This window comes from Pleurodeles waltl, chromosome 7 (assembly GCF_031143425.1).
Source record: "Pleurodeles waltl isolate 20211129_DDA chromosome 7, aPleWal1.hap1.20221129, whole genome shotgun sequence".
In the NCBI taxonomy this organism is placed as follows: domain Eukaryota; kingdom Metazoa; phylum Chordata; class Amphibia; order Caudata; family Salamandridae; genus Pleurodeles; species Pleurodeles waltl.
Window position 1 is genome coordinate 1,269,530,378 of NC_090446.1, and position 144,179 is coordinate 1,269,674,556.

Here is a 144,179-nt window from a genome sequence, read left to right on the forward strand (position 1 = left end):
AGGAAACAGTCAAGAAAGCCGGCAGGATGAAGCGGTACAAGGTTGCAGTAGTCATCTTTGCTACTTTGCTACTTTGTTGCGGTTTTGCAGGCGTCCTGAGCAGTCAGCGGTCGATCCTTTGGCAGAAGGTGAAGAGGGAGATGCAGAGGAACTCTGGTAAGCTCTTGCATTCAATATCTCAAGAATTCCCCAAAGCAGAGACCCTAAATAGCCAGAAAAGGAGGTTTGGCTACCTAGGAAGGAGGATAGGCTAGTAAGAAAGGTAAGAGCCTATCAGAAGGAGTCTCTGATGTCACCTGATGGCACTGGCCACTCAGAGCAGTCCAGTGTGCCAGCAACTCCTCTGTTTCCAAGATGGCAGAGGTCTGGGGCACACTGGAGGAGCTCTGGGCACCACCCCTGGTAGGTGCAGATCAGGGGAGTGGTCACTCCCCTTTCCTTTGTCCAGTTTCGCGCCAGAGAAGGGCTGGGGAATCCATAAACTGGTGTAGAATGGCTTATGCAGAGATGGGCAGCATCTGTGCCCATCAAAGCATTTCCAGAGGCTAGGGGAGGCTACTCCTCCCCAGCCTTCACACCTATTTCTAAAGGGAGAGGGTGTTACACCCTCTCTCTGAGGAAATCCTTTGTTCTGCCTTCCTGGCCCCCAGGAGGACAGAAACCTGTCTGAGGGGTTGGCAGCAGCTGCAGTGGAGACCCCGGAAAGGCAGTTTGGCAGTTCCTGGGTTCTGTGCTAGAGACCCGGGGGATCATGGAATTGTCTCCCCAATGCCAGAATGGCTTTGTGGTGACAATTCCATGATCTTAGACATGTTACATGGCCATGTTCGGAGTTACCATTGTGACGCCATACATAGGTAGTGACCTATGTATAGTGCACGTGTGTAATGGTGTCCCCGCACTCACAATGTCCGGGGAATTTGCCCTGAACGATGTGGGGGCACCTTGGCTAGTGCCAGGGTGCCCACACACTAATTAACTTTGCACCCAACCTTCACCAGGTGAAGGTTAGACATATAGGTGACTGATAAGTTACTTAAGTGCAGTGGTAAATGGCTGTGAAATAACGTGGACGTTAGTTCACTCAGGCTGCAGTGGCAGGCCTGTGTAAGAATTGTCAGATCTCCCTATGGGTGGCAAAAGAAATGCTGTAGCCCATAGGGATCTCCTGGAACCCCAATACCCTGGGTACCTCAGTACTATATACTAGGCAATTATTTGGGTGTACCAGTATGCCAATGTGAATTGGTGAAATTGGTCACTAGCCTGTTAGTGACAATTTAGAAAGTAGAGAGAGCATAACCACTGATGTTCTGGTTAGCAGAGTCTCAGTAAGACAGTTAGGCATCACACAGGGAACACATACATATAGGCCACAAACTTATGAGCACTTATGAACACATAACAAACATACTGACAACATAGGGTTTTCACTATGAGCACTGGGTCCTGGCTAGCAGGATCCCAGTGAGACAGTGAAAACACCCTGACATATACTCACAAACAGGCCAAAAGTGGGGGTAACAAGGCTAGAAAGAGGCTACTTTCTCACACATGCGTACATGATTTCTATTAAAAATCTTAAACATCCCTTGTAATAGACTAACATCAGGAAGGTAAACTTCATAAGTTGTATTTACTACTGTAAGAAAGTGGGTTGTTGGTTACCTGGAGTGTGACCAATGGTCTAGCATCAACCATAGTCCTTGTGAGGGTGAAGGACAAGCCAACCCTAAACTAAACTGTGCTCATGCCTCTGGTAACTTGACACAGACCAATCGGGCTTAACTTAAAGGCAATGTATAAAGTATTTGTGCAACACTAATAAGTAATAACGTGAAAACACCACAGAAAACGAATTCCAAACCAAATTAGAAAAATAGTGCTTTTTAATAAAAAAAAAGACAAAAATGTAATTAGACGAACTAGAGATACTCAATTTTAATGTTTTCAGTGTAATAGCCGTAAAAACACAAAGCGCCAACTGTGGATAGCTGGTTGTGCCAGACTGTGACTATGTCATAAGTGCAGGCTGACTACGATGCAGCGCAGGTTGATTAAAGGGACCCAGTTAGGCCAGCTGAACAGAGTACCTTATATCCTCATTTGCTGAGCATGGTGAGGATCTGCTTCGAAGATGCTTTGCAAGGCTGTGATATGGAGACCAGTGTCGTCGTCGAGGCTGCCACTGATGAAGGATGCAAGATCCTGCAGCGAGAATGCATTGCATGCCAGTGGCAGTTCCAATGAGGCTGCATTTTTGCAGTGGTTCCCATCCTCACAGCAGCAGTGATGGGTCAGTTTGTTCTGGTTTCTGCTATGCAGCAGACAAGATGTGTCAGTTCTGCTGAGTCCACAGAGGCTGGCAGAGCACCGTAAGCCAACTTCCAAAGGTCCAGGACTGAGGTGGCACCACTTGGCAGGGTAAAATCACAGCGGACAGAGTACAGGTGCAAGATTGTTGGGAGCCTGTAATGTCCCTGAGTCTTCAGATCAGGAGGCCAGTCAACTAGCCCTTGAAGTCACTCTGGGTTCAAGAGATGCAGGCACCTTTCTTTTCAAACAGGCAAAAGGGCAGCACGTTAGCACAGCAGGGCAGCAGTTCCTTCAAAGCGGCAGTCCAGCAGAGTGGCACTCCTTTTAACAGCACAGCAGTCCTGGAAGGGTATCCACAGGTCTAGTGTACTAAAGAGTTGGTGTCTGAGGTCTAGTATTTAAACCCAGTAGTGCCTTTTGAAGTTGGAGATGCTTCTAGAGGTTTCCACCCTCTGATGTGGGAGGTATCCCCTTCCTCCCTGCCCTGGCCCCAGCTTGGCTTGGGTCACAATAAGCTAGTAACAAGCCCTTTGTTTGATTGCTCTGCCAGAGCCTAGGTGATGTGCAAGTTTAGTAAGTGACAGCTCCTCTCCCTTCTTTAACTCAGAGTGGCCCATCCTGTCAACACCTATCTTCCATTTGTCTCGCTTTCTGGGAGCAATACACAAAAACCAACTGCCAGCTACACCTGGTCATGTGACCCAGGTCCAGGCTGCAGGCACCAAATGTTTAAGACAAGAAACAACAACTTTCTAAAAGCAGCATTTTCAGAACTGTGATTACAATTTTGACTTTACCATAAGATTTTTCATTACAATTCCAGAGACACCGAACATGAACTTGCTACCTGTTCCCATTTGGAAATTACACCTATAAAATGTAATAAGGTAACTCCAATGTTATCCTATGGGAGAGGTATATCTTGCAGTAGCGAAAAATATAAAAGTTTTTCACTACCAGGAAATGTAAAAATTAAATGTAGGTGTCCTACATTTTAAATACATTGTACCCTGCCCTCTGGGTTGTCCAGGGCCTAACCTAGGAGTGACACATATGTATTAAAATGGAAGGTGTGGGTATGCAAGGGGTTTACTTGGCCAGGTCGAAATGGCTGCTTAAAGCTGCACACACACAGGCTACAATGGCAGGCCTGAGGCATGGTGAAAGTGTTACTTAACTAGGTGCCACAATGTGTGTTGCAGGCCCACTATTTGTTGTTAAACAGCATTTTATTGCCATTTCAAATAATATAAACATATTTCAGTTGGATTTGTCACGGTATAAGTGTGCAGACATAGGTACACAGTACTGTATGAATGGGTCATTGAGTTAAGCATCAACACTCAGTAACAATGCATTCCACAGTGCATGTCATGGAGACAATCCCACAGGGATTAAACCGGAACACTCCTTCCCCACACCCCAATAGCAATACCTTTGGGTTCCTACCCTATTAGTTAAAAAATTATAGAGCACCAGTCAAGCCCGGGGGTTCATGTGAAAGTGTTCAGCATCAAGACGCCTCCTGCCCCGTGGTGGATGTAAAAAATTGCTGCTGCATGATACCCTCATGTGATATATTGTGTTGTGCTGGACAGCCAACGGGGGTTCCATTTCTGATTCCCTAAGACAGTCTGCTAGTACCATGCTCGGGCCCTGTCTGTTGATCCCCTAACCCTCCTCACCTCACTGTGCAGCACTCTGCACTCGTATCTCACCCACTGGATCAGTCCTTCATTTCTCGTATCTGGGAGCACTAGTGACTTTTCAGTGCATGGGGATCTCACGCTTAGCTAAGACCATAACCAGATCTGTAAATCTCGTGGTAGTCTTGTGTCGTGCAGGTGAAGGGAATCTACCCCAGGAGGCATGTCCTGGACACAGATGTAATCGATTTTTGGGTCACTTCATTAAAGCAAGTCACACCTTCCCTCCAGAAATTCTCCAATAGGGGGCAGGACCACACCATATGGAGCATCTCCACTCCGTGATCTCCGCATCAAGGGTAGGACGCGTCAGCAGCATGGAAGAAATGAGTAATGATATGCCCTGTGCAGATAATAAAAGTTAAGCAGCTTAAATCTGGCATTTCTGGATCACGTGTAGGTGCATGCACGTGTTTTAGCACAGTCTTCTTCTTATTTTTCTTGAAGCCCCATTATAATAGTGTATGTTAGAAATGGGGTTTCTAGTTGGCAGTCAGTTTACACCCTGTCCAAGTAGGGACCCTCACTCTAGTCAGGGTAAGGGAGATGGATACAAATAAACCCTCCTCACCCCCCTGTTAGCTTGGCACAAGTAGGCAGGCTTATCTCAGAGGCAACGTGTAAAGTATTTATACAAACACACACAGTAACACAGTGAAAATACCACAAAAGCACTCACACCAGTTTACAACAATAGCCAACATTTAACTGAGTTCAACAAGACCAACACAACGAAAATCCAACATACACAATCAAAGATAAGAATTTTCAAAGATAAAACCTCACTACATCGCTTAGAAACACAAAGCTTCAATTTGGTGCTATCATGGCATTGTGACGGAGTCATTCCCAACAAGCTGACACCTATGGCGCAGGTCACGGAGTCGCACAGACCCCCAGGTACAGTACCTTTGGTAAACGAGCAAACAGGCCAGTGCACAGAGTTGCACGTAGTTGAGGAGGTCAGGTGTCTCTGGACAGCCTTGGTTCCTTACTGCAGAGCAGGGGAGATGATGCGGCCTTATGCTCCACCACAGACGATAAATCCGGAGGGGCAAGACACAGGGGCGACCTCTCGGGGTCGCGGTCAAGCCAAGGGGCTGCAAGTTCTGCAGCAGAGTCGAGTGTCACAAATGTCGGTGACAGAGCACTCGGGACCCAGAAAGTCGTAGGACATCAGCAGGTCTACGGCGGCATCTGGCCTGTGGAGTCAGTCATGGTAGTCACACTCCAGTGGGGATGACGGCTTTGGGTGCAGGCGGTGTCCTGGAGTTAGGCAGCGGCTTTGGTCCTGGGGTCATCAGAAGTCGTTTCATCTGATTCATCTTGTTTTTAGGTTACCTTTCACTCCCAAGTGCCCAGGAACTGGAATAGGCACCACCTGGCTAGTTAGGGTCCACAGTAAGCGAACCCAGAGGCTGGTGGGTGAAGTATTTGATGTCCCTGAGACTTCTTAACAGGAGGCAAGCTCAGTCAAAGCTCTTGGAAAAATGTTACAAGCAGGATACACAGACTTTGTCCTCTTTCAGGCAGTAGCAGCACTGTAGGCCAACCCAGCAAAGCACACACAGCAAAGGGGCAGTACTCCTCCTCAAGCTCTTCAGGTCTTCTCCTTGGCAGAGATTCCTCTTGATCCAGAAGTGTTCTAAAAGTCTTGAGTTGTGGGTCCACTGCTTATACTCATTTCTGCCTTTGATGTAGGCAAACTTCAAAGGAAAGTCTATGTTGTCCACAAGATCCTGCCTTGCCCAGGACTGGCCCCAAACACACTCCTGGGGATTGGAGACTGCAGTGTGTGAGGACAGGCACGCCCTTTCAGCTGCAGGTGTCAGCTCCTCCCTCTCCACTCTAGCCCAGGAAGACTCATCAGGAAATGCAGGACACACCTCAGCTCCCTTTGTGTCACTGTCTAGAGGGAATTCACAAACATCCCAACTGTCAGTTAACCCAGAGGTGGATTCCACAGGCAGGCATAGGCACAGAATGGTTAAGCAAGAAAATGCCTTCTTTTTAAAAGTGACAGTCTCTTGTAGGCTCATCCAGCCCTTGTACCACTAGCCAGCAGCCCAACCATGGTGGCAAATGCCAATGGTGAGAGGGGCCAGACCTGTTGTGTACCTCTCCCCACCACATACTCCTCCGAAATATGTCTTCCAGTCCAGACTCTGGCAGTGGGTGCAGAGGATAGAAGTTTGGTCCATTGGACAAACCCAACCCCATTTTAGTAAAGACATGGTAAAGAAAATCCCAGCGAAGGCTGTCCAAAGCATTTTCAGTGACAGTGTAATGTGACACAACACATAAGCATTTGCTCACAGTGAGCATGGTAGGTCACTCCGTGCCCAAACCTGACTACTCCAGTGGTTGGATGTAATTTGTTAGTGCTGGAGGAGTAGGTCATGTTACAATCTCTATATGTGTTAAATGTGAAGATTAATTAAGTAAACATAGGCTTAACAAATGTTTATTTTGTTCCTGTAATCAATTGACATCATTGTATTGGATTCATTTCAGGGATTGACACATCTTCTGAAGCATTTAACACATTTAATTTAGCATATCATTAAAGAGCGTAGGTTTTACCTTAGATGTAAAATTCATTATCATGTTAGCAAAAATCCAACACATTTCCCCAAGTTGTGCAGCTACACAGTGTGACATATCACTACAACTGGCATGGAGAGATAGTTCTGTATATTGCACATTTGCTGTGTATCCATTGTCGCTACCACAACTGTCATTTATGTTGAATGAGCTGAGAAACCTCTCTCCATTATGTGATCCTTCAACAGCACATACTTTCTCATGTGTTGTTTATAGATGTGCTGACGTCACCAATGAACTGTATGATGCTACAAAGCAGCCAGGCACCTAAGAAACATTTACTGATGTTACTTAACTAACATATGTATCACACACAAAAGTATGTGTATGATAATCCTAATGAATATGTTGAAGGTTTGCAGGGAATTTCTTTACTTACACATTGTATGTGAGTGACTATTTACTCAGCATCTAGCTTAGCAGAATGTTCATTAACTGTGTTCTACCTAATGTGTGAAGATAATAACAGTATGCAACAAATTCACTTAGAAACATATGTTGTGGCGTTTGTGTGTTTAGTACATTTTGTGCAGGACGAGTACTAATCAGTAATATAGCACTTTCATATCTATTTTTCAGTGCAGACGTAATGACCTGGAATGATAATATAGTGACTGGGGAACCTGCATTTATAGCAACTCTTGTTCAGCATATTGGCATATCCTGAAAATACCAAAAGTCATGGGGTGTGATTCTTTGAATATGGACAAGTAGATGAGTGTATGCGTGGATACAACATTTCCCTACAATGTAAGGCCTTCACAATGAGAGATGAACCATTAAGCACCATGCAGAGTCACACATACTTTTTTACATGTATATACAGTGTATAGACACACAAACTGTTTTAGCATGTCTTCCTAAATAGCTATGTGCTTTAAAGCAGGGGTCTTCAACCAGCATCTTGCGAGCTACTGGTAGCTTGCCAGCTCCCCAGAAATAGGTCATAGAAGGGAAGCTCTGATCCTTGGAGTAGCAGTCAGCCAAATAAATGACAGGTCTCTACACTACCAAATAACCACACACTGTGACAGCCTGTGGCAATTGCAAAGCCTGCAACATGGCCACCTAGCTCCACTCGCAGCCTAGCAAAGTTGCAGAGAGACTGATCATGTTGCAGGCCTTGTTCTTTCAATCACACTGTGTGAATGAATCCTCAGCCATGAAAAATGACTGAAGGAGCAAGGGTAGAGTGACTTGTATGTGGGGCTGCATATGACGGTCATTATCGGTAATCCTATATGGGGCGGTCAGAACTGGAATCTTACTGTAAATGGTCATATTGTAACATTATTAATATACATGAGTAGCTCGGGTGATATTAACTGATCATAAGTAGCTCACATCATAGAAAATGTTGGAGACTCCTGTTTAAAAGTCTTAGGGCCTTATTATGAGTTTGGCGGTCCATGGACCTCCATGGCGGAGTTGGTGAACCGACCGCCATCGGCTTGGCAGTCGGACCACCGTATTACGATTCATGCAGGCCTATGGAACAAAGATCGCCACGGTCCTGCTGGCACTGCCAGGCAGCACAGACCACCATGGTCACAAGGCAGTACAAACAGGCCGGCAAAGACAGTGTTTCTGCCGGACACATTATGAGGTTGCACACAGCCAATGTGACCGTGGCAGTCCTACCACCACATCTCTGCAGGTGGAAACAGGGACTGTAAAGGAAGACACTCACCTGCGGGTAGCCTTACACGCTCAGTGCCACGATGGAGCCCATCACACACGTCCTGCTACTGCTGCTGATCTTTAAAGGTGCATGAAATTAACACCGCGGTGGAAGCAACCGGCCGTAAGTACACACTCCTCCCTCTGTCATGCAGCTCAACAACAGATCATCGGGCTGTCAGCCACATCACATGGGGGTCACAGTACAGGCAACAAGTACACGTCTCATTGTGTCCACAGTCAGACACAGACACAAAGAAGGACACAATCACAGTCACAAAATGCCCCCTTAGTGCAGGTCGCTCACACTCCACCACAACACTACACAAAAACACACGTCTGCTCACTTCAGGCACAGGGACAGTGAAGTGTACACAATATTGTCTCACACAACCCCAACAACACACCAACATCACATCTACAAATACAACACACACTCACATTGCACACATGCCATGGACTGTTGTCACATTCAACACACAAATGTATGGATGTTGCTTGGAACATAAACACCATTCCTAGTAAAGAACCCTGCAATTGACACCCACATCACCCACATTGCAACACAATGGTAGGATAATGGGATGCACAATACACAGAGAGACCAATATAGAAAGATCACTATGCAAAAAAATACCTGCACAGTAGGGATGCAGTATCAGGTACACTCAGGGAAGGAGGCTGCACTGGGACACATATCAATTTTCACATGCCTCTTAAACAACATTTCCACAGGAACAGGCCCCTCAGGTATCAGGTATTCTTCTTGGGGGAGAGGTATGGGTGCTTGCAGGGGGCAGGTGTGACGGGGAGGACTTGGAGTTGGAAGGGAGGGGTTCGGGGGTAGGTCAGAGCCTTTTGTGATTGGGGTGGTGGGAACAGGGGAAAGGTCAAAGTCAAATGTAAAAACTTTCTTAGATACACGGGGAAGGTCAGCAGAAGGAGGAGGGGATTTCGAGGTTGAGGGATGGGTTGTCTGCTGTGTCGGTGTACATGTTGTGGGTGGGTGCGTGTGGGAGGCATTCTTGTGTTTGGGTGGTGTCTGTTGCGTGGGTGAGTGTTTGTGTTTTTGTGTCTTGGGGGCTGGGAGGAGGTGCTAGGGGAGGGAATGGTAGATGTGTGTGTCTGTTGGGGTGGTATCTGCGGGTATGCTGGGTGTGGTGGGTGTGTCACTGACTGATGAGGTGGTGCCTGTGGGTATTCTGGATGTCATGTGTGCCACAGTGGGGGTGTCTGGGGAAGTGATGACTAATGTTGTGTCTGTGGGTGCTTGTTGTTTGCTTGTGTGCTGGTAAGTTTTGGGGTGCTTGTGTCAGTGCTCGTGTGTGTTGAGGTGGGTGTGTGTGGATCTGTATGTGTGCCATAGGTAGGTAGGGAAATCGGGATTTGTAATAGGAAGAGGGAAGTGGAGGGGGTGTGGAAGGTGGGGGGGTGACTGGTTGCCATCAGTGTGGAGGTCAGAGCCTGAAAAGATCTCTGTAGGCCAGACATTGCACCATGAATGCCTTCCAGGAAAGCATTTGTTTGCTGGTGTTGGGTTGTCAATCCCTGGATGTCATTCACAATGGCTGTCTGACCCACAGAGTTACTTCTCAGGAAGTCAATAGCCTCCTCACTGAGGGCAGCAGAGGTAACAGGGGCTGGGGCAGAGGTACCTGTGGAAAAGAGACACCCACCCTCTTGGGTGAGTGGACACGGCCAACTTGGTGGGGAGCAACAGAGAGGGCAGTGATTGAACGAAGGGTGGTGGACAAAGATGGTACAGGGGTATGCCCCGATGGGTACACCACCACTAGGGAGGGGTCACTGGAGAAAGAATTTGATGATGAAGAAGATGTTCCGGTCTCCTCCATGGCACTCCCCTCACCCTCCGGGCCACATGTTCCTTCTGTGTTTGTGGTGTCTTGACCAAGGTCCTGTGGCCAGATGCATCCCCACTCAGCTGTGCCCTGTCTCCTTTGCTTTCTGGTGCTGATTCTTCAAATGCAAAGAGAAATAGAGTCGTCACATATCCATGATCACACCTGAACAACAGCTCTGATTAGAAAACATTACCATGATGTCAACAAACTCCACCTGATTGTCACATACAGTTGCCATAATATATGCATACCATGTGCATGCATGCCATCTGAACTGTCAATAGTTACCCACAAGAAAATCAGGATCTCTGACAACTATAATTGCATTACTGAAGCTTTGCAGTCACAGAGCAGACACCAGTAATATGTTGTCATACAATAGTAGGCCAAAGCCAACTGCATCCTGGAAACAGTGACATGGAAATATTCATGTCACACTGGAAGCAGTTTCACAGTGCACACTTCACCAAGTAATATTTGTACCAATAGAGTCATGGAGGTAGTACTATTGCTGCTTAGATATGCCTCACATTTGGCATGGAAATTAACACTGTAGGCATCATGTGCGACATGGCACAACACAATGAATCTGCAAGCCCCAGGGAAATCACCACTAATGTCTGGCACCCCTTACAATGACATACTCTGAATGCATCTGTAGGCGCCATTAGTTCCTTGGATATTGGAGAGGCCAAGAGATTTGCAAGTACTTGTTGAAGGCCATCAACATGTAGCCCAATTGTAAACTACATCTTTGTCTTCATTATGGCCATGCAAACCCACATGTCTGTGTATGAGTGTTTTTATCCAACCACGTGTAATTTCAACAGAACTGGAAGTCACTCCACGATGCATGCCTACAGCCAGGTTACACACCTTACCCATGTCACATGTGCAAACATTTTGCTACATGATTCTACATCATTTCCATAGACATGCATCTTGTGGCTAAAAACTCTAGGCTTACCTACCATGTCCCTCATTGGTACTGCAATTGTATATTCCAAATTACATATTATGATGCCTGAGGGTATGTGTCAGCCAATGAACAATGGTGACACACTCTTGTATGTGGCACAAGATGAACTGTACCTCCATTATGAATGTCTCATTCCACACACAGGTTGCTATGCACACATTTGTGAGGGAATTCAGGCATCATCCCATCTATACAGGTAGATCACCTTCACATTACAGACTGTAGTGAGGCACCAGCAGCCGTCATACGGTGAAGACAACTAGCCTCTGGGTGGCAGATGCCAAAACACTAATTTCACAAGACACATTGCTGAGGACAGTGATCCAAGACTTACTTACCTTTGGCCTGTAATATTGAGGAGTAGTGCTCTGTTGTATATAATTTACAACCACTACAAAAACGAACAGTACTGATTGATCAATGTACACAGCTACATGTTATCGCTGGAAAGCAAGTTGTTTGTGGATTTTACACAGTTGTATCCTAGGTCCCTGGGCAAACAGGCAAGGCACATCAGTATACAACACATGACATGTCTACACAAACTATCACTCATTTACTCGGTTACACATGGCTCATTCCCTAATCATCAGGGGGAGCTGTCAGAAACTAACAGATTTACTAGGCAATGTAACATGCAGGGATATGCCCTGTACCCACCGCCTTGCGGTTGCTGTGCTGTCCTCAAATGCCCATCAAGGTCTTGGTAGGTCACTGCCAGAATGCGGGCCATTTGAGGGGGTCATGGTCCGACAGGCACCCCACCCACATTGGGAGGACCGCCCCTACTGAGCCTCTACAATCTTCAGGCCCGGCATCTCAGGTCTTCCCATCTCTTCTGAGAGTGGGCGGTCCACCGGCTTTGGACCCCCCGGGTTCGCACCTTCTTAGTGATGGCTTAGTGATGGCTCTCCTTTTTCTAATGGACGTTGCCCTGCAACAAAAAGACAAATCAAGGGATTACAGCCACAAGTTTCATCACAAATAGTTGAGTCACATACATGTCAGTAACATCAAGCTAGGACTTTCCTATTTTTTAATACTCCCCAAATAGGAAACACACACACCAATAAGTACCGGGACCTTACTACACACATATGTATTTGCATCTGCAGACTTACCCACTAACCTCATCATGGCCTACAATGACTAAACAAGCTTACTGACATCAGGTAGTCCCTGCTCTAGCAACTTATACTGTGATATGAGCCACAATGAAACTTGTGGCTTCTAAAGGGTAAACTCCTTAGGCATGAATGGACCAACACATTCACGCTCACTGCATACAGTTCCCACAGGCAACTGCCAGTGTACAAACTTCAACATTACACATGAGTAATTATCAAGGGGCTGCCATTGTGGGCACAGAAAGAGTCTTCCTTGTTTGTATGGTTTGACTGCTGCCAGAAGCGGCACACAGGAGCTCAGGTAGTGGAGGTATTGTTGGCAGCAGTGTCAGGAGTCAAATGAGTGAATCTGCAGAACATGGCGGTCATATCTGCCACATTTGCGGTTGTCACTGCCGGCATCAGGTAGCCCCTGCTCTAGCAACCTATACTGTGATGTGAGCCACAATGAAAAACTACACACATCTGTGGCTTCTGAAGGGTAAACTCCTTAGGCATGAATGGACCAACACATTCACACTCTGTGAGAATGACTCACTGTACAGTTCCTACGGGCAACTGCCAGTGTACAAACTTCAACATTACACATGAGTAATTATCAACGGGCTGCCATTGTGGGCACAGAAAGAGTCTTCCTTGTTTGTGGACATGTGGAATGACAAATGCCACTTAATGGCTTGGGTTCTGTGGTGTGTACCTGTACCACAGAACACTCCCTTGGACATATGTTTCTATTCTACAAAGATGGCATTCAACAAACAAAGGCATGCATTGTACAGTTTCTGCTATGTGACCAAGCTACTGAGTCACGTATCATTGCCTCCCAGGAATCAATACACTGATTGCACTGTGGGTCTGTCAGTCATGCAAAACACATGCACAGGGCAAATATGACCTGTGTAAAGGTGATAACAGAGCTGTGGGAGTAAGGGATTTGCCATGAGCCTGAGATTGACATTGATGCTAAGTGCACATATGGACTAGATCAATAATTTACTTCTATACCCATCCCTAATCTAGTCAAAGAAATGAGGCATTCCATGCCTGTTTTGCTACCGGAGCATCATTTTGGCCACATGACATGATCTGCTGGGGTACAGGGAGTGGACACAGTGACACAGTTGCATAGCCACAGTTACTCTACCAGAGCCTAGCCTAGGTCCCATACTGGGAGATACATCCCACAGGCCCTGGTCTCTGCAGGCTGAGAAGACCTGACCTGCCTGATACTCCATTCCCATCACTTCCATGCATGACAGAACATCATGTAAACAACAACAATAAGGCATGTGGTGTCTGTGGCAACCTGAATGGCAGATTGACTCATGATATTCCTACACACAACAGTTTTTCAAGTTCAGATGTGGCGTGGAAGATCTGCGGCACTATACACATTTCTCACATGACTCTCAAATAACTCATGCAACATGCATACACAGCTTATTCTATCATTCACATACATGTTGTCTGAGATTTCCAACATTCATGAGGAAAAATATGTCAGTGGATGGTAGTAATGTTTCCTTACTAGTCATATGCATCCAACAAAAGGATGAGCTAGGACCCCAAAAACCTCACAATGTGACTGAACTCAACATATGATACTACCCGCCAATGCCTGCACATTTTACCTCCCATTGATGTCACACAGACTGCAACTACAGGCACACAAGAAGTCTAACTGACCCACAGGGGCACATTCCAGCCTGTGATGAGGGAAATGATGAAAAAAAACAGAGAAAATTGAGCACATGAGTGACTTACCTGTTCCTCTGGTGAGCCATAAGGCTGTCCATAAAGGGATAGGACCTCAGACACCATCTTCTCCAGCTCCTCTGGTGAGAAGGCAGGGGCATTGTCACCTGCAAGATGTAGCATGACTGCTCCCAGAAGCGGCACACAGGAGCTCAGATAGTGGAGGTGTTGCTGGCAGCAGTGTCAGGAGTCAAATGAGTGAATCTGCAGAACATGGTGGTCAGGTCTGCCACGTTCACGGTCGTCACTGCCGGCAGACACAGCCATCGACCCGTGACTGCCACTGACAACAAAGTTAGCCTATGGCTGTGTCCGCTGCTGTTTCAACCTCCTACCACCATTACGACTTCCGCCAGCGGTTGCGGGCGGTTCCTAATGTCCAGTGGAGTAGGTAAGGCATCTGCCATTTTGGTGGTCTGAAATACTGTATTGTGCTATTGTAACTGCATCACACTTGCAAAACAGGAGTTTCGACCTCACAATCATCCTCATCCTGTAGTGTCATGTAGCTCCTAACAATAGGGGACATATGGCATTTAGCAATGGGGCAGAGTCTACCACCGCAGTCATTTTTGAAATTGGGATTAAGAGTCACATTTCGAGGGGACAATGTGTTGTACATTTTTGAGTTTGGGGCACATCTATGTTACAGACGCATGTGTGGTGAACCATGGGGGGCACATTTGACCCATGCGTTATTTGCAGCTATGATGTGTACTGGGTGCCATGTCTATCCAATCAGAAATGCTTTGTCATATGATATCATTGGAATGCATCATGTATGTTGCTATGGACACACTGATTAATGTGAAAAATAATGTCTTGTCATACATAGGTGTTAGAACTGGGCTCTCTAGTTGTCAGAGGTATACACCCTTGTCCAAGTAGGGACCACAATCCTAGTCAGGGTAAGTCACACACAATCCAAATTATCCTGTGCCCACCCTTTAGTAGCTTGGCACTGAGCAGTCAGGCTTAACTTAGAAGGTAATGTGTAAAGTATTTCAATAAACCATACAGTAACACAGTGAAAACACCACAAAAATACACCTCACAGGTTTAGAAAAATTTAAGTTATTCATCTGGTTAAATTAAGGTCAAAACGAAAAAGATTCAATAAGCACAAGTTGAGATATCACTTTTGCAAGATTAAAAAGAGTCTTAAACCTTGGAAATCAACAATTGTCTCTTGGTTTCACAAAGTACCTGGTTTGCGGCAAAAATAACATGCATTGAGACTGCAGAGGAGGAGATGTGTGAAAAAATAGGGTGTGCGTCAGATTTTCCGGCGTGGCACGGATGATGCGTAGTTTCCTTCCACGCTGCATGGGGCTTTGCATTGATTTCCGGCATGAAGGCTTGGTTCCTCACTGAGATGTGGGGATCTTTTTGACGCCGAGGGATAATGCGTGGAAATCCTGGGCGTGTTGAACGAAGTCACAGGTGTTGCATGGATCCAGTGTGGCGATGCAGCAATTTTCCTGGTGCACGTAAAGGCGCTGCGTTGATTCTTCACTCAGGAAGTCAGGCTGCGTCTTTCCGGTTCGGCTGTGCGTTGATCTGGTAGGGCTGTGCGTTGAATTTCCGAGCGCAAGGCAGGCACTTTGTCGAATCTTCACTCAGGAAGTCAGAATGTGTCATTCCAGTTCGGCTGTGCAGCGATTTTCTCATCGTAAGGCAGGCTGTGTGGCATTTTTGGGTGCACAAGGAGTTCCATGAAGAGATGAAGTCTTTGGCCCTGAGATTTCAGAAAACAGGTGGCAAGCTCAATCCAAGCCCTTGGAGAGCACTTCTCAGCAATGTCAGAGGGCAGCAGGGCAGTAGGGCAACAGAAGGGCAGCAGTCCTTCTCAGCAAAGCAGTCCAAACGAGTCCTTTGGGCAGCCAGGCAGTTCCTCTTGGCAGGTTGCAGGTTCAGGTCCAGAAGTGTCTGATTTGGTGGGGCCAGGGACCCAGTTTACATACACAAAAATGCCTTTGAAGTGGGGGAGACTTCAAAGAGTGGTTTTGAAGTGCATGGGGTCCCGTTTAAGTACAGGTCTGTCTGCCAGGGTCCCAGTAGTGGGTTTGGCAGCCCATTGTGTGAGGAAAGTACCCTTTTTCTTGGCATGGTTACCCCTTTTTCTGTCTGATGTAAGTGTGTTTGACAGTGTTCACTGGCATCCTGCTAACCCGGACCCCAGTGATTATGCTCTCTCTCCCAAAAGTCTGTATTTCACCCACCATTGGCACACTGGTGCCCCATTATAAGTCCCTAGTGTATGGTACCTAGGTACCCAGGGCATTGGGGTCCCAGGGGATCCCTATGGGCTGTAGCATATATTTTGCCACCCATAGGGAGCCCAAGGAAAAGGTTCTGCAGGACTGTCATTGCATTTTGTGTGAAAAGGTGCAAGCACCCTTTCACTGCCACTTTTAACTACACCAGGTCATTTATAAGTCTCCCCTATGGCAAGCCTTCCAGCCCAGAGGGCAGGGTGCCAAGTACCTGTGTGTTCCCCCACAAACTCCAGGCCCATTTTCCCAGACTTTGTAAGTGTGGGGACGCCATAATGGTAACAACGAACACAGGCATGTTTGGTATCAAACATGTTGGAATCATACCCCAAGGCTTTTGCAGGTATTGGTTGTATGATTCCATGCACTCTGGGGGCTCCTTAAAGGACCTCCAGTATTGCCATTACAGCCTTTTGAGGGTTTCCAGGCAGCCCAAGCTGCTGCCACCTCCCAGACAGGTTTCTGCCTTCATGTTGCTTGAAACGCTCGAGCCCAGGAAGGCAGAACAGAGGATTTCCTTTGGGAGAGGGGTATTACATCATCTCCCTTTGGAAATAGGTGTTACAGGCTTGGGAGGGGTAGCCTCCCCAAGCCGCTGGAAATGCTTTGAAGGGCAAATTTGGTGCCCTACTTGCATAAACCAGTCCACACCATTCAGGGACCCCCAGTCCCTCCTCTGGCATCAAACTGGAGAAAGGAAAGGGGAGTGACCACTCCCCTGTCCATCACCACCCCAGGGGTGGTACTCAGAGCTCCTTCAGAGTGTCCCTGGGTTTTGCCATCTTGGATTCAAGGTTGGCAAGGAACTCTGGGAGCATCTGAGTGACCAGTGGCAACAGGTGACGTCAGAGCCCCCTCCTGATAGGTGGTAACACAGCTAGTTGACCAATCCCCCTTTCAGGGCTATTTAGAGTCTCTCCTTTGGGTGGTTCCTCAGATTCGGATTGAAAGACTCCAGCAGGAATCCTCTGCCCCCTCCACTTCAACTTCGGACTGAAGAAACTGCATCTGGACTCTTCAGGAATTCACAGGCAAGGTTGGCAGGGAACTCTGGGAGCATCTGAGTGACCAGTGCCAACAGGTGACGTCAGAGCCCCCTCGTGATAGGTGGTCACACAGCTAGTTGACCAATCCCCCTTTCAGGGCTATTTAGAGTCTCTCCTTTGGGTGGTTCCTCAGATTCGGATTGCAAGACTCCAGCAGGAATCCTCTGCACCTTCCACTTCAACTTCTGACTGAAGAAACTGCATCTGGACTCTTCAGGAATTCACAGGCTACAACAAAGAAGCAAGATACCTTCTGCAACATTGTATCTCCACCTCCTTCCAGCAACAGTAACATTTCCCCAGTCATGCATCCTCTGAGGACAGTACGTGTTCAGCCTGCATCAGAAGAAAGCAGGAATCTACATTGTAGTGGAGTCACTCCCCTGCTTCTGCAGGCACCAACTGCGACGACAACCAGCTGCGTGGATCCACTCTCCTGCTGAGTTGCGTGCATCCTGCATCACAGGTGGTGGACTGAAGTCGTCAAGATGGTCCTCTCTTCCAACTGTCCAATTTGGGTGAAGGTAAGCCCTTGCCTGCCCATGCAGGACAGTACCCCCATGCACTATGTCCTTTGTAGCTGCCAAGGCTTGTTGGCATCCTTCTTCCAAGATCTTCAGGCATCCTGAAGCTCCAGCCCCCAGGACTCCTTCCTGTGATGCACAGCTCCCTGAGTGGTTCTCCATTGGCGTGGAAGCCTTTCTTGTAGTGCTGCGTGTGCCTCTTCTGTGACTCGCCTGTCCCCATCCTGTGGATGCTGTCTGGGTTTCCGTGGGCTCTCTGTGTTGCTGAGGGCCCCCTTTGAATCTCCCTCCTGGGTAGAGTCCACCTGGTCCTTCCTGGTCTCCGGCAGCTCCACTTTCCACTTACCGCGAGTTTGGCATGTGTCAAGGCTTGTTGGTGGAATCCGAAGACGCAAACCCAACTGCAATCTTCCTTCCGGCGTGGGACATCACCTGCATCCTCCAGGAACCCGACTTTGTCTTCCTGGGTGCAGTGCTGACTATTTTTCTTTACCGGTGGTTCACATTTTGCACCTTCATCCTGGTGGGTAGGGACTCCTGACCTTCCTGGACTCTGTGGGCTTCTTGGACTTGGTCCTCTTCTTCCATAGGTCTTCTTGTCCAGGAATCCACTGTTGGAATCTTACAGTCGCTTCTGAGTTTTACATTATTTGTTTTTACTTCTATGTTCTGGGAAACGTACTGTGATCTAATTCTATATTCCTGGTCACTGAGGTGGGTTGTGCTACTTACCTTTGAGCTTTCCTAGTACTCCCAGCCCCCTTCTACACACTAAACTTACCTAGGTGGGGGACCGACGTTTGCAATCCATTTTTTTAGTATATGGTTTGTTCTCCCACTAGGCCTATTTCTTCCTAAAGTGATTTTCACTAATTGCTCCTTTTCCTAACTGTTTTTATGCCTATTTCTGCATACTAGTGTACATAACTTGTGTATTACTTAACTCCCAAGGGAGTATAGCCTCTATGGTATTTTTGGTATTTGCCACCAAATTAAAGTACCTTCATTTTTGTAACACTGAGGGGGTTATTCCAACTTTGGAGGAGGTGTTAATCCGTCCCAAAAGTGACGGAAAAGTGACGGATTTACCACCAGCCGTATTACGAGTCCATTATATCCTATGGAACTCGTAATACGGCTGGTGGTATATCCGTCACTTTACCGTCACTTTTGGGACGGATTAACACCTCCTCCAAAGTTTGAATAACCCCCTGAGTGTTTTCTTTCATGCGCCTAAGTACTAAGGTGGTCATTATGAACATGGCGGGAAAGACTGCATCGCCGGCGGTGGCGGTAACTACCGCCAACAGGCTGGCGGTCCGTATGGCCAAATAATGAAGCACATGAAAAACAGCCAACGTGAAAACCACTCACCACCAGCAGAGGAGTGCCGATTTCGATGGAAGAGGCCGCCCAAAGGCCGACAGAAAGGCCCCACCCACCCAACAAATAATGAAGCACAAGTCTGCCGTCAGTTCCGGGGCGGGAACCACTGCCATGCAAAGACTGGCGGAAACAAACCAAATAAAAGGAAACACTCACTGTAAGCACACACAACATGCCGAAGCAGACATGAGAGAGAATTGGAAATCATGCCAGTGCTGCTCCTTGGTATATACCGCCACAACACTGACCACCGACGAAGACGATGACGGTAAGTACCTCAACCTACTAAACAAGGGAAGAAAGGGCCCAGTTACACACATAACACTGAGGGGGTTATTCCAACTTTGGAGGAGGTGTTAATCCGTCCCAAAAGTGACGGAAAAGTGACGGATTTACCACCAGCCGTATTACGAGTCCATTATATCCTATGGAACTCGTAATACGGCTGGTGGTATATCCGTCACTTTACCGTCACTTTTGGGACGGATTAACACCTCCTCCAAAGTTGGAATAACCCCCTGAGTGTTTTCTTTCATGCGCCTAAGTACTAAGGTGGTCATTATGAACATGGCGTGAAAGACTGCATCGCCGGCAGTGGCGGTAACTACCGCCAACAGGCTGGCGGTCCGTACGGCCAAATAATGAAGCACATGAAAAACAGCCAACGTGAAAACCACTCACCACCAGCAGAGGAGTGCCGATTTTGATGGAAGAGGCCGCCCAAAGGCCGACAGAAAGGCCCCACCCACCCAACAAATAATGAAGCACAAGTCTGCCGTCAGTTCCGGGGCGGGAACCACTGCCATGCAAAGACTGGCGGAAACGAACCAAATAAAAGGAAACACTCACACACAACATGCCGAAGCAGACATGAGAGAGAATTGGAAATCATGCCAGTGCTGCTCCTTGGTATATACCGCCACAACACTGACCACCGACGAAGACGATGACGGTAAGTACCTCAACCTACTAAACAAGGGAAGAAAGGGCCCAGTTACACACACAACCAACCCATCCACCCTGCAACGCACCCCCAACCCCTTACACCATCACAAGCCATACACGCCAGAACAAGAGGTACTTACCCGGCAAAAGGCCAATTCAACAGCCACAAGTACACACATGTGCACACCACACCCCCACAATGAAACGATGAGCCACATCTCCAGATTGTGCCAACACCACCACTGGGTACACAAACTTTAATAGAAAATGAGAAATATAATGTCCAAATAAGGCCATTGGCCAGTCCAACATGAAAAGTCTGAAGGGCCCAAATGGCCCGAACTTGACTTCCACTTGCGCACATGTTACTCCACCATAAAGGGACATCAATCGGGCAGCCAGGCACCTCAGGGAACAGGGGCAGAGGGTGGAGGGGGGTGGAGACTTACGTCTGGGAGGGGGGGCTTGGGCTTACATTTGGGAGGTGGTGGGGGTTTGGGCTTGCTCTCGGAAGGTGGGGGAGGGGGCTTGGACCGGGGGGTGGCAGATGGACCTGGGCTTCTTGCTCGCTGGAGAAGGGGCACGGGAATGGGAAGGGCAGACTGGGGTGGATTTCGACGTGGAAGGAGTGGATATGGCAAGGAGGTGGGCACGTTTAGGGACAAGACGGGGTGGGCCAGTGGGTTCAAAAAGGTCAACACGGGACAGGAAAATATTTTTAGGGGCTGTTGGGGTGGACATGGAGGAAGTTGTGGAAGTGGAGGTAGAGGGAGTGTGTGTAACATGTGTAGATGTGCTGGATGTGGATGCAGGTGCCTGTACAGCATGCTGAGGAGTGGTAGATGTATGTTGGGTGAGTATCTGGGAATGTTTGAGTGTTTTGGGAAGAGGGGGTGGACACAGTGTGAGTGTGCATGTTGAAGTAACAGACAGGGAGGTGGGAGAGGCGGACACACTGGGGGAAGTGGATGTTGTAGTGTGTGCTTCTGTAGGTTGGCTGTGTGTATGCCTGTGGTGGGAAGTGTGGTGCTTGTGTTTCTGTGTATGTTTTTTGTGTGTTGAGGTGTGTGCATGGTTGTCTGAATGTGTGCTTTGGATGGGAGAAGGAAGTGAGGTGCTGGAAGGGGTAGAGGTGGTTGGAGGGGGGACGGAAAGGCCAGGGACACTGGCTGCTGTCAAAGAGGAGGCCAGAGCCTGAAAAGATCTCCGTAGGTCAGACATAGCACCGTGAATGCCTTCCAGGTATGCAATGCACTGCTGCATCTGGGAAGCTAACCCCTGGATGGCATTCAAAATGGTTGTCTGCCCTACCGAGATGGTCCTCAGGAGGTCAATAGCCTCCTCTGTGAGGGCAGCAGGGCTGACTGGGGCAGGGGATGAGGTGCTGGGGCAAAGGAGACGGCCACCCTTCTGGGTAAGCGGCACGGGTAACTGGGTGGGGAGCAACTGGGAGGGCGGTGATGGTATAGGGGGTGGAGGAAGATAACAAAGAATGGGTGGGCCCACTAGGGTCTGCCACCACCAGAGAGCTCCCATCGGAGGAGGTATCAGAGTCTCTACCGCCAGTGGTAGTAGCCTCCCTCGTGGTACTCTACTCGCTCTACAAGCCACTGGTCCCCTTGGCATCAGTAGACCTTGCCTCCTTGGAACCGTGGGCCACTGCATCCCACTCACCGGTGCCATTGCTCCTTCACCAGATGACTCTGATGTACACAGACGACACAAGAGTACAGGGGTGGGGAGACATAACATGAGAGAAATATATAAATACCTGAATGGATGTACAAATTTGGTTCACTCATACTCCCCCCCAGCGTATACACCAACACGGAGCACCTACAGCTATAGTCATGCCAATGTCCCTGACTAGTGGCCACAACCCTAGCATACACCACTTCTCCCACATGTTACAAGGACCTGATGAACTGCAGACCTGCCCTTAATCATCTCAGTGCCCACGGGGGCCGGATTGCTGTAAGACACCTGTCAGAGTCCTTGGCACTAGACAGCATACATACTACAGCACCCTCAGACATACATCAAAGAGGCATGATATGGTGTCAGTACTCACCCCTTGTGGCTGCTGTGCAGCCTTCAAGCTCCCATCCAAGTCTGGATATGCCACTGCCAGAATGCGGCGCATTAGGGGGGGTCAGGGCCCGACGGGCATCCCTTCATCGTTGGGAGGACTTCCCTACCTGGGCCTCGCAGGCCTTCCTGGCCCAGTGCTGCAGGTCCTCCCACCGCTTCCTGCAGTGGGTGCTCTGCCGGTTGTAGACCCACGGGGTCTGCACCTCCCTGGCGATGGACTGCCACTGTGCCCTCTTCTGATGGGCGCTGACCTTTAGGGGACACACAGAAAAGAAAAACAGAGTTCAGAAAATGGCCATGTGATATCGCTGACTATTCATCTCCTATGGGACAGACACTTCACAACATCATTTCACCACCTCACGGCTGTGCAGGTACATACCAACAACACATGCATACAGGCATTCACCATCATCAACCACATCCATGCACGTCATCCGCCTACTCACATGCTCCTCTGGTCGCCCATATAACTTGGCATACAGGGGTAGGACCCCGTCCACCAGCTTCTCTAGCTCCTCCGTGGTGAAGGCCGGGGCCCTTTCCCCTGTGACTCATGCCATTTGAGTAACCAGAGTCAGGACACAGCAACACACTCAGTGGAGTACTTCCATGCACAGAATCTAGGAGTCACGTGAACCTGGGGTGATGACATGGCGTACGCTCTGAGGCGGTGTACACCGTCACCGCCGGCGACGATCATGATAGGCCCAGATTCCCCATTGACAACCATGTTAACCAATGAATGGGTGCACGGCGGTGAACAACGCCTCACACCATAACAACAACTGCCAGCGGAATGAGGTCACTTCCACTGCTACATATCTAGATGTCAGGGGGATGCCATTTTGCTAGCACCACGCTGAAATTTCCTGGTCATGGGCCCCATGCAGGCTCTATGGACCCCAGTCATTAGTCACATGCACACATGACTCTTTTCGCACCACAACAGTCCAGACGTATCACTTCATACATGTCACCACAGTTGTACATCATACATTGCTTGTGTGTAACCTACATATTGTATTGCAGCTAGTCATACACAACATGTTGTGCATATGTATGTGTGCCCCTCACATGTGTTCTCCACTCCCCCTAGGTACAGACCCATGTGGCGAGGGAGGGCCACATCTTTGTACAGACCTCTTGTTGATTTGGAGACCATGGTGGAACGACACATCATTATCAACTACAGACTCAACCGTACTACAATCCACGAGCTATGTGCATTACTGGATCCAGTACTGAGACTGGCTAATCGGAATCAGCATGCCATCCGTACTGAAGTGCAAGTGCTCTCTGTACTCCATTTCCTGGCCACGGGATCATTTCAGGTGACAGTGGGCATGGGTGCAGGGTACTCACAGCCAATGTTTAGCCTGAGCCTGTCAAAATTCATGGATGCATTTGTACTACACCTGCACACATATGTGAAGTTTCCGCAAAGGGCTGATCTTCTTGCCATCAAGTCTGAATTTTATGCTTTTGCTAACGTTCCCCATGTGATAGGTGCCATAGATGGCACCCACATGGCTCTCATCTCCCCAAGAGTAAATGAACAGGTGTACAGGAACAGGAAGAACTTCCACTCAATGAACATGCAATTGGTGTATACCATAGACCAGTACATATCACATGTGAATGCCATGTTTCCAGGATCAGTCCATGATTCATTTGTCCTGAGGAACAGCAGTGTACCACACATGATGGATCAACTACAAGGGGCAGAGGATGGTTCATAGGTGAGTGTGTATGACACTGGTTCTGTACATAGCTGACAGCCAGGGTGTCTGGAAGTAATGGCAGTCTGTTACAGTCCTGTTTCTATCACTTTTGCAGGTGGTTCTGGCTATCCCAACATGCAATGGCTCCTGACACCTGTGATAAATCGTAGGACAGATGCAGAGAGGAATTACAATGAGGCCCATGGACGTACTAGGAGGGTGATAGAGTGCACTATAGGTCTCCTGAAGGCTAGATTCCGCTGCCTCCATCTCTCCGGGAGTTCCCTGTGCTATGGCCCTGAAAATGTGTGTAGAATAGTGGTGGCATGCTGCATGCTGCACAACGTGGCTGTGAGGAAATCTATCCCCCTACTGGAGGAGGAGGGTGCTCTATATCCACACCTACATAATTTGAGAGGGGATGAGAGTGATGGTGAGGATGAAGAAGGGGAAGATGTCCACTCCAGGAACCAGCTGATCCATCTATACGTTCAGTGATTATGAGGTACCTTTCACTTATGATGTTTGTGAAACGCATAATATCTGTCTGACTTATTCACTATTGAGATGTGGGGTCTGTAGTCATTGACAGTGTTACCTGAATATTGAGGTGGCATGTGCCATGATAACATACATGGTGTACATTTCTGTTTACTCCACACAATGTTCTGCATGGGGTGCCATTCCTGCAATAAAGGTCTGATTATGGAATTGACTGGCAAATGCATTCACATTTACAATTGATTCACCAATATGACAGGGGGCATAATATTTGGTGTACATGTGTTTTATTTGGTGCCATTAATGCATTGATGCGCTTTACATAGATAGGGAGTGGGCTAATGGTGGATGTCTATTGTAGGTACATGGGCTGGGCAATTGGTGGCAGTGGATATAGGTCCATCTGTCCCTTGCAAGTTGTTATGTTGCTATTGGCGGGTGAGGATGGTGGCACAGTGGCACACTTGGGAGTCAGTCCATGTCAGAGTCACTTCTTGGTGGGGTGCTTGGTCTTGGTGGGTGTTCCAGTTCCATATCTGGGTCTGAGGGACCGTTTGAGGGTCTGGTGCTGGTCTACACAGGTAGTGGTGCTGAACTCCTGTGTGTCCTTTGCCAGTGCCACCAGTCCAGTTGCTGCTGCTGATGTAGATGGCTGGTCTGTGTCTTGGTCAGTGGTAGGGGCTTCCTGGTTTGTGGAGGTCTCAGGCTTGGTTTGGTGGTTGTGCTCCAGGACCCCTGCTATGGTGGCCATAGTGGAATTGAGTTGTTTCCACTGCTCTTGATGTTGGGCTATCTGCAACCTTTGACTTTGTTCCAGGGTGACCAGGATCTGTCCCATTCTGTCTTGTGAATGGTGGTATGCTCCCAGGACTTTAGAGATCACCTCCTGGGCTGCAGCATCCATCCTTTGCCCCCCCGGGCCACTGATGCCCTCCCACAGTGCCTAGCCCCCTGTGCCTGTGTCCCTTGCACAGGTCTGGCAGTACTACTTGTACTGGGGCCATCGTCACCCTGCCTGTTAATAGTTAGAGGCTCTGGCTTCTGTACTTGTGTCCCACCAGTCTGTGGCCTGGATACACTGGTGTGGGGTCTTTTGGCCAGAGGGGATATTGGTGGCTGGGTCGTAGGGGTGTCAGTGGTATCCTGGGTGGGGCTGCTGGAGGGTGACAGTCCAGGACTGTGTGACGGGCCAGGGTATTCCTCACTGTCCACACTTCCCTCTCCAGTGTCCTGAGTGGTGCCTCTGCCTCCATGTGGGGCCCTGGCACTCTTTGGCTTTTCCGTCAGGGTGGCATGGGTGGTGGTGCCTGTGGGGGGAATGGAAATGTATGTTACATTTACTAAATTGGATGAGGATGCACAGCTCTGCCCTATTTTGTGGAGTTTAATCCCCGGTTGGGCCATGCCGGGACCTATTGTGGGGTTGCCATTGCATTTTGCATGGGATGTGGAGGTGCATTGTGGGTGGTGAGGTGCCATTGTGATTCCTTGCAAGGGGTAGGTGGCTGTGCACGCGGGAGGGATGTGGGCCTTGTGGGGGGTTTGTGGGCATGCAGGGTGACTGGATGTAGTGACTGTGGCCTGGGTGGGATAGTGGTACTGGTGGTAGTTGGAGGGGTGGGTTGGTACATGCATTACAGGTGTGGTGGATATGGGGTAGTTGACTTATCCAAGTCCATTCCTCCAGTGAATCCAGTGAGGCCCTCAGAGCGCAGGATGGCCAGTACCTTTTCCTCCCAGTCGGTGTAGTCGGGTGGTGTAGGTGGGGGTCCTCCACCAGTCTTTTAGACCGCAATGTTGTGCCTGGATGCCAAGGACCTCACCTGTCCGTGCAGGTCGTTCCTTCTCTTGCGGATGTCATCCCTCGTGTGTGGATGGTTTCCCACTGTGTTGACATGTTTCACTATTGTCTGCCAGAACTCCATCTTCCTGGCGATGGGTATGTGCTGGACCTGTGCCCCGAAGATTTGTGGATCGTCCTTGAGTATTTCATCCACCATTGTTCTTAGCTCCCTATCTGTGAAGCGTGGGTGCTTAGGGGGTGCCATGGTGTGTGTTGTGGGTGGTGTGCTGTGTGGATATTGGTGAGGGTGCTGTTGTGTGTTTGGGTGTGTGACTTGTGATGTTGCGTTCAGTGTCTGCGTGTTGTGTTGTCAGTCTCAGTTATCCTATTGGCTATGCGAAGGATTGTGGAGTATCTATGTGAGTGTTTTATCGTTTTGTGGATGTGTGTCAGGTGTGTGGTTTTCAAACTTGCCAATGTAGGCCTTTCTTACTGTTGGGTCCCATTGCTAGCCTTGCGGTCCATACCGTCAATGGTCGTTCGATATCCACTATCCGCCGCAGTGATTTGTGCATCATTATTTGGAGGGCAGGGGATTTGTCTGCTTGGCGGTGGCTGGGTGGGATGTGCAGCCTTTCTGCCAACAAGGGCCCTGGCAACTGAATTTTTGGTGGTTTCTGTTTTTGGCATCATTATACGGTGGGTTTCTGTTCACTGCCAATGGCGGTCTTCTGTTCACCGTGGCCATGGCGACCAACGTTGTTTACCGCCATGTTCATATTGAGGGCCTAAGTGTTACTACAGTGGTATTGCATGAGCTTTACATGTCTCCTAGATAAGCCTTGGCTGCTCATCCATAGCTACCTCTAGATAACCTGGCTTCTAGACACTGACTACACTACACTAATAAGGAATACCTGGATCTGGTATAAGGTGTAAATCCCGTAGGCCACCATCCTACATTGGTGGTGCAGTGGTGGGATAAGTACTTGCAATTGCCTTATCACTCTGTCACCTGGTGCTTTCCACAGGAATGACCACTCCATATCTAGAGGTATACATAGTACCTAGTGCAGGAAAGCTAGCCACTAAAGTTTAGGTAAGCTAGGGTGTAGGCATAGCCCTTACTCTAAACTTCTTTCTGAGAGACTAGGAGTTAGGTAGGTTAGGTACACCCTACACTATCCTAACACACACCATAGTGGTCATTATGATGTTGGCGGTAATGACCACACCGCCATATAAGACCGCCATATAAAGATAACAGTAGTGAACTGGCAGCAAAGCAGCCAGTTCACTACTACCCACCACCAGGCCAGAATCGACTGCTGGGCCGACGGTAGCCACTTTCGACCGGGCGGTGGAGGCCAGACCGCTGGTGGGATAATGATCCCATTCCCACCAGGGATTTTCTGGCGGCATACCCCACCAGGTAATCCCTTGCGGAAAGCATACAGGTAACAGGAATTCTCATTCCTGTCACCAGTATGTGACACGCCAGGCTCCCCCCTGCCACAACCCCTACCCACCCCCCCAAGCGCCTAGACGCACCCCCCCCACTCCCGAACCCCGAAAATCGACCCCCCCCATCCTTCCTCCCTCCAATCTCCCTGTTGGCCCTCCACAACTCCCCCTCACCATCCCCTACCCCTCCACCTCCGTTTAGGTCCCCCAACCCACACATACGCAAACACCCATATACTGACATACACACACACATTCATACATACAGACACATATTCCCCCTTCACAAACACACTGCCCCATGCACGCACTCACTCACCCAACACCCCCCCCACACCCCCCCTTTCCTCTCGGCCAGCACTTACCTGTTCCGTGGCGCTGCTCCGGGAGGGTACGAGCTACTAGGATGCTGCTCCGCCAGCATTGCTACGTCTCCATACACCATCACACCTATGACTGCATCATTATAGACGTGGAGGTGAGGGTGGAGTAGCATCCACACCCGCAACAGACCGCCAGCATGGCGGCTGGTGACCCTCACCGTCAACAATGGTAGTGAGGCTCCAAGTGTCATTATCTGCCGCCGCCACTGGTGGTCTTCCGTCGACTGTCAGCATGGTTGGCGGTGGGCTATCCCACCAAGATCAAAATGGCTGCCCATGTCTACAGCTGGACATAGCTCTGAGGTCATGGAGGCTCCCTATGAGAACCTGACCTTCAAGGAATTGAAGGAGCTGTGTGCAGAGAGAAAGTTAGATATGGGGAGGAACCCTAACAAGAGTCTGCTCTTAGGCCTCCTCCTTCAGAATGACCAAGATTAAGCTGACAGTCAGGAGGAGGAGGAGGAAGGAGAAGACACTGAACTCACTGAGGTAGAAGAAGACATTCTAGGCCTGGGGAAGGGTTGCTAAAAGGATTACTATATTCCTAGTAGACCAACTAGCATAGCTGGAAGTGGGAAGGGAAGTCACACTAGTAGGGCTCCTTCCACACCCAGAGGGCAAGTAGAAAGTGCCACCAAACCTAGGAATAGATCCACCGCTGCTCAATCTCACATCACTTCAGTGTCTGAAGGATCTCACTGCACAACTCCAGGGGATGACTCTATAGATAGAGAGCTTAGGAAACTGAGACTGGAGGAAGCCAGGCTAAGGCTGCAGCAAGAGCTAGCTATAGATAGGGAGGCCTTGGCCATGGAGAGAGAAAGATTTTGGTTGGGGTTAGAACCCCGTGGTGGCAGCAGCAGCTCAGGTTTCAGGAATTACAGAGTCAAGGAGGACTCAGTGGATTCAAGTAACCTGCACAAAATGTTTCTCCCATACAAGGTGGGGGATGATATTTACAATTGGTTTGCTGCACCTGAGAGGGCCTGTAAAGTTCAGAGGGTCCCTCAAAGACAATGGGCTGCTATTCTCTGGTTGTCTTTCTCTGACAAGGGGAGGAATAGACTTCTCACTGTCAGAGAGGAGGATGCAGACAATTACAATATTCTAAAAACTGCACTCCTAGATGGTTTTGTCTCACAACTGAGCAATATAGAATTAAGTTCAGAGAGACCAGAAAAGAGGCCGCCGAAGATTGGGTCCACTTTGTGGACTGTTCTGTTAAAGCTTTCGAAGGATAGTTACATGGCAGCAAAGTGTCTGAGTATGAGGGTGTAGGAAGTTGGCTCTGTATATTCTATCTCAAAGTGAGAGATAGTGTACACAGAGTCCAAGGGTTCCCCTTAGAGGTTGATAGTGGCAAAACTATATAATACTAATACTCTATTTTGTGGTAGTCTGATCGAGCAGTAGGCTTATCGGAGGGTAGTGTTAAGCGTTTGTTATACACACACAGGCAATAAATGAGAACACACACTCAAAGACTTAACTTCAGGTCAATAGGTTTTTATATAGAAAAATATATCTTCTTAATTTATTTTTAGAACCACAAGATTCAAATTTCAGGTAAGTACATAAATTGTAAGGTACTTCACAAAGGTAAATATAGAACTTTGATTTAAAATGGTTTTGGTTAAAACGGCAATAAGCTATTTTAAAAGTGGACACAGTGCAAAAATTAACAGTTCCTGGGGGAGGTAAGTAATTGTTAGTTTCTCAGATAAGTAAAGCATTTACACAGTCAGTCTCCTGGGCATAGGCAGCCCACCGTTGGGGGTTCAAGGCAACCCCAAAGCCATAGCACCTTCAAAACAGGGCCGGTCAGGTGCAGAGGTCAAAGGAGGGCCCTAAACACATAGGCGCCTATGGAGAACAGGGGTGCTCTGGTTGCAGTCTGCTAGCAGGTAAGTACCTGCGTCCTCGGGAGCAGACCAGGGGAGTTTTGTAGAGCACTGGGGGGACACACACAACCACACAAAACACACCCTCAGCGGCACAGGGGCGGCCGGGTGCAGTGTGCAAAGTAGGCGTCAGGTTTTGTATTGAAAACAATAGAGGGACCCGGGGATGGAGATGCAGGCAGGGCACAGGGGGGCTTTGAGGGGCCAGCCACCGACTGGGCTGAGATTAGGGCTGGCTGCTGGTTACTCCTGCACTGGTAGGTGGTTCCTCTCGGTCCCGAGGGTTGCGGGTGCTGTGCTTGGTCCAGGTGTCGGGTTCCTTTGTTACCAGGCAGACGCGGTCAGGGGGAACCTCTGGATCCTCTCTGCAGGAGTCACTGTCGGGGTGCAGGGAGGTCGACTCAGGGAGTCCATGTCATTGGAGTCGCCTGGGAGTCCTCTCTTCAGTGGCGGTTGTCCTGAACTCGAGCCGGGGGCGTCAGGTGCAGAGTGTGAAACTCACGCTTCTGGCGGGAAGTTGGAGTCTCTTTAAAGTTGGTTTCTTGTTGCTGTTTTGTAATTGTTTCTGGACAGAGCCGCTGTCCTCGGGAGGTTCTTGGTCCTTTAGGTGCAGGTCAGTCCTCTGAGTTCTCAGAGGTCGCTGGTCCTGCTGGATGCGTCGCTGTGCAGGTTCTTTTAGTCTGGAGACAGGCCGGGAGGGCTGGGGCCAAGTCAGTTGTCGTCTCCGAGGTCTCTGTGGGGCTTTCAGGTCAGCAGTCCTTCTTCTTTTTGTAGGTTGCTGGAATCTGATTTCCTGGGTTCAGGGTCGCCCTTAACCCCTTCCCCGCCACGGACGTAATGGTTACGTCCATGGCAGCGCCCGTGTGGCGCCATGGACGTAACCATTACGTCCAGGGACTGGCAGTCGGGGGAAGCGCTAGCGCTTCCCCCGAGGGCGGCCCCCCAACACCCCCAGGCCAGGGCTGAAAGGGGAATCCCTTCCCCTTTCACGCCCACCCCCCCGTCCCCCCCCCATGACGTCAGCGCGCGATCGCGCGCTGATTTCATGGAAACGGGGAATGACGCGCTGGAAGCCATTTGCTTCCAGCGCGTCAAGGGAGAAGGTGAGTATTTCACCTTCGTGCGGGGTGGGGGTGCTCTCAGAGAGGCATCGAGGGAAAGGAAAGGGTTTTCCTTTCCCTCGATGTCTCTTTGAGCATTCCTGCTGCCCGATCGCGATGCGATCGGGCAGCAGGAATGCCCACTAGACACCAGGGATTTCTGTATGTGTGTGTGTGTGAGTGAATATTAGTGTAGGGGAGCGACCCCTTGGGCAAGGGTCGCTCCCCTTTGGGGGCACATGCTTTTTACGTCGTTTCTGCCCCCCCTGGGGGCAGATTGGCCCTATTTTTAGGCCGATCTGCCCCCAAGGAGGGCAGAAAGCCACTAGACACCAGGGATTTTATTGTTGCTGTGTATTTTTTGTGTTGGGGGCGGCCCCTTGGGCAAGGGTCGCTCCCCTTTGGGGGCACATGTATTTTACGTCGTTTCTGCCCCCCCTGGGGGCAGATTGGCCCTATTTTTAGGCCGATCTGCCCCCAAGGGGGGCAGAAAGCCACTAGACACCAGGGATTTTATTGTTGATTTGTATTTTTTGTGTTGGGGGGCGGCCCCTTGGGCAAGGGTCGCTCCCCTTTGGGGGCAAATGTATTTTACGTCGTTTCTGCCCCCCCTGGGGGCAGATTGGCCCTATTTTTAGGCCGATCTGCCCCCAAGGGGGGCAGAAAGCCACTAGACACCAGGGATTTTATTGTTGATGTGTATTTTTTGTGTTGGGGGGCGGCCCCTTGGGCAAGGGTCGCCCCCAGGGGCCCTCATGTATTTTTGGGCAGTTCTGCCCCCCTTGGGGGCAGAGAGGCCTATTTTTTTTAGGCCTTTCTGCCCCCAAGGGGGGCAGAATCCCAATAGCGCCAGAAATAGTATGTATGTATGTGTGCTTTGTGTTGGGGGGTGGCCCCTTGGGCAAGCGTCGCTCCCCCCAGGGGCGCAATGTATTTATTGTCGTTTCTGCCCCCCTTGGGGGCAGATTGGCCCTATTTTTAGGCCGATCTGCCCCCAAGGGGGGCAGAAAGCCACTAGACACCAGGGATTTTATTGTTGATGTGTATTTTTTGTGTTGGGGGGCGGCCCCTTGGGCAAGGGTCGCCCCCAGGGGCCCTCATGTATTTTTGGGCAGTTCTGCCCCCCTTGGGGGCAGAGAGGCCTATTTTTTTTAGGCCTTTCTGCCCCCAAGGGGGGCAGAATCCCAATAGCGCCAGAAATAGTATGTATGTATGTGTGCTTTGTGTTGGGGGGTGGCCCCTTGGGCAAGGGTCGCCCCCAGGGGCCCTCATGTATTTTTGGGCAGTTCTGCCCCCCTTGGGGGCAGAGAGGCCTATTTTTTTTAGGCCTTTCTGCCCCCAAGGGGGGCAGAATCCCAATAGCGCCAGAAATAGTATGTATGTATGTGTGCTTTGTGTTGGGGGGTGGCCCCTTGGGCAAGCGTCGCTCCCCCCAGGGGCGCAATGTATTTATTGTCGTTTCTGCCCCCCTTGGGGGCAGATTGGCCCTATTTTTAGGCCGATCTGCCCCCAAGGGGGGCAGAAAGCCACTAGACACCAGGGATTTTATTGTTGATGTGTATTTTTTGTGTTGGGGGGCGGCCCCTTGGGCAAGGGTCGCCCCCAGGGGCCCTCATGTATTTTTGGGCAGTTCTGCCCCCCTTGGGGGCAGAGAGGCCTATTTTTTTTAGGCCTTTCTGCCCCCAAGGGGGGCAGAATCCCAATAGCGCCAGAAATAGTATGTATGTATGTGTGCTTTGTGTTGGGGGGTGGCCCCTTGGGCAAGGGTCGCTCCCCCCAGGGGCGCAATGTATTTATTGTCGTTTCTGCCCCCCTTGGGGGCAGATTGGCCCTATTTTTAGGCCGATCTGCCCCCAAGGGGGGCAGAAAGCCACTAGACACCAGGGATTTTATTGTTGATTTTTATTTTTTGTTTTGGGGGGTGGCCCCTTGGGCAAGGGTCGCCCCCAGGGGCCCACATGTATTTTTGGGCAGTTCTGCCCCCCTAGGGGGCAGATATGCCTATTTTTTAGGCCTTTCTGTCCCCAAGGGGGGCAGAATCCCCATAGCGCCAGGGATACTATGTATGTGTGTGTGTGCTTTGTGTGGGGGTGTGGCACCTTGGGCAAGGGTCGCCCCCCCCCCAAAGGGTGCAATGTAATCTGGGTGATTTCTGCCCCCTCCCCTTGGGGGTAGATTGGCCTATTTTTTTTTTAGGCCCATCTTCCCCCAAGCAGAGAAGACTAGACACGGGAAAATGAAAAAATGGTTAGTGGCGGAGTGTTTGTCAACTGGCGAAGTATTTACTTTTATGATAATAACAGTTTTTCTCCTTTTTGTTTTAGTTCAAAGCTTTTGCTGACTTTGCTGTGGCTTGTTGCAGTTTTGGCAGTAGTTGTCCTGCGGTTTGCGTAGTTGCATGTTTTAGGTAAGTAAATAAATTTACTCCAAGTGAGTATTGTTGCAATGCATGAATGACATGTTTGTAGGTGGTGTACTGAATGCAGGATTGTGTGTGAAATTGTCCTTAGAGTTATGCACAATGATTATTGTGTTGTCATATGTCTAATTTGCTTTTTTTTTTCTCTTTTTAGTGGGATATCGTTGGTGATTGCTGTGGCTGTGCAGAGTAGTTGCTGGTGAGTCAAGCTTTTTCAGGCAAGTGAGCAGTATAGTTTTTGAGTTTATAATTCTTAGTGATAAACCTATACTTTGTTACTTATCTTACACAGTGCTGGTTGTTGGTGGTGTATTTGTCCAGTTAATTTTAGTAGGAAGGATCATGGCCAGCCGTAGGATGACCGCTCAGCAGGTTGTTAGTGTGCTTTTTGAGTCATCTTCTGACCATGAATATGAGACTGACTCTGCATCTGAGGCAGAGGAGGAAGTGCAGGATTCTGGAAGTGAATTTTCTGTCAGAGATGAATCATCTGATGATGAAGCCACTCTCAGTGCTGATGAAGGGCCTGTTTTAGAGGAGGACAGTGATGTGCCAATGGTGCAGGAGCCAGCGGCTGAAAGGCTTCCCATTGGAAGACCTGATGCATGGGTTGCACCAAACATGGAGCAGCCACAGTTGCCTGCGTTTACTGGTTTTCCAGGGTGTCGAGTTAATACGGAAAACTTTTTGCCTGTCAACTTTTTTGAGTTGTTTATGGACGATATATTTTTGGAAGAGATTGTTGAGCAGACTAATTTGTATGCAGAGCAGTTTTTGAGGGACAACGCTGCCAGACTTAGGCCACACTCTAGAGCTAGCCGGTGGATTCCCACAAATCTGGAAGAGTTGAAAAAGTTCTTGGGTTTAACTTTTTTGATGGGGCTGATAAGGAAGCCGTCGCTGTCTTCATATTGGTCTACTAGTCCCTTGATGGCAACTGCTATATTTCCTGCCATTATGAGTCGTAACCGGTATGAGCTTCTTCTTCGGATGTTGCATTTTGTAGATAATGCTTTAGCCTTGCCACGAGATCATCCTGATTCTGACCGTCTTTTTAAGATTAGACTTGTCCTTGATCATTTGGTAGATCGGTTTTCAGAGATCTATGTTCCAGGGAAAGAAATATCTGTAGATGAGTCTTTGGTCCTGTTCAAGGGTCGTTTGGTTTTTAGGCAGTACATTCCTAGCAAGAGGGCACGGTATGGAATTAAATTGTATATGCTGTCAGAAAGTAGTACAGGATATGTTTATAATTTCCGGGTCTACACTGGTAGGGATTCCAATATTGACCCCCCTGGTTGTCCTCCCACTTTTGGAGTTAGTGAGAAAATTGTGTGGGAACTTGGTAGACGACTGTTTAACAAAGGTCACCATTTATATGTAGATAACTTCTACACTGGAGTTCGGTTGTTCAAGGAGTTGTTCAGAGTGGACACTGTTGCTTGTGGCACAATCCGCTCTAATCGGAAAGGCTATCCAAAAGAGCTTGTCTGTAAAAAACTTGAGAAGGGACAGTGCAGTGCCTTGCGGAATGATGAGCTGCTAGCTCTGAAATTTGTAGACAAGAGGGATGTATACATGCTAAGCACCATCCATGATGAGAGTACTTCACCTGTGGCTGTTTGGGGTCAGGTTGCCGAAGTGCGCAAACCTGTGTGCATCTTAGACTATAATAAGCACATGGGTGGTGTTGATAGAGTAGATCAGAGGTTAGAACCTTACACTGCTGCTCGTAAGTCTTATGTGTGGTATAAGAAATTAGCGCTTCACTTGTTCCACTTGGCAACTTTTAATGCTTTTGTTGTGTTTAAGGATAGTTCTCCAGAGTCAAGGATGACATTTGTGAAATTTCAGGAGTCTATCATAGCTAGCCTTGTTGTGCTGGAACAGGCAAGAGTTCCTAGAGAAGCAGTGGTGGAGGATGTGGCTAGATTGAAAGATCGTCACTTTGCTGAGCACATTCCTCCCACGGCCAAAAAAAACTTTCCTGCTAAGAGATGTAGAGTCTGTGCTCGAAGAGGTATCAGGAAGGAGACTAGGATGTACTGCCCTGATTGTCCTTCAAAGCCTGGGCTGTGTGTGGGTGGCTGTTTCAGGATCTACCACACACAGAAGAATTATTGGGAAATTCCGTGAGCGTAAACTGGTGTTTTATATTTTTATATGTTCGGTTTCACGGTTGGCATTAGTCATGTATTCAGTTAGAGCTTTTGTGTTTGTAGTTTTGTACTAATTTATGATTAGTGGTTTCTTTGTTGTTTAAAAACAAAAAAAAGGGGATGGCATGTGTAGAGTGGCGCTTGGCTGGCGGCGTGGGTGTGGTGGCGCTTGGCTGGCGGTGTGTGTGGGGTGGCGCTTGGCTGGCGGTGTGTGTGGGGTGGCGCTTGGCTGGCGGTGTGTGTGGGGTGGCGCTGGGCTGGCGGTGTGTGTGGGGTGGCGCTGGGCTGGCGGTGTGTGTGGGGTGGCGCTTGGCTGGTGGTGTGGGTGGGGTGGCGCTTGGCTGGCAGTGCCGGCCAAACGCCAGTCCACACACTCATCAGCTGGTGTGATTGCTGTATCAGGCATGTGGGCGTATGAAAGTGATGGGCCCTTGACTGGCGCTGTCTGTGGATGCGAGTCTTGTAATGTGCTGGGCCCGTGGCTGGCGGCGTGAATGGTCTAGTGCATGTCATGTATGAAAGGTGTGTGAATGGACTGTAAAGCGGTTGGTGCCTTGTCGTGGCTTTACAGCTGTGAGTCATTGGTTCAGTTTTTTGGCCTTTCAGTTATTACCAGTGCATTTCACTTTTGTGAAATCTCTTGTTAATAAAATTTGATCTACTGAACCATCACTCACCCTCGTGCCAAATCCAACCAGTATGTGTGGTACAAATGACAAAACCTGCTCCGCTGTAATCAGGCGTCGCAGCACACTTGAGACACGCTAGGTGCCTCAGGTGGGACCCCGATGATGAAGCATGCCACCAACTTGGTTGGTGGGTGAGGGGTCTTCTTCACATAACCTAAGTGTGTTTCTTTTCACAATTTTAGTGTTTGGCACATCACGGACGTATGTGCACACATCAAAGTGATATATTCCAAAAATACCTGTGTTTGGGGGGGAGGGCCCACCTATGTTTTTGGTCCTGGGTGCGGCCGTCATGTAGGGAAACCTACAAAACCCAGAAACTTTTTAAAACTAGGCACCCCAAGGAGTCTAGGGAGGTGTGGCTTGTGTGGCTCCCCCAACATTTTCTTACCCAGACTCCTCTGTAAACCTCACAATTTGCATAAAAAAGCATATTTTCCTGATTTTTCTTAGTAGGATCACCGCTCCAGCACAAAATTCCTACTCCCCAGTTTTCCCCTCAGTCTCCCAAGTAAAATGACACCTCACTTATGTGGGTCCCCAAAGCAGAGTCCGTCTAAAGATGTATAAAAGAATATGCCCTTATAAACTTGCTGTGCTATCCCTTCTATCCCTTCAGGTTTTGGGCCTTATTATGTTGCAGGCACCTGGGCCACCCACACAAGTGAGGTATCTTTTTTATCGGGAGACTTGGGGGAACACTGGGTGGAAGGAAATTTGTGGCTCCTATCAGATTCCAGAACTTTCTGCCACAGAAATGTGAGGAACATGTGTTTTTTTAGCCAAATTTTGAGGTTTGCAAAGGATTCTGGGTAACAGAACCTGGTCCGAGCCCCGCAAGTCACCCCTCCTTGGATTCCCCTAGGTCTCTAGTTTTCAGAAATGCACTGGTTTGGTAGGTTTCCCTAGGCGCCGGGTGAGCTACAGGCCAAAATCCGCAGGTAGGCACTGTTTTCTCCCAAAATTGTGGATGTGTCCACGTTGCGCTTTGGGGTGTTTCCTGTCGCAGGCGCTAGGCCTACCCACGCAAGTGAGGTATCATTTTTATCGGGAGACTTGGGGGAACGCTGGGTGGAAGGAAATTTGTAGCTCCTCTCAGATTCCAGAACTTTCTGCCACAGAAATGTGAGGAACATGTGTTTTTTTAGCCAAATTTTGAGTTTTGCAAAGGATTCTGGGTAACAGAACCTGGTCCGAGCCCCGCAAGTCACCCCTCCTTGGATCCCCCTAGGTCTCTAGTTTTCAGAAATGCACAGGTTTGGTAGGTTTCCCTAGGTGGCGGCTGAGCTAGAGGCCAAAATCTACAGGTAGTCACTTTGCTAAAAACAGCTCTGTTTTCTGTGATATGTCCACGTTGTGTTTTGGGGCATATCCTGTCGCGGGCGCTAGGCCTACCCACACAAGTGAGGTATCATTTTTATCGGGAGACGTGGGGGAACGCTGGGTGGAAGGAAATTTGTGGCTCCTCTCAGATTCCAGAACTTTCTGCCACAGAAATGTGAGGAACATGTGTTTTTTTAGCCAAATTTTGAGGTTTGCAAAGGATTCTGGGTAACAGAACCTGGTCCGAGCCCCGCAAGTCACCCCTCCTTGGATCCCCCTAGGTCTCTAGTTTTCAGAAATGCACAGGTTTGGTAGGTTTCCCTAGGTGGCGGCTGAGCTAGAGGCCAAAATCTACAGGTAGTCACTTTGCTAAAAACAGCTCTGTTTTCTGTGATATGTCCACGTTGTGTTTTGGGGCATATCCTGTCGCGGGCGCTAGGCCTACCCACACAAGTGAGGTATCATTTTTATCGGGAGACGTGGGGGAACGCTGGGTGGAAGGAAATTTGTAGCTCCTCTCAGATTCCAGAACTTTCTGCCACAGAAATGTGAGGAACATGTGTTATTTTAGCCAAATTTTGAGGTTTGCAAAGGATTCTGGGTAACAGAACCTGGTCCGAGCCCCGCAAGTCACCCCTCCTTGGATTCCCCTAGGTCTCTAGTTTTCAGAAATGCACAGGTTTGGTAGGTTTCCCTAGGTGGCGGCTGAGCTAGAGGCCAAAATCTACAGGTAGGCACTTCGCAAAAAACACCTCTGTTTTTTTCCAAAATTTAGGATGTGTCCACGTTGCGCTTTGGGGTGTTTCCTGTCGCCGGCGCTAGGCCTACCCATGCAAGTGAGGTATCATTTTTATCGGGAGACTTGGGGGAACGCTGGGTGGAAGGAAATTTGTAGCTCCTCTCAGATTCCAGAACTTTCTGCCACAGAAATGTGAGGGACATGTGTTTTTTTAGCCAAATTTTGAGGTTTGCAAAGGATTCTGGGTAACAGAACCTGGTCCGAGCCCCGCAAGTCACCCCTCCTTGGATCCCCCTAGGTCTCTAGTTTTCAGAAATGCACAGGTTTGGTAGGTTTCCCTAGGTGGCGGCTGAGCTAGAGGCCAAAATCTACAGGTAGTCACTTTGCTAAAAACAGCTCTGTTTTCTGTGATATGTCCACGTTGTGTTTTGGGGCATATCCTGTCGCGGGCGCTAGGCCTACCCACACAAGTGAGGTATCATTTTTATCGGGAGACGTGGGGGAACGCTGGGTGGAAGGTAATTTGTAGCTCCTCTCAGATTCCAGAACTTTCTGCCACAGAAATGTGAGGAACATGTGTTTTTTTAGCCAAATTTTGAGGTTTGCAAAGGATTCTGGGTAACAGAACCTGGTCCGAGCCCCGCAAGTCACCCCTCCTTGGATCCCCCTAGGTCTCTAGTTTTCAGAAATGCACAGGTTTGGTAGGTTTCCCTAGGTGGCGGCTGAGCTAGAGGCCAAAATCTACAGGTAGTCACTTTGCTAAAAACAGCTCTGTTTTCTGTGATATGTCCACGTTGTGTTTTGGGGCATATCCTGTCGCGGGCGCTAGGCCTACCCACACAAGTGAGGTATCATTTTTATCGGGAGACGTGGGGGAACGCTGGGTGGAAGGAAATTTGTAGCTCCTCTCAGATTCCAGAACTTTCTGCCACAGAAATGTGAGGAACATGTGTTTTTTTAGCCAAATTTTGAGGTTTGCAAAGGATTCTGAGTAACAGAACCTGGTCCGAGCCCCGCAAGTCACCCCTCCTTGGATTCCCCTAGGTCTCTAGTTTTCAGAAATGCACAGGTTTGGTAGGTTTCCCTAGGTGCCGGCTGAGCTAGAGGCCAAAATCTACAGGTAGGCACTTCGCAAAAAACACCTCTGTTTTTTTCCAAAATTTAGGATGTGTCCACGTTGCGCTTTGGGGTGTTTCCTGTCGCCGGCGCTAGGCCTACCCACGCAAGTGAGGTATCATTTTTATCGGGAGACTTGGGGGAACACTGGGTGGAAGGAAATTTGTAGCTCCTCTCAGATTCCAGAACTTTCTGCCACAGAAATGTGAGGAACATGTGTTTTTTTAGCCAAATTTTGAGGTTTGCAAAGGATTCTGGGTAACAGAACCTCGTCCGAGCCACACAAGTCACCCCTCCTTGGATTCCCCTAGGTCTCTAGTTTTCAGAAATGCATAGGTTTGGTAGGTTTCCCTAGGTGGCGGCTGAGCTAGAGGCCAAAATCTACAGGTAGTCACTTTGCTAAAAACAGCTCTTTTCTGTGATATGTCCACGTTGTGTTTAGGGGCATATCCTGTCGCGGGCGCTAGGCCTACCCACACAAGTGAGGTATCATTTTTATCGGGAGACGTGGGGGAACGCTGGGTGGAAGGAAATTTGTGGCTCCTCTCAGATTCCAGAACTTTCTGCCACAGAAATGTGAGGAACATGTGTTTTTTTAGCCAAATTTTGAGGTTTGCAAAGGATTCTGGGTAACAGAACCTGGTCCGAGCCCCGCAAGTCACCCCTCCTTGGATCCCCCTAGGTCTCTAGTTTTCAGAAATGCACAGGTTTGGTAGGTTTCCCTAGGTGGCGGCTGAGCTAGAGGCCAAAATCTACAGGTAGTCACTTTGCTAAAAACAGCTCTGTTTTCTGTGATTTGTCCACGTTGTGTTTTGGGGCATATCCTGTCGCGGGCGCTAGGCCTACCCACACAAGTGAGGTATCATTTTTATCGGGATACGTGGGGGAACGCTAGGTGGAAGGAAATTTGTGGCTCCTCTCAGATTCCAGAACTTTCTGCCACAGAAATGTGAGGAACATGTGTTTTTTAGCCAAATTTTGAGGTTTGCAAAGGATTCTGGGTAACCGAACCTGGTCCGAGCCACACAAGTCACCCCTCCTTGGATTCCCCTAGGTCTCTAGTTTTCAGAAATGCACAGGTTTGGTAGGTTTCCCTAGGTGGCGGCTGAGCTAGAGGCCAAAATCTACAGGTAGTCACTATGCTAAAAACAGCTCTGTTTTCTGTGATGTGTCCAGGTTGTGTTTTGGGGCATATCCTGTCGCGGGCGCTAGGCCTACCCACACAAGTGAGGTATCATTTTTATCGGGAGACGTGGGGGAATGCTGGGTGGAAGGAAATTTGTCGCTCCTCTCAGATTCCAGAACTTTCTGCCACAGAAATGTGAGGAACATGTGTTTTTTTAGCCAAATTTTGAGGTTTGCAAAGGATTCTGGGTAACAGAACCTGGTCCGAGCCACACAAGTCACCCCTCCTTGGATTCCCCTAGGTCTCTAGTTTTCAGAAATGCACAGGTTTGGTAGGTTTCCCTAGGTGCCGGCTGAGCTAGAGGCCAAAATCTACAGGTAGTCACTTTGCTAAAAACAGCTCTGTTTTCTGTGATGTGTCCACGTTGTGTTTTGGGGCATATCCTGTCGCGGGCGCTAGGCCTACCCAAACAAGGGAGGTATCATTTTTATCGGGAGACTTGGGGGAACATAGAATAGCAAAACAAGTGTTATTGCCCCTTGTCTTTCTCTACATTTATTCCTTCCAAATATAGGGGTGTGTGTAAAAAAGACATCTATTTGAGAAATTCCATGTAATTCACGTGCTACTATGGTCACCCCGGAATTCAGAGATGTGCAAATAACCACTGCTCCTCAACACCTTATCTTGTGCCCTTTTTGGAAATGCAAAGGTTTTCTTGATAGCTATTTTTTACTCCTTATATTTCAGCAAATGAATTACTGTATACCCGGTATAGAATGAAAACGCACTGCAGGGTGAAGCTCATTTATTGGCTCTGGGTTCCTCGGGTTCTTGATGAACCTACAAACCCTATATATCCCCGCAACCAGAGGAGTCCAGCAGACGTAACGGTATATTGCTTTCGATAATCTGACATTGCAGGGAAAAGTTACAGAGTAAAAAGTAGAGAAAAATTGATGTTTTTTTCACCTCAATTTCAATATTTTTCTTTTTCAGCTGTTATGTTCTGTAGGAAACCCTTGTAGGATCTACACAAATGACCCCTTGCTGAATTCAGAATTTTGTCTACTTTTCAGAAATGTTTAGGTTTCTGGGATCCAGCATTGGTTTCATGACCATTCCGGTCACTGACTGGAAGGAGGCTGAAAGCACAAAAAATTGCACAAATGGGGTATGCCCCAGTAAAATGCCAAAATTGTGTTGAAAAATTGGGTTTTCAGATTCAAGTCTGCCTGTTCCTGAAAGCTGGGAAGCTGCTGAGTTTAGCACCGCAAACCCTTTGTTGATGCCATTTTCAGGGGAAAAACCACAAGCCTTCTTCTGCAGCCCCTTTTTCCAATTTTTTTGAAAAAAACGAAATTTTCACTGTATTTTGGCCAATTTCTTGGCCTCCTTCAGGGGAACCCACAAAGTCTGGGTACCTTTAGAATCGCTAGGATGTTGGAAAAAAAGGACGCAAATTTGGCTTGGTTAGCTTATGTGGACAAAAAGTTATGAGGGCCTAAGCGCGAACTGCCCCAAATAGGCAAAAAAAGGCATGGCACAGGAGGGGGAAAAGGCCTGGCAGCGAAGTGGTTAAATACTCAATTTAGGGATGTGTTTAGGTCTGGGGGGCAGTAGCCAATGGCTACTGTCCTTGAGGGTGGCTACACCCTCTTTGTGTCTCCTCACCTAGGGGGAGGGGGGCACATCCTTAATCCTATTGGGGGGAATCCTCCAAAATAAGATGGAGGATTACCTAAGGCAGGAGTCACCTCAGCTTAGGACGCCTTAGGGGCAGTCCTGACTGGTGGGTAACTCCTACTTTTTTTTCTCATTATTTCCTCTGGACTTGCCGCCAAAAGTGGGGCCTGTGCCCGGTGGGGGCGGCCATCTCCACTAGCTGGAGTGCCCTGGGGCGTTGTAACATGGAGCGTGAGCCTTTGAGGCTCACTGCTAGATGTTACAGTTCCTGCAGGGGGGAGGTGTGAAGCACCTCCACCCAGTGCAGGCTTTGTTTCTGGCCTCAGAGAGCACAAAGGTTCACACCCCATGGGGTCAGAAACTTGTCTCGGTGGCAGGCTGGCACAGACCAGTCAGTCCTCCACTGAAGGATTGGGTAAAATACAGGGGGCATCTCTAAGATGCCCTCTGTGTGCATTTTGTAATAACTCCAGCACTGGCATCAGTGTTGGTTTATTATTCTGAGAAGTTTGATACCAAACTTCCCAGTATTCAGTGTAGCCATTATGGAACTGTGGAGTTCGTTTTGACAAACTCCCAGACCATATACTTAATATGGCCACACTGTACTTACAATGTCTAAGAATAGACTTAGACACTGTAGAGCATGGGTACTCACAAACATTTCCTCAGGGGCCACAAAGTTTGGTCTGTGGTGCGACCGAGGGCCGCATTGATGCCAGCAGCATGCCGGTCAATGGGAGGATGGGGCTCTGGTTGGGGACGGTTTGTGGCGTTATGGTGGCGATAGGGGGCAGCAAAGCATATGGATCTAGGGCTGAATCGCACAATGTGAAACCAGAAAACCTGGCATTAATCCCAGCTTCCACACTTTACCAAACTGTGTGATCCTAGGCAAATGTTTTACTTCACGTTCCCTTCTTTTTCTTCATTATTGTATGTAGGAGGACCTCACAATGCATGAGTTTGGATTGTGCGCTGTGCAAACCATTCTCCTGTGTTTGATTTAATGAGCTATAAAGTTGTTCACGTATAATAGCAAATCAGGCCAATCAAAGAGTGCAGATAACAACTGACTTTCCTCTTAGTTCACTATTGGCATTGTTATCAAGGTGGGGGTAAGAATGAATGTTGGGGATGGGGGAAGAATGAAAGTTTCTGAATTTATGTTTGAAACCTTCGTTTTAAAAAAAAATACTTCTCTATGCACTGTTAGATTAAATGGTTCTGTGTGTAAATGAAATACACTTTTTGAATTTTTAAGAACACATAATTATAGACATTTGCTGCAAGATTTCTTAAAGAATCAAAGTGTTCCTGCAGTTAAAGCGGTGCAGGACAAATTCCTTACTTCCTTTCCTTATCTTCTATCATGTTTAAATAAAGTGTCCCCTGTTAAATCCAGTAAACAGCAGCCTAGTGCTACTGCTGCCCTGGGGGCCGCATGTAAAGGTCAAAAGGGCCGCATGCGGCCCCTTGGCCGTACTTTGAGTATCACTGCTGTAGAGGCATATTGCTCATGCAGCTCATGAGCCCTCAGGGCTTTAAGCCCTGCTAGGGTGGTGACTTACCTATGCCGCAGGCAGTATTTTGTGTGCATGGCATCCTGAGGGGGATTCCATGTCGACTTTGCCTTGTTCTCCCCACCAACACACACAATCTGCAATGACAGTGTGCATGTGTTAGGTGAGGGGTCCCTTAGGGTGGCACAACACATGCTGCAGCCCTTAGGGACCTTCTCTGGTCACAGGGCCCTTGGTACCTGTAACCGGGCGCCTCCGGACGCCGGTTCCCCGTCGGAGCGAACGACCGCCGGCGGATACCCCGGGGGCACCCGAGGGATTCCTGACGTGATGACGTCCAACGTCATCCGTCAAACAAGAACAGGAAGGACGGCCGACGAAAGAAAAGCGCCGCGCGACCCAGAGAGAGACGCCGACGTCAAGGAGAGCCGGAGAGACGAACGCCACGGACCACCAAGAGAGAAGGGAAACCCCGCCGTGGACGAGGAACAACGGACGGAGAGCGAAAACCCTTGGGCGCCTCCCGCCCCTGCCGAGGCGAAGTCGGGAGATCCCCTACAAGCCGGCCACGTCCCTGGAGGGGCGTGGCCAAGTCAGGTACGAGCGTACCGGGGCTGGGGCTGGGGTTCTGGGTGGTTGGCTGGGTTTAAGGGGGCTAAGAAGGGAGGGCTGAGGTCGTGTAAAGAAGGGGAGCCCATTTGAACAGGAACACCGTTAAATAAAGAATAACCACACCCTCCGTACCCAGACCAGTGAATAAAAGTGTAAGGGGGTCACAGAAAGGGCACAACAAAAGGAAGTCACAAGAGAAAAGTAACCCCACATTCCTCCACCTCCACAGAACCCCTCCCCCTCCTCCCACTCCTTACTAACCCCAATTAACCGTGTATAAATAATTTTCCCCACTTACCTGTTCCTTTCTCCTGCTTTGTTTTTGGGAAATCCTGGGCCATGAGAACCGGGTGAACAAGACCTCTCCCTCCGAACCGGACCAGGCCGTCCCGGGAACACCAAGGAACCCTGAAAAGAAAAGGGATTTTATATTAGTTTTGGACTTGGAATATAACAGTTTGGCGGAAAAGTTAGTGCCAGAATCCCAAACGAGCAAGAAAATAAACATACTACACCCTTAAGTGCCGCGTCTGTCACCTTTTTCCAATATCCCCTCGACTCGGGAAAAAGACCCCGCCACAGTGGTGTCAGAAGTGGGATATTGGAATAGGCGCCAGAGACTTCCCAACCATGGAGGAGAAGTGTACCATATCCGATATGATGCAACAGTTGGCCTCCGGACAAAGACACCTGCAATTAGTGTGGGAAGAGCAACAAAAAGAGGCCAAATTGGAAAGAGAGGCACTACAAAATGCCCTTAAGAGTCAGGCCACCATAATGGCCAACAACCAGTTGGTTCATGAAACCGCCATTAAGAATCTCACAGATACCATCGCTGCAACCCGCGTACACCCGAATGTGCCCAGTTCGGTCTTACAACGATATCAAGAAGGTGAAGACCCCGATGCCTTTTTCACCAATTTTGAACAAGTTGCTACTTCCGCTACTTGGCCTCAGGAGCGATGGGGCCAATATATCGCCCCCTTATTGACGGGGACTCTCCAAGCCGCCTATCAAGCGGTAAACCCCGGTGGAATAACCCCCTATAAGGATATTAAAAAGAGCATCTTAGAACGGGTGGGTTTTGATTCTGAACATTATCGCGTCCGGTTTAGAAAAGCTAAGTGGGGGCCCAACGAAAATCCCCGGGCCCTATATTTTAGGATCAAAGATCTGGGTCTCAAATGGTTGGGTCCCATAGGGACAAATCGGGAAGACATTATTGAGATCGTGCTCTTAGAGCAATACCTGGACGCGCTGCCTCCGTCTACACGCAACTGGATCAAACAACATCCAAACCCAGATACCAATGCTACCATCGAGTTGGCCTGCGCCTTTCATCGCTCCCTTGAGTTCAAAGTAACCCCCCCTCGGTCAACACCTAGTCCCCTGCGTCTGGGTTCGGGAACATCCTCGACAGGGGGACGAAGAATCAATGAGGACATAGGGAAAACCCGGGGACTGGATAGGCCCTATATACAACAACCTCAGTGTTTCAGTTGCGGGGAATGGGGTCACATAGCTCGAGGTTGCCCCCTGAAAACAGAAAAACCGGAACCCATGGAAATAGGGGTCACTAGGGGAAGAGTCTTTTATACAGGGAGAAGAGACACCCCTTATAAAAAGAGACTGATTATCAATGGGAAAAGCACAGTGGCCCTCATCGATTCAGGATGTAGCCAATCTGTGGTCAGGGCCGGGTTGTTCGACGCACATTACTACACTTCGGGACTCACGGTATCAATCTGTTGTATCCATGGAGAAACCAGAGAATATCCCCTAATCTGGACAACCCTCACTTGGGGAGGAAAAGAAATACCCATAAGAGTGGGTTTAGTAGAGCAACTGGTTGAAGAAGCTATTATAGGAACTGACTTTTCGGAATTCCCACAACTCCTAGACAGCCTCAGACAGCTCGAAGAAACTAACAACTGGTGGAAAGACGCTCCTTTCTCCAATATGCCTCTATCACCTCCGAGGGTACGACCTAAACTCTCCCGGAAGGAGAAAAGAATAATTAAGAAAGCCTATACCCAAGACCTCTCCAGCACGCCCCGGGTAATTACAAAGGTCCTCGCCCTCACTGCTCTTCCCAGCTTCCGGACTTCTCAAAGAGAAGACCCCAGTTTAATTCATGCATGGAAAAGTGCACGGCCACGGAACCCCCAGGATAAGGGTCCCTCGTTCACCGTAGTTAAGGACCTATTATACTGAGTCACATACAAAGACAAAGACGAAAAGAAACAGTTGATAGTTCCAGAACCTTATAGACAACAAGTTCTACACTTACCACACAGCCAGCCAGGGGGTGGACACTATGGGAGGGAGAAAACCGAGGAGTATTTGTTGAGGAAATTTTACTGCCCAGGGGTATTTTCCCAGATTAGGAAGTTCTGTCAACAATGTCCAAAATGCCAATTGATTGACCCAGGCTCACGGAGAAAAGCCCCTTTACAACCCCTCCCCATCATTGATGTCCCCTTCTCCAGAATAGGGATGGACCTCGTTGGCCCTCTTCTGCCCTCGTCGAGAGGATATCGTTATATATTGGTATTAGTGGATTACGCCACAAGATACCCTGAGGCTATTCCCCTCTCTAGTATTAACACCAAGAGTGTTGCACACGCCATGATAGGGTTCTTTTCCCGAATTGGGTTTCCTCGAGAAATCCTAACGGACCAAGGGACCCAATTTATGTCCAACCTGATGACACAAATATGTCAGCTATTGGGGATTAAACAGTTACGGACGTCGGTCTATCATCCACAAACCGATGGTTTGGTGGAGAGATACAACCGTACCCTCAAAACACTACTAAAGAAAGCTATCTCGGAGACAGGTAAGGACTGGGATAGGAAACTCCCCTTAGTATTATACGCAATCAGGACACACGAACAAGCCTCTACGGGCCATAGTCCGTTTGAGCTGTTGTTTGGGCGACAACCACGGACCCTACTAGATATGGCCGCTGAGATGTGGGAAGAAGAAAACGGGGAAAAAACCATTCTAAAATACGCACGTGAGTTAAAAACCCACCTGCATACAGTATGGGAAAGCGTAAGGAAACACATGGAGAGGGCACAAGACAAGCAGAAAAGGAATTATGATCGGAATACCCAATTGAGGTCCTTTTCCCTAGGAGATAAAGTGCTAGTTCTTCTTCCCAGTTCAGATAACAAATTGTTGGCCAAGTGGCAGGGACCCTACACCGTAACAGGACTAGTAACTCCCGTAACTTATAAAATTCAGCTTAACGATACCCCCCCTAGGTCACAGATCTTCCATGTTAACTTATTAAAAAGATGGGAAGAACCTCCGGACGACCCAAGGCACGGCTGCCTAATTAATACCGTCAAGGAACTAGAGATAGGGTGGTGCCCCACTGATCCCCCTGGCGAGAGGGAGGTTCCTCTCATTAATACAGAGATCTCGATTCAACGAAATAGACAGTTGAAGAATCTCTTCGATAAACACGTTCGGGTGTTCTCCTCGATACCCGGTAGGACACGATTGGTACATCATCAAATCCTCACACCACCTGGGAAGACCGTGCGACTAAAACCTTATCGTATCCCTGAAGCTAGGAAAACCCTCGTAGAAAACGAAATCGAGAAGATGTTAGATCTAGACATCATAGAACCTTCCCACAGCCCCTGGTGTTCGCCCGTGGTATTGGTGCCCAAACCTGATGGGTCTATACGTTTCTGTATTGACTTTAGACAGGTCAATTCCATATCACAATTTGACACCTATCCCCTTCCAAGGATAGATGAGCTCTTAGAAAGATTGGGGAAAGCGAAATACATGTCTACCCTTGACTTGACCAAGGGATGTTGGCAGATCCCGTTGGGTCCCGAAGACAAGGAAAAGACGGCTTTCGCTACTCCCTCCGGATTGTATCACTTTAAGGTTCTCCCTTTCGGGTTACATGGCGCCCCCGCCACCTTCCAACGTCTCATGGACACCATATTACGACCTCATACCGGATACGCGGCGGCCTATCTGGATGACAATGTTATTTTCAGTGAGACCTGGGAAGACCATGTGGCCCACATAGACCACATCTTCTCGGCTTTAGGGAAGGCTGGACTGACAGCCAACCCCGCCAAGAGCCGACTGGCTTTTAGTGAGATCTCCTACCTGGGTTATCACATTAGCAACGGTATACTTCGACCCCAAAAGAATAAAATCGAAGCCATCCTACACACCCATGCTCCCACCACGAAGAAGGGAATTCGTTCCTTTTTAGGTCTAGTGGGGTACTATCGAAGGTTCATTACCCACTATTCCAGTTTGGCTGCCCCCCTAACCAATCTTTTAAGAAAAGGACAGCCCAACAACATCCCACAACTAGACCCGACTCAACTTCATAGTTATCATACCTTGCAAAGGTGTCTCACCACTCAACCGATATTGAAATGTCCTGAGTTTGACAAACCCTTTCATCTCCAAACGGATGCCTCCGATGTGGGGGTAGGGGCCGTTCTTTTTCAAAAGGATGAAGACGGAGTGAACCATCCCGTCGTCTTTATTAGCCGTAAGCTATTTCCCAGGGAGCAAAGATACCCCATTATAGAGCGGGAATGTCTTGCCATTAAGTGGGCTATCGAAAGTCTCCAATACTATCTTTTGGGCAGACCTTTCCTACTGTATACGGACCATGCACCCCTTACGTGGCTCTCAAGATACAAGAATACCAACAATCGTATATTGAGATGGTTCATAGAACTCCAACCTTTCTCCTTCCAGGTTTGCCACCTCCCTGGTGACCTTATGGGTCAGGCTGACTATTTGTCCCGGTTTCCGGATCTGGTGGGGCTCGATCAGCCCCATTCATGTGAGGGGATGTGTAACCGGGCGCCTCCGGACGCCGGTTCCCCGTCGGAGCGAACGACCACCGGCGGATACCCCGGGGGCACCCGAGGGATTCCTGACGTGATGACGTCCAACGTCATCCGTCAGACAAGAACAGGAAGGACGGCCGACGAAAGAAAAGCGCCGCGCGACCCAGAGAGAGATGCCGACGTCAAGGAGAGCCGGAGAGACGAACGCCACGGACCACCAAGAGAGAAGGGAAACCCCGCCGTGGACGAGGAACAACGGACGGAGAGCGAAAACCCTTGGGCGCCTCCCGCCCCTGCCGAGGCGAAGTCGGGAGATCCCCTACAAGCCGGCCACGTCCCTGGAGGGGCGTGGCCAAGTCAGGTACGAGCGTACCGGGGCTGGGGCTGGGGTTCTGGGTGGTTGGCTGGGTTTAAGGGGGCTAAGAAGGGAGGGCTGAGGTTGTGTAAAGAAGGGGAGCCCATTTGAACAGGAACACCGTTAAATAAAGAATAACCACACCCTCCGTACCCAGACCAGTGAATAAAAGTGTAAGGGGGTCACAGAAAGGGCACAACGAAAGGAAGTCACAAGAGAAAAGTAACCCCACATTCCTCCACCTCCACAGAACCCCCCCCCTCCTCCCACTCCTTACTAACCCCAATTAACCGTGTATAAATAATTTTCCCCACTTACCTGTTCCTTTCTCCTGCTTTGTTTTTGGGAAATCCTGGGCCATGAGAACCGGGTGAACAAGACATCTCCCTCCGAACCGGACCAGGCCGTCCCGGGAACACCAAGGAACCCTGAAAAGAAAAGGGATTTTATATTAGTTTTGGACTTGGAATATAACAGTTTGGCGGAAAAGTTAGTGCCATAATCCCAAACGAGCAAGAAAATAAACATACTACACCCTTAAGTGCCGCGTCTGTCACCTTCTTCCAATATCCCCTCGACTCGGGAAAAAGACCCCGCCACAGTACCACTGGTACCTTTTACAAGGGACTTATTTGTGTGCCAGGAGTGTGCCAATTGTGGAAACAATGGTACACTTTTAGTGAAAGAACACTGGTGCTGGGGCCTGGTTAGCAGGGTCCTAGCACACTTCTTAGTCAAGTCAGCATCGATATCAGGCAAAAAGTGGGGGGTAACTGCAACAGGGAGCCATTTTCCTATATAGGGCTTGTATATTCTGTTACGGAGAGAGCATATTTTGAATAATTGTGTGTCTGACTTGTTGCACCAGCACTTGGTAGACTCTGATCTGACCCCTCCCAAGAATTGGGAACGAAGGCAGACAAATGGGTCAGACCAAAAGTGAGGAGAAAAGCTCATACAGGGGGTGACAAGGACAAGAAGAAGGATGGTAAGTCACATGACAAAGGTGGGGACAAAGAAAAGAAAGTGTCTTCATCAGGCCCACAAACTTCTTCTGGGGGTGGGTCTAAATCCTCTTCCCAAAACAATCAGAACAAAAAGCCTTTGTGCTTTATTTGTAGAAATAAAGGCCATAGAGCAGGAGACAGCTCCTGTCCTAAGACAAGCACCAAACCTCCCCCACTACTACCCTCCCACCACTACTACCCCCACTGGTACAACTAGTACCCCTAGCAATAACAGTGGTGGTGGGAAGACTAATACTACCAATAGTCAATCCAAGGGTGTAGCAGGGCTAACTCTAGGAAGTGTAGTGGGGGCTGGTTTAGTTAGAGAAACCACTGAGGCTGTTTTAGTCTCTAATGGTGGCATTGGCCTTGCCACCCTTGTTTCTTGTCCTCTTAATATGGATAAGAACAAGCAACAACCCCTAATAAATGGTGTTCAGTTTGAGGCCTACAAGGACTCAGGTGCCAGTGTCAACATGGTGACATAAAAAAACGGTGTCCCATGAGCAATGCATACTTGTTCATCATTACCAAGTGACTGACGTCCATAACAATACTGTGAGCCACCCCCTGGCAGTTGTTGATCTCAGTTGTGGGGAGGAGGGGGTTACTGGTCTTAAAAAAGTTGTAGTGTCCACAGACCTACCTGTAGAGTGTCTACTAGGGAAAGACTTGGAGTCTTCATCTTGGGCTGAAGTAGAGTTGGAGACCCATACAGCCATTCTGGGCATTCATGGGCATATCTTTGCTTTGACAAGGGCTCAGGCCAAGAAGCAAAGAGAACAGAGAAACGTGGATCCTGAAATGATGGACCAAGAGCTTCTCAAAAGCAGAGGTAGAAAGGGTAAGACATTTTCCCCTATTCCTCCGTTCACTGATGATTCCCCCTTTTAGGAGGAGGAATCTACTCCTTGGACAGATCCTCCACCTGAAGAACTTCAAGCTGACACAGCTGAACTCTTAGGTGCAGGGGGGGGCTGTCAGGGAGGAATTAAGTGTGGCTCAACAAACGTGTCCCACACTTGAGGGTTTGAGACTGCAAGCTGTCAAACAGGAAGCAGGGGATGTCAGTGGCACCCTCAGGGTGTATTGGGAAAACAACCTCCTGTATTCAGAACCAAGGGAACTCAAACCTGGTGCCACCAGAAGATTGGTCATCCCTCTACAATACAGAGAGTTTTTGTTGACCTTAGCCCATGACATTCCCCTTGCTGGTCACTTGGGGCAAAGCAAAACCAGGACAGACTGGTCCCTCATTTTCACTGGCCCCATATGTCAGAAGATGCTAAACCTAAAACTGCATTCTCTACCATTGGAGGGCACTGCCAATTTACAGTAATGCCCTTTGGCTTGAAGAATGCACCTGCCACTTTTCAGAGGCTGGTGAACACAGTCATCCAAGGTTTGGAAGCCTTTAGTGCAGCATATCTAGAGTATATAACTGTCTTTAGCTCACCTGGGATGATCACTGGTCCACCTCTGGAAGGTTTTGGAGGCCCTGCAAAAGGCAGACCTCACTATCAAGGCTTTAAACAAAGTGCCAGATAGGGCAGGGTAAGGTGGTTTATCTGGGACACCTAGGGGCATATTTAGATTTTGTTTGTGCTGAATTTGTGTAATTCTTTTGACAAAAATTCAGTGCAAACATAACTCCATATTTATATTTTAATGCTAGACCCGTCTAGCGCCAAAATATTGGAGTTAAAGTCATTTTTTGGATGTGTGAAACCACCTTGCGTCAATGAGATGCAAGGTAAGCATTCCTGTCCAAAGAATTACTCAAGGTCCCTAGCGCCTTATTTATCCTCCCGTGCAAAAATGGTGCATGGGGAGAGGTGGGCCTAAATAATGGCACTAAGCCTGCTTAGCTCCATTATTTAATGCCTGGGTCAGGGCAGGCGTTAGGGGACCTGTGAACCCATTTCCATGATAAAACACCATTGAAAGAGCCCACAGGTGCCCACCGCAAGCTCCAGGAACACCCCCACCCACACCAGAGGATGGGGGACCCCATTCCCCAGGTAAGTAGGGTAAGTAGAGTTAAGTACTTTAAAACATTTTTAAAGTGACATTGGGGGTCCTGATATGGACCCCCTTACATGGCACTGGGTGCAATGGCCATGCTCAGGGGACCCTCTTCCTCTGTGCTGCCATTGGGGTGGTGGGCCTGACTCCTGTCTTTAATAAGACGGGAGTCATGTGGTATGGATGGTTTTGCATTAGGAAATGATGCTATGCTGGTTAAAGGCATTTTATTTGCCTCTAACCAGCCTAGCATCATTTTTTGGTGCTAAACCTTTTTCCCCCATACCGCCAACCCCACCCGGCTAATGTCATTTTCCCAGACGCTAGCCCACCCTTTGTACCGGCTTGCGGGATTCCATACATTTGGCGCCTGGCTGGTGCTCTGGAATGCCACAAGCCGGCACTATACTTTATGACGCAAAACTGCATTTGCACAGTTTTGCGTCAAAAAATATATATATGGGCCCTGGTAGGTGGGGAACAGATTCAGCCACTACAGGGGAAAATCCAAACCATTTTGGATTGGACTCTCCCTACCATACAAACCCAGGTCAGAGCCTTCTTAGGTTTCACTGGGTATTACAGGAGGTTCATTAAGAAGTATGGCCTCATTCTTGCCCCTCTTAATAACGTCGCCACCAAGAAAATGCTTAAAACGGTGTTATGGACAGCCAGCTGTCAAAAAGCTTTTGAGGAACTCAAACAGGCCATGTGCTCTGCATCTGTTCTAAAGAGCCCAAACTATTCCAAGAAGTTCATATTTCAGACTGATGCTTCAGAGGTAGGGGTTGAGGCAGTTCTCTCACAACTTAATACAGAGGGCCAGGATCAACCAGTTGCTTTTATTTGCAGAAGGTTGGCCCCAGATAAAAGCGTTGGTCAGCCATAGAGAGGCCTTTGTTGTGGTCTGGGCCTTGAAGAAGTTGAGACCATACCTCTTTTGACTCAATTCATTGTTCCGACAGACCACAAACCTCTCCTATGCCTTAAACAGGTGAAAGGAGAAAACCCCTACAGGGTATGGACTTTACAGAGGAATTTAGACCTGGGAGGAACCACTCCAATGCAGATGTACTCCCCAAATACCTCCACTTAGACAAGGAAGAATCATCTGGGCAAGGTTAGCCTTCTTGTCCCTAGTTTGTGGGGAAGTTGTGTAGGAAAGTACTCTCTTACTTGGCATGGTTACCCTTTTTTCTGCCTGATGTAAGTGTGTTTGACTGTGTTCACTGGGATCCTGCTAACCAGGACCCCAGTGATTATGCTCTTTCTCCCAAAAGTCTGTATTTCACCCACAATTGGCACACAGGTGCCCCATTATAAGTCCCTAGTATATGGTACCTAGGTCCCCAGGGCATTGGGGTTCCAGTGGATCAAAGCAAAGGGTTCTGCAGGACTGCCATTGCAGTTTGTGTGAAAAGGTGCAAGCACTCTTTCACAGTCACTTTTTACTACACCAGGTCACTTATAAGTCACCTCTATTTCAGGCCTTCCATCCCAGAGGGCAGGGTGCCAAGTACCCGTGTGTGAGGGCACCACTGCACTATCAGAGGTACCCCCACAAACTCCAGGTCCATTTTCCTGGCCTTTGTGAGTGCGGGAATGCCATTTTAAGTGTGTACTGGACATAGGTCACCACCTATGTCCAGCTACATAATGGTATCTCCGAACATAGGCATGTTTGGTATCAAACATGTTGGAATCATACCAAAGGCTTTTGCAAGCATTAGTTGGTGAATGATTCCATGCCCTCTGGGGGCTCCTGAAAGGCCCCCAGTTTTGCCCTTACAGCCTTCTGATGGTTTCCAGGCACCCCAAGCTGCTGCCACCTCCCTGAAAGGTTTTCTGCCCTCCTGCTGCTTGAAAAGCTCGAGCCCAGGAAGGCAGAACAAAGGGTTTTTTGGGAGGGAGGGGTGTTACACCCTCTCCCTTTGGAAATAGGTGTTACAGGCTTGGGAGGGATAGCCTCCCCAAGCCACTGTAAATGCTTTGAAGGGCACATTTGGAACCCTCCTTGCATAAACAAATATACACCAGTTTAGAGACCCCCAGTCCCTGCTTTGGCTGAAGCTGGACAAAGGGAAGGGGTGTGACCACTCCCCTGTCCATCACCACCCCTGGTGTGGTGCTCACAGCTCCTCCAGAGGGTCCATGGGTTTTGCCACCTTGGATTCAAGGTCGGCAGGGAACTCTGGGAGCATCTGAGTGGCCAGTGCCAGCAGGGGACGTCAGAGCTCCCTCCTGACAGGTGGTCACCCAGCTAGGTGACCAATCTCCCTTTCAGGGATATTTAGGCTCTCTCCTTTGGGTGGTTCCTCAGATTCTGATTGCAAGACTCCAGCAGGAATCCTCTGCACCCTCCACTTTGACTTCTGACTGAAGAGCCTGCACCTGGACTCTTCAGGAACACACAAGCTGCAACAAAGAAGCAAGAAACTCTCTGCAACATTGTATCGCTGGCTCCTTCCACCAACTGCAATATTTTCCCAGTCATGCATCCTCTGAGGACAGTACGTCTTCAGCCTGCATCAGAAGAAAGAAGGAATCTCCCTTGGAGTGAATGAGTCACTCTCATGCTTCTGCAGGCACCAACTGCGATGACGACTGGCTGCGTGGATCCCCCCTCCTTCTGAGTTGCATGGATCCTGCATCACGGGTGGTGTACTGAAGTGGTCCCGACGGTCTTCTCTTTGAACTGTCCAACTTGGGTGAAGGTAAGGCCTTGCCTGCCCACACAGGGCAGTAACCCCTTGCACTGTGTCCTTTGCAGCTGCCTTGCTGTTGCCCTGCTACCTTGCTGCTCTCTGGCTGTGCTGAGAAGTGCCCTCCATAGGCTTGGATGGAGCTTGCCTCCTGTTCCCTGAAGTCTCAGGACTTCATTTCTACAAGAAGGGCTCCTTGTGCAGCGAAAATCGATCACAGCCTGACAGAAATGATGCACAGACTGCACCGCAGTGAAAAATTCACCACACACCTAACCGGACTGACGCAGCCTGACTTCGCAACAAGGAGATCGACGCACAACCAAGCTGCAACAATGCAGCCTGACTTCCAGAGAGGAATCGACGCAGCGCCTGCTGTGTGGTAGACATTTCCATGCAACGCCCACTGGATCGACGCAGCCCTGTGACTTCGTTCTGTCAGTGCCAGACGTCCATGCATCGTCCTCGGGGCGTCCAAAAACTCCGCAACCCGAAGAGGATCTACGACTGAGCACTGGAAATCGACGTAGAGCTGTCCCTGCGTGAACACTAATGCATCACCGTGTGCAGCCCGAGAAATCGGCGCACACCTCCCTGTTTTCCACGCATCTCCTCCTCTGCGGTTCTTTGTGGAGATTTTGAACGCCAACCAGGTGCTTGAGACATTTATTGCTTTTAAAAGACTAAAGACACTTTATATCACTTTTATAGTGATACCTCAACATATACTTTTGCATTTTAATCGTTTTGACCTGCATCTTATCAGATAAATATTGTATTTTTTTCTAAACACTGTGTGGTGTATTTTTGTGGTGGTGCTATACTGTGTTATTGCATGATTTATTGCACAAATACTTTACACATTACCTTCTAAGTTAAGCCTGACTGCTCAGTGCCAAGCTACCAGAGGGTGGGCACAGGATAATTTGGATTGTGTGTGACTGACTAGAGTGAGGGTCCTTGCTTGGACAGAGGGTAATCTGACTGCCAACCAAAGACCCCATTTCTAACATTGGTGATCAGCGATGAGGATAGAACTTGTATTTGTGCAGTGACATTCAATAGCTACGTGTTCACTACCTACCCACAGTTGAAGGTCAACTTGATTTTTTATATTTTTCTGCAATTTCGTTTTTCTACCTGACATATTTTAACTAAAATCCTCATTCAACATGTCTCTGGCTGGGTCTCAAGCAGGAGATGAAGATTTTGATCTGGCAATGCTGGAGACCTACACTGTTAAACAGCTGAAAGGGTTCTGCAGGGATATGGGAGTACCCACTGAAGGTGCCTCCAGGAAGGAGGAATTCCAAATGGCGCTGAGGGCCTGGGAAGAAGTCCAATCAGAGGAGGATGTTGAGGGGGAGGGTCCAGAGGATGGCCCCTCAGAGTATTTCTTGCCATTAGTGGAGGATGTTACCACTGTAATTGTGTCCCCTGCCAAACCAGGGAGCAGTGTCTCTGAGCAGGGTCTGAACACAGAGGAAAAGAGAGAGAATTTCAATTGCAAATGGCAAGGATAAAAATTGAAGCTCAACAGGAGGAAAGTAGGGCAGAGAGAGAAGCAAAAGCAGCTGAGGGCGCCTTGGCTGAAAATAATCTTTTGTTGGCTCATGAACTGAGTCTCAAGGAGCTGGAGATCAAGGCAAGACAGTCTGAGTCCAGCAGTGATGGTGGCAGCATACATGCAGGACCTGTTGGAGAGAGAAAGGTTTGTATACCCAAAAATGTGGTGCCAAGTTTTGTGATGGGAGATGATATTGACAAGTGGTTGGCTGCCTATGAAGTTACACTTAGGGCTCATGGGACCTCTGAGGAGCAATTGGGGGTGGCCTTGTGGTTTTATGTACCAGCAGTGGGGAGGGACACACTCATTACACTAGATCCACATGATCAGAATGTCTATGCAACTATGAAAGCCGCTTTACTGGCCACGTTTGGTCTGACCCCTGAAAAATACAATCAGAGGTTTAGGAACAGCACCAAACTTTCCACACAGACTTGGGTAGACTGTTTTGATTTCTCAAATAAAGCACTGAGTGGATGGGTGCAGGGCAGCAAAGTAAATGATTACAAAGGATTATATGATATGCTCAGTAATTCTTTTACAGATTTGCGCCAGCACTTAGTAGACAGTAAGATGACTGATCCCAGGAAGCTTGCTGAGGAGGCGGACCTCTGGGTTAGCACCAGAGTGTCCGAAAAGGTATCTGGGGGGACACACGCACAAACGTGGTCCAGGTTCCAAACAGAAAAAAGAGGGGGGAGAAAAACTTAAAGATAAGGAACTCTCAAAAGGCCCCCAAAACAATTCCCAAGGGGGGGGTGGTAACCATTCCTCATTTAAGTTTGGGAAGAAACCAGGGTACTTCGATAAGAATATAGGGAAGTTCATCCCCAAATGCTTAGAGTGTTGCCTGGACACTCTAAGGGTGACTCCCAGTGTTCCAAGAGAGCACAGCCCACCACTGGATGGCAGACACTTGGGTTGGCTAGTGTAGCGCTCGGGGGGATACAGTCCCAGTTAGCTTTGGGGGGCAGATAGAGGTGTCACTAGTATCCCAGGGAGCTAAGGAGATGGTGCCAAAAGCCAACATGCCTGCCACTACTTCCAAGTATAGGCAGTGGGTCACCATTAATGGGCAAAGTGTGGAGGCTCTGCATGACACAGGAGCCAGTATGAGTACTGTCAAGAGTCAGCTGGTGTCAGCAGAGCAGATAGTCCAATAATACATTCCACCAGGTCATAGTTGCTGACAATCGCGAGAGTCACTTTCCGGTGGCTCTGGTTCCCTTTGAGTGTGGGGGGATCTCTGGTACTCTAAAAGTAGCTGTGAGTCCTGCCATGCCTGTAGATTGTCTGCTAGGCAATGATCTTGAGCATACTTCCCGGAAAGAGGTAGAGCTCAGATCCCACCTTGAGATGTTAGGTTTGCCTGAGTGGGTCTGCATGACCACAAGGTCCATGGCTACCCAGGAAGGGCAAGAGGCGCGAGAAACCAGCCTCAGATATTCCCATGGTGGTGAACAGGGTCCCAGAGTAGGAGGCCCCTGAGCCAACTGGAGAGGATTTTGCTGACCTGGCAACCTGCCTGAACTTGCTGGCTGGCAAGTAGAGGGTGGGCCAACCAGGGCAGAATTCTTCAAGGCACAGAAAGAAAGCCCCACCCTTGAGGGTCTGAGGCAAGAGGCCGCAACCCAAGCAGCTGGTGAAGCCTCTGGCAATCACCATATCTACTGGGAGAATGATCTCCTTTATGGTGACCTACCGGTTTACCACCCCTTATCATCCTCAATCCAATGGGCTTGTTGAGAGATTCAACAAGACCCTCAAAGGCATGATCACTGGCCTACCTGAGGTCATGAGCCGTAAGTGGAATGTCCTCTTGCCCTGCCTTCTTTTTGCTTATAGGGAGGTGCACCAGAAGGGTTTGGGTTCAGCCCCTATGAGCTTCTCTATGGTCACCCTGCCAGGGGACCACTAAGCATAGTGAAACAGGGCTGGGAGAAAGCTCCCAAGACACCTCTCCAAGATGTGGTCAGCTACATGCTGGCCCTCCGCAACCAAACCCAACGCTTCTGGAAGCAGGCCAAAAGTAACCTTGAGGCCAGTCAAGAGGTGATGAAGGAGTGGTATGACCGGAAGGCCACTCTGGTCGAATTCTCACCTGGAGACGAGGTTTGTGTAATGGAGCCAGTAGAGCCTAGAGCTCTCCAGGACCTCTGGATTGGCCCATTTGAGATCAAGGAGCTTACCTAGTGGACCTCAAGACTCCTAGACACCCCCTAAGGGTTCTCCACCACAACTGACTCAAGCCTCATTTTGAGCGGTCTGAGGTCAGTATGCTCCTGGTGACAGATGAGGGCATGGAAGAGGAGAGTGAACCCCTTCCTGACCTCCTCTCTGCCAAAGAAGGTGATGGGTCAGTGGAGGGTGTCAATCTCTTTGTCTCCCTGACTCTAAATCAGAGAGGAGACTGCTACGAATTGTTGGAGCAGTTCTCTTCCCTGTTTCCCCTTACTCCTGGACTCACCCACCTGTGTGTCCATGACATTGACACGGGAGACAGTCCCCCAGTAAAGAACAAAATGTACAGGTTGTCAGATAGGGTGAAGGCCAGCATCAAGGAGGAAGTTGCCAAGATGTTGGCCCTAGGGGTTATTGAGAAGTCCAACAGTCCCTTAGCAGGCTCTGTGGTACTGGTAACCAAGGCTGCTGCACCTGGTGCCAAGCCAGAACTCCGGTTCTGTGTGGACTACCGGGGTCTCAACTCAGTTACACGGACTGACGTTAACCCCATCCCCTGAGCTGATGAGCTATTAGACAGACTAGGAGCTGCTAAATTCCTCAATACTTTTGATCTGATATCAGGGTACTGGCAGATCGCCTTGACTGAAGAGGCTAAAGAGAGATCTGCAGTTTCCACACCTTAGGGCCATTACAAATTCTGGGTGATGCCCTTTGGTTTGAAAAATGCCCCTGCTACCTTCTAACGGTTGGTCACCGGGGTCCTAGCTGGCAAGGATGCCTTCTGTGCAGCCTACCTAGATGACATAGCCGTCTATAGTTCCAGCTGGGAGGAACACCTGCTTCACCTCAAGGAGGTGCTTCAGGCTCTGCAACAGGTGGGGTTGACCATCAAGGCTAGTAAGTGCCACATTGGGCAGGGTTCCGTGGTGTACTTGGGACACCTAGCAGGTGGTGGCAAGGTGCAGCCAATCCAGGCCAAGATTAAAACTATCAAGGCCTGGCAACCACCTAGAACACAGACAGAAGTGAGAGCCTTCTTAGGCCTCACTGGATACTATCAAGGGTGGATCAAGGGCTATGGATCCATTGTGACACCCTTGGCAGAACTTACTTCCAAAAAAGCAACCTAGGTTGGTGAATTGAACAGAGGCTTATCAGAAAGCCTTTGACTCCCTGAAGAAAGCCATGTGCATAGCCCCCATGCTCAAGGTTTCTGACTACTCCCAGGAATTTATTGTGCAGACAGACGCTTCAGAGCATGGAATAGGGACTGTTCTAGCACAGCTAAATGAGGAGGGCCTAGACCAACCAGTAGTCTTTATTAGCAGAAGACTATTACCATAGGAACAGAGGTGGAGGGCTATTGAGAGAGAAACATTTGCTGTGATCTGGGCACTGAAGAGGTTGAGACCATACCTGTTTGGGACTCAATTCCGGGTTTAGACAGACCACAGGCCCCTCAGATTGCTCATGCAGATGAGGGGTGAGAATCCTAAACACTTGAGGTGGTCAATTTCCCTACAGGGGATGGACTTTACGGTGGAGCATTGCCCGGGGATTGACCACGCCAACACTGATGGTCTCTCCAGAAACTTCCACCTTAGCGATGAGAGCTCCCAGGAGGTTGGGTAGCTCTTCCCACTTTCAGCTGGGGGGGACACATGTTAGACCTGACAGCCTTAGGAGGTCACCCCTAACTTTTTGCCTGCCTCCCTCCACTTTTAGATACTGTTTTTGCTGGTTTTAAGACTCTGTGCACTTTACCACTGCTAACTAGTACTAAAGTGCATATGCTCTCTCCCTTTAAACATGATAACATTGGATCATACCCAGTTGGATTATTTAATATACTTATAAGTCCCTAGTAAAGTGCACTATATGTGCCGAGGGACTGTAGATTAAATGCTACTAGTGGGCCTGCAGCACTGATTGTGCCACCCACTTTAGTAGCTCCTTAACCTTGTCTCAGGCCTGCCATTGCACGTCCAATGTGTGCAGTTTCACTGCCAATTCGACTTGGCATTTAAAAGTGCTTGCCAAGCCAAAAACTCTCCTTTTTCTACTTATAAGTCACCCCTAAGGTATGCCCTAGGTAACCCATAGGTCAGGGTGCTGTGTAGGCAAAAGGCAGGACATATACCTGTGTAGTTTACATGTCCTGGTAGTGTAAAACTCCTAAATTCATTTTTTTACACTGCTGTGAGGCCTGCTCCCTTCATAGGCTAACATTGGGCTACCCTCATATACTGTTTGAGTAGTAGCTGCTGATCTGAAAGGCGTAGGAAGGTCATATTTAGTATGGCCAGAATGGTGATACAAAATCCTGCTGACTGGTGAAGTTGGATTTAATATTACTATTTTAGAAATGCCACTTTTAGAAAGTGAGCATTTCTCTGCACTTAAATCCTTCTGTGCCTTACAATTCACGTCTGGCTGGGTTCAGTTGACAACTCCCTTGTGCATTCATTCAGGCACACCCCAAACACAGAATACTCAGCATCACTTGCATACATTTGCATTTTGAATGGGTCTTCCTGGGCTGGGAGGGTGGAGGGCCTGACACCTACATGTCAAAGGACAGTAGCCTGCCCTCACACAAAGGACTGCCACACCCCCTACTGGGACCCTGACAGACAGGATTGAACTGAAAGGGGACCTTGTGCACTTCTAAGCCACTCTTTGATGTCTCCCCCACTTCAAAGTCACATTTTGGTATTTAAACAGGGCCTCTGCCCCTATCAACTCAAACACTTCCTGGAGAAAAAAACCTGAACCAGAATCTGCAACCTGCCCAGAAGAACTGTCTGGCTGCTCAAAGGTACGTGGTAGATGGATTTTGTTTCCATTGGCGCACTCCCTATCACTGGCTTGTTTTGGAGGAAACAATTTCCAAAAATTTAACCAGCCTAATATTCAATATGGTGTTTTGTGGATTGAATGCTTCAGTTAGTGCTTGTCTACAGGATCTGATCCCTAAGCCATTTAGATCTTTTTTTAGTAAACATCTTCTTTCAACAGCCAAAACTGGGCCATATGCACCCAGTTTTCTTCTGCCAGATGACATAGCTGGCACTCATGGGTGCCTACTCGTGGCCCCTTCTTCCATTTTGGCATGAGGTCTAGCGCTGGAACTTCACCCAGTCTGAGCCTTAGAAAGCGTTGCTTAATTTTCCATGAGTAGGGGGCAGCCATAAGTGGTGATTCTTTAAAAGTTTTACATGAGTTAAGAATCAGCCAACCATGTGACCTTTTAGCCAGAACTTCCCTGCCTTCTAGCCAGCTACGTAATTTACTTGATTTATTCACTGCTTTGATAAAAGCCGAGGTAGGAAGCGACTGGTCACATTCCTCACCTAAGTTCAAAAGACTTTTACTCTTTTCCAGATACCTTTTGTAATTGCTATTCCCTCTTTCTAAAATAGTTTCCAGACTAGATTAGCTAATGACTCTTTTGGAGTGCTGCTCAGTTTGTAACAGCCTTTGATATATTCCACAGGACGGGCTAGCTACTGCTTGACCAACATAAATTCCAGTCTGACCTGGGCTGGGAAGGCATGCCCTGGCAATTGAAAGACACGCTTATATGTCTTTATCAGAAGCTTATCCAGGAGAGCTACCTCCATCTCCCTCATCATTTCGGCCCCATAGGTGAGGGTTGGCAGTAATTTTGCTCTCATTATGGCTGTAAATGGGTTCAGAGCATGACCAGAAATTGAATTTGAGAGCTTGCCAAAGGCGTGAGCAAGTGCCTGCGCCTTATTTTTTATTGCTTCTTTTTGTAGCGCATAGTTATATCTGGCATCGACTACGACTCCTAGGTATCTGTATGAGCTTACTTCCTCTAAGGTCTTTCCATTCAATACCATTTACGCTGGCTAGTGGGTGTGTGATTTACAGTAATCATTTTAGATTTGTTATGGTTGATTTATAATTTGTTTGTTCTTGTATATTCTTCTTATTAGTTTAGCAGTTTTTGCATGCATATTCTGATGTTGCTAATTAGTAATAGGTCATCTGTGTATAACATATTAGATAGTTGTCTGCCGCCCAGGGAGGGGAAATGGAATGATTGATCGTTTAACTTGGCAGAAAGATCTGCTATGTACAAGTTAAAGAGTGTTGGGTCCAATGCACAGCCTTGTTTAACACCGACTGTTGTTTTAACTGCCCTAGATAGGTGAGAGCCTCCCCCCAGTTTAACCTTCACCCATGTATCAGACTAAATCATTTCAATGGCATTTAACATAGTAGGTGGTAACCCACAAAGCTGTAGTTTGGCCCACAGTTTGCCATGAGGGACATAATCAAAGGCAGCTTTAAAGTCAACAAAGTATAAATAGGTGGGAGTCCTGGTTGCTTTTGCTCTGTTGGTGATCAGTCCCTGTGCCATAAGGTTCGTTAGTGTTCCTTGGTGAAGCCACTTTGATTTAATGGCAGAATGTTTTTATCTGCAATCCAAGTCTCTAAGTGTTTTAGCACACAAGATGAGAAATACTTGAGATCAACGTCTAAGAGAGAGTTTAATCTGTAATTGCTTGGGGAAGCCGCATTCCCTCCCTTGTATATGGAGTGGATTATAGAACCTCTCCAGGTTGCCGGAACAATTCCTGTTGTGAGCACATAATTAAACATTACAGGCAAGAAACTAGCCCATCTTTCGGTTTCCTGTTTAAACAGTGACTGGGGTAGACTGTTTGGGCCAGGTCACAGTCAGTTTGCGACTTCCCGATGATTTTTGTTAATTCTGATGCCGTGATCTTTAAAACTTCCGGAGCATCGGGTTCCTGGTTTTTAATGAACCCCTGGGTTCGTGGACCTTCTTCGGTGGGCAACTCTTTTAGATGAGACTTTAAGTGCCACATCCACGCTTCCTCTGTTATATTTGCATTATTAGCTGCCTTTGGACCCTTATTCATTGTATTAATAACTTTCCAGAAACTTTTGGAGTCAGATGTTTTGGACGCAAAGTGTAGTTTGGCCCAAGGTGCCTCCTGCTGATGTTTTTTATAGGTCCATAGTTCCCCTTTAAGCAGTTTCCTTTGCTATCACAGAGCGGCCAGTAATGATCCATTGTCTGGGTATTTACGCAGTTGCCTTAGTAGCTTACCTACAACTGCTTTCCTTCTGCAGGCTGGCTGCGGTAAGTGTAAACGTTAGCGATAATTAAATTGTACTCCCTTTCTTGTATTTCCAGAGGAGTCTTTGTTTCTTAGATCGATGGAAAAGTTCTCCCAGACCATTGTCAATTTTGCCCCGCTCGTGGCCATTGATTCTAGCCTTAGTAGAGCCCCTTCTGCTTGGCTTTCAATAGTGTTGGATGACCATTTAAGTCGCTTTAGATTTTCAGTGGCAATCACCGCATCTAGGGCTACCGCTTCCTCTGGCTTATATGGTGATGAACGAATCCCGATTACCTGAGGCTTGTGATCACTTTCCACGCGGTCCATAATGCTGAAGTCACCCACTGACGTGTACAAGGCAGGAGTTACCAGTGTGTAGTCTAGGTGAGAAACCGTTTTCCCGATGGATCTTGTCCATGCTGGAGGGATATAGGGCGACTTCCGACCATTTAGCACAAAAAAGCCAACTGATTCACAGGTGCGTATAAAACTGTCCCCTAACTTGTCTTTCCTACATTTTATTGGGAAGGTTTGTCCGGGCACCATTGCCACTGTTTGGATATGATCTTCACCAGGGTTGTGGAATAGGTAGAGATTGAAGTCCCCCAAAATTAGCCAGTGTGCCGATTGTACTGTGCTTTTTAACCTTATCAGTTGGTTCAGTAACTTATTTGCTTCAACTGTTTTATTTTTTGGATTAATATATATATATTGACTAAGGTCAGTGGTTCCTGTATATTCTTTCCCCATCCATCAAGCCTGACTAGTTGAAAAGGTTGATCTTCCTCCTTGTGCTCTGAGATCTTTGCTAGGATGCTCGTGCTAACATAGATTGCTAGGCCTCCCTTCGACCTGCCAGACCTGTTGGTTTTTGTGGCTGGGCTGAGGTATTCCGTGAATCCTATTAACGTTATTGATTCCATCGCCCAGGATTCCTGCAGGAGTATAATATCAAAAGAACTAAAAAAATGTGTTACTGCTGGATCCTCCATCTTTGCCCGCAGGCCACCTATGTTCCATAAACAGATGTTTAATATGTCTTGTGAGGGTTGTTCTTTAACTATTCAGCTGTTGCCCATCGCTCCTGGGGGTGATGCCATCGCTGTCCATTCCCTTTCAGGATGCGATCTCTGACCTAAAACCACTCTTTTCCTCCCTTCTTCTTTCTATATTTGAACTCTCAGCGGAGTCTTGGGTGGTCTCATCTCGCTAATCATTTCTTCAGTGACTCTGCTGTGATGGATGGAAGCGTGTGCTCCATGCAAAAGAGACAATGTGACTATAGGCATTTCCGGGTGTTGAGAGCCTAGTAGCGGGGTTGGATATCACTTGCATTTATAGATGACCACCTCTATACCCCAGGCTTTCAATAGGTCCTTCCTCTCCATAATCTTGGCGAGGTCCGGCGCTGAAAAGATAGTAAGTGTTGGATCCGTATTTTGGTTGCCTCTTGCTTGAATAAATTTTATTGCAGCAATGTCATCCGAGGCCACATGCTGTAGGTCCGGAGTGCTTTTATGAGTCTTAAAGTAGTAGAGCGATTGAGAACATCTGTGGGGGACCTTGACGTGAATTCCGGAATCCAAAGCAGCTGGTAGTTTGGTTCGTAATTGTTCGTACCCGTTTGAAAGACAGGTTTTGTTCTGCATGCCTGTTTCGTTCCTTGTAGCCAGCTTCACACTGTCTAGTACCATGTTCATTTCTCTTGCTGCTTCAATTGACCTGTGAAAGTTGCTGAGCTGCCCAGGCATAATAGTATTTAGCTTTGCACTCTGCTGACCCCTTGGGGGGCTTGTTCTTTTGTCCGTGTATTTGCCAACTGTTGCTTGCAGCCTCAAAGACTGAGCGTCACCTGCTAAATCAGGCGAGCTTTTACGTCTGCTTTTATGTCGATACTTGTACTTGCGTGGACAGAGTGTCTCTATTATATCTTCCACTTGATGCCGTGTCGTCCTTGCTTGGTTCTTTTGAGACAGTTAGTTGGTGAGATTGTGCAGACTTCCTTCCTTTTTTTGCCTGTTTTCATTCTTGTTTTGATAAAATCCGGGTTATGGGTTTCTCAGGGTTCCCGGGCTTGTTGGCGGCTTGTGACAGAAGATGAATTCTCCACGGTTTCATATGCTGAGGCTTCCACTAGGCCTATTTCTTCCTATTTTGATTTTCACTAATTGCACTGTTTTTTGTTTGTATGCCTATATCTGCAACCTAGTGTACATAACTTATAGCCTCTATGGTATTTTTGGTATTTGTGTCACCAAAATAAAGTACCTTCATTTTTGTAACACTGAGGCCCTCATTATGACATTGGCGGTAAGTACCGCTTACCGCCATGCTGACTGCCACCAACATACCGCCACCGCAGCGGATTACCGCCAACCATATAATGACCCACACATAGCAATCCGTCACTATACAGCAACACACACACGTCCGCCAGCCCAAAGGTCAGTGATGAACTGGTGGTAGCAAAACCCACACCGTTATGCCAACAGAACAACGCCCACAGCATCATGACCCAAGAGTCACCGCGGCAGACATTCAATGGCGCTAAACCATTGGCGGTACATACCACCACGGTCAAAATACACACAACCTAACAAAACAACATCACATTGGAAAATTTGAATAACACACACCTGACACACACATACACACACCCCACCCACACACCCATACCACTATAAAACACCCACCACCTTTTACGATTTAAAGCAATTCCCACAAGAGAGATAGCAAGACCACATCCACACACCACCATCATCGGTACACCATCCACGCACGTTACATCACACACCCCAACACATCATCCCACACACCCTCACTCACACCACTCATACTACACCCATGGCACAACAACGATACACTAGGTTCTCAGAGGAGGAGCAAAGGGTCTTGGTGGAGGAAATCATCCGGGTAGAGCCACAGCTATTCGGATCACAGGTGCAGTAGACATCCATTGCAAGGATGATGGAGCTATGGCAGAGAATCGTGGACAGGGTCAACGCCGTGGGACAGCACCCCAGAACAAGGGACGACATCAGGAAGAGGTGGAACGACCTACGGGCGAAGGTGCGTTCCACAGCCGCAGGACACCAACTAGCTGTACAGAGGACTGGCGGTGAACCCTCCCTCCACCCCCACAACTAACAACATGGGAGGAGCAAGACTTGGCAATCATGCATCCTGAGGGCCTGGCAGGAGTAGGAGAAGGACTGGACTCTGGTAAGTCAAATTCCTATTACTATCAACCCCCCTACCTGCATGCCATCACAAATCCCCACTCTTACCCTCACTCCCATCACTCCACCACCCCACACACACACCACCATTACAACCCACCCCTCCCAATATCAAGCCCTGCATGTAACACCAATGCATGGACCCCCATCACAGATCTGCATAGACACCCATCACTAATGCATGCACAATAGAGAGCATCACCTAGCCCACAAAATCACTACTCACACAAGGCAAAGCTGACAGGGCAATAACAACCATAGAGGGCAACACACCCATGCACAAGATGACACACACAGAAACAATAACACTGCATTTACATCCCCACAGGTTCCCCACCCAACGTCACCGGAGAGGAGGTGCCAGCAACATACAGTCCCCCCCTCCCCAGAAGAGGCCCACAGTGATGACAGCAGCTCTGCACACCTGGATCTCGATGACCAACCTGGCCCATCAGGGATCTCCAGACAGTTGGTTACCCAGGCACAGTCCCATACCACCACAGAGCCTCCCCCCTCAGGAAACACCAGCACAGTACCCACCCAGCGGGCCCATCCCTCTGTCCCCAGGACACATCAATCAGCAGTGTGTCCACCACTACAGGGACCCCAGGCCACCCCACAAACACAGGACGATCAGGGACCTGGGGTCAGTGGCAGTGGGGACATGGTTCAGGGGACAGAGGCACAGGACAACTGGGAAGCTGGGAGGACTGCTGTGCGACAGGGGGAGGACAGGCCCAAGGAACCAACTCTCCAGGAGGCACTCACCAACATCCTGGGAACATACTACCATTCCCTGGAGATGATGGGCCAGATACTGGACAAATTGCAGGAGACCCAGCAGCTGCAGGAGGGACAGTACCTGGGGATCAGGGAGGACTGAAAGGATATCCACACCACCCTGGTCACCATTGCAGGGGTGCTGGCAAACATGGCCGACACCATGAGGGAGGCAGTGGGACACCAGCGGGCCCCTGACACTAGCCAAACCGATGAACAGCCTTCCACCTCTGCTGCTGCTAGTGACAGGAGGCCCGCCACAGATACAACAGGGACCAGCACCCCACCCCCTGCAGAAGGAGAACCACCCTGCAAATGGTCCCTGCGATCCAGGCAGAAGCCAGAGACTATTGCTAAGACCCCCGCCAGGAAATAAGACTCTCCTGATTTTCACCCTTGTGTCCCACTCTGTCACCCTGTCCACCTTGAACTGCCATTGCTCCACTTCCTATGCCCCCTTGGACAATGCACCTGTGATACAAATAGACTGGACTCTAACCTGGACTTTCCTCCATTATCACCTCAGCCCATTGCACATCCCTCTCTACTTCTTAGCACTTAAATAAACACCATTTGAATAAATATAAGTATGGAGTCTGTCAAATGATTGGACAATGTATTTGTTTAACAATCTTTAAACACTGCAATACAACTGTACAGTAATGTATACATAGGAATGACCTGCAGTTGGCTGCAGTCAACACTCCAGGAGCGATAGTGGGGCACAAATAGCTGCAAATAGAGATGCCAAAGGGTACAGTAAGTGGCCATAGAAGTGGGAAAATCTGCCTGCCAGTGACAATGTCAAACACAAAACTGTCAATGTAAAGTGAAATTACAGTGTCTTACCTGTGTGTCATTGGAAGTATTGTCATATTATAGCACTTCTGTTGTCCTCATCCTCATCCTCTGCCTCCTCATCTTCACTGTCCACAGGGTCCCCTGCTGCCACATGCCCATCTCCAGCCTCATCCTCCTGCAGAAAAGGCACCTGGCGACGTAAGGCAAGGTTGTGCAACATACAGCATGCCACGATGATCTGGCACACCTTCTTGGGTGAGTAGTACAGGGGTCCACCTGTTAGATGGAGCAATGAAACCTGGCCTTCAGGAGGCCGAATGTCCTTTCATTATTCTTCTTGTTCGCCCATGTGCCTCATTGTAACGTTCCTCTACCCTTGCCCTGGGATTCCTCACAGGGGTCAATAGCCATGAGAGGTTGGGGTAACCAGAGTCACCTGCAAATATCGAGGGACAACTGTTAGACACACACTAACCCTTAGGGCCCACACCATACCCATACACCAACACCTACTGGGTGGGAACCAGGGCTCACCTATTAGCCACACCCTGTGCCTCTGGAGTTGAGCCACCACATATGGGATGCTGCTATTCCTCAGGATAAAGGCATGATGCACAGACCCAGGATACTTTGCATTGACATGGGAGAAGAACTGGTCCGCCAGGCACACTATCTGCACATTCATGGAGTGAAAGCTCTTTCCATTTCTGAACACCTCTTCATTTCTCCTGGGGGGGACAAATGCAATATGTGTACCATCTATTGCCCCAATAATGTTGGGGATATGTCCCATTGCATAGAAATCTACTTCCACTGTGGCCAAATCCTCCACCTGGGGGAAAACAATGTAGCTGCACATGTGTTTAATCAGGGCAGACAACACTCTGGTCAGCACTATTGAGACCATTGGCTGAGACATTCCTGCTGCCAAGCCCACTGTCACTTGGAAGGAGCCAGTTGCCAGGAAATGGAGCACTGATAGCACTTGCACAAGAGGGGGGATCCTGGTGGGGTGACGGATAGCAGATATTAGGTCAGGTTCCAATTGGACACACAGCTCTGTGATTGTGGCCCTCTCCAGTTTATAGGTGAGGTTAATGTGCCTGTCCTCCATTGTTGCCAAGTCCACCAGGGGCCTGTTCATCTGCAGCGGTTGCAATCTAGGGGGCAAACAGTGAGCAGCTGGTCAGTATTCCATATTTCCAAACACTACACTGCATTGCATGTTGTGACTGTAACAGTATATTGTTGGATAGGCCCAACTGGTGCCTATGTGTACTGTGACACAGTTAAGTGCCATGGCCTGCCTCCCCCCTGAAATGGCACCCGCCTGTCCTGTATGAAGGGACAGGTGGAAATGAGGTAATTCCACTGACGTTGTGCGCCGTTGCTGGAGGCGGTCGAGAACCGCCGTGCAACTCCTCATTGGATACCATTGGGCCCTATGGGTTACAGTGGCCAATGGTGATGTACGCCAGCGGTGACGGTATGCACTGCCACGGCTGTGACCGCCATTTTCTATCTGTTCACTCACTTGCTACCTGACCTTCAACAGGAGAGGACCTACACTGCAAGTGCTGCTGTGACCTGTGTCTGGAACCGACCATCGCTCGTGTCATTGGGGAAAGGGCCCCTGCCTTCACTGCGGTGGAGTTGGAGATACTGGTGGATGGGGTCCTAGCCCAGTACCGAATGCTGTGTGGGCCTCCAGACCAACAGGTCAGTACGCTGTGAGCACGATGCATGGGGCATGGATGCATGGAGTGCTGTGTGTGAGGGCCTTGTGTGGAGGTGATTGGTGGAAGGGCCCTAGATAGCGTGCTGCATGTATGGTGGGCAATGTCTGTGCGTTAGAGGTATGTGAGGGTGATGGTGGGCCATGAGTGTAACAGGCAGGACGGTCTGACTGATACCTTCTCCTATGTGTATTTTTCTGCAGGTCAGCGCCCATCAACAAAAGGGCATATGGCGTGCCATCGCCAAGTAAGTGCGGACCCTGGGGGTCTACGGCAGGCGGAGCACTCACTGTCGGAAACGGTGGGAGGACCTGAGACGCCGGGCATGGAAGACGGCGGAGGCAAAGCTTGGGATGGCCTCCCAATGAGGAAGGGGTGCCCGTCGAACCCTGACCCCTCTGATGTCCCGCATACTGGTGGAGCTGGATGGGTGCTTGGGGGCATCACAGCAGCCACAAGGGGGTGAGTACAGTGCCCCAATATACTACTTGCATGTGTTGGGGTGGCATCCGGATGGGGGATTTGGGACTATGGGTGCCCCTAGGCCAGGCCGGACATTGCAGGTCCCATGTTGGGCAGGGTCTGATGTACACCTCCTCCAACCAAGCTAGTAGGCATCCACTACTGGGCAGGGGTCTGTGGGTCTCAGGTATGCTGCAATTGGCATTAGGTATCCCTGTCCATGGCCTGGTGACTAGCATTGTGACTGTTAGTGCATTGCCTAGTGCATAGGGCTGTTCTCTGTGTGTGTGTGTCATGTACACCAATGGTGGTATTGTTGCCGCCATTGACCAAGGGTATCCTTTGTCTCTCCCCCCCTTTTTGTTTTGTCACCCTGCTCTTATGTGCATTAGCATCATCTGGCGGGGGAGCAGAGTCACCAGCGACGGGGAGAGCTGCATCCCACAGGGCCCAGGAGGCCGAATCCAGCAACAGTGAGGGCACCAGTGGGACGGAGGTCGAGAGGAGCACCACGGAGGAGACTGAAGGGGACAGTTCTGACAGTGATACCTCCTCCGATGAAAGCTCCCTGGTGGTGGCGGAAACCTCTGTGCCCACCCCAACTACAGGTACAGCCGCCACCCCATACCAGCACCGCCCTCCCAGCAGCCCCTCAGCGTGTTTTCCATGCCCGCTCACCCAGGAGGGTGGGCATCTCCTTCGCCCCGGCCCTGCACCAGTGAGCCCTGCTGCTCTGAGTGAGTAGGCTATTGACCTCCTGCGATCCATCTCTGTTGGGCAGTCAACCATTGTGAAAACCATACAGGGGCTGGCAGGCCATTTGCAAGAAACAAATGCATTTCTGGAGGGCATTCACTCTGGGAATGCGGCCCAACAGAGCTCAATCCAGGCTCTGGCCTCCTCCCTGATGGCAGCCATTGTCTCTGTTTCTAGCCTCCCCCCTCCAACTTCCTCTGCCCAATACCATTCCCCTCAACCCCAACCTATCCCAAGCACACAGGTAGATCAGCATGCACTCAGGACAACACACAGGAGTGATTCAGGCAAACACAAGCACCACACATCATCCCACAGGCACTCACACAAACACAATACAGAATCAGACATACCACATCCAGTGCCTCCACTGTGTCCCCCTCCTCCTCCTCATCCACCTCCCTCCCAGTTGCGTCTACACTCACACCTGCATGCACTACATCCTCATCCACTACCACCATCACGCCTATCACTACACGCACCTCACAGGCAGTCACCACCCCTACATCCATGCACACGTCCCCTGTATCCTCCCCCACTGTGTGTGTGCCCCTCCTCCCAAAGTACACAAACGCAAGCACTCAGACACCCAACAACTATCCACCTCACAACAGCATCCAGCCCATGCACCTGCACCCAAACACAGCAGAGAGACACCTCCTACAACCACTTCCTCTTCCTCCACTCCCATACCTTCACCCTCTTCCTGCCCCAAAGTGTTCAGAACCCAGCCGAGCACCTCAGACACCCAGTCAACGGCCACAGTAGTGTTGACAGCTACTGCAGGTGGAAGAGGATCCTGTGTACCAGCAGCAACACTGACCAAGTGCATCAAGGAAGAACAAGGAGGCACCATCAGCTGTGACAGGGAAGGGCAATGGGCAATCCCCGGCTGCTGACAGGAAGGTCAAAGGGCCTGCACCAGCAGGCAGGAAGGACAGGAGGCCTGGTGCTGGGACTCATTCGGAGCCCCCACCACCAACCATGGTGGTTCAGCCATCTGAGGCTTCAGGGGAAGTGCTGGAGCCTCCCCCCACCACTGCCAGCACTGCCACCAGCACTGCCACCAGCACCACTGGCAGCAGCAGCAGCACCAGTGGGCAGCCGTCCGAGACTGCAGGGGATGGGCTGGAGCCTCCCCCCACCACTGCCAGCACCACCACCAGCACCACTGCAAGCAGCAGCAGCCCCAGAGGGCAACCGTCCGAGGCTGCAGGAGATGGGCTGGAGTCTCCCTCCACCACTGCCAGGACTGCCACCAGCACCGCCACCAACACCGCCACTGCCACCACCGAGCAGCCGTCACCGCCGGCAGACTGTGTGTAGTCCTGCCTCCATGGGCTGCTGTGCGTCCTGGCCCCTGCAGAGCATGTGGGTCTGACACCCAGGGGAGAGACTGTGACCTTGCACTCCCCAAGATCTGCCTCACAGGGCACAACGCCCCCTCCAGAACCACTGGATGAAGCAATCCACTCACCGCATCTTTCCCAGGATGAAGCACACTGGGCACAATCTCCTCTCCAGAACCAGTGGAAGAAGCCATCCACTCACCCCATCCTTCCCAGGATGAAGCACACTGGCACAAGCCCCCCTCCAGAACCAGTGGAAGAAGCCATCCACTCACCCCATCCTTCCCAGGATGAAGCACACTGGGCACAATGCCCCCTCGAGAACCAGTGAAGAAGCCATCCACTAGAGAGACTGTGGCCTTGCATTTCCCAGGACCAAGCAGTGGCCAAACCATCCACTTGAGAGACTGTGGCCTCGTGCTCCCCAGGACCAAGCAGTGGCCAAACACTCACTTGAGAAACTGTGGCCTTGCACTCCCCGGGACATCGCACAGGGCATGTAGCCCCCTCCAGGACCAGTGGTGTTGTACCATCTTCCGGCTGAGGTGCCCCCCCATTCCCCATCCCCCTTAGGTGCCTGTGTATTTTCAACCTGATTCCCCTGCAGTGTTCTCTCCATTTTGTTGCAGGATTGAGGTGGGGCCTTGGCCTATGAGATGTGGACCTGTGGCCCACAAACATTGAGGACTAGGCAGTGTCCTTCCATTTGTAAATATGTATATACATTTGTATTTTGATGCACTTATTCATGTTATTTTATTGTGTTACACTCACTTTCTTCCAATCATTTTGTCCTTGCATTATTCCTGAGGGGTATGGGGCAGATATGTAATGCATCTGCTTGTGTGTATGGTGTTGGGGGTGGGGGTGTTGCGTGTTACGTGTTGCATGTGTGTGTCACTCTTTTTTTCCTCCTCCCTCCCTTGTGTGCTAGGCGGCAGACTCACTGTGGTCATCTTTGCCGGCGTTGCTGCTCATGATGCAAGAAAAGTTAGACGAGCATGGGAAATATGTGCAGCTCGGGCTCCATGGCATCATTGTTGTTCCCTGAGTCTCCAGAGGTGAGTCCTTTGACTTCTGTGTTCTGTTTCTGCCGTGCTTTTGATGTCATTGGTAACGCCCCGGAAAAGGTGGTGGATAGGCCTGTCGTAATAGTGTGGGTGGTACATTGTCTTCCGCCTGGCTGTTGGCTGTCTGTCTGAGCGGTTTCCGCCGTGGTCATAATTCAATTTTTGTTACCGCCAGCCTGTTGGTGGTATTACCGCTGCTTTATCAGCGACCACCAGGGTTGTAATGAGGGCTTGAGTGTTTTCTTTCATGTGTCTAAGTACTAAGTGTGACTACAGTGGTATTGCCTGAGCTTTGCATGTCTTCTCGATAAGCCTTGGCTGCTCATCCACAGCTACCTCTAGAGAGCCTGGCTTCTAGACACTGACTACACTACACTAACAAGGGATACCTGGACCTGGTATTGTAGTGTGGTCAGTTTTACGTATCCTTTGCGCATTAGCTTTAGGCTTTAGGCCTTTGTGCGTTTTGCCCTGGATGTATTTCATTCCTTTGCTCGCAGCTTAGAGCCTCTGTGCACTTTGCTCTAAATGCTTTTATTCGGCTTTGTACTGTTATTTTCAAATAACCAGTTGTACGGTCTTGTTTTATTTTTTATATCACACTGTTTAGCCTACTTCAGCACTGGAGTTCTCCATAACACATTCCTGTTCACTCTGTGCTTCAGTCAAGGATACAGTCTGGTACATTGCCGATAGACGTGGTAGGAGTTTAGTCTTTGGTATTCCTGCGTAGGGACGTTTTGTGATCACGCTGACATGTTAGTTATAAAAACACTTCCTTGTCCCAATACACGCAAGACGGAGATTCCGACCAGGGGACCACAACTAGACGCTGACTGCCTCGTTGCCAATGCTGAACCAGATCACAGGCCTTTGCTCAGGTATGATGGCTGATGTCTCCCCAGGGATTCAGAAAGGCAAGTTAGAAGCTTAACATGTTGTGCTCGAAATAGAACTAGCTGAGAGAGAGTAGAAATTGTTAAACACCATGATAGCATTGTTCTTATGTTTCACTCTCTCGTGACTATTTCAATCCTACTGTGTTGTATGGTTCTGGTTATTGCGGCTCACGCTTTAATATCTAAAATGCAGTCGTTTTATTAAAACATTATATAAAACTTATACTGCCTTTGTCATTTGTATATGAGATCATATTGTAAATGAGAGAGCTGGTTTGGATCTGAGTGACCACGACTTCCCTGAGAAGTTCCAAAGATGTCATGCGCTTGGCTTCCCAATCATCTCTTCCCTTTTGGAGAAATGAGGCACTGCTAGTTAGCCAGAGCAAAACCGGGTTTAGGGTGACAGAGGTCCTTCCAAGTGGGTCCGACTCAGTCCCCCACACCGTGAACGATCCTGCTGCCTAGAAATCCAGTAGTCTCATTTAGGATAATGAGAGCCCACGCGACATGGCGCCGCCAACGATTGGTCTGGCTCTAATTTTTGGGTCCGGCTGACACTCTCGGTCTCATATATATATTGACTCCTCGGTTCTGTAAGTGGAGACGTCCGTGGGGCTGAGGACTTCCGCCGCCACGGGATAGGTGCATCCTATTACTTTGTGGTCGGTTGTTCAAGCTTGAACTTTGAAATAAAACACCGATATTGGTGTGCCTTCTCAGCCCTAGTGCTATTTGTATAATGGCGAATCCTCAAGTAGCGAACATAGCGCTTAATATGCGCCAACCGCTCACGGGACATCTGATAGCACATGGTTTGACGAACCAGGGGGGTCCGGTCACTTTTGTGGTGGACGCCCATGGAGCCTATAGAACAGAACTTTTTTATTCTTGGGTAGTATTTCCAGCAGTTGATGGGGGTACAAACACTTTTCACGATTACACTGTTGCGAATGTCCCTGGACAGTACAGGGCTTATGCATACTTAGAGATACCTTTATCTTATCAAAAACACCATAATTGGCTTGATGGCGCCCTCCCACACACAGTAGCACAAGTTAGGTTAGGTCCACTGAGTAATATGGTCCGACCTGGCCTTTATTGGCTACATACACACCATATCCTGCAGTTGCTAACTTGGCAGTGGCTGACGTTTGTCGTTTATATATAGACTTACCTACTACATACAGAAGACTGGTTCAGTTTGTAATGCAGACCTTAAATACTAATGCAGCGCGTGCTGCTCCGGCGCACCCACAGGCAGTGGTTCCGGGTATTAATCCGGCCACTGTACACTCAGTTATGGGTAAGGTACCGGCTAAACGTGAGGAAACTCCATTTTGGCTGGCGCAAAAAATTAATACGCTGGAAGCAGTATTTCCCCATACGGGACCTCAGGATAAACATAGAATATTGACGATGTGTTTGCCGTATGGAATGGTTCCTACTGTGGACCATTGTAATACCTGGGGCACGGTGTTTGCCGCGCTCTACACTACCGCACACGGTACACCGACATTGGCTAATCTACCGGAAGTGCTTAAACAAATTCAGGATGAATATGGGGCTGCCCCAGCCTTAGATTTAGGGATGCAGCTGATGGGCAATTTTGCCGCAGTTTCTTCTATTATTTTGAGTAATCTCAAGGGAGAGGCAGTGGCGTTGGCCGTGAGTATGCGTCTTCAAGACGTTCCGCAACTTAATCAGGAGCGGGAACTGCCGAGAATAATAGCGGAAACATATTCTAGTATCGGTCATGATAGCCTTGGGGTTAGACCGCAAAAACCCCAATTACAGGGTAAAAATAGTAAGGATAATGCTAAACAACAGCAGCCTGAGGGTACTAAAAAGCGCTGGGAGAAAAAACAACAGACACCTAAGAAAGATGGGGGGCAGTCTCCGCAGCCGGAGACCCCGCAGAATAGGTATAATCTCAGGAATAGGGATAATTTGAAAACGCCTGATAGATATCAATATACTGATACACGCCAATCTCGTTCCTTTCAGGACTCCTCGGACAAGAGAAGTGAGAGAGGTGGGCGGTCAGAGCGGAGAACTGAGTACGTGAAACCGAGACAGGAATCACAACGCTCAACGGAGGTTTCTGTTAAACAGGAAGAGAAACCGCTCCAACAAAAGCAACAATTTAAAAAGAAGAAAGTGGCGGCAGTCTCAGTTAGACATGCCGCTCAAGAAGAGAGTTCTCTTGAAGAACAAGACATGGGCGTTAGCACAGTTAGACAGCGCGGCAGAGGTCACAATAGTTCGCCGGAGTCTTCTAGAGCATCTGGAGGTGAAAGCAACTGATGACTTCATTCAAGTCGAAACGGCATATATGCGTGTCTCTGATCCCGATAGAGTATATAAAGTAACTTTGCAATTAGAAGGGGACATTAACCGCATTGTACACGCCATCTTTTGGGACCATGTGGTAAAATCGTATGACGTTCTGCTGGCCGAACAAGATTGGCCACCTGACTTTGTTCGCGACTGTCCAGTTGGGGAGGAGGTTATTACACCTTCATTCTCACCACTTGTTCCGAGAGAACTAGCGGAGTCCTATAGCACATCATGGGCTCTGACACAGGCCCCCGCCCTATATAGAATTCATGTGGGGTGGGATAGAGAATCACCTTATCATGTAATTCCGATAAAGGGCGAACCTCAGCCGAAGCCGCAGGATCCTATAAAGTTTGAGGCAAGGGCATCGGTAAGGAAAATTCTTACACAGTTGGAGTACCAGGGAGTAATTGAACCCTGTGTCTCACCGATGAATAATCCCTTATTTCCAGTTGCTAAACCGGACCATTCATATAGGATAGTGGTGGATTACAGACATTTAAATGGACATACACGCACATATGCAATACAGAATTCACACAGCGCAGCGCTTATGAATAATATAGTGCGTAAAAAATATAAAACAACATTAGATCTCTCGAATGGATTCTTCTGCCAAAATATAGCGCCCGAAAGTCTGGACTATACCAGTTTCAGTGCGTTTGGCTCTCAAAAAAAGTTTTGTCGTCTGCCTCAGAGGTATAAGAATAGCCCAGGACTATTTTCAGCTTGTGTAACTGAAATTCTGCACGTGTTGGACCCTGAAGCGTTATCATATGTTGATGACATATATTTGACGGACGATGAGATTCTGCAACATCTAAGGCGTATAGCACGCATTGTTGTGGGGTTTGCTGAAGATGGCTATAAGTTTAATTTTAAGAAATCAAAGATTGCCTTCCTCAGCATCATTTTCCTGGGATATGAGTTGTCTAATGAGGGCAAGAGCTTAGCGCCACATTTTTGGGAGAAATGTGCTCAATTGCAGCCTCCTAATACGGTTCGGATTCTCCAGTCATTATAGGGGGTTTCTGAATTTTGGCAGAACTTACATTCCTGATTATGCTACACATATAAAACCCTTATACGAGTTGATTCGCCCACATTTTTCAAGTAGATTTTGGACAATTGAGCATACACCTATTCTTCGAGATCTACAAACTGATCTCTTAGCAGTCAAACATTTACACACTCGGGACAATAAAACGCATCTGGTCATCAGGGTAATACCTGGTGCCGTTGGGTTTACGTATGTCACCTTTAATGACGGTGAGATGTCCCCATTAGCATACAAGTCCCACTTGTATTCTGCTGCAGAACAACGATTTGCACAAACTGAGAAAATACTCACTGTAGTACAGATGGCTGTGATTAAAGAAAGACCTCTTGCCCAGGGCCAACGCATCATTGTCGTTTCCCCGATTCCAGCTTTAGAGGCTGTTACAAAAGCGAGTGTTCCTAATTCGAAAGCTTTACACCCGCGATGGATACAATGGGCAACGTCTTTGACAGCCACTGATGTAGATTGCATATTTGACCCTAAACTGCAGACTCAAGAATTTCTTCAATATGAAATGGAATACCCAGTTCCCGCTGGCACGTTGCCTATTGACCAGTACCAGGTGGTCATGTATACCGATGGCTCTGCGCAGCCAGCGGTTGGGACTAAACAACAGTATTCTGCTGCATGTGTTGTGGTGAGTGGCTATATGGAGGGGGAAGTGTTCTGCCCCGACATACTTATACGCAAACCTTGGGAGATTGTACGGCACAGTTGGCTGAGCTCAAGGCTCTATTGTTAGCCTTAGAAAAGGGGATCCGGCCAAACTTACCTTGCTGGTCTGTGACTCCTACTACTGTGTTCAGTCTTTCAATGAATATTTGCACTACTGGAGGTTGAATGGGTTCAGAGATTCCAAAGGCAACACCATTAAACACAAATTGCTGTGGGGGAAGGTTGCGAATCTGAAAGAAACGCTTCCTAAAGTCCATGTTGTACATACACTTGGACACCAGCGCGTTGGAATACACGTTGCTGGAAATTCTTTGGCTGATGAAGCCGCAAAATCGGCAGTGGCGGTTGCCACTGTGGCCGCAGTGACTCGTTCGAGTTCCAAACCAGACACAGAGATTTTGGCTGCCATAAAAGCTACGGCTGATGGCACGCCATTTCCTAAAGGATTCCCTTCTAAATATAGTTACTGCATGGGTAGTATGCTAAATGCTGTAGTTAAAATTCCTGGCGTTGGTGTACGTGAAATGCCCAATAAAGTTGAGAGACCTTGATTGATATCTGCAGCCCATGAGGGGGCGGCATCTGCACATGCTGGCGTGGCTGCTACGATTTCACTCTTACAGGCTTGTTACTGGTGGCCTGGTCTCTATAAAGAGACAAAGCAATATGTCCTTTGTTGTGACGTCTGTCAACAAATTAAAGCTTCGACGGCTAGACGCCCGCAGCAGACGCCCCTTCTGATTTCAAATAAACCTTTACAGTGTGTGTACTTGGATCATTGTGGTCCACTGACGCCAGATAGTGCATACAAATATATATTGGTTGCTGTAGATTCGTGCTCCAGATTTGTGTGGGTCTGGCCACAGCGCTTGGCTGACGCTCGGACTGTTATTAAAGATTTGCGCATCTTTGTCGATACATTTGCAGTTGCGCCTTTTCATTCGGACCAGGGCCCTGCTTTTGCCTCTAAGGCATTCAGGGACACCATGGCTTCGTTGGGGGTCCAACTCCAGTTCTCGCCTCCATTTCATCCCGAGGGAAATTCTGTCGTGGAGGGTTTAAATCGTGATTTTAAGCAATCCTTAACGGCCAGAGTTATAGGTATGGGTCGTAGTTGGCTAGCCCACCTGTATGGAGTACAGAGAGCACTTAATAACTTGCCTAGAAGGTCCCTGGGGGGTCGTACTTCATATGAGTGCCTGTTTGGAACACAAATGTATGTTCCTGATCTAGATGGTCCTGGTGTGGAGATGGCAGATACGCCCTTTGACATAAATGATTGTGTCACTGTTTTGCGGGATTTACAACAATTCTGTGAAGATAACTCTTCTGCAAGTGCTGCCTCCACAGGAATTAAGGATGAGCCAGTAACGCCTACTGGTTGGATTCCCAGGATTGGGGATCTTGTGCGTAAAAAGGTCGCAGTAAAGAAAGAATTTGGTCCTTCTTATCAGGTGCCTGTCCCTGTGTTAGGGATTAGCGGCACAAGAACTGTAATTTTGCTGCTGCTGCACGGGGCCAAAGGAAATCGCTTTGTTTCCATTGATAATGTCAAGTTACAACATGTGGCCGATTCTGCACAGCAGACCAAGAGGGACACCCAGTAGTTCCGGAATCCCTCTCACTACTGGGGAAAAAGTCCCGCTGCAGGTGATTTGCACCGATGCTATTTCCTCTCCGAGCTTGGGGAGGGTGGAAGCTGATTTTGCGATTGTTCCACAGACGGCGAATAATTTGGAATCTTTTGATCAAATTGCTGTACGTTCTAATGATATTACTGAACATGTGGTTTATAGCGTGCCAAGGCGAGAGCCACCATCTGCTTCTTTGTTTACGGTTGCACCTTTTGCAAGAACTGCCTCTGGCTGCTTCAACGACACTGATGATACCGTGTCAGACTCCACGTCCTCTTTATCTTCAGCCCGGGGTCCACGTAAGCTGCTGTGTTGGCTTAAACACACATATTTTGTTTTTCCTTGGAACTATCTGTGGCTTTTTATGACTGTAATGACTCTTTTCTTGTGGTTGGGATTTGTGGTTACTTTTTTTTTTGGTAATACATGGTCATTTTCTTCCTGAACGATCTGACATTGAGCACGTGGAGACGGTGTTGAAACCACATTTTTCGTCTCATATGGTTCGAAGAGACTTGTCCTAAGTGAACATTTCTGCAGTACCAATTCCGGATGGGATTGTGTGGCATAAAGTGATGTTTGATATATATGGTCCCACTGAATTGATTCAAATACCGTATGTTCTCAAGTTATCAATGAATGATATTGTTATACCAGGCATTGTTTCTGATGATTGGGATGTGAAGACAGTAGATTCTATGCTGACAGAATTGCAATATTATACTGTCTATGATGATGAAGATGCTTACCTATTTAGAGATAATCATGGTGACATGTTTTGCTACAATTATTATGGACACCACTTTATTCATAAAGCTAGTAGCCCTAAGTCGATATTTGAATATATGCAATGGGAACATTGTCCGACTCCTCCACAGGGGAGTTCTAAAACGTATTATGATAAATTTGCATATTTTTCTGGGCATAATCAACAGAATGCTAAGTCTTACTATTTTACTCCGCATGCTAATAAGCAAATGTTATTGACCGATACTAAATTTCTGTATTCAAATTTGTTTGTATCTAAACTTTCGGTTGAGGGGTATGAATATTGGTCTAAGACTGTTGACTTGAAAAGGGTCTGGGGAACAAAAAATTGGCAAATGCGAGGCAGGGACACTTTATTTAGGGCGTGTATTATTCCTGTCCAAATGATTTTCCTCAATGACACTGTGCAACAGACTAGCTGTTTAGGCTTAGCAACAATTGGAAATATGAATTTGCCTAGTATACCTGTCCCTTCCAAATTGAATAATTGGCAACAATATGTTAATGCCACGTTTAGTGAGCTTACACACTGGGTCCAGAATGGTACGCTTAACACTTCATTGATACATCCGGGCGGGTGGTTATTATGGCCCATAGACACTAATGGGTGTCATCAGCGTTTTGTCACCTCTTCCGGGGGGTTCAGGACTAGTAGGGCAGACCCTCGCTACATATCACCAGAACATGCTGATATCATTACTACATACAGCGTGGGGAAGCTTTGTCAGCAATGGTTGAAGTCATCCACGCTGGATGCAGTTAAGTCACATCTCACGTTACTGTCTAATGATACTGACTTACAAGATTTTTTGTCAGGACCAAGAATGCCGCGGAAGAAACGTCTTCTATATGAAGTATACAATGAGATTTGGAAGCTTTCACAACAAGAGGCAGCGGCCCGGTTGAGACAAATTGATCAGGAAAATTTGATACAGGCTTTGTCTGTTGTGGATAATGGGATGCATACCCTTTCAGACCGTGTTTACACAATAGACAACATTGTTTCCTCTGCTATAGACATTATTAAATCGGATATGTCTTCTTTATATCATTGGTAGAGTCAAACGCGGTCCATCATGCAGCTGGGTTGGACTCTACAGACATTGAAGGCAGGTCGTGTTCCGTGGCAGCACATTCGTGCCAGGGACATATTTATTTCCTTTAATTTGACTCGTCAACAACAGCTGATGGCTAAGAAGGAAGCGACATATGTTATGTTAAATATTGAAAAATTGGAGAAATTGCCTTTTACTGTTGCTGAGATTCTGTCAGCAGAGTGGTTGATTCATGGGGTTATTAATTTGCCTATCTCCACTTTGCAATTTACTTCTTGTTTGAAGCACATTCCGGTGGGTAGATACGAACGGTTGGGTGACAGTTACATACATGAGGTGTGGGAGCTTCCCTTTCTATACAGATGTATTAATGGTTTGAGGGAGGTTTTTCTTAGCGGTAGCGGATGATAAACTTCTGTCAGCCATTCCATGGTTTGTAAACAGCTGTCCTTGCACGGGGCGTGTAATGCCTCGATTGCTAACTTAGCTTGTTATCTTAAGGGAGTTCCAGTCCCAGTAATTAAAAACACTTTCCAGGTGCTTTCAAACGGCAGTTACGTCCTTAACAGTGAACCCTGCTGTGGCATGCGTGCCGGAATAGTTTACATAGTCGTTGTCACCAAGGCCGTTACGTGCTGCGGGAATGTGTTGTTTCCCCCCACTCAAATTAGGGAGGTAGCGGACATCTGGCCTCATATTGCTACTTCCAAGGTAAATTTGAACAAGTTGAGTCGACTAAAGGCTCTATTGTTTCAAAAGCATGTGGCCCTTACATCTGCTAGCGAGACCTACGCACTTCAGGTGGCAAGGTCATTGGCGGAAATACAGTCCCTTTTGAATACTAACTTTCCGAGTCACTTTGGTGAACTCGTGGGACGTATATTTAATGCGTCCAGCACTGCTGGAATTGCACATTTTTTTAAAGCCGTTGGTGTTGGTTTTGCTCACTCCTCTTCCATATTCAGTTTAATACCTTCGGCTATTCACTCTATTTTTGGAAGCATTTTTGGGGGATTCCCGATTACTTTGGCTTTATTGGCTGGGGTTTTGCTGTTGCTGCTGTTCTTCCGCAATGGCTGTCCCGCCGCGACGAGATCCCATATTGGCGTTCCCGTCAGCGCAGATGTGTCGTGAACGCATGATGCAGCATTTTGGAGCGACACTCCTGGGACGATTGGAGTGTGACTGGTCTCTGTCATTCCGGCCAGTTTTGGATTGTGTGCAACCCGTGTTTCAGTGCCTTTGGTGCTCGTTTGAACATGCACTGGCTCCCTGTCTCTCACTGCAGCGCCCCCCAGTGGTCGATACTGATCTGTTGATGTTCCCGATTAGGGCTCATTCCCAGACTTGTGCACTACGGTTGCGTTTGCTTCGTGAGGCAGTTTATGAGATTCCCTTCCTGGAGGAAGATGGTATTGTCTCATTCATAGGCCCTGCACGGGATGCCGCCCTGGATGGTTTAGGGGCTTTGGAACACACCTGCTCCATGATACTTTTTGGCGTGGATATTCCGATATTGACATATATCGAAGTGGAGGAACTCCTGCTTTCCATTGCTTCTGTCTGACAATTGGATTTTTTTTAATAAAACAAAAATTGACATTATATTGAATTTGGCTTTATCGCCACATGCTTCCCAAATTTATGACTTTGTTGTCCTCTGACCTTGTCGAAATATATATATTTTGATGTATTGTTTATATCTGGGGCATACTTTTATATTATTGGAACCACTTGCTACCGACAAGGGGAGGGAGTAGTGTGGTCAGTTTTACGTATCCTTCGCGCATTAGCTTTAGGCTTTAGGCTTTTGTGCATTTTGCCATGGATGTATTTTATTCCTTTGCTCGCAGCTTAGAGCCTCTGTGCACTTTGCTCTAAATGCTTTTATTTGGCTTCGTACTGTTATTTTTCAAATAACCAGTTCTACGGTCTTGTTTTATTTTTTATATCACACTGTTTAGCCTACTTCAGCACTGGAGTTCTCCATAACACATTCCTGTTCACTCTGTGCTTCAGTCAAGGATACAGTCTGGTACATTGTCGATAGACGTGGTAGGAGTTTAGTCTTTGGCATTCCTGCGTAGGGACGTTTTGTGATCACGCTGACATGTTAGTTATAAAAACACTTCCTTGTCCCAATACACACAAGAGGGAGATTCCGACCAGGGAACCACAACTAGACGCTGACTGCCTCGTTGCAGATGCTGAACCAGATCACAGGCCTTTGCTCAGGTATGAGGGCTGATGTCTCCCCAGGGATTCAGAAAGGCAAGTTAGAAGCTTAACATGCTGTGCTCGAAATAGAACTAGCTGAGAGAGAGTAGAAATTGTTAAACACCATGATAGCGTTGTTCTTATGTTTCACTCTCCTCGTGACTATTTCAATCCTACTGTGTTGGATAGTTCTGGTTATTGCGGCTCACGCCTTAATATCTAAAATGCAGTCGTTTTATTAAAACATTATATAAAACTTATACTGCCTTTGTCATTTGTATATGAGATCATATTGTAAATGAGAGAGTTGGTTTGGATCTGAGTGACCACGACTTCCCTGAGAAGTTCCAAAGATGTCATGCGCTCGGCTGCCCAATCATCTCTTTCCTTTTGGAGAAATGAGGCACTGTTAGTTAGCCGGAGCAAAACCGGGTTTAGGGTGACAGAGGTCCTTCCAAGTGGGTCCGACTCAGTCCCCCACACCGTGAACGATCCTGCTGCCTAGAAATCCAGTAGTCTCATTTAGGATAATGAGAGCCCACGCGACAGTATAAGGTGTAAGTGCCATAGGTACCCACCACACACCAGGCCAGCCTCCTACAGGCAGGCCACTAGCCTTTGAAATGTAAGTGTCAGGCCTCCACCCTTCCATCCCAGGAAGACCCATTCAGTATGCAGATGAATGCAGATGTTTCTGAGTGTCCTGTGTTTGTGGTTGTCAGGGTGGAATGTACAGGGGAGCTGTCAACTAGCCCAGTCCAGACATGGATTGGAGACAGGCTGTAAGGCACAGATGGATTTCCAGTGGTGAGAAATGCTCATTTTCTAAAAGCTGCATTTCTAAAATAGGAATATAAAATCCAACCTCACCAATAAGCAGAATTTTCTATTACCATTCTGGCCATAGTAAACAAGACCTATTTACCCCTTTCTGATCCGAATCTACCACTCTACCAGTATGTGAGGGTAGACCTAATGCTAAACTACGAAAGGAGCAGGCCTCACAGTAGTGGAAATATATTTAGGAGTTTTCCACTACCAGGACATATAAAAACACATCTGTATATGTCATGTCTTTTACCTACATACCACCCTGCCCTATAGGTTACCAAGGACATACCTTAGGGGTGACTTATATGTAGAAAAAGGGGAGTTTAAGGCTTGGCAAGTACTTTTGAATGCCAAGTCGAAGTGGCAGTGAAACTGCACACACAGGCCTTGCAATGGCGGGCCTGAGACATGGTCAATGGGCTACTTATATGGGTGGCACAACAAGTGCGGCAGGCCTACTAGTCCCGTTCAATTTATAGGCCCTGGGCACATGTAGTGCACTTTACTATGGACTTACAAGTAAATCAAGTATGCCAATTGGGAATGAACCAATGTTACCAAGGGAGAGAGCATATGCACTTTAGCACTGGTTAGCAGTGTTAAAGTGTGCAGTGTCCTAAAACCAGCAAAAACAGTGTCAGCAAAGTGGAGGGAGGCAGGCAAAAAGTTGGGGGATGACCATCCTAAGGCTGTCAGGTCTAACAATAGGTACCCACCAGAAGCGAGGATGCAACAATTTCTACTGCCAGACCTTCTGAATAGGCAAACAATAGTAGACTTATATCATCAGTTGGAGCCAGATCTGATGCCAGCTATTAGTTATCCAACCAGCATACAGTGGCCCTATCTGCTGGGATGCCCTACTCTATGTTTAGTCTGGTGCTGAAGGATGTCCTCTCAGCAATGTTGCAATACCTGTACAGCTACATTCGGTTTCCGTGACGTGAGGATTCAGCTGACTTTTATCGATTTGCATGCGTCCCACATGTGATGAGGGCCATTGATGGCACACATGTTGGCTTGGTCCCCCCACAGGCCAATTAGCAAGTACATTGTAACCAGAAGGACTTTCATTCCATCAACGTGCAAGTTGTCTGTTTGGCGGATCTGTACATTTCACATGTCTGTGCCCATTATTCAGGTATAATTCATGATTCCTTCATGATGCAGAACAGCCCCATACCTCAGATGATGTCACAACTGCACCCAGAGAGGACATGACTCGTGGCTAAGTCAAATCTGTCCTGTTTCAGTGTGTGCAATCTCTGGTGCTACAATCATGAAGTTAGTTACTCATTGTTGCATACATATCCCATTCCTTAACAGGAGACTCCATATATCCGAAACGTCCTTGGTTGTTGACACCAGTGAGGAATCCAATTATGCCAGGGGAAGTCTGCTTCAATGAGGCCCATGTATGAACTAGGTAGGTAGTGGAGCGGGCTTTTGGGCTCCTGAAGGCCAGATTTAGGTGTCTTGACCGGGCTCATTGAGCCCTCCTCTACTCACCCAGGAAGGTGTATAAGATCACTGTGGCATGCTGAATGCTCCACAACATCGCTCTGTGGAGAAACATCCCATACAACCTAGTAGCGGAGGAGCCTGCAGTGCCATCATATGAGAATCCTGAAATGCCAAGTGAGGATGACAGCAGTGTAAAGGAAGGAGCTGAGTTGCGGGAAGATCTCACCAACAGGTACTTTTCATGAGAGTAAGTATGTCATGTGATGTAATGACTGTGACCGTACAATGAACTGTAGTTGTGGGAATGTGTGGAACTGAGTGTTTTAACAACTAGAGAGCTGTCACTCTGTAATATCCAGCCAAAGGCTGCCTGAAGAGTTAGCCTTTGACATATCCCCACCTTGATGATGTTGCTTTGTTTGTGTCAGTTTTATTGCAATGTAATTACATTTCCAGTAGCTTGCCATGTGATTTGTGTAATAGGTATGTTATACTCCTTGTTTTGTCTTTGTACAGGTACCTTCACAATGACATTTTCATGTGGGCATTTCAGAGTTGTGACATTCAAAGGTATCTGATGCTTCTCTGGCATGCAAATATGGACATGGATTGCTCCAGGTAATGTAGGTCACAGATTTGGGGCGTATGAGACCTGTGCCAAGGCAACCTGCAGTGTTTGGGTGGAAGGTCTGAAGTTCAGGTTGGACTTGTGTTGTGTGCTGTGTTAGGACGATTGCATAATGTGTCATGATGTGGACATGAAATATGTAGTCATAGATTGTGACCAAGTCATTCACCCTTCAAATTGGCCAAACACTCTTCTTGTATGGCCTGTATGTTGCCGTAGATGTGTTTCATCAGTGCAGGCCACAATGTCTCTGCCATAACACTGACATATGTTTGTGTCATACCACCAGATGCATGGTCATTGGATTAGGATGGGCCTGTGATCAGGGGATGTTTTACTGCCATCTGTCTGTATCTTGGATTATCTGATACTGGATTACTTTGGTGTGGTATGTGATAAGACTCAAACTGCTGACACCATCTACTTTAATGTTTGCCTATTCAACAGGGCACTGTCTGACAAATCCTTCCCTTCCATAGCCTGGGAGGATCTACCCTGGTATATCTACTAAGACTCAGTATCAGTCACACATTCCTATGTCACAATGGTCCAGACATTTGGACAGTCTATCTGATGTACACTGGAATAAAATGTTTAGTGTGACCAGACACTTGTACTGATGTGTTTGTGTGTAATGGTTGTAATCCTGAGCAGGACACTGTGTAGCAATAACATATCCCTCCTTGCACAAGTAAGTTATGTCTTCATCGTATGGTTCACATGGTCTTACAACTCTACAATGTAGGATTAAAGCAAACGACAATAAGTTTGTGATGGGTGAATTTATTACAGTGCTGGTGCAGAAAATGTACATTTGACAGAAAAGGAGAAAAATAAAGTGAGGGTGTCAGTCATGGTGAATGAAATCATTGGAGTAGATGCCACACCACTGGGAGTCCAAAGTCCAGACTACTTCTCCCATTGGACCTGGTGGGTAGTTCAGGATCAGTCAAAAGAGTGAATGCGTGGCACACAAAGGAGTTCTTTTAGGAAGAGGATACTTGCTGGCAGTGTTGGGTGTCTTGCCATCCTCACCTCCTAGATTCTTTGCCAGACATCCCTGTTTGTGTGGTTAGAGTGGGATCTGCTGCTACAGAGGCAGGGGTGTCTGGGGACTGTTGCTCTGGCAGGGCCTCTCTTCCAGTGGCTGGCACCAATGACAAAAGGCCTGGTGTTGATGTGCCAAAGGAAAGGGGAGGGTGGTGTTGTAGAGCCCTCTTCAGGGTGGTGCTAATGTCCCTCATCATCCCTGTTATCACCACTGTTCGGGAGGCCAGGTTGGTATTGTGAGCCTCCCACTGTTCATGCATATCCCTATGGATGTCCCCCTGTAGCTGCTTTATTTCCCGAAGTTTGATCAAGACCTGGCCCATCATGTCTTGAGACTCCTGATACTCCCACAAGACTTATCAGGTGGTGTCCTGGCCAGGAGTAGCCTAAGTGGCCTCAACCTGTTGGCCCACAGCATCTCTCCCACACACCCTACCCCCATGGTCCTGTGTCCTCGCCACAGGCTGCTTTCTCCCACTGGTTCCAGGACCTTCATTGTTGGAAGTGTTGCACTGCAACTCAGGATCTTGGACTGGGGAACACAAGATGGTAGACTCTGTGCTCTGAACACAGATTGGCGGGGGTGAATGGTTGCCTGTGATGTAGAGGCAACTGGGCAGGGAGGTGTTGATATGGGCACAGTGAGACTCACTGTTGTTGTCTGAATAGGTTGCCCAGATGGGCTAGAACCATCCTCCACATCCAGTGGTTCAGGAGTGTCTTCTTCACTGAGGGCTTCATCAAGGGGGTTAGAGACCATCTCGTCTGTGGCCTCTGTTTGCCCAGTGGCAGCTCAACCTGTTGATGTGAAAGATACAATGTTGCTGGTTATATTGTGACATCTACCTCCAACAATTTAGCGTTACATTAAGCATAGACCTTGTACAAAGTGATTTTGCAATTTATCTTATTGTGATACGTACCCATGATATTTGTTTTATTGACCTGACATTTGTGATACATGCCAACTCCATCTGAGTCAAGCAGCGGCATAAACGTGCAGATCATTAGCCCTTTGGAGCATGGCCTGAGAATGCCATTGCGCCACCAGTGCATGCAAAACAGTGGCTATGCAAGATATGGTTTTGCCAATTTTGAGGCTGTAGTAGGCTGGCCTGGCTTATAGTGGGTACCTTGTGCTACTTACACCTTGTGCCAGGTCCAGTTATCCCTTATTAGTAGAATAGAGGTGTTAGTATATCCTTGGCAGAAGTCAAAGAGGGAAGTGCAGAGGAACTCTGGTGAGCTCTTGCATTCGTTATCTGAGGAATAGCCCAGAGGAGAGACCCTAAATAGCCAGAAAAGGAGGTTTGGCTACTGAGAAAGGAGGCTTGGCTACTGAAAGAGGTAAGCACCTATTAGGAGGGGTCTCTGATGTCGCCTGCTGGCACTGTCCACTCAGAGCTGTCCATTGTGCCACAACACCTCTGAATCCAAGATGGCAGAGGTCTGGGACACACTGGAGGAGCTCTGGGCACCTCCCCTGGGAGGTGCAGGTCAGGGGATTGGTAACTCCCCTTTCCTTTGTCCAGTTTCATGCAAGAGCAGGGCTGGGGGATCCCTGAACCGGTATAGACTGGCTTATGCAGAGATGGGCACCATCTGTGCCCATCAAAGCATTTCCAGAGGCTGGGGGAGGCTACTCCTCCCCAGCCCTTCCCACCTATTTCCAAAAGGAGAGGGTGTAACACCCTCTCTCAGAGGAAATCCTTTGTTCTGCCTTCCTGGGACTGGGCTGCCCAGACCCAGGGGGGCAGAAACCTGTCTGAGGGGTTGGCAGCAGCTGCAGTGGAAACCCTGGAAAGGCAGTTTGGCAGTACCCGGGTTCTGTGCTAGAGACCCGGGTATGCATGGAATTGTCCCCCCAATAACAGAATGGTATTGGGGTGACAATTCCAGGATCCTAGACATATTACATGGCCATGTTCTGAGCTACCATTGTGACGCTACATGGTAGTGACCTATATGTAGTGCACACGTGTAATGGTGTCCCCACACTCACAAAGTCAAGGGAATTTGCCCTGAACAATGTGGGGGCACCTTGGCTAGTGCCAGGGTGCCCACACACTAAGTAATTTGGCACCTAACCTTCACCAAGATAGGGTTAGACATATAGGTGACTTATAAGTTACTTATGTGCAGTGAAAAATGGCTGTGAAATAACGTGGACGTTATTTCACTCAGGCTGCAGTGGCAGTCCTGTGCAAGAATTGTCTGAGCTCCCTATGGGCGGCAAAAGAAATGCTGCAGCCCGTAGGGATCTCCTGAAACCCCAATACCCTGGGTACCTAGGTACCATATACAAGGGAATTATAAGGGTGTTCCAGTGTGCCAATGAGAATTGGTGAATATAGTCACTAGCCTGCAGTGACAATTGTGAAAAGCAGAGAGAGCAAAAACACTGAGGTTCTGGTTAGCAGAGCCTCAGTGATACAGTTAGGCACCACACAGGGAACACATACAGGGCATACATTATGAGCACTGGGGTCCTGCCTGGCAGGATCCCAGTGACACATGGGCAAAAACAAACATACATACAGTGAAAATGGGAGTAACATGCCAGGCAAGATGGTACTTTCCTACAGAGGCCTACTTGATTGTTATGCAGGCAGACCCAGGAGATTGTTGTATATGTGGCTGGAGTCATCATGTGCCTAATGCAGTGTGAATGTGTCTGCTGCCAATGCCATTCTGGTGATGCATCTTGAGGCCTCTAGGATAATTTTTTTACACATTGAGTAGGCTGTCCATTCTGTCCTCGATATTTTTATCGTGGGTTAGCTAGTCAAGATGGAGCAAGGTGTCGAGGCACATCTCAGAGTTGAGCATGATCTGTATCTTGGTCCCTCCCAGGTAAGTGAATTTCCATTGCGAGCTAGCAGGCAATGATATTCGGACAAGTAACCACTGTTCTGGTGTTTGGAGTCACTGTAACAGTGCCTCCTGGGATTTGCAGCCATGTCACTCTCCATACTACAGACCCTTGACAGATTTAATCCTACCAGATGAATGAACCTCATTTGAAAGTTAAGATACAGGGGGATTTGGGCATGGCAACACTTGGGTTGTGTCTGGATTTAAAGAGACAGAGCCTCCTGGCGTTAGCAGTCATGTCACTCCCTCTACTTCATACACTTGATAAATAGCATCCCAACAGGCAAGAACACTTCATGTATGAGTTTAGAATGAAGGGTATTTGGAGAACTGAACACTGGACTGGTGTTTTGTCTACTGGCCTTAGCAGTAATGTCAGTCCCTGTACTACAGACACTATACAACTATCATCCTCCCAGGTGAGTACACTTCAATAGTAGTTAAGAAACAGGGGTCGTTGAAAAAGAGAACATTATGCTGGTGTTTGGAGTTATAAAAACAGGGCCTGCTGGGAGTTGCGGTCAGGTCACTCTCACTACTCCCTGATACTTGACAAATTATATTTGTTAGCCTTGGAATCCCCTAACTTTTTGCCTCTGTTTCCCAGGTTGTTAATGTGTGCTGGACTCTGCTTTTGCTGTTTTGTTACGCTGGGTCCTTTACCACTGCTATCCAGTGCTAAAGTGCAAGTGCTCCTATGTGAAATGAAAGTGTAATTGGCTTTCCATGATTGGCATATTTGATTTACTCTTAATTCCCTATTACAATGCGCTAGAGGTGACCAGGGCCTGTAAACCAAATGCTACTAGTAGGCCTGCAGCACTGATTGCGCCACCCACATAAGTAGCACTGTAATCATGTCTCAGACCTGCCACTGCAGTGTCTGTGTGTGCTGGTTTAACCTGCCAATTCGACTTGGCAAGTGTACCCACTTGCCAGGCCTAAACTTTCCCTTTTATACATGTAACACACCCCTAAGGTAGGCCCTAGGTAGCCCCATGGGCAGGGTGCAGTGTATGTTTAGGGTAGGACATATACTAATGTGTTTTATATGTCCTGACAGTGAAACACTGCCAAATTCAGTTTTCACTGTGCAAGGCCTATCTTTCTCATAGGTTAACACGGGGCTGCCTTTAAATATTATTAAAGTGCAGATTCCCTTTGGAAGCAGATAGAAATGTGGAGTTTAGGGTGTCGGAACCCACAATTTAAAAATACATCTTTTAGTAAAGTTTCTTTTTAGATTGTGTGTTTGAAAATGCCACTTTTAGAAAGTAGGCATTTTCTTGCTCAAACCATTCTGTGACACTGCCTTTTTGTGGATTCTCTGTCTGGGTCAGTTTGACAGTTGGGCTATTTGCAGCACTCCTCTAGACAGTGACACAAAGGGAGCTAGGGTGTAGTCTGCATATCCTGATGAGCATTCTGTGCTGTGAGGGAGGGAAGGAGTGGTCACTCACACCTAAAAGGGCTGTGCCTGTCCTCACCCAATGCAGTCTCCAACCCTTTGGTGTGTGTCTGGGGCCTGGCCTGGGCATGGCAGGATCTTACAAACAAGAGAGACTTTCCTTTGAAGTTTGCCTACTTCAGAGGTAGAAAGGGGTACAAGTAGGGGACCCAAAACCCCTGAAAATTACATCACTTCTGGAATTAAGAGAAACCTCTGCCAAGGAGAAGAGCGTAAGAGCGGAATTTGCCCTGAACAATGTTGGGGCACCTTGGCTAGTGCCAGGGTGCCCACACACTAAGGGGGTCATTCCGACCCTGGCGGTCATGGACCGCCAGGGCCGGGGACCGCGGATGCACTGCCAACAGGCTGGCGGTGCATCCATGGGCATTCTGACCGCAGCGGTACAGCCGCGGTCAGAAACGGGAAACCGGCGGTGTCCCGCCGGTTTCCCGCTGCCCTGGGGAATCCTCCATGGCGGCGCTGCTTGCAGCGCCGCCATGGGGATTCCGACCCCCTTACCGCCATCCTTTTCCTGGCGGTTTTCGCCGCCAGGAACAGGATGGCGGTAACGGGTGTTGTGGGGCCCCTGGGGGCCCCTGCAGTGCCCATGCCAATGGCATGGGCACTGCAGGGGCCCCCTAACAGGGCCCCACCAAGATTTTCAGTGTCTGCCAAGCAGACACTGAAAATCGCGACGGGTGCAACTGCACCCGTCGCACCCCTTCCACTCCGCCGGCTCCATTCGGAGCCGGCATCCTCATGGAAGGGGGCTTCCCGCTGGGCTGGCGGGCGGCCTTCTGGCAGTCGCCCGCCAGCCCAGCGGGAAACTCAGAATTACCGCGGCGGTCTTTTGACCGTGCAGCGGTATTCTGACGGCGGGACTTTGGCGGGCGGCCTCCGCCGCCCGCCAAAGTCAGAATGACCCCCTAAGTAATTTGGCACCTAACCTTCACCAACATAGGGTTAGACATATAGGTGACTTTTAAGTTACTTAAGTGCAGTGGTAAATGGCTGTGAAATAACGTGGACATTATTTCACTCAGGCTGCAGTGGCAGGCCTGTGTAAGAATTGTCAGAGCTCCCTATGGGTGGCAAAAGGAATGCTGCAGCCCATAGGGATCTCCTGGAACCCCAATACCCTGGGTACCTCAGTACCATATACTAGGGGATTGTATGGGTGCACCAGTATGCCAATGTGAATTGGTAAATTTAGTCACTAGCCTGTTAGTGACAAATTTGGAAAGCTGAGAGAGAGCATAACCACTGAGGTTCTGGTTAGCAGAGCCTCAGTGAGACAGTTAGGCATCACACAGGGAACACATACAGGGCACGCACTTATGAGCACTGGGGCCCTGTCTGACAGGGTCCCAGTGACACATAGACTAAAACAACATATATACAGTGAAATATGGGAATAACATGCCAGGCAAGAAGGTACTTTCCTACACCCCCCCCCCCAACGAAGGACAATAAGACTAGCCATGACCTGATGAGTCTTCATTGTCTAAGTGGAAATATCTGGAGAGTCCATCTGCATTGGAGTGGGTACTCCCAGGTCTACGTTCCAGTGTATAGTCCATTCCCTGTAGAGATATGGACCACCTCAACAATTTAGGGTTTTCACCTTTCATTTGTTTTAGCCAAAGTAGAGGTTTGTGGTCTGTCTGAACAATAAAGTGAGTGCCAAACAGGTATGGCCTCAACTTTTTCAGTGTCCAGACCACAGCAAAGGCCTCTCTCTCTATGGCAGACCAACGCTTTTCTCTAGGAGTCAACCTTCTGCTGATAAAAGCAACTGGTTGATCCTGGCCCTCAGAATTCAGTTGTGATAAGACTGCCCCTACTCCTAATTCGGATGCATCAGTTTGAACAATAAATTTCTTGGAGTAACATGGGCTTTTTAGGACAGGTGCAGAGCACATGGCCTGTTTGAGTTCCTCAAAAGCTTTCTGACAGCCAGCTGTCCATAATACCTTTTAGGCATCTTCTTACTAGTGAGATCATTAAGAGGGGCTGCTATGGAGCCATAGTTTTTAATGAATCTCCTATAAAAACCCTGTGAGGCCTAAGAAGGCTCACACTTGGGTCTGAGTTGTAGGGGGAACCCAATCCATGATTGTCTGGATTTTCCCCTGAAGTGGTGCAATCTGTTCTCCACCTACCAGGTGTCCCAGATAAACCATCTTTCCCTGTCCTATCTGGCACTTTGAGGCCTTGATAGGGAGGCCTGCCTTTTGCAGGACCTCCAAAACTTTCCAAAGGTGAACCAGGTGCTCATCCCAGATGGAGCTAAAGACAGCTATATCATCTAGATATGCTGTACTAAAAGCCTCCAACCCTTGCGGGACTGTGTTCACCAACCTATGAAAGGTGGCAGGTGCATTTTTCAAACCAAAGGGCATCACTGTAAATTGGTAGTGCCCTCCTATAGTTGAAAATGCAGTCTTTGGCAAGGTAACAGGACATCCCATCTCCTCCTGAGTTTTTCAGGGAGTCCCATTATCATACCTTTGAGAGTTTTATTAAACCTCTTTACCAGTCCATTAGTCTGTGGATGATAAGGAGTGGTGAACTTGTAGGTAACACCACACTCCTTCCACATTGCTTTCAAGTATGCAGACATTAATTTGCTACCCCTGTCTGATACAACCTCTTTAGGGAAACCCACCCTGGAAAAGTTTCCCAGGAGGGCCTTTGCCACTTCAGGAGCTATAGTGGTCCTTAGAAGAATTGCTTCAGGATATCTTGTGGCATTGTCCACAACCACCAAGATAAACCTATTGCCTGAAGCAGTAGGAGGGTGAAGGGGGCCAACTATGTCAACCCCTACCCTTTGAAAGGGGACCCCAACCATAGGTAATGGAATAAGGGGAGCCTTTGGAGTGCCACCAGTCTTGCCACTGGCTTGGCAGGTCACACAAGACTTGCAAAAATCTTTAGTGTCCTCTGACATAGCCCCTGTAGTTCGTTAGTCTGGAGCCAGGGCAGACAGGGCAGGACATCTCCACACTTCAAAAGCATGTTTTTGAAGTCTTCCCCACTTCAAAGTCACCACTGGTTATAAGAACTGGACCTCAGAAACCACCACTTCAGTACACTTCTAGACCTAAGGATACTGCCAGGAAGAAGGACTCCTGTGCTGCTGAAGGACTGCCACTCTGATGGACTCCTGCTTTGCTCTGCTCACCTGCTGCCTGCTGCCCTCTTGCCTGGGTGAGAAGGACTGGACTTGAAGCTCAATTGAACCCAGAGTGACTCAAAGGGCTAGTTGACTGGCTTCCTGATCTTAAGTCTCAGGGACATAAAAGACTTCTAACCACCCTGCTTCTGTGAGCCTACCCTGCCAAGGGGTACCAGCCCAGTCCTGGACCTTTGGAAGTGGGCCTAAGGTGCTTGCCAGTGGAATTGATGTATCCTCTCTGCTGAGTGACACATCCCCGAGCAGAACCGATGCATCTCCTTGACTGAGGTATGCATCCTCGAGCAGAATCGATGCATCACTGCTGCTGTGTGGATTGGGCCCATCGCAAAAGACTCACAATGGTGCTGCATCTCACATCTTGGGTTTGAGGCATCACCTTTGGAACCACCACTTCATGACACCTCGACAGAGCAGCTCCTCACATCTCTCATTGATGGCAATCTAGATGCGAAAAGCTCCATATTGCAACTTCCCCACTCATAGGAACCGACACATTGCCTCAACTGCAAAACGCATCCTCAAGACTGGCCTTCGCATAACAAGCCCCATCAACGGGGTCTTGATGCCGACGCAACAGGACCTCATTACACAACCTTGCCGCATTTTGGAACCGACACATCGCCTCAGCTGCATGACACATTTTTAACACGGATCCACAGAATGCCCTGCAACCAGGATTTAAGGTTCTTTGTTCAGCAGACCTAACTGGGTCCCTGTAGCCGTCCTGTGCTCCACTTCAGTTGGCCTGAAGTTGTGACTTTGTCTTGGTCCGGCACAAACAGGTATCCCCAATAGCACTGTGTGCTTTTGGGCACTTGTGAGACCTGACAGCCTTAGGGTGGTCATCCCCCAACTTTGAACTTTTCTCCCTCCATTTTTCTTACCCTGTTTTTGCTGGTTTTAGTACTCTGTGCACTTTACCACAGATGGCCAGTGCTAAAGTGCATGAGCTCTGTCCTCTAAACATGGTAACATGGGTACCTACCCCATTAGCATATTTAATTTACCTATAAGTCCATAGTAAAGTGCACTCCATGTGCCCAGGGCACGTAAAATAAATGCTAGTAGTGGGCCTGCAGCACTAATTGTGCCATCCACATACGCAGCCCCTTAATTATGTCCCAGACCTGCCATTGGATGGCCTGTGTGTGCACTTCGACTTGGCATTTTAAAAACTCCTTGCCAAGCCTTAAACCCCCCTTTTTCTTCATATAAGTCACCCCTAAGGTAGGCCTTAGGTAACCAATAGGGCAGGGTGCTCTGTAAGTAAAAGGCAGGACATATACTCATGTGTTTTACATGTCCTGGTAGTGAAAAACACACACATTTGTTTTCCACTACTGTGAGGCATGCTCCTCCCATAGACTAGCATTAGAATTACCCTCATATACTGTTAAGTGGTAGATTCTGATTTGGAAGGAGTAGCCATGTCATGTTTAGTATGGCCAGAATGATAATAGAAAATTCTGCTTACTGGTGAAGTTGGATTTAATATTACTATTTTAGAAATGCCACTTTTAGAAAGTGGGCATTTCTCTGCACTTACTGTCATTTGCGCCTTACAGCCCTGTCTCCATTCCACATCTGGTCTGTGCTGGTTGACAGCTCCCCTTGTGCATTTCACCCAATCAGCCATAAACAGACACTCAGTCACATCTGCATTCATCTGCACACTTAGTGGGTATTCCTGGGCAGGAAGGGTGGAGGGGCTCCCTCTTACATTTCAAAAGCCAGTGGCCTGCCCTCACACAAATGACTGATTATCCCCACAGGGGTCCTGGCAGACAGGACTGGGCTGAAGGGGAACTTGTGCACTTACTTCGAAACCACTCTTTGATGTTTCCCCCACTTTGAAGGCATTTTTGGGTATATAAACTGGGTCTCAAACCCCACCAAATCAGACACTTCTGGATCCACACATGAACTCTGTCAGCGGAACTACCTGGCTGCACAAAGGACTCATCTGGACTGCTTTGCTGAGAAGGACTGCTGTCCTGCTTGTTGCCCTGCTGACTGCTGGCCTCTGGCTTTGTTGGAAGGGCTCTGCCTTCCCCAAAAGTGCTCTCTGAGGTCTTGGGTTGAGTTTCCCTCATGTTCTGAAGTCTCAGGGCCAACAAAGAGTCCACCTACTAGCTTCTAGCTAGTTTTTTGACTTCAGTGACTCCCGGTCCAACTGTGGCGAATCCAGCACAGATGCCGCTGCCCAACGCCACACCTGCTTGCTGCGCCTCCGTGGTCCTCGCTGCATGCAACGACTTTGACGTCAAGCAGTGTGATCACGGCACTGCAAAGTTTACTTACCACATCTTGATCAACTGGATTAATCAACCCCACTGGTTCACAAGGAACTGATGCCTCATCACTGATGCCGCACCAACTCCTCCTGCAAACAGACGGAATCAACGCCTCACCTCCCCTGCCTCGCAGAAATGAATTGACACGTCCCCTTCCCGAACGCAACACCTGCTCTAGCAACGCTTAGTCTCCATTACTCCATGTGGCGTCTTTGTTCCTTCGTCTTCAAAGGTACTGTACCTGGGGGTCTGTTCGACTCTGTGACCAGAGCCTGTGGCATCGGATTATTGAGAACGACTCTGTCAATGACGCTGTGATAGTTCTAATTGCTTTAGTTGTATTTAGTGTACATTGGATTTTCATCATTTTGACCTTATATTTTCAGATAGATATTACCTATTTTTCTAAACCTGTGTAGTGTATTTTTGTGGTATGTTCACTGTGTTACTGTATGAGTTACTGCGCAAATACTTTGTGTTGTGATTTACCCTGACTAGGTTTGTGGTCCCTACTTGGAGAAGAGTGTATACCTATGCCATTGATGATCAGTGGTGAGTATAGGACTTGTGAACATTATCTACATGTACACTACCTACCCACAGTTAAAAGTCAATTTGATATGTTTTCTTCTTCTGAAAACTTTCCCTGCTTGACATTCTGACATTCTTTAATCAATCCTATACATCATGTCTCTGGCTGGGTCCACAAGTGGAGCTGGGGAATTTGACCTGGCTAAGCTGGAAGGATACACAGTTAACCAGCTGAAGGGCTTTTGCAATGGAATGGGAGAACCTACCTGTGGAACCTCCAAAAAGGAGGAGTACCAAAGGGCACTGAGGGCCTGGGCAAAATCCCGCTCCCAAGAGCATGATGAGTTGGGGTAGCAAGTGGATGGATCTCCCAAGGAGCTGCAAACAGCAGTGGGGGGTGACAGCCCTGGATTTGTGCCCCTGCAAAACCAGGGAGCAGTGTCTCAAGTCACGGCCTGACCGCAGAGAAAAGGAAAGAGGAGAGAGAATTCAGGCTGCAGTTGGCAAAATTGAAAATGGAGGCAGAGGAGAGGAAGGCTGAGGCTGAAAAGAGCCTTAGCTGAGAAGAAACTTCTATTAGTTCAAGAACTGAGTCTGAAAGAGCTGGAGTTCACAGTCTGAATCCAGCAGTGATGGTGGCGGCATATATGCAGGACCTGCAGGAGACAAAGAAGGTTTGTATAGCCAAAGATTTGGTGCTCAGTTATGTGGTGGGAGATGACATTGACAATTTTACTTAAAACTTTAACTTTCAATTTCTCCGTTCACACCAGTTGGATTTTTGTCATTTTGGTTTTGTTTTATTTTTTAAAATCTACTCAATTTTTCTAACTCTGTTGTGGGCTCCTTTTGTGTTGTGTTTCTTTCACTGTTTTACTGTTTGAAGTGTTGCACAAATACTTTACCCATTGCCTCTAAGTTAAGCCTAACTGTTCTGTGTCAAGCTACCAGGACTTGAGCACAGTTTAATTGGGATTTGTGTCTTATCCTGACGAGGTTCGTGGTTGCTGCTCGACCAGGATTCCCACACCAACCAAACAAATACCTAGTTTCTTACACTTCTCATGTTGAGTCATAATGGGAAAATGTGCCGTCCGCACCCCTACATAAAGCACAAGAGTCTTTAATGAGGTAAAGGCTGATCCTCCTGTTGAGAAAGAAAGTGACATGGATGATGACAATGCGGATGGGATGTCCATGTGGTACAAGCCATCAAACAAAAATCAACAAGGGGGCAGAAGGTGTAGTGGCACTGTGGCAGGTCACCAGATGTCAGCACTCATAGATACAAGAGCATTGATCAACATCCTACCTTATAACCAGTTCAAGGCTGTCCTGCATCAAGCTTCGAGAAACCAGGACCAAGGTGTGAGCTTTTGGCACAGCCATGCCCCTTCTGCTGACCATTGTACTCACCACTGACATTACCCCTAAGGTCGCATTGACCCAACCCAAGGTGTATGTTACAAAAAGTGGGGCTGGCATACTTCTCAGTTGCCTGACAGTGGAACTTTTGCAATCGATATTGTATGCTTTCAGTATCCATGCAGACAGCATTGGATCACTAATACAAGAATTTGAGCCCCTGTTCGATGAAACAGGGTGTCTGAAAGGATGGATGGTCTGAAAGCAAACAAAATCAATTGCAAATGTTCCTGGGGTTGCATCCTTTTGTGGGGTTGAGGAGGAGTGTGAATATAGCTGCCTACCGCCACACCAGGCCCAGTTTCCCAGCTGTGCATCCAGCCTGATACAGTGCATGGGGCCCAATCAAGTAAAACTCTCTGCACATGGGTGTTGGCTTATCTGACCATGAGCCTCACTTGTGGGTCCCTTTATTGATTCACCTCACATGACTTAGAATGTACTACATCAATATAGCCCTGTAGGGGAAACACATATAAACCCCTAGCCACATACAAAAAGTGTAGTGTACCACTTCTAACATATCTATATGCTCACAATTTAAAGATATCACTTATTATATGTTACAAGGTAACCCAATGTTAGTCACTGGCAAAGATAGGCCTTACAACAGTAAAATATGACTCAAAGAGTTGTTTTTTTAGTGCCATGATATGTAAAACGTAAGTGCATATGACCAATGAGCCTTTACGGCCTACCTTAGGGCCGACTTAGAGATATTAAAAGCAAGGCTTAGGCCTGGCAAAAGGAAGAATTTTGCCAGTGCCGAAATGGCAGTGTAAAACTACACTGAACTGAGGCATGTTTTAATGAGTGCTTCAGCCCTTCTAAAAGCATTTAATGTACAGGTCTTGGGTACATGTATCATTTATTAGGGACTTACAAGTAAATTAAATGTGGCAGTTATAGGTTGGCCATTTTCACCATGCTTGAAGGAGAGATCACAGGCGTTTTAGCACTGATTTTCAGTTAAGTGGCAAAGTTCACAGAGTCCTAAAGCCAGCAAAAACTGATTCAGCAAAGCAGGAGGGGTGAAGGCAAAATGTTTGGAAGAAATCTACGCCAAGGATGTCAGGTCTGAAAGCCACATTGTGCCATAAGGCATACCTGAATACACTTTGCATCCAATGAACAGTTAACGAAAAACATTGGACAAAACTGATGGGTCTGGATTTAGTTTGTCTAGAAGTATGTCTTTATTAACTGGGTAGTATATGTGTGCAGTTGTATGACTGTGGCTTGTCTAAATGTGATAATAAATCAATAGCTTAATGGAGTGGATTAATGGATGAGTCAGTGCATGGACAAATGAGTGAGTGCATGAATGCATGTGTGCAAGGCTGGACGTTGCAAGTACAAAAATGAAGGGGTGTATTAATGAAATAATGCATACACGTTTGGGATGGCTGTGTGACACGAGCCCTCAGCAGTAATGAAAATTAAAGATCGCAATTAGAATTTTCATGAATTGCCCAAAACATTACTGATCAATGACCTCAGGCAATAACGAGAATCAATGTTGTCCTCAGGCTCTAATGGGCATTAATACTGCCCGAGGCCGTGAAGAGCATAAGAGTGTGTGTGGTGGCATTCGTCCATCAGCTTGGCTTCTTGTCTTCAAAACCTGTTTTGCATGTTAGACCAAATCTATTACTTTTTCAGAGACCGCTGGCTAGTGAACTATATCAGAGAGAATCCTCTTTGACATGTGTACATGGAACAATCTCAAATTATTTGTGATGATTTTTCTTATAGGTATGTCGATGATAAGTTAGGGGCTATGCGCAACAACCAACCATTCTCCCCCATGTCCCCTTTTATCATTTAGGAACTAGGCAGAATGAACATCAATAATGTCCCCAGGCAGTAATGATCATAAATATTTTAATAAATATCAATGGTTCCAAGCAGAAAAGAGTGTCAATAGATGGAGTTAATGTTCAGCTATAGCCCTGGCAGTAAGGAACATCAATGACTTCAGGCAGCATATAAGATCCGTGGCTCGGGGCCATAATAAATATTAGCAGCTCCATGCAACAATGAATATTATTGGCCCCTGCGAATAATGAACATCGTGGGCCCTCTGTTGCAGTGGACATCAATGATTCAAGGCCATGAATGGGTCAAGGAGCTAATTAGATTAATGGCCTCTAATAAACATCTATGGGTCCAGGTAGTGAAGGTCATCAGTTGCTAGACAGCAAAGTATATCTATGGCCCAAGCAATACTGATGAAGCTACAGACGCTGCCCTTGTCCCCTTCATGTTAGTCTCAGTCACCTGCACAGGACAGGTCCCTTAAAAGCAGGATTATATTATTACTCACATGACAGGTGCTGGGAGCCAGTGCCTCTGCATACTATCCAAATGAACAGGCCTTGCTAAGCTAGGGGTGTCTTAGACTGATGGGTGGGACGCTGCCAAGGGGAACAGCAGCAGTGTGTGTTTCACCATTGAGTGCATCAAAACAGCTTGACTGGGTGGTCTTACACACGTTTGTAAAGATGTGGGGGGCAGGGTATGGAAATGGAATGTGGAGCCCCCGTTACTTGAGTAACACTGACAAGATTGGACAAAAACATGCACGAGCTTGTCAATGCAGCTGCCGAGCTGAACTACTGAGAGATAGTCTATTTATCGCTCATTGCAAAATTAGCACGTTTACTAGAAATATTTGTTAATGCATTTGGCAAAGGATGTTCAATCCCTATTCAAGCTTTTTTTAATGCAGAATTCATATTCCTGTTCAGATAGTCTTAGAAGAGTTCAGATAAAGATTCAGGAAGTAGTCCAAAATTCGTTTTCATCAACAACACAGCTTTTCTTACTTCTTTGTATTCCTAGTGTTAATTAATGTAAATCTGCAGGAAGCAACAGGTCTTGGTAAGGGAAATCTTAGACGTGTGTAGCAAGGTCCTTGTTGTAGCAACGTTGTATCACGATTACCTAGCACAGACGTCGTGAAACATAAGGGATATTATTATGCTCAATAATCCAACGTGGCTGCCACCTCTCCAGAATAAGCAACAGTTCAGAGCCTCCTGGAAATTATATTCATTGCAAAAACTCTGCTGTTTATGATAAACTCCATGCATGTGCAGCTTCAGTCCAAATAGTACTGACACTCCTTGATGTCAGTCAAACTTTTCTTTGCTAACGGAATTTAGCGCCAGCTCAAGGAGAGAACAGGCACTCATAGGGGCCTTGCTTTGCCACAAAAGGTGCTGAGGTCATTAGCCTTTGGCACATCCCTTAAAGCATGTCTTTCAAACAGGGAGGCTGAGCTGGTGGAAGATCACCTGAACAGCAGCTCTTGTCTCCAGGACACAGCGATCTACCTGTTCCGCTGTGGACAGTATGAGATAGCTGGGGGATGATTCCTTTAGCTTTGCATCTTACCCAGTTGGTGACAGTAAAATCTAATGGGGAGCGATGTTGGCCACATTGTTCTGGGCAGTTTAGCTTTCTAGCATGCCCATTGTTTTATATGCCTGAAAATGATCACACATCAGCAATTTAACTTAAATGTATTTGCTTTAATGAAAATACCTGCTTTCTCCACTCTTTTCATTAAAGAAATGAATGTTTATTTTGTAAAAAGTTTTACAACAAAGTATTTGGTAGTAAGGCAAATGTGATAATAACTCTATCCTGCCTCACTTAACTGATCACAACCGGCTGCAGTTCAAATATCACCTAGTCCAAGGTACAGTGGCACTTTAGTAACTATGGTGGTTTATACACTTGTTGGAAAGTTAAATATGCATTCTAAATAAAGGTTTGATTTGGCATAAAATTGCATGGAGAGTCAATGGGCCCTATGTGCGGTGGACTTTAGCTGTCGCAAATGGCAAAAATTGATGTTTACTACCGCAAAATGGGCAGCCACAATGTTCCATCCCTATCTTGCAAGTCGGTCACCATTGCTGATTCACAAAATAGGATTTGCGACTCGTAATTAGGAAGGGAAACGGGCTGCATTAAAAAAAAACTGCTTTATTTAAAAAACGTCACAGACATGGCGATCTACTGTTCCCAGTAGGCCAGTGCTTAATTTGTGCTTGTTGTTTCCGGTGCTGAGCACCGGCACTTATTTTTGAGGGCCGGTGCTTGATCGTCTGCCTCAAGCATTTGCAGCGAGCAAAAGACACGGTTGGGATAGACGGAGGAAGAGAAAATCGAAAAAGCGGCACAATGAGAGAAAGCAGAAAGCTGCAGGTGTGAGCTGAAGGGGTAGGGAGTGGTTTTAAATGCATTAAAGAGGCCTGAGATGGTTTCGGGATTACGCTGTCTCAGTATTCCGTGTTCGCACATTTAATTGTAGCAGCCGCGTCTTTAAGAGAAGGGCTTTGAGCGCTGCAGTAGGCCACCATCCCTGTGAGTGCAGCCATTCCCAATGGGGTTGCAAATTGCAACCTACCTCATGAGTACTAATGAGGTAGGTCATTTGCGACCCCACTGAGAACCGCAGACAGTGAGGTACACTATTGTACATTAGGTTTTGCGAATCTCAATTAATGACTTGCAAATGAGTCGCAAATAGAGAGTCGCAAAACTCTGGGTCGTACATCTGGCCCAATATGCCTGCTGCAAAGCATATCATTAAACGTATAGATCACAGATTTATTTTTTATGTCGATAGCTCAGTTGGTTACTGTATTTTGTTGCAGCCATCCATGTGTTCCCTGTAGGTCACAAGTTAAAGTCCTTGTCACATAGCTTAGTTGCTTATGATCCTGCATCAAGGAAATTAGGCAAACTATAAGGCATCCGTTTAAAACCTTGGTGTCTTTTCTCAATGTTCAGTTATTTTAAGGTTGCTAAAAAAGCTTTGGTTAATAATAAACACATATTAGTAAGTGCTACATAAATGGTTATTAATGCAGTAAGATACATCAGACATTATTAAGATGCATGCAGATTTCTTAGAATACAAAAGCTTAGAAAAGTAAAAAACCTAGTCCCGCCCCTTTTCCCACCCTGAGTTCCTCCTTAAGCAAGCCCCAAACTCAACCATGAGTCCACCCCTCCTTTTAGTGAGTACCTGCACTTATTTTTTTCCATTTCAAGCACAGGCCGAGGGTCACAATTGTATACAGAAGTGTTTACATTTTTGCATTTTTTTAAACAAAATTGTTGTTAGACCTGGCATTCCTGGCGTGGTCTCCCCTGTCTTTTGCCTCTACTTCCCATGTTTTGACTGCGTGCCGGACTCTGTTTTTGCCGTTTTTGGTATACTGGACACTTTACCACTGCTGACCGGTTCAAGTGCTACTGTGTAAATTATATGTGTAATTGGCTTTTCCAGGATTAGCATATTTGATTTATTAGCAAGTCACTAGTAAAGTGCAATAGAGGTGCCCAGGGCCTGTAAATCAAATGCTACTAGTGGGCCTTCTGCACTGATTGTGCCACCCACATGAGTAGCCCTGTAAACATGGCTCAGACCTGCCACTGCAGTGTCTATGTGTGCAGGTTTAACCTGCCAATTTGACCTTGCAAGTGTACCCACTTGCCAGGCCTAAACCTTCCCTTTTTATACATGTAAGGCACCCTTATGGTAGGCACTAGGTAGGCCCATGGTCAGGGCACAGTGTATCTTTAGGGTAGGACATATACTAATGTGTTTTATGTGTCCTGACAGTGAAATACTGCCAAATTCAGTTTTCACTGTGTGTGTGTCTGGGGCCTGGACTGGGCAAGGCAGGATCCTGTAAACAAGAGAGACTTTCCTTTGAAGTTTGCCTAATTCAAAGGCAGAAAGGGGTATGAGTAGTGGACCCAAACCCCTAGATTTTTTAGATTTCTTCAGGAATCAAGAGGAACCTCTGCCAAGGAGAAGAGCTGAAGAGCTGGAGGAGGAGTACTGTCCCTTTGCCTGTGCTTTGCTGGGTTGGCCTGCAGTTGCTGCTTCTGCCTGAAAGAGGACAAATACTGGACCTTGTAGTATATTCCTGCTTGTGAGGACTCTCCAAAGGCTTGAACTGAGCTTGCCTCCTTTTCTTAAGTCTCAGGACCATCAAAGACTTCCTCTGCCAGCACCTGGACTCCCTGCTGAGACACCTGCCCTGCCAAGTGTTGCCCTGTCCAGTCCCTGGGCCCTTGAGAGGTGAAGTTGGCAGAACAAGGACTGAAATCGACGCACAGAACACCATGCAGGGAAAATTTCAATGCGCCACCTTAAATGCGGCTGAAAAACAATGAGCCACCCGCTTCGCAGCTAAAATCAATGCTCCACCTACATTGCAACTAGAAGATCGATCCATCGTGGCTGGAGAAATGACGAAACACCCGCTTGCGGCTTCTGATAATGATGCTAACCCCACTCAGCGTGGTTTTCCAACACTTTGAGACCGGATTTCTCCCACATCCTCGCTGAGCATAAAAAATCAATGCAAGACTGTGTGGATCTGAGGTGCCTGTCCAGAAACCAACGCATCTCTTTCTTGTGGGAAAGTAAAACGATGCATCAGTGACCCGACCGGAGAATAAACGACACACCGCCTCACTTGCGAGTAAGGAATCGACTCATCTGTGACTTTTCCAATGCACGCTTGACTGTGCGACTTTATTTTTGATGCAAATCAGGTACTTAGTGTAAAATCATTGTTTCCATTTCTCCTATTGTAGGAGGCTGGCCTGGCTTGTAGTGGGTACCAATGGTACTTACACCTTATGCCAGGTCCAGTTATCCCTTATTAGTAGAGTGTAGTAGTGTTCTAGCAGCTTAGGCTGATAGAGGTAGCTATAGCAGAGCAACCAGGGCTGAACTAGGAGACATGCACAGCTCCTGCAATTCCACTATATCATATAGGTTCTATACCATAAGAAAGACAATACTCATAGGGCCACATGTACGAACACATTTTCCCATAGACACAGAATGGGTAAAACCGTTTGATACATCTAGCCCATAGTTACTAAAAATAAAGGTACTTTATTTTAGTTACAATGTGCCAGAAATATCTCAGTGGATATACTCCCTTAGAAGGTAAGTAACATACACAAAATATACACAAATAACCAAATCAGGTAAGTAAAACAGTCAGAAAGTAGTGCAAACACTGCAAAACACAATAGAATGCAATATGCCTAGGGGCAACACAAACCATATACTAAGTAAGTGGAATGCGAACCACAAATGCACCCCTAGGCAAGTGTAGTGTGTAGAGGGTCACTGGGAGTGTGAGAAAACACTAGGGTGTAAAGGAGACCCCATCCCAGGACCCAGGAAAGTAGGAGTAAAGTACTACTATTTACCCCAAAACACACTAAAGTCGTGATAAAGGATTTTTGCATGGACCACAACAGACTGCAAAGCACTGAAGACGGATTCCTGGACCCGAAGGCTTGTAAAGGAAGGGGACCAAGTCCAAAAGTCGCTAAAGTGTGGGGGGGGAGGCAGGAGCCCACTAAACCCCGGATGAAGATGCAAAATGACTGCCTCCTGTTGGAAGAAGATGCTAGTTTTGCACCAACAAAAGGAGATAGGAGGTTCTGCTTTGTCCAGAAGGTGTCCCACGGTGTGCTGGTCGATGCAGAGTTGTTTCCTTGGCAAAATACCACAAACAAGCCTTGCTACCTGCAAGAGTCACAGTTGAAGAAAAAGGGTGCTGCCCAGGCCCAGGAAGGACCCGAATGTCGCCACTCAGGAGGGGAGACAGAGGGGGCCCTCAGCAATGTAGAGAGCCCACTGGATGGAGGGAAGCACCCGCAGGAGTCCTTGAACACGGGTTCAAGAAGATTGAACAGGGCGGTCATCTCAACACTGTAAAGAGAGGTCCCATGACACCAGAGGTCAACTCAGGGAGCTGAGCATCACAGGGCGGAGTGCTGGGGACCTAGGCTCAGCTCTGCATGCAAGATTTCTTGGAAGTGTGCACAGAAGCCCTTGTAGCTGCAGATCACATGTTGCACAGGATTACTGTCTGGGGAGGGAAGGCAAGGACTTACCTCCTTCAAATTCGGACAGTTGGACCTCTGTTTAGTCTGGGTCACTTGGGTCTACCACTTCTGTTCCAGGGGCCACGCTCATCAGGATGAGAGGGGACCCAGAGTACCGGTGAGGCTGTAGTTTGGTGCCTGCTGAAGCAGGGGAAGGACTCCGTCAACCCACAGGAGGTTTCTTCGTGGCTTCCAGTGCAGGGTGAAGGCGGGCATCCCCCAGAGCATTCACCACCAGGAAACAGTCGAGAAAGCCAGCAGGATTAGGTGCTACAATGTCGCTGGTAGTCTTCTGGCTACTTTGTTGCAGTTTTGCAGGCATCCTGGAGCAGTAAGCAGTCGATCCTTGGCAGAAGTCGAAGATAGAAGTGCAGAGGAGTCCTGGTGGTCGTAATCTGAAGAGAAGCCCACAGGAGAGACCCTAAATAGCCCTCAGAGGAGGATTGGCTACCTACCCAGGTATGTACCTATCAGGAGGGGTCTCTGACGTCACGTGTTGGCACTGGCCACTCAGAGGCTCCCAGAGTGTCCCCACACCTCTGAAAACAAGATGACAGAGGTCTGAGACACACTGGAGGAGCCCTGGGCACCACCCCTGGGGTGGTGATGGACAGGGGAGTGGTCACTCCCCTTTCCTTTGTCCAGTTTCGCGCCAGAGCAGGGACTGGGAGTTCCCAAAGCCAGTGTAGACAGGCTTATGCAAGGAGGGCACCATCTGTGCCCGTCAAAGCATTTCCAGAGGCTGGGAGAGGCTACCACTCCCCAGCCTTTAACACCCATTTCCAAAGGGAGAGGGTGTAACACCCTGCTCTCAGAGGAAATGCTTTGTTCTGCCTTCCTGGGACTGGGCTGCCCAGACCCCAGGAGGGCAGAACCCTGTCTGTGAGGTGGCAGCAGCTGTAGCTGCAGTGCAAGCCTCAGAGAGCTGGTTTGGCAGTACTGGGGGTCCATAGTGAAGCCCCCAGGATGCATGGAATTGACTCCTCAATACCGGATTTGGAATGGGGGGACAATTCCATGATCTTAGACATGTTACATGGCCATATTCAGAGTTACCATTGTGAAGCTACATATAGGTAGTGACCTATATGTAGTACACGCATGTAATGGTGTCCCCGCACTCACAAAGTCCGGGGAAATGGCCCTGAACTATGTGGGGGCACCTTTGCTAGTGCAAGGATGCCCTCACATTTAGTAACTTTGCACCTAACCTTCAGCAAGTGAAGGTTAGACATATAGGTGACTTATAAGTTACTTAAGTGCAGTGAAAATGGCTGTGAAATAACATGTGTGTTATTTCACGCAGGCTGCAATGGCAGTCCTGTGTAAGGGTTTGTCTGAGCTCCCTATGGGTGGCAAAAGAAATGTTGCAGCCCATATGGATCTCCTGGAACCCCAATGCCCTGGGTATCTAGGTACCATATACTAGGGACTTATAAGTGGGGTCCAGTATGCCAATTAGAATCGGTAAATGTAGTCACTAGCCTAAAGTGACACATTTAAAGGCAGAGAGAGCATGAGCACTGAGGTTCTGATTAGCAGAGCCTCAGTGACACAGTTAGGCACTACACAGGCATATACATTAGGCCACAAACTATGAGCACTGGGGTCCTGGCTAGCAGGATCCCAGTGAGACAGGCAAAAACATACTGACATACATGTAAAATTGGGGGTAACATGCCAAGAAAGATGGTACTGTCCTACACCTATGACTTGTGTATGTTGGATTTTTGTCATTTTGGTCTTGTTTGATTTAGATAAATATTACCTATTTTTCTAAATTGGTGTGGTGTCTATTTTATAGTGTTTTCACCGTACTACTGTGTGTCTTGGTACAAATACTTTACACATTGCCTCTGAGATAAGCCTGACTGCTTGTGCAAAACTACCAAAAGCAGGAGCGGCTCCCAGCAAAAAGAAGGGGCAGGGCGGCGAATAGGGGAGGGGGCAGAGGGGGAATTGAAAATAACAACAAAAAAAACATTTATCTTAACGCCTTGTGCCACTTCGCTCCCCTCCTTCTCCGTCACTGCAGACACAGGCTCCCAGCCTGCCCTGCGGTCAGCCAGGGTGCTCCCAGGCAGACTGGGAACCTGTGTAGGGTTTCTCCAGACCAGCAACACAGTGCCAGGCTGGATAGACACTTCTGTGCATGTATGTTTGGCCTGCCCGAGATGGCCGTCCAAACACACATGCGCTCTGAGGGGCAGTGTTGAGCACTCCCACTCACTGGTCGTCACCCCGTGACTTCCAGTGCCCCGCAAACAGAAGGCTTGTTTCTGTCTGTTCCCTTCTCTTCCCTACCTTCCCATTCATCTGTGCCTCTCTCCTTTTATCTCTCTGTTTTACATACACTAGTAGTGCTACTGCCTGTGAACTCTAAGTCTACATTCAGCAACACAGTGCTGCTTTTTTCACAATCATTCCTGGTACTGGGGTGGAATTGAGAAAACTGCCTTGTATGTCAGCTGTCAAATTATGCTTGGAGTGTATAGCCTTACTAGTTTTTTCATCTTTAAATACGTCCACCTATGTGTAAATGTTAGCTCAATACTCCAATGTACTATATAAACTAAAGAATATAAACTTATTTTAACTTCTACTTCTGCCATCTATCTATTTTATAATCATGTGACGTTCTCAGTTGTGTCCCTAAAAATGACCTTTTGTCCTGAAGTTTTTGTCCTGGATTTTTGCTCTCACTGTCCAGAATGCTCCTTCTGACCAGGTGGTCACCCTAGTAGATGCATGTTTTGCTTTTTTCCCGTAGCAAGCTATTCAAGTATCATAGTCAGGACTCGTAAAGCATGTCTAATCTATTAGAATTGCCCAAGCTTGTTTCTTTAAATTTATTTTACGTGTGTTATGTAAGTCAGAGTGCTTTGTTTTCAACAATTCTCTATCTTACAGACAGATTGTATAATTCTCAGAATGGTATAAGGTACTCATTACAAGTTTAGAAATAAGTCAATATTGTCACACAACATCCGTTTTCGACCACCTTCCTTCGTAGGGTGCCGCGTGGACTCCACGATCCGAAAAACTATAGTTCCAGTCCTAGGCTTCGTTTATGAAACACATTGTGCACGCATCCAGGAACTTGTGCTATTGGTTCACATCGCTTGAACAAATGTATGCCATATGGTGTTCTATAACAACGTAAATGATCAAAGAGTAAACGTTTGGGCCCCAGTGAAGGGGCGTCACCGGTCTCTGAATGTAAGAGTATAGGTATAGGGAAACAGAAGGAGGAAGGCGTAGACGAACCTAAAGTGGCACGCTATCCTCCTCAAGGAGGAAGACATGCACTGGCAAGACTGGACGTACTGCCTTGCCAAGCCTCTCACATGACATCTGTAAAATCATCATTTAACAGATCAGGGTGACTAAACCGATTAGACACAGCTTGGCCTGTCCCTCGCCCCGGGCCCTTTTACTGCCTGTCCTCTTCAGAGCCTTTCACAGCACCCTAAACAAAAACCCACAAGAGCTCTTACAGGGGCCGGCTTGGTACCCTGGAGGTAGGCAGAACACGAGTCTCCAGTCTCTTTTGTTTCATAGGTATTTAGCTCCAAAATGATTTATTGCTGATGAGCTTGAATCAAACGATCTGTGGAAAAAAACACACAAGCACAAAAAGCAAACGAGTCTATGATTTCAATAAACACAATGTAGGCCTTTCAAGAAAACCACCCGTGACCCTTTCTATATTAGGGCTCCAATACTAGAGGGATCGGATACATCGCATTCTTCAGACCACAAGATGGGAAAATTACAGGACTATTTAAAGACAGTTGTGAAAGATGGAGTCTATGGTTGGCAGTCGGGTTACCCGCTGTGGAAGCAAGGACCCTCACTCTAGGCAGGGCAAGGGAGTTACATACTCAAGATAACCCCTGCTCACCCCCTTGGTCAGGGGCGGCTCCTCCATTAGGGCGGAGGAGCATCCCCCCCCCACCCCTGCAAGCAGTGGCAACTGCAAAACTTATAACCTTCTCTTATTATTGTCCAGATATAAATTTTGTTTTGGACCTTATACAAGGCTCTTCTGCCTTTTGGCTAGGGTGGCACTACTGAAATAACATGTGCATACAGACAGAAAATGACTTTTTGTTAAGAAAAGGCTACTTTCCAAAGAATGAGAAGGAAATCCATCAAAGGTTCCAGCACAGAGTGTTTTTTCTGACAGGTTACAGTGTGGCACTGGACGATTTTGAGATTAGTGCACTCCTGGCATGTTATTTTAGGCTTTTTTGATTCTGTTTTTCTTCTCCATTAATTTTAAAATGTGAAATGAAAACTTTACAGAAACAGAGGTTGCACTAAAATTAAATTCTTTAGGTCATAGGCTATGCCTTCCTACTATTCTGTCCCACATTCAGCTATTGAAGTGCTTTTTTGCTTCGGGCCTGTAGCACTGCACATGTTGCAGCTATGCCTAGAAGCGGGTGAACCTACAAATTAACAGGGCAAGTTGAGCCAAAGCTGAGCCAAGGGCCTGTATTGGCTCTTAGTGATTGTGCCCGATCTGAGCCTTACAAAGATTTGCAATGTAATTCTTACAAAAACATCATGTAAAATATGACACTCTCTTCATACTTAAAAAAGTGTATTTTCTTAACATGCAAACACTTTGACATTAATACATCGCATTGTAGCACTGCACTGTGGTACTTATTACAAATGATAGTTTTTAAACATGAACTTAGAGCAAGCTTCTTTGAGTAGATCATGAACTACTAGAAGCTCTCCATCTACCTGCAAGTAGTTCTCCTGCACTGCAGTCTACTAAATTAAGCATTTTTGCTTGGTTGAAATAATGAGTGGTTGAATTTTTGAAATATATGTAAATTATTTGAGTGATGAATCTTGTGGCATTGTGAGGCATATTACTCATATTATTATCTTGGTGCCAGCCAGGAAGGTTGCAGCTGTGGCTGTTATGTATTATCCAGGTAGAAGCATTCCAATTTGATAGAGTTATTGACATTACAGTAGGCAACCCTGCCTGAGGCACAAAGGTGACCACTGCTGGTAATGTTATATGGGATGGCCACTAATGCTATCTTGTCTGTTGTGGTCATTGTTACAACACTAATACTAATAGTAACTCAGGATGATTTTCATTGAGCATAAGTAGCTCTTGACTTAGAACAATTCCTAGTGACAGTGCCATTAGTGAATTGAGAGGCAAGACAGTTGTCATGTGCACCCAGATTGTTATTGAAAGAGCAACTTTATACCATATTAAACCGAACACAAATGAACTCACATATTTGAAGGCGCCTCTATATGTGAAAGTGAAGAAAAAGGAGGATCAGTATAATAAAATAATTGCCTGAGGTCACACAATATGACTAAGGGGGAGCCATGATCAATCCAGGTACTGCTGTTTCACTGTGTACAAATCAGCCACTTAATTGTCTCTACTTTTCACTTCCGATGTTAATGTTTTGTTTCTACCTCTTTGTGCATGAATTTAGAACAAGGGTGATGGGCAGAGGCCAAATGAAAGCTCGGCAGGGGCTCGAGGTTCCAATGGGACCTTAAGCTGTGCCAGTGCCAGACTTCAGGCTCGTAGGTTGCTTCATCAGCAATCTACCTCTAACTATGCCCCTGATAGGCCAGCTTTAGTACTTAAGGCAGTCAGCATGACAGTCTTTGTTGGTTCACCCCAAAAGACCAATCTATCCACAGATTCCCTTATTACCACCCTCCAATGGTGCCCTTCATCTTCACATTGACACTCACTCTTGTGTATTTAATTTCTTTTGTAGTGTTACTCATCCCAAGTATGTAGAACAAGATGTTGAAGTGAGTTACATCACACACATATCATATAGAGATAATGACTCAAAAAGGTGTGTGAGTCAATGCATAGGTAATGTTACGTATGACAATGAGGGCTACAAGGTGTAGGAGTCAGATGTCATCCATGCTAGAAGTTATTATATGTTAGGAGTGCCTGTCCTGGAGAAATATATAAACTTAGGAATTAAGACAAAACATGATGTTTGGGGTTGTTTTTACTAATAAGTGTATATTATTATCCAAAATAACCCATTTCTAGTGACCCTAAAATAATGAAAGATTGGGAGAAAACAATGGCAAATAAAAAAAGGAACTCTGTGACAACATCAGTAACCCAGTGAGCTATCTACATAAAAAGCAATTATTTGATCTGCATGTTACACCTGGTGCTTTGCAGAAGGCACATTAGAATGCTGTGTAACTTTATGAGTCTCAAAACCGAGACTAGGCAAAACTCAGATCTCTCTAACAGTTGCATTAATCACCACAGTTAAACTGAAATTATTGCCTAAGAAATGCTGACACATAAGGAACTTTGAAGCCTATATAAACTATTTCAAAATGCAACCCTCCTCCCATCCACTCACTCACCCCCAAAGCTTGCCCTCCCCAGCCCCGGTGCGGTGGAACAAGCTCCAGTAGAAAAGCAAAATGCCTTGCCCTAGGACGGAGCAGGAGAACGCCCACTGCAAGCTGTAATTGCCTAGAACTGGCCCATTGTCATTCTGTATGTGACAATCAGCCAGCATACAGAATGACAATCGGTCCATCGCAGTTTATGCGAGGCCGGGGAGAGGCTGCTTTGGGGCACAGATGAGGAGTGTAAGCCAGCCCCAACAGGGAGTTCTGCAGAACTCAGAAGCTTCTTGCAGGGGAGCGATGCAGCTCACTGCAATCTCCAAAATTATGGACAAAAGGCGACTGTAAAAAGGATCATCATGGACAAGAGACGTGAGATCCAAACAATGGAAGGTCTGGGAAATTTAAGGATGGGTTTCACCTAAGAAATAATTAATTTAGTGTTTCATGAGTGAGTGTACTTTTGAGAGATAACGTAGTTCTTTGTGGATTGAAATGTACTCGATGGGCAGCAACATGATAGGCCAAACAGCCTATAGCATAGTTGGGAGGGCTCAAAGCCCACTTTCTATATTCTAAACAATTGGTAACAATAGGTCAGCATGCAGCAGCGCTGTCCAACCAGACCTGAAAATTGTATAAACTCATAAATGATTCTGGAACAAAATAAGGCACAGAGCGTACAATACTACAGCTGCTTGGGGCAAATATTGAAGAGCAAAGGAGTCCCAAAAAAAATCTGTTTTTGCAAAACTGTGCCAGACACAGAGCTCAAAATCCCCTAACAAGGTCCTAGTACCAGTGTTTAAGGTAGTGCTCATCTTTAAATGAGGCAAACAGCGCCACCATGTGGCATACTGTCAGACGTGCCACTGTTGGCAATTACGTGCCGTTGCCAAGCACTGGTAACCACTGGCTCAAATTAAGCATTGGTTTATGGACAGATATGAGTCTCAAAGAACAGACACCATAGCACTAATATATGCACATCCCTAAGTGAGTCCTGTGGGGCACTTCTTGCTGTGTGCCCCTTTCGCCAGTTGATTCAGTCAACTGACCCAAATTAAGGAGCTGTGTCCTTTAGCCCCAGGTCTGCTACATTACAACCGTGGTGGTTGGACCTCCAGGGAACCCCAGGTCTGCCAGGATCTTGGATCCCACTGTCCTGGGGATTATGACCTTGTTCTGTGCCAGCGGTTGCATGGTGATAGCACTGCCATGAAAAGGCTGGCGGAGAACAGGTGCAGGGAGCCACAGGGGTGCCCCTGCACTACCCATGCACGAGGCATAGGCAGTGCAGGGGTCCCCTAGCTAGCACCACCACAATGTTCAATGTCTGCTTTGTAGACAGTGATCATTGAGAGGGTGCCGGTGCACCCTGTGGGCTACAGCACTGCCACTGGCTCGGTTACGAGCCAGAGACAATGCTGTAGCCTGTTTCCCGCTAGGTCAGTGATCATAAACTTAGGTTTCTGCCCACCAACCTAGCAGGAAACCCCTAATAGCTTCAGTGCAGCCACCCTGTCAGGAGTTTGGCAGACTGAGTTTTCCGTCCGCCAAACTCAAAATCAACCCCTTTGAGTTTATAATTTTATTTCAAATAACAATATGTATAAGTGTACAATACATGTTAGAATATAATATAGCAATTAATTCAAGTAAGGAAAAGAAATTCATAGCAAAATGTCAAAGATTATAAAGATTTAAATGCACTGAATATTTGTACTACAAAATTATGTTTAAACAAGAAGAAAAGAAAAGGATGAAGACACAGAGGCCCTCATTCTGACCTTGGCGGTCGGCGGAGAGGCGGCGGTCGGACCGCGAACAGACCAGCGGTATTAAAAATGGCATTCTGACCGCGGCGGTCACCGCCGCGACCGACCGCCACTTCCCCACTCCGACAGCCACGGCGGTCATGACCGAGGGGCTGGAGTCTGCGCACTCCTGGCCGGCGGTCGACCCAAGACCGCCAACGGTATCATGACCCTGCTTACCGCCGCGGTTTCTGGCGTTCGGGAACCGCCATGCGAACCATGGCGGTAGGCACTATCGGGGCCAGGGAATTCCTTCCCTGGCACTGATAGGGGTCTCCCCCACCCCCCACTGCCCCCCCGAGTCCTCCCCCCACACCCTCCACCCCCCTGCCACCCCCCAGAGGTGGTACGAACCCCCTCCCCACCCCACCCCGACATGCACATACACGCACCCCGACATGCACACACCCCCAACATGCACATATACACACCCCCTACACACACACATACACAACGGGGACACATACCCGCACACATACATGCCAACATGCGCACCCGCCGAACTACACACATTGCCCATAGGCACAGCAGCATTCCCCGCCCGCATGCACGCACTCACACATCCCCTCTACACACTCACACGCACACCCCCATGCACGCACACATCACACAACACCCCCCCACCCCCTCCCCTCACGGACGATCAACTTACCTTGTGCGTTGGTCCTCCGGGAGGTGACAGGAGCCATGGGGAGGTGACCGCCAACAGAAGACCGCCAACAGAAGACCGCCACACAGAAATGTGGGTCGTAATTCTGTGGGCGGTGTTCTGCTGGCGTGGCGGTGGAGGTTGACCAGTCTCCACTTTCCCGCCGACCGCCAGTGTGGCTGCTGGCGGTTTTCCGGCGGAACGCTCCCAGCGGTCAGAATGCGCACAGCGGCATACCGCCGCGGCCGGCGGTCTTCACCGCGGCGGTAACTCGGCGGTCTCGCGAAAAGACCGCCAAGGTCAGAATGAGGGCCAGAATGAGATAAGTGAGAAAGTGGGATACTGAATTATTTTTTTAAATAATTATTAAATATATATACACATGCAGCTTATGCCATCCTAAAATATCCCATAACGTGAAATAACAGCTATGCAGTATTCACCACTAAAGATGTAAGTAACATTATGGTGGATTAGAGATTTGGGGCCAGATGTATGATTCTGGCCTATTGCGATTCGGTAATTGCGATTTTTAAGAAATCGCTATTACCGAATCGCAAAGGGCCATGTATCACAGTTGCGATTCGGTAATAGTGATTTCTTAAAAATCGCAAATGCAATTACCGAATCGCAAATTGCGATACTGGCCCCATTCGCAGCTATGGGCCTGTTGGCCCATAGCTGCAAATTTTTTGCATTTCCTAAATTGCGATTTCTGAACCAGAAATCGCAATTTGGGAAATGCAAAAGGCCAGGGTGCTGGGGGCCTAAGGCCCCCTCTCCTGCACCCCAATTTTTTTTTTTTACCATGTAAAGTACACACATGCCAAAAGGGCATGTGTGCTTTACATATTACATTTAAAAATGCAGTTTTAATACAATTTTTGTACAAAATACCATTCTGCGAAAAATTGCAATTTGCGATTATTTGCAGAATTGCCTTGCAACCTGGATTTTGCGAATCGCAAAATGCGATTCGCAAAATCCTGGTCGCAACGCAAAAACTCGCAATTTTTGCGATTTCTATTTTGTGGTCTGCGAATGCCTTTGATGCATTGCAGACCACGATTTTGCACTCGCAATCGGCCGATTTCGCCGTTTGCGAGTGCAAAATATTTTGATACATCTGGCCCATGGTTTTGTGCAATACCGAAAGTTGAATTACTACATGCATCTGATAAATATGTTAAAAGTGGATGCTCAAAAACATCTCTTTTAATTTTAAACTGAGCAGATATTCCACTAGAGGCATCTAGTGTATGATTAAAGCGTATTCTGACTTAGATTAGTCCTTCCAAGAAGTAGTTATCTATAGAAATGCAACACCAATTAGCAAATGTATTAACTTACATTAGTAGCATCAAATTCTCTTAAAAGTGATAACCTAGAAACATGTTCATGAAGGGCAAAGGCAAGCACAAAATTGTTTTCAATTTTACACCAAAAGGATTGATTTGACATAGTTTCAGAAAAAGAGCATATGCATTAAATTTGTATCAAAAGTATTGCAAGATCAACTGAAGGTATTAGGCATGTCCAAAATGCTACGGATCTTAGCTGGAGTCTGTTATAAATAACAAAAAAAGTCTGCGGTTTTACAGAAAAAGAGCATATGTGTTAAATTTGCATCAAAAGTATTGCAAACGCAACTGGAGGAATTAGGCATGTCCAAAAAGCTATTTTAGCTGGAGTCTATTATAAATAAATTAAAACATCTATGGTATTTGCTGCTTTAGCGGGCTTAGATAATTTAATTCGGATCTTATTACATTTTTGAGGAGGCAAATATGACTGCAAATCTGACTCCCATTAGAGTATTGTTAATCAAATATCATTAACCGTAGGACAGGAAGAAGGTTTTCTTGGTTGTTTTCAAATATTGATTGATAGTGACCATGCAAGCTATTAAGGTACATTGAACTGAGCTTGCAGTTTATTACAAGATAATATTAAAATGTCGCTGAGATATCTAAAAGATTTGCCTTTCCAAGACTTCAAAAAACATTGATTTCCCCTTAATTAATATATATTTTTATATAAATTTATTATATCAACCAGAAGGAGAAAAAGCGTTTTCCACTGTCAGAGTTAAAATGGAAAACATTGATAATTGATCTTTGAAAGAACTGTAAAATTTTACTTTATTTGGGGTTTTTCTTAACTACTACAAACCACCCCTTTGAATGGCCTCAGAACACTAAGCATGGCCTTAGTGGGTGAGAGGTAGAAGAGGCAAGCATACAAATGAGAGAGACCACTTTGCGCTGTTGGACCCACTACTGTGATAAAGATGAGCCGACAATGCCATTGTTAAGAAGAAGTCTGAAGTCCTGATGAAAAAGGGCAGACTGCCTGTGGCAATAGAGAAAGTCAGTCACTGCTACTCAGACAACTAGTCTATTCAAATATCATTGAGAAGAGGTGTGTTGTCAATAATTTACAGACATTTCTGTAGTTACTTTCAGTTCTCAGATAGGTGGGTAGAGAAGTCCATAGGAAGGGACCTTGGCAGTGGATAGAATTGCCTCCAAGTCTTTTGTATCTGGCACAGTGGGGAGCTTGTAGATTACGGTTGGTGGTCCTGAGGCTTCAGGAAAGAGGCTATGGCACAAACAATTAAGAAGTGTGTTTTGAAGTCTCATTGTGTAGAGCTTTGTGTGCCTTGCAGACATTTGAAAGAATCCTTTCTTTCATAGTGAGTTAGTGGAGGAGATATGAGATCCAGAGTAATATGATCATGGTGTGTCAGACCTTGAACCATGTGAGCAGCCAGGTCCTGTACTCTTTACAGCTAGGCAAGGACTGTTTTGGGGGCGACTGATATAAAGGGAATTATTGTGATCTAGGTGGAAATGAACACCTGTTCGTATCAGAGTGATTTTCTGCGAGAAATGTAGGAATAGCAAGATCCCTTACAGTTGCTGAAGTGGGAAAATGCTGTTTCGCAGGCCAAGTTAGTTTTTGATGGGAATGAGTGTTCACTGTCAAAGATCACATCCAGATTATTTGCTTATTCACAGGAGTTCAGGAAGAACCTAGGTGCTTAGGCTATGGGAGAGAGAAAATGGATGGACTTTCCATTCCAAAAAAGCAAGATTTTCATTTCATCATCATTGAGGCACAGCCAATTGTATGGTATTTAGCGATGGAGGTGAGACAAACTTTGAGTCGTATGGGTAATTTCTTCAAATTAGGACAATGAGGAAAACCTTGACACTAAGGAATTTCCAACTGCAATCTGTATGGGTGGAGGGAAATCATTGTAATCATGTAATAGGCAATACACTTGCTGAAATTAAAAAGAGAAGTTATACATTTTGAAGTCAGGAAATTTAAAATTATATTATAATAATATTAACATTGAACATATTCTGATTTATTTCTCTTTGTTTTTTTAAGCGTTAGTGAGAAAGTGGATTGTTAGATAAAGTGGATGGTGGTCCTCTTCAAGTGACAATGACATCATAACTTACTAGGTCCAGTTAGGTCTTAACAATTTAAACTTGAGCTCAGCCCTTGGAAGCTGTAGCACAGACCAGACAGGCCTAACTTAGGAGAAATATGTAAAGCATTTATCAGTACCAAAACAGTTTTAGATATTTATTGTCCAAATATACACAAAGTGCCAACTGAGGGTATCTGGTCATGATAGACCACATCTAAGTCAAAACTTGAGGTTCACCGCCATAGAGCCTGGTCAGATAAAGGACCCAGGTTTGGTCCGGTGAAAAGTGTACCTTTCGACATAGGCCCTGATTTAGAACTAGGTGGCTCTGGTCTCACTGTCATCAACGTCAACAGCGTCATAGGCAAAAGCAATTGTCAAAAGGAGTGCAGCCAATATTTTCGCTGGGCCAATCACAATGTGCCTCGCCCTCGATGTAACTATGGCGAGCAAACCTCCACACCTGAGTTGGCAGTTTCAAAGGGATATAAGATAGAAACATACCTTTTTTTCTTTTTTTTCACTTCCTTTTACATCATGAACCCAATCGTCCAAGTCCTTCTTTTGCTGCTACTACTTGACCACAAAGCAAATCAACTTTGTAGTTGCCAGATTCAAAGGTGAGCTACTTTTTAACTTGTTTTGTTTTGAATTGTCTGTTGACATTTGCTCTGGACTCATGCATTTTAAAATTTCTCTTACAAGCATTTTTTTCTAATGTGTAACACATGTGTGTAATGTTGTTGTTCAAGACATGTAAAGAAACATACCTGTTTTGTTATTATTATTTTTTAATTTGGTGCAAGCTACCAGCATGATAATGGACATGCTATACAAAATTTGACATTAATAAAAATGTATAATGTGTTCATACAGGTGTGTTAAATTACTTTACATAAACTATCAAATTATAAGCAAATGCAGCACACATTTTTTTAAATAATTCCAATTTAATATAATTCAGCAATTGCAATAGACGAGGTCAAACTTTTTTTTTAAAGTAAATGTGAAATCCATATAATTCAACTCTTAAATCATAATTTTTATTTATTTATGTAACATTTCACCTTATCTAGTGCATTTTGTGAATCTGATAATTTTCTTTCTTTTAGGTGTACTACATATCTATTAATTTTTCAACTTATCAAGTCAAAATAATCACAACTGTATTAACACTTAACAATAAAAAAAATAATCATTTCTTGGTGTAAGTGTCCATTCTCATGATGAATGCTTGCACCTAAACCTTAATGTCCATTACATTTTTATTTCTCTAGTGTTTGAACTTTACAAAAATGTAATTTGAAAATATTTTATAGGTTTTGTTATAAATGTAAGTAAGAATATGTAATTCACATTTTCATCATCAACATTTTGAATAAACAATGAATTGTAAATTAATAATAATGTTAGGACAAACTTTCAAAATTTAAACATTTTAATTTATAATTAAGATAATTCTCTCAAAAACTATTTACAATAAAAACTAAAAACCAAAAAAGGTTTAAAAAAACAACTTGTGGCTTAGTTGCCCATAACTTGCCTCCTAAACATAGTCCAAAGGGTAACCTTGGGAAGGGGCATCATTCGGCACAGAGCAGGTACCTCTGGGATTATTCTTAGAAAGGGGTGGATTTAGGAATGGTAGATGCTAAGGACAGATAAGAGATGAATTTGGAAGGAGATGTTATGGCAGGTCGAGTGGTAGAGGTTTGCCTGTTGGAGGTAGAGGGAGTTGGAATAGGTGATGTGCTTGTGTCTGTATTTTGGCAGTTGCATATGTGTCTGATGTTTGTTGTGTATGTTTGGATGTGTGTTTTTCTGCTGGTGTTTGATATTCTGGTGAGTGTGTGTGTTTATCTTTTGTTGGTGTTGTTGTGTGTGTAGGTGTGCTTTTGTGTGTGTGTTGGTTTTGATGAGTGTGTTGTTGAGGTTGCTATGGTTGTGGTGCTTGTGGGTGTGGTGATGGTTGTGGGTGTGGTGGTAGTTATGGTGGTTGTGGGTGTGGCGGTGGTTGTGGGTGTGGTAGTGGTTGTGGTGGTGGGTGTGGTGGTGGTTTTGGGTGTTGTGCTTGTGGCGCTTCTGGGTGTAGTTTCAGTAGTGTGTGTTGTTTGTGTGTCTGTTTGTGTTTGTGTGATTGTGTTTCTTGTGTCTGTTCGGGTGGGTGCCTGCAAAGAAGTGAGTGTGCTTGAGATTGTGGTGGGAGTTAGGATTTGGATTGAGGAAAGGACCTGAGGCGGGGCAGAAGGTTGGGCTGGTTGGGAGGCTGAGGTGAGTGAGGAGGCTGATATGGTTGGAAGCATACTCTGCATGCCAGTCGTTGAATAATGCGTGGCATTTAGAAATGCAACCATTTGTTGTATTTGGCAGGTTGGCCCCTGGATGCCATTCACTATTGCAGTCTGTACTTCAGAGATGTTGCGTAATAGGTCAATAGCCTCCTCACTTAGTGGAGCTGGGGTGACAGGGACAGGGGGTGAGTTGCCTGTGGTACAGCAGACACCAGCCCTTCTATGGGTTGGGGTTGCTGTTTGGCCAACTGGGGGGTTGGGGAGCAAGAGGGAGGATGGACATGTGTTTCTGGATGGTGGACAAGGATGAGGTTGGTACAGTTCTGGTAGGGTCCACCACCACTAGGAACTGGTCACTTATGGAGGCCTCCAATGAAGATAATGATGTGATGGCCTCTGTTCCAGTCCCCTCTGCCTGCATACCACCATGTCAATTAGTGTCCGATGTTTCACCATCCTAAACACAGTGGCCAGCTGCTTTCCTGCCTTCTTGGCCAATATCTCCTTTGCCTGCTCTTGAAGATGCTATAAGGACATATACAATATTTTTATTTTATCTGTATAAATATAACTGGTCATGAAGATTTTGCTCACATTTTTTCAAAATGTTCATATTTCACCTGCTTAATGGCTTTTAAACTTTGGTTTAGTTTTATCTTTATTTCCTGCATGTAGGTAATAATCTTCAGAAAACATTTGTTCACAGTTTTGTAATTTCCTATTATCGCTCCAAATGTATTGTATTTATCTTAACTTTTTTCAGTCCTCTCCAGGAACTGTTTTACACTTCTGAATGGTTCTGATTTGTTGCTTTGAATAGTGAACATACGTTACAAAAATGTAATATAAAGCAAAAATCCTTTTGTACTTTGTGGGCCTCATTACGAGTGTGGTGATATTAAGACCGCCACTCGTGGTGGTGGCCTGACCGCCACATTAGAACCCAGGCGGTTGGACTGCCAGCTCTGCCAGGATCATGGATCCCGGTGGCCTGGCTGTGGTGGAGATTATAATCCGCATGGGTGCACCAGCACCCTTGCACAGTGAACATTGCAATGGTGCTGGGCAGGGGGGCTCCCTGCACCTGTTCTCTGCCAGCCTTTTCATGGCGGTGAAACTGGCATGAAAAGGCTGGCGGATAACGAGGTCATGATCCGCAGGGCAGCTCTGCGGATTACAATCTCTGCCACAGCACAGCACAGCATGGCAACCTCCCAATCAGAAGTTCGGCAGACGGTGAAAAACGTTCGCCAAACTCCTAATCAGGCCCTGAGTGTAGAAGGCAGAAAACCCATTTTGTATATTTAAATAAATATAAAAAATTGAATCAATGTGTGTTAATATTTACTGTAAGGTTGTACAAATATTTGTACAAACTTAAAGCCTGTTTTTATTTGGACATTTCAAAATGGTAAAATTTACTTGATTTAACGGTAGTTGTTTAAATGTTAAAATTAAGCTGTTGGATTCAATTCCTAAGTTGCTTATTAATGTATCTCACCATATGTATTTACTTATGCTGTTGAAGAAATCCCAAAATAGTTTCTTTTAGTTTTAACTTACCTCTACAGCGTAAGTAAATACATAGAGGTTGATACATTTTTACTTAATTTTAGTAAGGATATAACAAATGTATAATTTTCCAGAAAATATTTTAATTTATTTTCAGTTTGTCTTACCAGTGTGAAGATAAAAAAAAATCTGTTTTTCAGTTTAGTCAAAATTTGGTACAACATTACAGTAAAAACGGAAACACATTTAATTACATATATATTAAAGTTACAAATCAAAATGCAATTTACAATTAAAAGTTTTTTTTAACTTTGATGCATTACAAATATTTCTAAATGAGTCATTTTTGTGCCTGATTTTGAGTTTTGCAGATGGGATACTCTAACATATACATGACAAAATTTCCATCCGTTAAATTTCAAGTGCATTTTAAAATATTGCCCGTGGAATAGGTTAGACAGAATATCTTCAAAATTCTTTAAGTAATCTATTTTTGTTCATTATTGATTTTTCATCTGGGCATAACAAAGGACATAAAGTTAATGTTTTTGGTGTGTGTTTCTGTAGGAGGCTCGCCTGGCTTGTAGTGGGTACCAAAGGTACTTACACCTTGTGCCAGGTCCAGTTATCCTTTATTAGTAGAATAGAGGTGTTTGTAGCAGCTTAGGCTGATAGAAGGTAGCTATGGCAAAGCAGCTTAGGCTGAACTAGGAGACATGCAAAGCTCCTACTATACCACTTATATCATATGCACAATATCATAAGAAAACACAATACACAGAGTTACTAAAAATAAAGGTACTTTATTTTTATGACAATATGTCACAAATATCTCCGTGAGTACCCTGAGTAAGAAGGTAAGTAATATACACAAGTTATATGTACACAAACATGCCTGGCTCCGGCATGTAGGTACCCCCCATGGTATTCTCTTTGGAGTGAGTGTGACTACAAGGGAAACCCCCCCCCCCCGGCACTAGCCAGACCAGAGGCAAATCGCCCCCAACTCCGGGGCCTACCCCACCGTGAACTACCTGTTCAGGTAGGCCATACATTATTCACTTTGAGCACCCCACTTACTACGTGTGCTCTGACCCTGACGAATGCCCCTGACCTACCAGCACTCAGTGAGGGCAGAAACATGTTGGTCTTATGTATTTCTTTTTAGACTCCAAGAGACATTATTCTCTAACTAGCCTCCACCCCTTATTTTTAGTCTTACCAGCATGCACCACCATTAAAACTAGCAATAGCTACTGGTGACATGTTTGGTAATTTTATTATTCACCCCTTCTGGATCACTGTAACTATCCAGTCAGTTTAATTTCAGCACTCCCTCTGGTTCTTTTAACCAAGAGGTTGAGTCCGCCCGAGTAGTATCATCTTACTTTGGTGGGGCTAGGTGGTCAAATGATGAAGCAAGACACTATTATGTGTGTGAGACCACCTAGTCCGTAAAGGAAATTCCCCACTACTCCTGTAGGACAACACAGCACCCCCTTGCTTGGACATTTTCCAACCATGATTTTCCCGCTTCAGGATTTAAAGCAACCTAACTAATACCGGGCACTGAATAAAGACTAACCCAGTCCTACCCTCAGTTCCTACTACCCCACACCTTTAGTGATTATATAGATTTCTCTTGGGAGGCGGTGTGGGTTAGCTATACTCCCAGTGCTCTCCTTTTGTGTACCTATATGTACACAAACCACAAATAGGTAAGTAAGAGTCAGAAAAGTAATGCAAACAGTGTAGAATTACAATAGGTTGCAACAGGCAAGCATAGGTCTAGGGGCAACACAGACCATATACTCCAAAAGTGGAATGCGAATCACAAATGGACCCCAGACCTATGGGAGCTTGTAGAGGGTCACTGGGACTGTAAGAAAACAGTCAGGGTGTCCAAGATACCCCACCCCAAGACCCTGAAAAGTAGGAGTAAAGTACACCTACTACCCCAAAATAGCACAATAGTCGTGATAGGGGGATTCTGCAAGAACAACAAACACCAGCAGTGCACTGAAAATGGATTCCTGGACCTGAGGACCTGCAAAGCAAGGGGACCAAGTCCAATAGTTGTGACAGTGTCCATGGGGGGCAGGAGCCCAGGAAACCCCGGATGAAGGTGCAAGGAAGCTGCCTCTGGATGGAAGAAGCTTGGAATTCTGCAAGAACAAAGAGGACTAGGAACTTCTCCTTTGGATGAAAGATGTCCCACATTGTTACGAAGGTTGCAGAAGTGTTCCCATGCAGAAATACTGCAAACAAGCCTTGCTAGCTGCAAGGGTTGCGGTAGAGGTTTTTGGGTGCTACTAAGGACCAGGAAGGACCAGGATGTTGCCTCTTGGAGGAGGAGACAGAGGGGGTGCTCAGCAACTCAGAGAGCCCTCACAGAAGCAGGCAGCACCCACAGAAGTACCTGAGCAGGCACTTGGAAGATTTGTGAACCAGAGTCCATGCAGAGTTACAAAAGAGGGTCCCACGATGTCAGAGGCCAACTCAGCGGGTTGAGCACTGCAGGACAGAGTGCTGCGGACCCAGGCTAGGCTGTGCATGAAGGAAATCCTGGAAGAGTGCACAGAAGCAGGAGCAGCTGCAAATCACGCAGTACACAGGTTTGCAGTCTAGCGTAGGGAAGGCAAGGACTTACCTCCACCAAACTTGGACTGAAGAGTCACTGAACTGTGGGAGTCACTTGGGTAGAGCTCCTGTGTTCCAGGGACCACGCTCGTCAGGATGAGGGGGGACCCAGAGGACCGGTGATGCAGTCTTTTGGTGCCTGCGTTAGCAGGGGGAAGATTCCATTGACCCACAGGAGATTTCTTCTGAGCTTCTGGTGCAGGGTGAAGGCAGGTGACCCCCAGAGCATGCACCACCAGGAAACAGTTGAGAAAACCGGCAGGATGAGGCGCTACAATGTTGCTGGTAGTCGTCTTGCTACTTTGTTGCAGTTTTGCAGGCGTCCTGGAGCAGCCAGCGGTCGATCCTTGGTAGAAGTCGAAGAGGGAGATGCAGAGGAACTCTGGTGAGCCCTTGCATTCGTTATCTGAAGAATTCCCCAAAGCAGAGACCCTAAATAGCCAGAAAAGGAGGTTTGGCTACCAGGAAAGGAGGATTGGCTACCAAGAAAGGTAAGAGCCTATCAGAGGGGGTCTCTGAGGTCACCTGCTGGCACTGGCCACTCAGAGCAGTCCAGTGTGCCCCCGACACCTCCGCATCCAAGATGGCAGAGGTCTGGGACACACTGGAGGAGCTCTGGGCACCTCCCCTAGGAGGTACTGTCAGGGGAGTGGTCACTCCCCTTTCCTTTGTCCAGTTTTGCGCCAGAGCAGGGCTGGGGGATCCCTGAACCAGTGTAGACTGGCTTATGCAGAGATGGGCAGCATCTGTGCCCATCAAAGCATTTCCAGAGGCTGGGGGAGGCTACTCCTCCCCAGCCCTTCATACCTATTTCCAAAGGGAGAGGATGTAACACCCTCTCTCAGAGGAAATCCTTTGTTCTGCCTTCCTGGGCCAGGGCTGCCTGGACACCAGGAGGGAGGAAACCTGTCTGAGGGGTTGGCAGCAGCTGCAGTGGAAACCCCGGAAATGCAGTTTGGTAGTACCCGGGTTCTGTGCTACAGACCCGGGGGATCATGGAATTGTCCCCCCAATACCAGAATGGTATTGGGGGGACAATTCCATGATCTTAGACATGTTACATGGCCATGTTTGGAGTTTCCATTGTGACGCTATACATAGGTGGTGACCTATGTATAGTGCACACGTGTAATGGTGTCCCCGCACTCACAAAGTCTGGGTAATTTTCCCTGAACGATGTGGGGGCACCTTGGCTAGTGCCAGGGTGCCCACACACTAAGTAACTGGGCACCCAACCTTCACCAGGTGAAGTTTAGACATATAGGTGACTTATAAGTTACTTATGTGCAGTGTAAAATGGCTTTGAAATAACGTGGACGTTATTTCACGCAGGCTGCAGTGGCAGGCCTGTGTAAGTATTGTCTGAGCTCCCTATGGGTGGCAAAAGAAATGCTGCAGCCCATATGGATCTCCTGGAACCCAATAACTTGGGTACCTCAGTACCATATACAAGGGAATTATATGGGTGTACCAGTGTGCCAATGAGAATTGGTAAATTTAGTCACTAGCCTGCAGTGACAAATTTAGAAAGCAGAGAGAGCATAAACACTGAGGTTCTGGTTAGCAGAGCCTCTGTGATACAGTTAGGCATCACACAGGAAACACATACAGGGCACATACTATGAGCACTGGGGTCCTGCCTGGCAGGATCCCAGTGACACAAGGGCTAAAACAACATACATACAGTGAAATATGAGGGTAACATGCCAGGCAAGATGGTACTTTCCTACAGTTACTCTGTCACTAATGTGCTCACAACCCTGTCTGGTTTTTTTTCCTCAAAAATATATGCCTTTAGAATTCATTTTTCAATAAACAGACTGGCTTACATGCACATTTGTGAATGAGTTAGATATCATGTAAAATTGCCATTTTTAACATTAAATTGTTTTTTAAATACAAAACATACTTTTTCTATGTTTGTAATCTAGATTGTTTCCATTTAATCTTATGCTTTTAGTCGTTTTGGCTCACATTTTTAATATTGTTTGTTTATAATGCTACCTCACAAATGTGAAGTTTGGAACATCCACTGTATCATAAGTGCATTTTAGGCTATGTCACTTATAATAGGGGGGAACCTAATATCCTTCACAATTGTGACCGAGTATTATGTCTGACACCCATAAAGCTTTTAGCCTGTTTGGTAGAACTGTTCTTTAAAAAAAATCGAACTAAATAATGTTTAATTTATTTTAGGTAGGCATCTGTCTACTCAAAATAATTCTTTGTAAGTGATCAAAAATATATTGGTATCATTTTTAACAATTTAAAAACAACACATTATGATACAACTTGTACAAAACTCACACTTTCAAGAACTCTTCTTGTGCATTGGTCATGTGTAAACCTCTATGCTGCTGCCACATTTTGTTGCTGTCACAAAAAATAGTTACTTAAAAAGAAAAGAAAATGCTCCCTTCCTGCTGCTGTCTTGCTTTCAGCTGCCCATCAAGCTGGGGATAGACAATTGCAAGGATACTGACTTCTTGGTCCAGCTTTGTAGGTCCTCTCATCTCTTGCAGCAGTGGATGCTGCACTGCTTGGATACCCCCAGGGTCCGCACCTTCTTGGTGATGGCCTTCCAAATGTCCGTCCTATGATAGGCGCAGACCTGTATGGATACAAAAATGTTTTAAAAAAAACATTTTTGTGACTTTGGCCCTCATTACAAGTTTGGTGGTCGGACCACCAGACCCCAATGTTGGCGGTCATGAGAAGACTGCCACGCTGGTGGTCTTCCAGACCGCTGTATTACACGTTATACAGGCAGGACCGTCAACCTCCAAAGAGAAAAGGCTAACTGCGAGCGGCACAGCAGCCTGGAGATAGGCTGTCCAACCTATAGTGCTGTCAGTGCCATGGCCAACCACCTAGCATATTTTACACAGGCGACGTGGTGGTCCCCTTGTGGTGGTCAGCCAGTGGCAGTCAGGACCACGGTGGTTCACGGTCTGCAAAGTAACAGACAAGTGCACATTGGATAAATTAAAAAACAACACAGCTGACACACATTGGCCAAGTGAACACACCTGCAGAGAACACTATAAAACACGCCCCTTCACAGACCACAATCCTTTGCTTTGCAGACAACATAACCCGAGCACCTTTTCTTCTAGAGTACATAGATGAGGCACCCCTTTTTTGCATCATCCCATAGAATACCCTGCACACACTTTTGTCCATTCACAACCTATTGCACTTCCTGTAACTAAGTTCCTGTCACCCTTTTTCTTTTATTTCCACCATGCCGCGTTTAAAAAATCCATGTTTTTCAGAAGATGAGTTAAGACTCATGATGGATGAAATCATAAGAGTAGAGTCACAATTGTTTGGAGCACAAGTCCAGAATACTCCTCTCACTAGGAACATTGAAATGTGGAATGTGAAAATGTGGAACAGGATCCTTGACAGAGTGAATGCTGTAGCCACCACTCTGAACCCAATGAGGACATTAGGAAGAGGTGGAACGACCTCAGGGGCAAGGTCCCTTCCTTTGTCTCCAGACAACAACTGCAGGACAAGAAGACTGGTGGTTGCCCTCCCAGTGCCCCATAATGCTCTTTCCCTGGGAGGAGAAGGTCTTGGCCATCCTGGATCCTGAGAGCCTGAAAGGAATACCTGGGGTAGTGGAGTCTGGTAAGTCACATCACAAAAACTGTCACAAAAATGCAATGTCATCCATGCTTCCGGCTCACCTTTTGCTCACATGTTGCCATTGTCTTGTTCATGTACTCAACCAACATTCAATACCCAGAGTTTCTGAGTGTCAACACTGTCAATGTGCATTGTTGGACACAACATCACAGCTACCAAGACCTATCACACACCATAAGTCCAAATGGTGCCTGTAAGTCTTTCAATATCGAAATATCATCCCAGGACTCACTGTATGTCTCAACATGTAAATGTATGCCCACACCTAAATGCAGTCTGCACACAGATATGTAATACCCAGGATTTGTATAATGTATGAAGTAGAGGGACTGACCTGACTGCAACTCTCAGGAGGCATTGTGTCTGTAACTCTAACTGCCAGCCCATGTTCACTTGCCCAAAAACCCCTGCTTGTTAACTCCCAATGGAAGTGTACTCACTTGGGAGGATACCATTTGTACGTATGGGTAGTAGAGGGAGTGACCTGGCTACAACTCCCAGGAGGTCTTGTTTCTGTTACTCCAATTACCTGCCCAGTGGCCTCTTGTCCAAATACCAGTATGTCAACTCCCAATAGAAGCATACTCACCTGGGAAGATGACTGCAACTCCCAGGAGGCACTGTTTTTTGTTATTCCAACCATCAGCCCAGTGTTCACTTGTCCAAATACCACTGTTTGTCAACTCCCAAATTAAATTTACTCTCCCGGAAGAATACCATTTGTACGGTGTGTGAAGTAGAGGGACTGACCTGACTGCAACTCCCATGAGGTGTTGTGTTTGTAACTCATAACACCAGCCCAATATTCACTTGTCCAAATATCCTTGTTTGTTAACACCCATTGAAGTGTACTCACCTGGGAGGATACCATTTGTACAGTGTATGAAGTAGAGGGACTGACCTGATTGCAACTCCTAGGAGGCCTTGTGTCTGTAACTCCAAACACCAGCTCAATGGTTACATGTTCGAATTACCTTATTTGTTAACGCACAATTGAAGTTCACTGACCTGGGAGGATACCATTTGTACAGTGTGTGTGGTAGTGGGAGTGACATGACAGCAACTCCCTAGAGGCCTTGTTTCTGTTACTCCAACCACCAGCCTAGTAGTCACTTCTCCAAATACCCCTGTTTGTCAACTTCCAATTGAATTGTACTCACCTGGGAGGATTCCATTTGTATAGTGTTGAGAAGAAGAGGGTCTGACTTGACTGCAAAGCCCAATAGGCCCTGTTTATTTAACTCCAACCATCAGCCCAGTGTTCACTTGCCCAAATACATCTGTACATTAACTCACAAATGAAGTTTACTCACCTGGGCGACAAACATTTGTCATGTTTTGGGAGTAGAGAGAGTGACCTGACAGAAAATTCCAGCAGGCCATGTTTCTGTAAGTACAAACTCCAGCAGTGTTCCCTTGTAAAAAATTCCCTGTTTTTTAACTCATAAATGAAGTGTACTCACCTGGGAGTGATCAAGCATAGATCATGCTCAAGTCAGAGATGTGTCTATCTGCAAAGCTCCATCTTGACTTGCTATGCCAAGATGAAACTATTGAGGACAGAAATGACATCTTACCCAGTGTGTACAACAAGTATTCATAAGGCCTCAAGATGCATCTCCAGATTGGTAGCAGCAGCAGACACATTGACACAGCACTGTGGATAGGATGACTCCAGTCACATATACAACAAAGTAATGGGTCTGTCTGCATCCCACTCAACAAGGCCTCCAAATGGCAATGCCATATTATGACTCTACACTGTGTTGGCTGAACTGGTGGCAAGATGTTATTTTCATTCCATCCTGAAAAGTGCAACTGATCTGCACATCTCAGCAGCTGCTTGAGTCAAATGGGGTTGGCATGCTTCACACATGTTAGGTCAAATCACCCAATAACATGGTTACTTGCCACAATTAGATTAACTACAACTTAACTTTGTCCAATTTCTCTGCTTACTGTAACATTAAACCATTGGAGATATCTGTCACAATAAAACCAGTAACAGTGTCCGTTTTACATCAACAGGTGGATCTGTAGCTGGCCACACAGAGGCCACGGAACAGACTGCCACTACCCCTCTGGATGAAACTCTCATTGATGCCGACACTCCTGGACATCTGGATGCGGAGGACAGTTCTGGCCCATCTGGACAACCTGATCAGATGGCAACAATGAGTCTCAGAAAGCTTATGAATGAGTATATATAGGGGGAACATGGCGGCTGCTGGCGGCGGGTAGCAGTACGCTAGGGCGGGTCACCTGGGCTCTCGGGGGCGGAATGGCCGGAAGGCGGTGAGGAGGCAGCAATCCTGTGGTGGGTCTGGGCCGATGGGCCGGAGTATTTCGCAGCGGCAGTGGTCTATGTCGGGAAGCCCCAAAGGGTCTGGGGTCTTAGGCTGGAGTTGAGCAGCCCTGGATCTACAAAAGCTCCGAAGAGCGACGGCATGGGAGCCCTATGTTGCCATAGCAAGGAGATCGGCAGTGGAGGCGGCGAACCCCAAGAGGAACAAAAGTGCGGTGAGGCATCGAGGAGGGGGAAGTGTGAAGTGCCCTCCGAGAAGAGAGGAAGGAGAACAAATTACAGAGGTAGGAGGACAGCCTGATGGGGGTCTCGAGGCCAGGGTGGAGCGGCTTAAGGGAGACCTGGTGGAAGGCACTAGGAGCCTTAGAAGTGTGCGGCTGATTAGGGGCGGAGCGGACAATGCAAGCACAGTCAGCAATTTTGTAAGGAAAATACAAAAAAGGAGCCCCGGCACCAAACCACACCCCAAAATTACCCCCTCTTTGAGGTCTTACTTCAAGGTAAGGCCTGAGGGAAGTGGGCCTAAAGAAAGGGTCTTCACCTTGTACAATATGGAGGATAAAGATAGAGAGACGCCAGGAGTGATTGAATTAAGGGAAAGCCCATTGCGACTACAGAGCAAGGAAAGGGGCCCTGTGGTGCAAGGGGGGGAAGTTCCCTCACAGTTGAATAGCAGAGGGGACCCCTTTTTAGGAGCATTGGCCCCAGTGGAGTCTACGCAGTTAACTCAGGGTTCAGGAGCAGAGATAGCCGATAAAATAGTTTACCTCAATCCACAACTAGAATCAATATTATGTGCCCTCTCTAATGATATTAAAAAGGGGTTTGCAACCTCTGAATTGAATCAAGGAGAGATAAGAGAAGCTTGTGAGATGCTGGAAAAGAAGTTTGATCTCCTAGCAGCTAGAACTCAGGCTCTTGAAGAGTCTATAGGAGCAATAAAGGAAGAGTTGAAGGTATGTAAAGAAGAAATTCAGGTATTAAAGGGTAATGAACAGGAAGTACAGAATAAGCTGGAACCGTTGGAGAATAGTTCAAGGAGGAACAATTTGAGAATCCTATATGTGCCAGAAGGAGTAGAAGGAGCAGACCTTTAATCTTACATGGTGGCTCTTATGAAGTCAGTTGTGTCACTGGACGAAAGCGAGGAATTGATTGCAGATGATATTCAAAGGATTCATAGAGATCCCTTTAGAAAAAACCCTAACAGTACATGGCCGCGGAAATCTTAATAAACATCCAGACATATGCACTAAAAGAGAAAATATTAACAAAAGCATTAAAACAAAGGTTGATTTGAGGAGAGAATTTCACATTTGAGATTAGGTCGGATCTTTATTGAGCAACTATAACGAAGCAATGGGAACTGGGTAGACAAACGGACAAATTACAAAAGTTAGGTGCAGTAGCGCAACTCAAGTTTCCGGCCACACTTAAAGTAATGCACAATAATAGGATGCAGTGGTACTTGACATAGGAATTTATATGTTTGAACTGTTGGGGAAGCAACATGATAGAGTGAGAGGGTTCCAGGTTTTATTCTGGAATGTGAACGGTCTCCGAGTAAGGCCTAGGAGGGATAATATTCTTCAATGTTTAAGATTTAAGGGACACTTCAGCCTAGATCAGTGGTCTTCAAAGTGTGGGTCGCGACCCCCACGGGGGTCGTGAAGTCAATCAAAGGGGGTCGCGCATCCCGCACTTCTGCTGCCTGGAGCTGCCTTGAACTGGAATCCAAAACGTTTGCTCTTCGTTTTGGATTCCAGAGAATGGCATTTCATTCTGCATTCTCTCTGATTGGAGGACGTTGGAAAATAATGAAACGTCATTGACAACTGTCCTCCAATCAGAGAGAATGCAGAATGAAAACAAAGAAATGCCGGGAACTGGGGCCATAAATACGAAGCTGTGCAATGCTTTGTAGAGGAGACATTTATTTTCCCCGCTGCCTTGCACTCCGTCCTGCTGCCTTTCCTGGACTTCATCCCTGCAGAACTGGTAAGTAGCACATCTCTCCTTCACGATCTGCTGAAAACCAAATCGGCATTATTCTATGAGATTTCATAATACGAAGCAGGGGAGGTGTGAAAGCCCTCCTTCGATTCTTTCAACATGGACACACTTTTAAAAACTTTACAGAGACCAGTATTTACAAACAGTATTAATCAGTTCATTTGTATGGATGGCACTTTCATAGCAATGTAAATATTAGTAATGTATTTCCCTTTAATAAAAAGATTAGGGCCCATATTTATACTTTTTTAGCACCGCATTTGCGTCGTTTTTTGACGCAAAATCGGCACAAACTTACAAAATACAATTGTATTTTGTAAGTTTGCGCTGCTTTTGCATCAAAAAATGACGCAAATGCGGTGCTAAAAAAGTATAAATATGGGCCTAGGTTCGATCTGATGTGTGCTGCTTCTCAATTTGTGGGCAGTATATTTTCAATCAGGAAAAAAAAAACAGTAGCAGATTGCTGGTTCTTTGGATGTTTGTGGCAAGGTATATTTGCTATTTTTAGGATTGTAGGATGCTGGCCTTTAGATAGGAGCAAAACTTTGGGTTGTTATGTGCAGGTGTTGGGTTTTGGTTACGGATTGTGAGTACCAGGGTGTTAGGTGCTGGTTGATATTTTGTTATGTGTTGGTTGTTGCATTGATATTTGCTGCTTTATGTGTACTGATGCTGACAACTGCATTCTTCTTTATTGAATGTGCTAAATTTTTTTTGCAGAGTTCATAGGTGATGGTTTTTTAGGTCACTAGGTGCAGACCCTTGCATTGTTTGTTGCCATATTATGATGTATAATGTGAAAACATCCGTGCGCACATGTAGTAAACCGTCTGGAGTAATGGGTTCACTGCAAGGCAAGACTCTGGCTGTATTTTTTAGTAACTTTTGAACAGCTTGTCCAGGGGCAAGAGGAAGCATTTTTTGTTAACATTTGCAGAATATGCAGCAGATAATTATTTGTCTTGCAAATGTGTAAAATTCTTAATTATGTGGAAAAGTAGAAAAACAAAATTGCCAAATTGCCTAATTGCCTATGGAGGACACAGAGTGCCAGCATAGATTGGTAGTTTTCTTTTGGGTTGGCTCTTTACATTCAAAATGTAGACCTCTTGCCCCTGTACATCACCTGCATGCAGCTACCCATCCACCTCTTCTCCAGATAACCTGCTTATGCAGTGCTTAATTTGTAAATAAAAACGTGTCCGTGCCCAAAGCCCTCCTCTTCAACATGCGGCTGCTGCAATTTCTGTTTTAATCACGTGGAAGGAACTGACTGTGTTATTTGTGTTTTTAAAGAAAATAAGAAGATTTTTTTAGACATTCTGAGAACTGCAAAGAGTTTTTTGAAAAAAGACAGCTATTCCGCATGTAGCAGCAAGTCTGAGCTATTCAGTAATATTGAACTTTGGAATTGTGTATCGTAGGTCAAACATACATTTGCCATGGATCGTTTCCTGCTGCAAAAAGATGGTAGGGCATTCAAACGAAAGGCTGAAACAGAAGGTGAGAAAAGACCTGGAAAAATTAGGTCATATGATACCTCCTACCTGAATTTTGGATTCACCTGCATCACCATAAATGGCGAAATCAGGCCACAGTGTGTGGTTTGCGGCATGACCTTGGCTAACGAAAGTCTGAAACCAAACAAATTAAAGCGTCACTTGGAAACTACACATGGGTTACTGGTAGGAAAAAATACAGATTTTTTTGCCAGAAAGCTGGAAGACATCATCCACCAAAAAGACACTGTGAAAAATCTGGTCTCCACGCCAACAAATGCCTTGAAAGCATCTTATCAAGTGGCATACCACATTGCCAAAAACAAAAAGCCTTTTACAGATGGGGAAAAAGTGATTCTTCCAGCAATTCTTGACATGGCCAGGACAATGCTTGGTGAAAAAGCAGCGGAGAAGTTTAAAATGGTACCCATCTCAGACACAACAGTTTGCCGTCGCATCTCTGACATGTCAGAGGACATCCACAGACAACTCATAGCACGCTTGAAATCCAGTTTGTTTGCTTTGCAATTGGATGAAGCAACTGACTTATCCAAGGAAGCTCATTTAATTGCTTATGTCCGATACTGCCACAAAACTGTAATATTGGAAGATTTTTTATTCTGTAAACCAATCAAGGGACATGCAACATCAGCAGCCCTGTTTGATATTCTCAATGACTTCCTGTGCTCCAATGACTTAAATTGGGAGAGCTGTGTTGGGATGTGTACTGATGGTGCTCCTTCCATGTGTGGGGCTAGGGCAGGCCTAAAAGCTAAAGTGTTGAAAGTGGCTCCTCATATTCTATGGACCCACTGTATGATACACCAGGAAGCCCTTGCAGTCCGAAACATGGATGGAGAACTTGGGGAAGTGTTGAATTCTGCTGTGAAAATTGTTAATTTCATAAAGTCACACCCAACTAGAGCTTGTCTGTTTGCAATTGTATGAGCCGAAATGGGAGACGTACATGATGGTTTGCTTTTCCATACAGAAGTCCGATGGTTATCCAGAGGGAAGGTTGTGAATCGTATTTTTGAATTAAGAAACGAAGTACGACAGTTCCTTCTGGATGTGGACCCCTACAAAGCAGAACAGCTATGTAATCCCCGTTGGCTTGTGCTTTTAGCATACCTTACAGACATCTTTGATAAATTAAATTCCTTGAATTTGTCTTTGCAAGGAGCTGAAAGTACGTCTTTCACCATGTACAAAAAAACATCTGCCTTCAAGAAGAAACTGGAGTTGTGGAGAAGACTAATTCAAGATGGCCTTCTTGAGGCATTCCCCTGTTTAGCAGAAGCTCTTGAGGACACAGGATATGAACTTGAAAGTGCTGCTGAGGTCATAATAAATCACTTGACTTCTCTCAGGGACAGTTTAGAAAAGTACTTTCCTGAGGAAACTGATCATGTCAATGACTGGGTCTTTCAACCTTTCCTAGTGGGTGCAGGTACTCGTCTTCCAGTGCACCTTCAGGAAGACCTAATTGAGGTCCAGAGTGACCGTATTCTCCAGATGCAGTTAAACAAAATCTCATTGGGAGAATTTTGGCTGGCAATGTCTGAAGAACATTCAGGTTTGTCAAAAATTGCAGTCAAGGTTCTTCTGCCTTTTAGCTCATCATATTTATGTGAGATTGGGTTCTCATCATTGGCAGTATTAAAGACGAAGTACCGTTCATGACTAGAGGTGGAGCACAACCTGAGGATGGCAGTAGCAAGAATACATCCACAAATTGACCGTCTCTCTGGAGAAAAACAGGCACACCCATCACACTAGTTCAGAAATGTGTTATCATCCAAATAAGTTTTGTTAAATTATGTTTTGATTGAGAAAAATAAAGTACCATTGCATATTTTTGGGCACTTTTTTGGTAGATTTTTTGTTTGAACTGTGTAGTAAGTCTCTGACTCCAAACCACAGTCACCCACAAACCTTTGATTTGCTAAATACTGTCTACTAATATGCCCTTACCATAAAAATGATTTGCCATGGATATTGGGGGTGTTTATACTTGTCGCTGATGAGGAGTATCAAGTTCTAGAAAAACTTTTGACAGGATGGGGTCCTCACACCTGAAAACTTTGACAAGGGGGTCCCGGCATCCAAAAGTTTGAAGACCTCTGGCCTAGATAATAGTGTTACAGGAGATGCACCTGACTAGCAAAGAATCTTCTGATATTTTCAAATCGCAGAGATGGGGGAAACAGATGGTATGTGGAGATTACTCTAGCCATTTGAGAGGAGTCTTGATCTTGAATAAGGATCAGCTATACGCCACTATGGTGGATTATAAGTCTGACAAGAAAGGTAGGTGGGTTATAGCAAATATTAAAATCAACGAGAGGGTCTACACGTTGGCAGGATACTAGGCCCCAACATTGATGACATAGAACCGTTGCAGGGGCTATGTCAAAAGCTACTGGACACGTCAAGTACTATAATAATTTCTAGGAGATTTTAATGTAGTTTTAGACAACTCTCTGGATAAATCAGAGTAGAGCTCAAACGTGCCTCAAATCACAGATTTATGTTAGGTCTTTTATGAAACAGTTTGTGCTTTTGGATATTTGGGGAGAGAGACGTGGCCGGGTGTGAGGTTATACTTTCCATAATAAAAAGTATAAACACCAATCAAGAATAGATGACTTTTTATTAGATAGGGCACTTCAGAAGTAGAAGATATTCAGCACATAGCTGCTCACTTATCTGACCATGCAGCAGTTCTTCTAGTGTTGAAATGCAATCCTAGCAATCAAACGAGGAGGTGGACTTTAGATTGTTCACTTCTGAAAGATCCTGCACTGACAGAAGCCCTAAGGACAAACACCTGTGAGTTTATTTAGATTAACATTAATTCTGATGTTCTTCATGTGGTTTGAGACTCTTTTAAAGCCTTTATATAAGTGGCATTCTGATTAATCTCTCTGCACAAAAGAACAGAGAGTACAGGGGAATGCTCCAGAAATCTGAACAGGTCATTTTCCTCTTAGAAGGTAAGTCAGGATTAGAGAGGGAAGCTTTGGTGGAAGAGATCGAGGCTCAAAAAGGTATTTTAGCTGCCACTGTAGAAGCAAGGGTTAAGGCTAGATGGGAGGCTAGAAAAATAGAGCACTTTGAATACAGTGAAAGTGCAGGGAAACTGCTGGCATGCAAAATAAAGTCAGACTTGATCAGAAATGAGGTAAGGGAAATTAGATGTAATACTACAGGGAGAATATTGGAGACGGATGCTGAGATACAGCAAGCGTTTGTAGTTTTTTTGGAGTCATTATATTCAGAAGATCAAGCAGTAACAGAATTGCAAAGATTACAATGGCTGAATGGAATACAGGTTAAAAGACTTACAGAATGGGAGAAGGAAGAGATAGAGACAATAATAACATCGGAGGAGGTGTCACAGGCTATTAGTAAAGGCAAAATAGGGAAGGCGGCTGGACCAGATGGGCTGCCAAACGAACTACATCAATGTGTGAAGGAAGTCATTACTATACTAACACAATTATTTGACTGCATTTTTAGAGGTGATACTCTCCTCCCAAAATCGTGGGATGAGGCCGTGATTACCCTTATCTTAAAACCCGGTAAAGACCCCAGGACGTGCAAATCATATAGACCAATCTCTTTGATAAATAACGATTATAAATTATTTTCAAATATTTTGGCAAAGAGGTTGGGAAAAGTGGCAGCGAAATTAATTGAATAAGACCAGAAAGGTTTTCTAAAGGGGAGATGTATGCATGAACTATCTCATGAATTAATCAGAACTATTGATTTGGCTACTGCTAATAAGGTCCCACTGGCTACAATCACCTTGGATGCCACTAAGGCTTTTGACAGGGTCAGCTGGGCCTATTTAAATTCTATCTTGATTAATTACAATTTTGGTGAAAATTTCCATAGGGTCCTTCAGAATATTTATAAAACCCCCCTCAGCTAGAATATTGTTAAACGGGAACTTAACTACTGCTTTTAGGATCACAAGGGGGACCAGACAGGGCTGACCACTCTTACCATTATTATTCAACCTATACATTGAGCCACTTGCAGAGAAAATTAGGAGGGACCCATCTGTTAACCCCTTTAGATATGCTGGCTGGGAAACAAAATAGCATTATACGCAGATGATATAATGATTTATACGAGTAGCCTGAGCTCTACTTTGGAAAGCTTAGAGCATCTGACACAAGAGTTTGGGAAGATCTCGGGATATACAGTCGATATGTCTAAAACGGAAGTCATGACTTTGAATATAGAGGAGGAACCCAGTGAAATTAAAAAGGAACTAAAATATTTAGGCATTAGAATTTGTAACAGCTTGGAAGAGATTGCCGAAATAAACTTTAGTAGATCATGAAGGAATCTATTAAAGTTTGATTTCCCTGCACTTCAAAAAGACTTGGATACAAAAGTTGCAAGGGAAAATAGATTTATTAATCTGGGCGTCCAAAGGCGTTAGGAGTGCCCGGAAGAAGTTGAGAAGGAAATTTGTTAAAGGGGAATAGCGCTTGCGGATATTCAATTGTATGTCTGGGCTTTCCAGTTAAAGAACATGAAGGACTTACTATCTGAGGCTGGCGGGAACCGATTAAGGGAGACTATGTTGAAGGACGAAGTTGGAGGGGGTCTGAAACTAATGTATACATTTGGGAAACCCAGATTTTACAAAAAAGTGAGATAAAAAGTCCTACAGGCGGCTGCTCAGCTATGGGCCCAAATACGGAAACCAACAAACTTAACATATTATAGCAAATATACTCCAATGTGGGACTCCCAAGGAACACCTGAATGTCTTACATATAGCTTAGCACTTCCTCTGAGGGAGGCAGGCATTATGTAATTGGGGCAGCTCTTGCAGGATGGGAAAATTCACCCCCTGGGAGGAACTGGCAGCTAAAACCCAGGGAGCTTTGTCGAAAAATGTAAATATTATCAATTGCAGAGCTGGGCCCGATTTCTCCGAGAGGAGGGTGTGCATACGAGTAAGCTGGAGGAGAAGTTGACTAAAGCTCCAACTCGCAAAAGGGAAATAGCAGTTTACTATGGCTTAATTTCGGATGCCCTGGACCAGGATAAGGACTCCACAAGTTCCGGGTGGGAGCAAGAGTTCCCAACCGAAGACATCTCTCAATTGTGGCTAATGTCTTGGCGCTTATCATATTAAGTTGTAAAACCAGCATACTTAAGAAGGAATCACTTCTTTACTCTTCATAGGGCTTACTATACTCCTAAGAAATTAGCAAAATTGGAAAGCTCTTGTTGTAGTAAATGTGGTCTCTGTAAGGCAGATGGCCTACATATGTTTTTTATCTGTCCCCATATCCAGGTCTTTTGGATAGAGGTTAGTAGGGTGATATAGGAGATCTTTTACCCGGAGATAACTATAGATGGTCCCCTAAAGTCAGCTGACTAATCAGTTACAAATTAAAATTGTTGTTTTACTTGACGCTATTGGGTAGAAGGGAAATATGTAGGCAATGGGCATACAGCAACTTATACTTCTAAGATTGACTGCTGTCACGTTAATGCAAAAAAGGCCAGAATGATGCTGTCCCCATGGACAAGATGGTGGGAGAGAAAGGTGGGACCTATACTCGATAAGCCCAGCACAATATAAGGTGTCAGATGATTAGGGCCAGAAGGGACCAAGACATGGTATTCAGTCTTGTCCTCCCCCTTTGGGCTTCTGATCTCTAGATCCTTCGATCTTCCTAGGGTCGGCTCGTATTTCAACAGGGGAAGAACCTGGGTGATCAGCAAGGAGGCATAATAGTGCAAATGAGGACACCTAAAAAAAAAAACTAAAAAAAAACAATGAGTCTCAGTGTGCCTACAATGTCACCTCCCAGCCCTGTTGCTTCAATGTCCCAGGTAACCAACCTGTGCCCGAGCATAGTGTCCACAATCTTGTACCCCCATTCCTGGATCCTGAGGTGCAACACAACACTTCAGACAATGAGGGTCCTGGAATAAGTTGGAGAGGGCACCCTGTGGCAAGGACACAGGCCCGTGGTGGTAGGGTGTGTGGGAGGGATGCTATGGGTCAGCGGGGTGAGGCCTCTGTCTCTTGGCCACGACACCATCATCCATATCTTGGGGGTCTATCAGGAGCCCGAGACGTGATTTGCCAGGTTTTGACTGAACTCAAGGAAATCAAACAGCTACAGAGGGACATGCATAGGGACATGCAGGAATGGATGGAGGCCCACAATACCAACATGGCCTCCCTAACAGGGGTGGTGAGGGACATACACACCACCCCGACCAGGGCTTTTCAACACCAGTCTATCCCTTCCTTTGGCTCATCAACAGCAGGCCCATCAACTTCAGTGACAGCCACTGGAAGGGAATCCATGCCAGAGGACCAATAAGAGCAAGGCACCCCTCCATCTGTAGCAGCAGATCCCCCCTCCACGGAAGCAGGGACGTCCAGCAAAGAAACCAGGAGGGTGGATGGCAAGACACCCACCACTGCCAGCAATAACCCTCTTCCTTAAGGAACTCCTTTGTGTGTTACACATTCACTCTGGACTGATCCTGAACCACATACCATTTCCAATGGAAGGAGAGCTCTGGTCTTTAGAAAGCCAATGGTGTGGCATCGACTTCAATGATTTAATTCACCATGACTGACCTCTTCACATTTAAATTTTTGTTGGGTCATGCCAAGTATATTTTATGTTAATCATAGCTGCACAATAAATTCACCCTTCACTGGCTCATGGTCTGCTGATTTTGATTTCGTATTTGGGCATGTAGAACATGTGAACCATACAATGATGATCCATGGTACTTGTTCAAGATGGAATATTTACATGTACACAGTGTCCAGTTCAGGATTACAACCCTCCCACTCAAACACATACATATGAGTGGCTGCCGAAACAAAAAACTTTATTTCAGTGTTCTACACATAGGTTGGCAACATGTCTGTACTATTGGAAATCATTAATGATTGCATCATAGTGAGTAAATGGCAGGTACAGACCCCCAAACCATGGAAGGAATGGATTTGTCAGACATTGTCCTGTAGAATAGGCAAACACTGATGTGGTTGATGGCAGCAACTTGGCCT